Genomic DNA, 115,722 nt, shown 5'->3' with positions numbered 1-115,722 from the left:
TATGTGAGTGCTGCGACAGGCCCGAGCGCTAGCGAGACTCATCCAACATCTCTCTCTCTCTCTCTCTCTCTCTCTCTCTCTCTCTCTCTCTCTCTCTCTCTCTCTCTCTCTCTCTCTCTCTCTCTCTCTCTCTCTCTCTCTCTCTCTCTCTCTCTCTCTCTCTCTGTCACTCTCTCCTGCTTTCCTCTGTCATGCGTCAGGTGTCGAGGCGTTGACACGTTCACGGCGGTCTATAATTGGCTTTCAGCAAGCCTCCTGGGATGTTCTGGAATGCTGCGGACCTGCTTCTTTCTTTCGAGTTTCTCTCCTATACGTACAAGGTGACAGCGAATCACACATCCGCTAATATGTGAGCGTTTAATAGTGGCACCCAGCAGGTTGTCTCGTCTGGAATGCAATAAACTTGATAAACTGCTTGCTTTTCGGTTTTGAAATGACAGATTTTTAATATAACGTGGATCACGACCTGTGAAGGTGACGGGGGAACGGTAGCTGCGGCGTAGCCTACCTGAAAGTCAGGTTTGGTATACGTGCGAGCAGCAAAGCAATGCAAGGTGGGGGAAAAGTAACTAAGGGGGAAAGTAACTAAGTACATTGGTACTTTTACTTTACTTGAGTATTTTCATACATCCCAGAGGCACGTATTACATTTTTTACTGCAATACAATTATTTGACAACTTTAGTCAGTTACTTTGTAGATTTAAATGATTAATACAAATCATAGGCCTAATGTTTTATACTCTGGATATTTTCAAAATAGAAAATGTTTTGTACTTTCACTTTGGTATTTTATCTATATTTTTATGCCAATGCTTTTATACTTTTACTTTAATTTGACTTGTAGCAGAGTGTCTCCACGCATTGCTACTTTTACTTAAGTAACAAATGGGAGTGCTTCTTCCACCACTGGTCACCAATATGCATTGAGTGGCGTGCGTGCGAGGGGTTAATGTCAGCGTGCAGCGAAGGCACAGCGTTTTGCACTGACAGTTTTATTACAGCTGCAGTGCTGCAGTCATCAGGAAAACTCACTGCTTCTTCTAATTGCATGGTGGGGGGGGGGGAGTGGGTCAGCATGGCCCTATACTATGCTTGACTTGTTTTAAGTTTGTCAAAGATGCAGAGAGAAAATACACAGACAGTCGTGAGAGCTGACGTGCAACGCCAGGAATCAATCAATCAATCAATCAATCAATCAATCAATCAATCAATTAGATTTGTAGTCATAGACATAATATAATTGATTGTTTGAGAAACACAAAAAATAAAAATGTACAAAATATATATTTTAGTAAAGAATGAATAATAAAATATAATACATGAAATGGCACACAAAGTATTTGTAATAGTTTTTGTTTGAGTAACATTGAGTAACATTGAGTAACATTACTATGTAATATTATGTGCGCTAACAGGCAGAGTTGATGCCCTCAATAAATCAGATATTCATTAAACCATTAACGTGCCATTATGACAATGTTATGAGCATCATGGTTTCCCCATAACAGCTGTGTTCTGCTTCACCATGTTCGAAAAAAGACTTTGTTGAGTGAGGGGGTCGTTTGGAGGGCACGTGTGAAAATTGATTTAATAATTATAAGGATTTTATTTATAATGCACTTTACATTTGGGTAAATCTCAAAGTGCTACAATTTGCATAAAAACCATCACTCAACTATTACAGATCTATCAGATCAGTTTACTTGCTCAGATGAGCACTCAGCTGGGAGTTGTTAGGGGTTACAGTAAGTGTGTTGCTCAGGGGACACTGCGACAAGTACTGTAGATGATCGAGTCGAGCGTCGAACCGGTGACCTTCTGATTACTACACAGACTCTGTACAACTTTATTTTATTATTAGATTATAATTATACTAATGATTTTATCTGATTACACTCATCATGTGAGAGAGACTGTGAGACAACCATAACTGAAACCAGAAGAGGCATTTGCATATTTGGACTAACTTCACTGTAACCTCACAGTAACTTCACTGTAACTTCACTGTAACTTCACTGTAACTTCACTGCTTATCACAAGAAGAGTGTGTTCTGCCTTGTATTCTTGTATTCTCAATTGAAACAATTGAGAATTTGTAGCAATTCTAAATGTTATATTCTGTAGGCTAAACCCTCTGTCCCATTATATACTATACCATAGTCTATGGCCACTCAAAAACACCTATTAGGTTTTTACATTTGATTACTTTCTACTGTATGAATTATTAATACTAGTAGTAGTTCCTTCGATGTGTATTATAACTTTTTTTACTCACATTTACACACAAATCTTTGAACATTTGAATGTTCTAGAGCTCAGGGGTGTATGAACATTACAGGAGGGGGAGGGCTGAGGTAGGATTTGAGCCCAGGCCAGCAGGAATAATACAGTTCCAGAGAGAAGGTCAGTCAGGTCTTTCAAACCAAACCATGTCCAAGCTGTATGTAGAATAGATTTGATAGAGAGGAACTGTGGATTTGAGGCCGTTACTGTAGACCTATACTGTAGTTTCGCAGTAGCCATTGATTAGATAGATATCTAACGTTACGGAACGACTGTTCAAAATCGTTCAACCACTTAAGGTCTATGTTATACATGTTTTTTAACAACACGTCGTGAGGTTGTAGATTAGACTTTTATTGCTATTTAAGCACAAACAAATGAGAATTACCACCTAAAATGACGACATGGCCCAAAATAGGTACCCCAGGTTGAAAGTGGTTAGGAACCTAACACTAAGACAAAAAACTATGTGTGACAGACATATGAATTGATCAGCCAACAAATTATAAGCGATTTTGGGCTTGTTTTTCTGTTAAGTCGCTTGAAAATGTTATTGGTGGTTGCGTTTTTTGGGCTTGTTTCTAAAGTGCAGTTGATTATTTTGGGCGTGTTTCCTAATGCTGTTTAAATCAGTGGTTCTCAAAGATTTCATGTCATGGACCCCCAAATTGATATGCATTTGTCCACGAACCCCCATCTGAAAACAATTTGTGCCAGGGACCCCCGTACCAGATTTGTGTTGTTAAAATGTTTCACAAATATTCCACATTTGTATCTTTTTTTCCCCAAGAGCTTGTAGATCTGCTATTTTCAAAGTGTTCATGTGGTCTAATAGTAGTTTCATTTGGGCTTGTTTTCATGGACCTGGTTGCTTATTTCTCTTGCAGAATCTGGCAACTCTGACTGAGACCCTGGGTGGGTGGGGATTGTCGTGAGACGGAGGGTCTGTGTGACCACGTGACACTTACATCTAAAGCCATCACATTAACTAGCTGACGGAACTTGTCGTGCTGGACGGCATTAGGAGACTGATGCAGGCTTGCTGAGGGATTACACACAGATAGTAAATAACCCTTAAGTCCATCTGACACCTGAGCCTGTCCGCTTGAATTAACATCCACCGTTTTGGACAGCCATTCTTTTAGTTTAACCTCAAATCTCATCACTAAAGTCAAGTCAAGTCACCTATATATCATATATTTAGCACTTTTAAAAACAACAGAAGTAAGCAAGCCAAATTGCTCTCCAATCAAGAACAGAAAACAACATCTAGAGCAGAGTTTTGGAATATTAACTGGATAAATAGCAATACAAGTCTAAAATCAAAATCATAGTAGCAAAGCAAACCACTAATTAATATATTGTAAGAATGTATTAAACAGACAAGCCCTTGATCACTCGCAGGCTGAGATAAAAAGCAAAAGGTGGGTCTTTAAGGTTGAATTTAAAGTTTTGAATGGTGGGGCTGGACTTGATTTATGATGTGAGATTATTCCAGAGTTTAGGGGCAGCAACAGAGAAGGCCCGGTCACCTTTAGTTTTAAGGCGTGTTTAGAGAACTGAAAGGAGCTGTTGAGTGGATGATTTAAGTAACCTGGGGGCAGGAATCTGAGTAGATCAGAGATGTATTGTTAGCTAGGCCATTAGGACTTTAAAAACTAAAAGTTATATTTGGTAGTCAATGCAATTACTTTTGCATTTTAAAAGTGCTGTAAGTTATATTTATTTTGTTAAATTAAGTCTGAAATAGCTCTCTATCCCCATGAGAGCCCAATCATTGCTCATTCATTGAAGTTCAGTTAGTGGCAGGGGTCTCTCCAGCTCTTTAGTAACCAGAACAGTGGTGTAAAGTAACTAAGTACATTTACTCAAGTACTGTACTTAAGTACAATTTTGATGCATTTTTACTTTATTGGAGTATTTCCATTTTTCAGTATTTTACTTCTACTCCACTACATCTCAGAGGCAAATGTTGTACTTTTACTCCACTACAATTATTAGAAAACGTTAGTTACTAGTTACTTTGTAGATTTTGATTATTATTACAAAACATGCATTACCCACTTCAGCCCTATATACAGTACATTTCAGCCATTTGAAAATAGCCGATCTACAAGCTCACAATGCGTCGCATCGCAACGCATAGTGAGCTTGTAGATTGGCTATTTTCAAAAGATTCGAAAACGTATAAAATGGGACTTTCTGCATAATGAGTACTTTTACTTTTGTACTTTAAGTATATTTTGATGCCACTTCTTTTGTACTTTTATTCAAGTCAATTTTGATTACTGGACTTTTACTTGTAACAGAGTATTTCTACATTGCAGTATTGATACTTTTACTTAAAAGTACTCTTTTAAGTAGTAAAAGTACTACTTTTAAAGTAAAAAATGTGAGTACTTTTTCCACCACTGAACCAGAAAATACATTTTCGGTTTGTTGAATGTTATTATTGTAGTCCTGAACAAACCCTAGCATTTACCTTTGACATTTACGTTGTTCCTGTCTTAGGAGATAGCTGAGTGTTAATTTAACACTCGAGACTAGAGCACAAATGTCCAAAGGGTCCAAATGGACCCGGTTAACAATTAGTATTTTTTTTACTGAAATGACAAATGATCACTGACTTATGTGTCATGTTTCTACAGCTCAATTCACTAAAACGTCTTTTAAAATCTCAGTAAACTGTCTGGAAAAAACTGCCACGCCATGCAAATGGTCTGAAAAGCCGTTAACTGCATTTTCATTTAGAGTGATTCTGCTTTGAGTTGGTTAAACTGAACGTTACTATTGGCACAAAAGCAACGATCGATAACGCCGTCAGCAGGGGAAAAGGACTCAAAGTCCTCAAAGTTGTGCCAAATATATAGTGTGTAATGAACTGGACCGTACACAGAAGATCTTAAAGTTACAATCCAGAACTTTTAACAAATATAATGTTAATACAATGTAACTAATAGCACATCTGTTGTGGTTGGAGGTGGTACCCTACTCTTTCACTGACACATTTAGACCCTGCTGTCACGAAGGACGCCTACAGGTTGACCACTTGACCAGGGTTAGGTTAGTATTTTTGCCTGAAGCTCATAAGCACAATAGTTTCCCCTGGTCAAATGGGTAATTCATCTTGGTAGAGCGGTAGAAATCTGGTCTCCCTCATGTGAGGCTCAGGTTTGAATCCTGGGTAGTGGCTAGGACATACAGATTTCCGCTTTTACTTGTGTGTTGATATGAAACCTAAACCCTAATCCTTGACCTGTGACCTTTGGAAATTTTGGAAGATAATGGTTACTTTTTGCCATGGAGGTATCGCACTATACACGTGTAGTCACAAACGTGTATTGTATCATCAGAATTGGGTCTTTGGCAGACTAATGGCTCTTTTCCATTATGAAAGGTAACTCAGAACCTTCCATAACTTGAAACTTTGCAAAATCTATGAAGTTCTGTGATGGTTTTTTGTCTAAGTTTCCATTATAAACAGAACCACCTGTGAAGGGGGAGGTACGCGATAAAAAAAACTCATATAAAAGCAAAAATAACCGATTTACCAGCAGATTTATTCAATCTCAGAGCTGTTTTTTAAAACATTTTGATATTACATGAGTTATGAGTAGGGTACTGGGTTCCCAGAACTCAGGGCTAGCACTACCTCCTGAGCAGGGCCCAAATTAGGTTCTGAGAAACTTATCTGAAACCGAGCTGTAGCGTATGGAAACAAACCCAGAACCTTGTGAAATATGTTACGATTCACTTAGTTCTTGTAGTCAGAAAGAGCTATAAAAGAGCTGTCAGGTAGTGAAAAGTGTGAAGCAGGTGTTCCTTCAGAAACGACATGACACGTCTCTTTGCTGGCATCTCTCTGTTCAGACAGACTACAGGTGTATCTGTCTGAATCTTACATAATCTTATACAGCAGTGCCCTGATTCAACTCATATTCTTGTACACATTCAGATGCCCCATACAGACAAACCTTTCTATTTTTGGCTGGTTCAGTAGCTCCTTTGGGCAAAGTTGGGCTAAAGTACCTTGCTGAAAGATGCCTCAAAATAGTACAGTAGTTGTCGAGTGTTTCTCTACAAAGTATAAGACGCTGCGACAGGGTCACGTTTTAACACAGTATTTATACTGGCTGCTGACTTTGTGGGCGGCACCAAATTCCCTTTTTGAATCCACACTGCTCTAATATGGATGTTCCATTATAACATACTGAATGATTGGATCAGTACAATACTGGATCAGTACAATACACTCCCAACAGAGCACGGCGATATCAAGAAGGAACAGCTATAAAATCATACACATCAACGTGTGCTATGCTACCATACACCATATGCAAAGCAACACACAAACATGCATGAACAATCATAGGATATTAACCAATTGACTATTGGGTCCATATTCTGGGGACAACAAAAATAGAGATTTGGTGTAGAGGAAGATACTAACATTCCTAGAATAGAGCCCTGGGGGACCCCGGTCAACTAAGTATATTATAGGGTTTAAGTGGTTTTAATTGACCAAGCTTTCACTCCTTCACTCACTCACTCACTCACTCACTCACTCACTCACTCACTCACTCACTCACTCACTCAATCCCTTATTCCCTCACTCACTCAACAAACAATCAAGGAAATGCAAGACATTCATAATTATCTAAAGTATTAGGTTATGCTACAGCACAGTAGCTAGCTGAGGTGAGCCTGAGGCATATGAGATTCTCATACACTGGAAAGAAGTTAAGATCTCATATCTACCGGATCTTTTAGGTCGAATCATCGCTTTAACAATGCCAGACAGCGTAATAGCCTCTTAACGCCGACCACCTAAGTAGCCCACTCATACAGCCCCCAGGAAATCAATGCATAGTCAATAACAAATCCCAACAGATTAAAGTAGCCCACTGTATACTGTGAGCCATAATTGTTCATTTGTGATGGTTTCTTTCAAAATCAAAATCAAAATGACTAACCTTACTTTAGTTCATTCGACAACCAAGAAAGAGACCCCCACTTAAGTTTCTGTGGATTTCCGTCCTAGGGCCTAATCCTTCTTCTTCTCACGAACATCTCTCCATCTCTCCGCTCTCCAGGCCCTCCGAGCAAAACTCTGAGTCATCGCACCTTGATCTCCTACCCTAATTTCTTCATTTCCTCACTCGAGATGGTTCACAGCTCCGCAGACGGAGGCAAATCATCTCCATGGCCAAATATTTCCCCTGCGATCGCTCACTAATGACACGGCGCTACTGTGTTTTCAGTCATTTTCTCACTATTTTTAGACCTTAAGAACATTATTGGATTACTGTGACGGGTTGACAGCAGATGGAGGCGGTGAAGAGGAACCAATCCCTGTGTCATGCTAATCTGTTCATTTCACTCTCTGGTGGTGACACGGGCGTTGTTCAGTTTTTCTACTACTACTACTAAACTGGAAAGTTTGATTTAACAGAGATAATACGATGTGACCAGCTGGTTAAATGGAAGGCCTTGGTCCTTACTTTGAACACCACTCCCCCTTTCTCTCTAAAATCTAAATCTGCAAAGTAACTTCTAAGTAAATTATCAAATAATTGTAGTGGAATAAAAAGTAAGCTTAAATATTTGCCTCTGAGATATAACTGGGGGTTTAAGATTATGACAATGATTGAATTACTGTCTCCAAGACAGTGTGTGAACAACATTTCATTCATGTATTTGTCACAGGGGACATTAACTATAAAAAGGGAGCATGACGATCTTGAATACAATCTGGAGACCGGGAGGGGGAAGGGGTCCTCTGTATATCCCAGGATGCATCACTACCTTACATATAAGTAGCTCCGCTTAGGAGCAGATGCCACAGTGTTGAGCTTGAGTCTGATAAGCTCTACATCTGAACTGGCACACAGTCTATGTAGAAGAGCTGCGTAAACGGATCTCTTTTTATAGAAAGATAGCCAAATAATAGTAATAATAATAATAATAATGATGATACATTGGGAAATATTTTTCAATGTGGTTCTTGAAGTGGGGTCCGGGGACCCCCAGGGGTCCTTGAGGGGGTTCCAGGCATTGCCTTGGAAAAAATAAGTGAACAATATGGAATATTTTTAAAACATTTTAGCAACACAAATAAAATCTTATATGGGGGTCCCCTGGCACACAATGTTTTCCAGATGGGGGTCCGCAGCCAAATAAAATACATTAGTTTTGGGTTCCTTGACAAGAAAACGTTTGAGAACCAGTTGTGCTACACTAGCCTACACCACAAGTTACAACAGGGGGTTGGTTTGGTTCAGGGGCGTGCTGGGACCAAAATTCAGCAGGGGGGGGTTGCTGCGTTTTAACCCAGCAACCCTATGTAAATTGCGCCACTGCTGATAAACGTCCCAGCCCAACAGTAATGTAACTAATAATTGGGCCGCGCGACCCGGAAAATACCGTAATAGTCCTAAAACGGGAGCAAAAAAAATGTTTTATAAAAAAAAAAAAAAAAAAAAAAAAAACTTTTTTTTTTTTTTTTTTGGGTGGCCCACCGGCCGTCTGGCGGCCCGTAAATGGCGCGGCCGTTCTGGAATCTTCCCGAATTTCCCAGTGGCCAGCACGTCCCTGGTTTGGTTCCAGAGTTAGAAATAAGGGTTGGTTCACATCAGAACACGTTTGCTTCTACACCATTGCGAAATCCTTCCTTTCCAATCATGTGCAACGCTGCGGAACGCACAGCAGATCTTGAATGCTGCTTGCTGCTTGTCTGCGGAGGAGACAACGCCAGCTTTCACATCCCATATGCCGGAGGGACAGTGGTCGCGCTGTGATTGGTTGGTTAGTGGGTTGTCAGGCAACCCACTAAGGCCAATATGCATACTAGTTTTTATTTTATTTGATCAAATCTCAGATTTTATGCAAACTAGTTTTAATTCATACATCTCCACGAGTTTACACACGGCACACGCCCATAATTCTGTTCAACCATAGAGATTTCTTGACTGAATATTGCATGGCATGCATTTTAATTTGTAATTGCACAGTGGTAGATATTTCTGTTTTTGTCAGAAGCATTTTGTTAACTACTTTTGAAAAGTATAGTTTGTTATTATTATTCATTTATTATTAATTATTATTATTATCATTATCATTATTATTATTATTATTATTATTATTATTATTATTATTATTATTATTATTATTATTATTGTTGTTATCTCTGAGAGAAAATGCTATTTTTCTAAACAAAAAGGCCGTTGTTGATTGTTCACAAAAAGAAATGACACATTTTGGACTAAAAATAAATTAATACCACCCTTGTCAGTGGTGGTCGCCGTGACAACAGCCCCGCCCCCGGCACAGCCAGCCAGCAAATCACCGCGCGGGACCCATAGAGGTAGGGCGGGACCACCCACCCACCGTCCCTCCGGGCCATGGGATCCATGGATTTGTGCTTCCGTCGTACGATGTCGTCACACTGGAAAAGAAATACCCGATCTACAAGCTCACAACGCGTAGCGTCCGCTACGCATTGTGAGCTTGCAGATTGGGTATTTGTGGGGCGCGAGACACCCTCGTACGACGAAGTATATATGAGACTGAGCGAGCAGTGTTGCCATGTCCGCTTATAAGCGAATTTGGGCTTGTTTTTCTGTAAAGTTGCTTGATTGGTGGTTGCGGTTTTTAGGGCTTGTTTCTAAAGTGCTTTTTTGGGCTTGCTTCCAATTGTTTTATTATTATTATTTAAACCAGTGGTTATCAAATATTTTCATGTCATGGACCCCCAATTTAATGTGTATTTGTCCATAAACCCCATCTGAAAATGTTTTGTGCCAGGGAGCCCCCTCAGCACTGTACCAGATTTGTGTTAGAATGTTTCAAAAATATTCAAATTATTCAAATTTTATTTCAAGATTTTTTAGCCAATGCAATGTTTAAAGTGCTCGTGTGACCATGCATGTGACCTATTTAGTCGCTTCTTTTGGGCTTGTTTTCCTAGACCTAGTTGCTTATTTCTCACGCAAAATCTGGCGGCACTGTGAGCGAGACGTCGGCAGTGTTGCCATGTCCGCTTATTATAAGCAACGTTGGGCTTGTTTTTCTGCAAAGTCGCTTGTAAATAATTGGTAGTTTGCGGGTTGTGAGTTTTTTGGGCTTGTTTCCTAATGTTGTTTAAACCAGTGGTTCTCAAACATTTTCATGTCAAGGACCCCCAAATTAATACGTATTTGTCTGCGCGGACCCCCGTCTAAAAATATGTTGTGCCAGGCAGGGACCCCCATAAAACATTTGTGTTCTTAAAATGTTTTTAAAATATATTTTTCCCCCACATTTTCTCAAGAATTATTTTTTAAAATAGCCAATGTATATGTTTAAAGGGCCAAGGGCTTGTTTTCACAGAGCTGGTTGCCTGTTTCTCTCACAAAACCTGGCAACTCTGGACGTCGGTATGAAATGGCAGTTTCTGCTGCCTGCCTGCCTGCTGGAAGCACTAAAGATTAACGCTGCTTTAATTTATAATAAAAAACACCACAACACACCGTGATGATGCACTGACGACCCGGGGACAGGACTCTAAACACTAATTAAAACATTAAAAAGACCCACAACTGGACTGGATCGGATCCTAGAGCTGTTGGAATTATAACAAATATATTATATATTATTGTGTTTTCTTTTTCCTCCGGACGGGACTGTGATTTTAATTCAAGGAAGAGGGGAAGGAAAGGGAAGAAGAAGAAGAAGATCAGTATCGGAATTATAACTGAAGAAGAAGAAGCAGCAGCAGGAGAGAAGGAGGGTGAGTGGTCATGTGTGTGTTGTTTGTTTGTGTATTTTTTAACGTTTGTTTGTTTGTTTATTAAGACGCGGTTGTTGTGTGTCAGGCGGCGCGTGCACGAGGGTCACGCGCCGCGACACTGTACAAGAAAAATATGTTATTGATTTGTAAAATGTAGGTGTTGTCGTTGTGTGTGTGTTTTTTTTAAATGACACACACGCACGCACACACAGCTGTCCCTGCTGCCTGCATACAAACAATGTTCGGCCTGCTGCTGCTACAGTCGCGCCGCGGTGTCGCTCGCCGACAACAACGCGGTGTTGTTGTTGTCGGCGGCGGCTCATTTGTAGATCTAATTGTGTTCTTGTTGGACATTTAAAGCGACAGCAGCAGTATTGTGCCCTGTGCTACAGCAAAACACACACACACACACACACACATACACATACAGTGGCTTCATGGTAGCAGCCAGGCTAGTACTGCTGTATAACCAGCACAGCACCCCGTGTTACGTCGGGATTGGTGACTTATAGAATTCCGTGACTCCCAGACTGGAGCTGTACTCTGTGAGCCAGTAGCTTTCCTCTATCTACCTCAGTGATGGATGATACTCACATGTTTTCAAAGTGTCAATACCGCCATGTAAGAATACTGTTGCAAATAAAAGTCCGGTGTTAAAAATATACTTGAGGAAAAGTGCAAAAGTATTTAAGTGCAAAATGTACTCTAGTACTAAAAGTAAAAGTACTCATTATGCAGAATGTCCCATTTCAAGTTTTCAAATTTTAAATAGGGCTGAAGTATGTATATAGTATATTTCTAATCTACAAAGTTACTAGTTACTAAAATGTTCAAATAATTGCTGTGGAGTAAAAAGTACAATATTTGTCTCCGAGATTGTAGTGGAGTAGAAGTAAAAGTATTGAAAATTGGAAATACTCCAGTAAAGTAAAAGTACCTAAAAATTGTACTTAAGTACAGTACTTGAGTAAATGTACTCAGTTACTTTCCACCACTGATGATAAATATATTTAACAAATTGGACATAACTGTTTTCATTGGAGTTTTCACATGTCATAATGCAGTGTAACTGTTAATGTGCATTGCAGCAGATTTAATGCTGACTGAATATTTCTCCAATACATGTCAATGAGTCCATTAGAGAGCCCCCCCCCTTTCTTTCAGTGTTTCACAACGTGAATTTAACTGGAAAACAGACCATTTCCCACCAATAAAGAAGTGCCACCAAAGTTATTCAGAGCATGTCACAACGTTGATAACGCTGCACATTAGCGACCCCTGGAGTCACACAATCCTATAGGTCACACGTTTCGTCGAAGAACGCCCTGCTACATCTTAGCAGAAACTAACCTTTATCATGTCTTTGTCAGCTGTGTGCTTGAAAGTGGCAACATTGGAGCTGTGTGTGTGTGTGTGAGAGAGAGAGACCACGGGGCGGGTGGTGTGTTGTTTGTGTTGGTGTGTGAGTGTGACCCAGCTGGTTGGTTGGAACAAGCAGGTATGTTGTTCTGTGAGGTGAATATTAATAGACAGGGTTTGACAGACACCATCACACGGCATGCAGTGTGTGTTGCAATTAAGGTTCCATCGCAATATTTTTCTATATGAAGACAAAAGACCTGTGATCTGATACTAAGCTGCATATTAGTCCACAATGGCACTAATACTAAAACACAAACATTGTCTTCATCAAACTGAAGACAGAGAAGACACACAGACAGACACACACACACACACACACACCTGTGCCGGTGTGTGTCTCTGACGTATTGCAGAATCTCATCGTCCATCGACCGTGATTTAATCTCAACCTTTTTTCATTTCAAGGACCACCGGTTTAATATGCATTAGTCCACGGACCTCCATTTGATAAAATCATTTTATCTCTTAAGACCCCGATCTTCACTGTATAATCCTCAGTGTTTAATTAACTCTGAGATTTGGCACGCTCTGAGTCCTCGGACCTGACGTTGAGAAACGGTGGTCTTCAAGAAAAGGTTTCAGTGACATTTATTCGGTGGTGTAGCCAGCCAGCCAGCCAGCCAGCCAGCCCCCCCACAGCGTGTGTTGCGTATCGCTTGCCCCTACACTTTCTGTAATGTGCTTGGCCTGGTGGTGGGGGCTTTATAAATCACCTGCCAAAAGACCAGCAGGAGTCCAAGAAGAACTCAACCATTCCTGCACCAAAAGGAAGTGGACAGACACACACACACACACACACACACACACACACACACACACACACACACACACACACACACACACACACACACACACACACACACACACACACACACACACACACACACACAAAGCTCTGGCTTCTTTCCGCGGTGTGTTCCTGTGTATCTCAATGCAGGGGTTGACTCTAAAGTAAAGGTCTTCTCAGAGGCACTTGCCGGGCCGTCGGGCAAGTATAGGTCATGTCCTACTTGCCGAAAGGTCACGTTCACTTGCCCCGAAAACCAAATCATCCATTATAAACGATAACAGGGAAAATGTATTTGAATTATCGTTCGTTTTAACACTATTTGATACATTGAGCAAGATGTATTTGAATTGTTTTGTCTTTCTACTCGCATGCTGAAGATCGTTTCCTTACTCAGCCGGTTTCAGTTGAAAAATATGAAAGTTTGAGTTCAATTCACATGAGGAATGAACAGTCAAGTCATGATACACAGATTTATAAATAGTAGTATATTTTATTTAAAGATCTTAAATATGAAACGAACATCACAGGGCATCATTGATGGCATGAATAATGAATGCTGTGTGTTTATATAGGATTGTGCTGAATCTACGTCGCTTGCCGACTACCAGTTTTTGTGGCACCAACATTGGCAGGGTTTGGGGTTCTATTCCCGCCCCGTGCGATCTAACTTATGTGACTGTAACATGCAGTACCGTATGGATACAAGCATCTATCAAATAACCAGCTCAGTGGCCTTGTGGTTAGAGTGTTCACCCTGAGACTAGATGGTTGTGGTTCGATCCCCAGCGGGGTCATACCAAAGAAAGACCTAATCCCTCCCTGCTTGGCACTCAGCATCAAGGGAGGGATTGGGGGTAAATCCCTGTGACATACTAGCATCATGTCCAGACAGTGTACTTGTTCATCAAGCTGCCTCATGCTACAGAGACGGGAGATAGCCCCCTGACATATGTGCCACATGGCTCGACAGGGCTATCTACCAAATAGCACACATGTTATTTCATTTGGTGTCATTTTAAATCTGTATGTGTTTTTGATACATGCCCAGGCCGAGCCCCAGATTTGTAAATGGTGGCCTAAAAATGGTCTGCAAATTTCTATAGCACCTTTTATCCAAAGCGCTTTCCATTGTGCGTTACATTCACCCCTTCACTCAAATTCACACCGATGGTGGAGGCAACCATGCAAGGTGGTACCAACTTGGGGGTTCAGTCAGTGTCAAGTTGCTCAAGGACACTTGGCTAAGTCCTGGGAGATAGAAGTTTAAAATGTTTTACTTCAGTGTCACCAATTACATTACAATTTCCAATAAATATGTATACATGAATATGTGCAAAGAAATAAATTAAACGGTGAGCAATATGCGGTCAACAAAATCTCTCCCAGTTCACCCTACCCCCACGGTCAAACCAGCCTTCAGGTGAGCAGGTGAGGAGTGAGGACCATTATTTGTAACCTGCTGGAGGCCACCCACAGAGACACTCCCACCATGCAAGGGCCAAACCAATATCCAATCCAGTGCACAACAGTCTTGATTTCGTCGACTAAAAGTATGACGAAAAACGTTCGTCGACTACCTTTTTTCACTGACGAAAACGAAATAAAAACGAAATAAAAACTAAGCTAAACTTAGATGTCTAAAACTAAGACCAAATATATTGACAATTTTGTCAACAAATAAAAACTAGACTAACATGTTAGTGAGGGACTAGTGGAGAAGAGATCCAGTAGAACTAAAAGACAAGTCATTTTATGTTTGGTTGCGCTCGGGTGTTGCGCTCTCGGGTGTTGTGAGTTTCATTAATTTCATTTAGCGCGACGCGTTGTGAGCTTGTAGATCGGCTATTTTCAGCAGGCAACCAAGTGTAAAATCAGCCATCACGACGCCATCAAGTCCCACCAAAATACATTTTAGTCGACTAAATCAATTGTAGATTTAGTCGACTATAATCTTATGATATTTAATCGACTAAAACTAGGCAAAAACTAAAACATTTCAGATGACAAACTAAATGGAATTTTATTCAAAAGACTATGACTAAAGCTAAATCAAAATTTGCTTTCAAAATCAACACTGGTGCACAAATACATAAACCCCATTTGGCTCCTACACCAGGAGAAGCCGAAAATGGAACCGAGAACCTTCTGGTTCCCAAACAGTCGCTCTTCCCCCTCGTCCCGAGCCACTATGCGGTCCCTTTAGTAGCATAGTGTGATGGAGGAAGCCCGCGCTACGTGTGTACGTTACATTTCTGAACAGTGGAATTGGGTTGACAGCTTGACACGCTTCGTTATACTGTGAGACGCTCAGCCCCGTTTTCACCGTCCTGCTGTGTGAACCTCGTAGCCAGTGTTGCCAAGTCTGCTTATTATAAGCGACTGGTTTTCCTGTAAAGTCGGTTGTAAATATTGGTGGTAGCATTTAATTGGGGTTGTTTTTAAAGTGTAGTTGCTTATTTGGGTTTGCTTCTTAAATGTTGTTTAACTTTAAACCAGTGGTTCTCTAACCTTTTCATGTCAATTTGTTCGCAGACCCCCACCTGAAAATAGTTTGTGCCAGGGACCCCTATACAAGATTTGTGTTGTTAAAATATTTCAAAAACATTCCAAATGTTTTTATTCTTTTTCAAGAAAATGGCAGATCTACATCTACAAGCTCACAATGCGTCAATGTTGTGAGCTAATTTAGCTATGTGTGTCTGTGCTCATGTGGCCTAGTCATAGACCTGGTTGCTTGTTTCTCTCGCAAAATCTGGCAACCCTGCTCGTAGCTGAGTTTCAGGGCCACGGTGATACAATAGCCTGCCTGGTCACTAATTGTCATCCATGTGTCATAGAACTTGAAGTATAATCCGTTGCTATGGTGACTCTTTTGATAGTTTAATGCATTTGTGAGTGAGTGGACCACAGACATCCACAGTAGAACTGCAGACCTGTCCTTCACAATACAACAATGTATTCATGACTCATGACGATAGAATCAACGCAACATAATAATAGGCATTATTAACCACTTATCTCACCGGCATACGGCGAAAATGGCAGATCTGCAAGCTCACGATGGTGACGCATAGTGTGAGCTTGTAGATGGGCTATTTTTGCAGAATGTTCGCCCCCTGGAATTATAGGGAGGGAGATTTTGATTAGGGTTCGGATCCCTTAGGATTTTAATGATTCTGGTTCCTTAACGATTCCCTGTTAACGGTCCGATTCCTTAACGGTTCCCGTTACCGATTCCTATAGGGGTTCCAAATGGATCCTTACAGATCTGTAACTCTAAAGGTCCTTACACACCGGGGCGATTTTTTTCATGCGAATAATACTTTAAAAAAAAAAAACTTCCACATCAGTTTTGCGGAGCGAAAAAAGCGTCTTTTAATTATTCGGAACAAGTCAGAATTTTGCGTATATTCGCATATTCGCCGGTGTGTAACCGCCTTAAGAGTGTACAAATGGAACCAAATTACGGGTCCGTTTGGTTCCATTTGTACACTCTTAGAGTTATGGTGGTCCTTAAAATTAAAACGTTTTAGAACCACCGGTATATTAATTGTATACCAGACGTGAAGTCCACACGCCAGTGTGATAAACCAGTTCCGGAAACTGTTACAAATATAGTTGGGATCCTCCGGTTCTGGATGCCAAACCTATCATTTAGGATTTGATTTTTTTTTGTATGTGGTGGTGGGGCTGAGCCACACTACTAATACATATAGGATTTGTTGGAGTTCTTTTAACAAAATGACATTTCAGCCTAAAGATCAGGACACTCTAATCCAGTCAGAATAATCTATGAGTACAATAGTAGAATGTCAATGTTCCCATTCCTATTAATGGCAACATCACACACACACACCACTAGTGGAAGAACAAGGGTCGTTGGCACTGGGCTCGCACATTATTCCTGCATTGGGGACTTATTGTTTCACTGCTTTTAGCCACTGACAGATTTATGATGCAGCACATTGCAGCTTTGTGTGTGTGTGTGTTTGTGTGACACTGTGTGTGTGTGTGTGTGTGTGTGTGTGTGTGTGTGTGTGTGTGCGTGTGTGCGTGCATGCAAGGGCTGTCACGATAGTGACATTTTACTTGACGATTAATTGTCACAAAAATGATTGCGATTAACAAGTTTAATTGTGTTTTTGGCATCAAACATATGGATCAAATATACATTTCTGTTTGGCTTTTAGGCTTTGTTAACAAAAGTTGCATTGTAGATCGGCTTTTTCCACTCTTTGTTTTAAATGTATGAACATTTTTCAACATGGAAGATAGTATGATGATTATGCAAAATAATTAACTCAAATAATTGCTATTAGGTGATTATGTAATAATTGTGACAGGCTTGTGTGTGTGTGTGTGTGTTTGTAATGCATGAGCCTTCGTGTGTACAGTCGTGCACATGGCAGGGACGTCTGGCCGTATGTGCACACAGATGTCCGTCTGTCCGTCCATGGCTGTGTTGCCTTGCTTGCGTAGGTACTGCATGTGTTATGGTTTGGTGTGTGTGTGCATCTGTTATTGAAACATTAGCAGGTTTCCACTTTCCACCTGAGACTGAGAGAGGGATTGTGGTGCATTTCCTGTTCCTGCCAACAGCCTCTTGTTTCCTGTTCCTGCCAACAGCCTGTGTACCACAGTGTCTCCTGTTGACAACACAGCGCTGGCAGTGAGCGAACTAAACCATTATCAACACAGTCAAAATATTACTGCTCACTACCTACAAGGCCCTCAACAAGCTCCCTGCTCCCTCTCTGACCTCCTTCACTACCTACGCCCCCTCCCGCTCCCTCAGGTCTGGTGATGCCAACCTCTAGGGCAGAGCTTCTCAAACCTTTTTGGCTCGGGGCACCCATTTAAAAAAACGTTTTCATCCACGGCACCCTTGGATTACATTGCTACTTTTTAGCACCTTACGTTTATGTCGTAATTACGGTACGTAAATATGTAAATCTTTCCCCCTAAGATACAGTATGTCAGGAGGAAACGATCTCAGATTGAAAGTAACTTTATAAGTTTAACCATTTGAACCCCATCATCCCTATTCTGGGGGGAACATTCATCAAAAACAACAGATCGCATTGTGAGCTTGTAGATCTGTTGTTTTTGGTGAAGAGATTTGGTGTAGATTGAATAAGAACCAAACTTAGGCTACGGTGCAAATCAGGTCCGTTTTACTAAGGCCCTGTTTAGACGACAACGCTCTCTCGAAAAAACTGCAAAATGAAATATCAGATGTGCCGTCCGTTTAGATGACAACTGTATTTTCGGGGGTTGAAACCGTAAAACAAAGTGAAAACCCCTTCCAGAGTGGAAATCTTTGAAAACCACCCTCAAAACCCACCTTTTTAGACTTGCATTCCCCACCTAATTCTAATCCCCCCTTTGCCTTTTAATGTTAATGTTTTGTTTGCATAGTTTTTAGCCTTTTTATCTAGCTATTTCTTAATGAAGTTGTTTTTGTTTTTATTTTGTAAAGCAACCGAGTACCTTGAAAAGCGCTATATAATTTGGAATGGATGTATTATGATGATGATGACGAAGCAAAGAGACTGAGCAGATCTAGAGCAAGGTGGAGGCGCAAGGGTGTGATTCGCCGCACCTAAAATCTGATAGAAACACTATATAACACTATAGAAACAAAATGAGAACTCATGCAATGGATTTGTTTTTGAACATGGTCCAGTGACAAACCAATCATTGAAAGATTAACACAGTATTCTAGACATACATTAGAAGACTCTTGTATGGTACAAGAGGACATGGCAAGACATTAAGGCCATGTACCGGCTACAGTGTAGACTACAGTGGACACTGACAGCAGTCAGCGGATCAACATCTAGTTTAGATACTGTCTATTTACACCTGACTTTAAATTGTCATCTCGTATATTGAATGTAGATTTTGCCACGTTCCTTACTTGCTGTTGTATTTGGAAGGCTATCGCTTAGGGATGGGTCAGAATAATCAAATATTTGAATAAACGTTTTTGAGGATAACATTTGTCGTTGAATATTCGTTAATAATAGCAATAGAATAATTGACTTTGATTTTGGTCAGTCATGCACATCCCTTCTAGCGCTACTGGGTGTCATGTTTTCATAAATTTAAAAGCAGACGCTACAAAGTCAAGTCAGATGATGCATGCACACATGAGGCAACAACTGAGGTGGAGGCAGGTCGATCAGACACATGGGGTGCATCCCAAGTCTCTTAAATTGCATCCACGTTTCCCTCACTTGTGTCTTTTCCTTGCTTCCTAATCTCTCCCACCAAGGATGCTTGTAGACTGCAAGGAACCCATTCGGGATAGAGGAAACAAGGACATAGGCCACTGTTTCTGGAGAAAAGTGTTAATGTTTAGGCCATGATCTGGCTGCAGGCAGTTCACTGTGTCACTCTAGCAGTGACAAAAGCTACAAAACGTGGTCAGCTACACTGTCGCCGAGTCGCTGTTGAAGTGTTGCGTTCGTTGACGTCATCAAGCGTGGATCCATGTGTGGGAGCAAGAAGCTAGAAAAATATAATACCGTTTTTATAATATAGTTTTATTAGTAGGACTTGTGTGGAGAGGGAAGGGGAGTGGAACTGGTGAAACAAACATTATTGGTTCGCACTTCTCCATGTCATTAGAGCGTTGAACAACGCTGAAACCAGCTCACCCTTTTTTGTAGGTTTTGTAGCTCATCCTATCCTATCCTGTCTATCATGTCCTATCCTATCCTAATTGTATCCTCGGATCCTGTTGACCAAATCTCTCCATCTCTCTCTGTCCTCGGCAGCTCTCATTGCCTCAGAGTTTCAAGTGAGTCCATTCTCCCATGTTATCATCCCACCTTTTCTTTTGCCTCCCTCGTCTCCTGCCACCATTGTACGGTGCCTTGCAGAATTAATGGCTTCCATTGACAATGGTTTGTAGCCTGTCACTACTAGTGTAAACGCACAGCACCAGGTAAACATCAAACCTGGCATCGGTCCAAACAAAATGCAATCTAAATAACATTTGTGGTCAAGCAAACAGTCTTATTATGTCTATCCTCTAACATAGCCTGTGTGAACAAGTAACCAACACACATCTGCACAGTGTTCTAGCATCTGTCAAAACGGTATATATGTGACAAGAAGTGATACAAGGAATGAGGAGTGCTGAGTCTGAAGAGCTGAGTTTTTCAGACTGCGGTGGAAAACGGGGAGGAGTGAGAGTGCAGTCCTGATACGGGGGGGGGGGGGGGCGTAGGAGGTCATTCAGCCAAGAGGGAGAAGAATCTAGGACACTTGTCTTGGCCACCAGGGTGGACTGGACCATCGGACATCCTGTGTTATCTCATGGATTAAAGTTCTCAGTCGCCACGACTGGTCATTTGGATTCCATAGAAGTCGGCATGTCTTCTATGAAAGCATGCCATGCACCGAAAATTGGCTATATACAAGCTTATACATAGCCTATTTTCGGTTATTCGTTATTTTAAGATTAAAGAGTATTTGTAGTGGTCAAACTAGCAATATAATGCATGTTCAATCTTCCAGAAAATCCTAATGATCTCAGATATTTCATGAAAGCAAAGGTTAACCCTCTGGCGTCTGGCATTTTGTTTAAAGCACAAAATGACTATCTACTACTACTTTTTAGTCAGGGCTGGTATAGCATCAATCTGCGATTTCTTCAACTGGTTGGCTGTATGGCTACCAAAACACCATTCTACACTTTGTGCTAATTATTTATCAAACAATTAGTGGGCTCCTTTCACGCTGTTTCACAAATATCATATTAGGACTTATTTTAATTTAGCTTAAATCCATGTGATCTAACATGGGTTGTAAGGGGTGGATCCTGCTGTTGATTGCCTTGTACAGTAGGTCATCACCAGTGGTTTGTATAGCGGCAGCAAACCCGAAGCTAGAGAGAGGAACACATAAGTTGGTGTGCCGTGTGGTGCTACGGCATTCTGGATCAGAGTAGTCAAGCCTGGAGATGGCTGAGGCCTGGATAAGGAGTAGGGATGGCATGCACTGATAGTGACATTTCTGGCGAATACCGATAACCAATTACAATGTCAACATAGCTGTTATGGTTGGAACACATGGATGCAGATGGATACGCAAACCTGCTGCTGAGCTGTTTCTCAGCTAACTACTACTGTCGACAATTTCTCTGTGAATTGTGAGCAAAAACCTGCTTACACACTCAGTGCAGTCCCTCCCTGGTGGGGTGCTGCATATAAATGCTGCATCATTTCACCAAGGATGTGCGTTTACAAGTGTGAGGTGTTTTTTTTCATTGAATACAGTACACCTGCAGCTGGTAATGGACAGATTGGGCTCTATGCACAACAGCCACATTGCAAAGAAACTGGGCCTCTTCCTTAATTCCTTCACAGGTCTTACCAGTTATACTAATTAAGGCTCTGTTCCATTTAGTGTAGCACAGTGGTTCTCAAACCTTTTTTTAAATTTCAAGGACCCCCATAACTCTGAGAGTGTACGACTGGAACCAAATGGACCCTTCCATTTGTACACTCTCAGAGTTACACACCCGTAAGGGGCCATTTGGAACCCCCTCAAGGAACCATGAGGGTCCCTGGACCACACTTTGAGACCCACTGGTGTAGCTGAGTGTTACCAGTGAGCCGACATGCACAATACTCAGCACCCTGACTGTTGTTTGACCAGAATAGAACAGAGACTTAATTAGTATAATTGGTAAGACCTGCGAAGGTAAGTAAGAAGGAAGCCCAATTTCCATCCAATATGGCTGCTGTGCAGAAAGGCTATTGTCCTGGAGAGGAGAGGAGACACTGATAAATGGAGGGATGGAAGTCCAGTGGAGGAGAGAGCAAAGAGATACACTGTAAGAGGGAAGTCTTGTAGGGGAGAGGAGAGGGGGTGGATATTACAGTAGTTATAGTAACGTGGGGGTCAGGCCATGGTCCAGAGAATGTCCAGCCATCATGACAGAGACACTCTCAGAGCTATGATCTACATTGGACTAATGATTTATCATATTTTATCCAACTCTTACTCATCTCTCTCTCTTTCTCTCCCCCTGTGCTCTGTCTTGTTAGGCTATCATGGATTACGGATGGTTATTATTATAAAATAAATATATATTTCATTCATTCTATTCCTGTAATTGTGTGTGCTTTGTGAGACTAAAAAGCAATTATGTAAAATACACAAATCCCCACAGGAGTGATGGCAAAAAATACAAAATAATATATTAAATGCTATCATATAAAATATGATACAGTTTAATATTTTGGACAACGGCGTGCATCTACATCATCCGGCTGGCCATCGATCTTATTATGTTGACAGCTGTCGTCATATGATCCTGAGTGTGGTTCAGACAGGGAGGCTGACGCAGGCAGCCACAGGAGATGTCTGTCTCTGGATCTGTGTTGTAACCTCAAAATTAAGCACAACTTCAATTTCTCTACAATTCCTCTTGGCAGTTAATTAAAGTTTGTCTTTTTAAGACAAATTGGGTCAACTGTTCATAAAATTATGTGTCAAACTTCCAAAACACCCACAATGGTGTTGTTCTGAGCCTCTAGATCCACATGTACCCCTGCTGGTTTGGGATACAACACGGTCTCTGTCTCAGCTTTCCTTCTGTTTTTCTCGCCGGCACTGTCTTCCTCTCAGGTTTCCTAATGTCTGTCTTCACTGGCTCCCTCTTAGCTTTCCTACTGTCTGTCTATCCTGCACTGTCACCCTCTCAGCTTTCCTACTGTCTGTCTCTCCTACACTGTCTCCCTCTCAGCTTTCCTACTGTCTGTCTCTCCTACACTGTCTACCTCTCAGCTTTCCTACTGTCTGTCTCTCCTACACTGTCTCCCTCTCAGCTTTCCTACTGTCTGTCTCTCCTACACTGTCTACCTCTCAGCTTTCCTATTGTCTGTCTCTCTTACACGGTCTCCCTCTCAGCTTTCCTACTGTCTGTCTCTCCTACACTGTCTCCCTCTCAGCTTTCCTACTGTCTGTCTCTCTTACACGGTCTCCCTCTCAGCTTTCCTACTGTCTGTCTCTCTTACACGGTCTCCCTCTCAGCTTTCCTACTGTCTGTCTCTCCTACACTGTCTCCCTCTCAGCTTTCCTACTGTCTGTCTCTCTTACACGGTCTCCCTCTGAGCTTTCCTACTGTCTGTCTCTCTTTCACGGTCTCCCTCTCAGCTTTCCTACTGTCTGTCTCTCTTACACTGTCTCCCTCTCAGCTTTCCTACTGTCTGTCTCTCCTACACGGTCTCCCTCTCAGCTTTCCTACTGTTTGTCTCTCCTACACTGTCTACCTCTCAGCTTTCCTACTGTCTGTCTCTCCTACACGGTCTCCCTCTCAGCTTTCCTACTGTCTCTCCTACACTGTCGTCCTGTCAGCTTTCCTATCGTCTGTCTTTCCTACCCCATCTCCCTCTAAGCCCGTCTTCACTGCCCTCCTCTTGTCCGTCTCCTATGCTGTCTCCCTCTCAGCTTAATACAGTCTCTCTCCTCCGCTGTCTCCTTATCAGCTTTCTTACTCTCTGTCTGTCGGACACTGTCTCCCTCTCAGCTCTCCTACCGCCTGTCTCTCCCACCCTGTCTCGCTGGGCTGTTCCTAATAATAACCCATTAAGACCTGGAACGCATCTGTGTCACTTTAGATTACTTTGGCTATTTTTGAAAAATCGTGAAAAAATATTTTTTAGATTTTTTTTTTCAAAACTGTTTGGATTTAGAAAACATTTGTAGAATCGTCTTCAGGTCTTAATGGGATAAAGAACAACACCATATGAAGCGTTCTATAAAATCAAAAGCTTTCTTTTCATCATCTCTGCTGGGGGGCGGGGTGGGCCTGGGTCCCTGTGCTGCACTGTACCAGATGAAGCACTTTGTCACACTGAGTTGAAAATCAATACAGAGAAAATGGATTGCTGTGGGAGGATGCTGTCTGTCTGCACCCCCAGCTCCAACCGTACATGCACTTCTAGGCCTGTGCTTCTCTACCTGTGGGTCGGGGCCCACTAGTGGGCCGTGAGGGTGTTGCAAGTGGGCCCCGCGCTAAGACTCAGTTTGTTTGTTTTTTTTAAACATTGAAAAATGTGTTTTCATTGTGATGGGAGCCACCACCCCTTAAATCCGACCGACACAGTATGATTCCCCCCCTCCCCCCAAAATAAAATAAAATCATGGACATATCCGTGATTGGCAGGTAATGTGTTAAGTAATGTGTTAAGAGTACTTCTTCCACCACTGTCTTTTTTGTTATGTATGACAGTTTGTCTATACTACTTGGTCTAATAAAAGTATATTTTCCTAAATCTGGAGACAATTCATATGTAAACTATACAGATATTTCCCTGCTCATTACTGTGCACATGTACCGGTACTATATGAGTCTTCGTGTTTGTAGCACAAATATGCATTTTGAGAACCCAAACATTTTCGGCGTGCGCGCTTCGCATCCTCCCCCACGCCTACACCTTCTGGCTATAGGGAAACACTGAATGCAGTAGACCTGTTCCTGCCTGTGATGGCATAGTTGGAACTAGGGCTGTAACTATCGACTTATTAGCGATTATTTTATTGATAATTTTTTTTCGCTTATTTGAATAACTTCAAATACAATATATCTACGAATTGACTCCAATTTGTTAATTTTAATAGATGTTTTTATAAGCGACTAATTGATTGGTGGAATTAGATTGATAGAGGCAGCGGTTCCCAACCGTTTCGTTTCTACATCAGGGCTCGCTTAAACATCTTGAACGTGTGCCCACTCATCTGACCACTTAACATTCGGCTGCCATGTTAAGTGGTCAGATGAGTGGGCATTTTCAGAGCATCTTTATTTTAATGATCAATCAATCGATTGTGTTCAGGCTTGGATCAATGGAACTAACATAGTATACTTTTAAGTTCCTTTTTATCGGAATCACAAGGAAAACATCTTCGATGTTCTAACGAAAATAAATACCATTACTTAATTTTTTTAATATCCTTAAAATCTTGTGTTTTCCCAATTATTTGGGGGCCTACTTGTCCTCACGTCACGGCCCACCAGTGTGCACCGCCCCACAGGTTGGGAACCGCTGTCATAGAAGGTCGACTGAGGTGGAATTATTAGACTGATGGAGGCACTTAAAGAAAGGTGCGGGGTCCAATTCCCACAGCAACCAAGTGTCCTTGAGCCAGCCAAACACTGAATCTCTGCTCTCTCACACTGTGTTTAGTCATTCTGCATAAGAGAGTGAAGAGGAAAATCCATCATATGTAAACTTGCAGTGTCATGGTCTTTTCCTGAAGCACAGTTTGCACATCTGCTGGCCTAGGATCAGATCTAAAAAGCCAGAGAGCATTATTATCTCTTGTTACTTCTCCCTTACAGCTGCAGTTACATGAGCCTGGTTTTCATTTTTTCCTCCTCTCATTGAATGAAAACAATCCGATTGACGTTTCCCACAAAAGTATTTACATGACCGCTAAATCAAATAATAGGATAAGATGTCCTGCTGATGGAATCCACAGAAGTAATCTGGGAAAAGGGTTCTGAAATGAGCAAGATATTGAACGCAGCACTCAGTCTTTTGACAAAGACAGACCTTTATCGATGGGGTTGGGATCCTTTAGGATTTTATTGATTCCGGTTCCTTAACGATTCCCTCTAAACGGTCCGAATCCATCTAATTTTGGCCTTCATCACAATTTTCGTCGATGAACACAAATTCAGTATTGCATACATGTTAGTGTAGAGGTTCTCAAAGTGAGGTCCAGGGACCCCCTGGGTTACTTGAGGGGGTTCCAAATGGACCCTTACAGGTCTGTAACTCTGAGAGTGTACACATGGAACCAAATTAACCCGTAAGGCTCATCATCATTTGTATGGTATCATTTGTACACTCTGAGTTATGGTGGTTTTTCATATTAAAACGTTTGAGAACCACTGGTATTGTAGTTGTATAGCACATGCCAGCTCTGACAGTGTGATAAACCGGCTCCGGAACCGATTCAGGTTCTTCCGGTTCCGGATCTCTAACCTTTTCATCGAGTGCTTGGTACCATTATTGGTTTACTGCTGTGCTTTCTTTTTTTCCTATTTTTTCCTGCTGTGCTTTCTACTGAAAGCAAGAATTAACTGAAAATATATAGAAACCGACATTTGGAACCAATGGAACCAACGTAAACGAATAATCAAGAAGCAGATTCAATTATTTTGATAATTGTTTTAAATGTCTTATATACATCAATGAATTGACAGGAACATATTTCTAATAGAATTGTGTAATCGACTAAATCGGTCTGATTAACCATTTAAGCCCTGTATTATATACTGTATGTGCAATGTGCAATAAATATATCACAATACGATACGTTGTGAGCTTGTATTTTCACAGTTTGTTTTTAAGTATCGTTGCTGTCGAGCAGAAACCTCATATCTCCATATTTTAACTTTTTGTGTTTTTTTCCGTAAATTAACGCCATACTTGAACATATAGCGTCAAACAAAAGTACCAAAAGTAGCAGATCCACAAGCTCGACGCTTTGAGCTTGTAGATCTGCTACTTTTGATTTGAATTTGAATCCTGAAATGTAGCAATTTTGGACATCCACCCGACATAGACTGTACATAATCATTCATTAATTGTAATCGAGGCAAAATCTTGAAATCATCGCGATATTGATTTGAGGCAAGGCCTTGGTAGCGACAACAAGCAATACAAAACAAAGGCAAAATACACATTAACTCAAGTAAAACAGCTGTGTAGACCTCACTTTTAATATCTGAAGTACGCTTATACATCATCCAAAGGGATTAAAGGATCCAGTTTAATATCTTTCTGGAGCTGATTCCAGGACCATGGCATAATGTATAAACTAAAAGCTATCCTCCCAAATTATGTGGATTGGCTATTTTCACTGTTAATATTTTGGAACGTGTAAAATAATTAAATAGGTCAGTCATTTCTTTATATGTTAAATTATTTGTCATATGCCCAATGGGAAGACTTCCCCTAGACTTCCCCATACTCTGAACGACGGGCCTCCTCCCATGCTATGGGATCATAGCCCAGAATAAAAAAAAAGTGTGGCCGTCGCCACCAAACAAACACTTGACTCCTCATATACACACACACACACACACAGCGCCGCCTCCAACAGCGATTTGTTACTCCGCGAGCGAAAGGGTACAGGACCACGGGTCCATTTGGTTCCGTGCGGGGACGCTGGAGAGAGCAACCTGGTATTAATCTGACTGCGTCATCATTTCTTTATTTCAAAGACCCCCAAAGTTTGATATGTATTAGGGCCATATTGTTTTGCTCTGGGACCCCAAATCGACACTGTAGAATCCTCAGTGTTAATTTAACTCTGAGAGTGTACATTTTGGACCATTTGGACCACTGGTGGTCCCCAGAACTGATGTTGAGATCCAGTGGTGTAAGGCAGGGGGTCTTCAATGTTTTACCGGCCAAGAACCCCTTAACTGAGAGAGATGAAGGAGGGACCCCCACTACTGTATAAAATTGTGTTCACGTTTTCATAGATGGCTTCATAGACTTGAGTAAAATTATTTTTTTTGTTGACACACCTGACCTTTTGGCTCTTTCTGCTCTTTTTTCCCTCTACCGCAAACCTCTTTGCCGAAAACAACCGATCTACAAGCTGACAGCGCGTCGCAAATTCGGCTATTTTCGGCTAATGTTACCCTAAGAGTAGGGATGCTAGGGTTCAAGTGGTTAATGTAAAAATAAAATGGCCCTATCACATAAATATTTGGGGGGGCCCCTGTAATAACTCTCAGGACCCCCTGTTGAAGAGCCCTGGTGTAAGGCATTGACCGAAACTGTGTCTATAGAAACTATATCTATAGAAACCTTGTACCTCCATATTTCATATTAGTTTTTTTGTAAATTAATTCCCTACTTCCATCATACTACAGTGTCACACACAAGTAGCAAAAATAGCAGATCTACAAGGCAAGCTCACAACACAAAGTGTCGCAATTGCGAGTGTGGCCAATAAAGTATTAACAATAGCTTGTGACTAAATATAACTACAATGAATCCATTGGAGAACAGGTTCCTTTTTCACCATTTCCTGAAAGGTAACAGTTTTAGACATACAGTACAAGGTTTCCACCTGACAGTGGCGATATAAAGATGAATGACTGGGTGAAAAGTGTCTACAGTATATGACCTGCTAGTCCTGCACTTATTTAACAGGAGTTTCACCATTAATCAACTTTATTCGCACATCACAGGTTTACAGGTGTAAAACATAAAGAGGAAGGGAAGAAGAAGAAGGGGGGAAAGGGGAAGAGCGAGATATCAACAAAAAAAAAACAATTTATCTATCGATGCAGTAAGTACCTTTATCACTGGAGCCCCATTTTAAAACGCACATCGCCCAAAATCACTTTGTTGGCCCCAGGTGGTTAAAAGGACCATACATTACTGACGTTAGTACGTGCTTTGTACATAAATAGACCATTTGTTAACAGCTTTTTACAGATGAGCATTTTTATTAGTTTTTCCTTCTTTTTTACAGCGTGGCTTTAGTGGTCTAGCCATCTACACTATAAGCGTGTGTGCGTGTGGCCGGAGCTAATCTTACAACCTCCATCAGCACCATATTTCTTGTTCACACACTACCAGTACACTAGTAGGCCACAGAAGTACCTCCACCTTTTTTCACATCTTGTCGATGTTGGGCAGAAGCTGGTAAATCCAGCCTGACTGACAGCTTGTCGCGGGTTCGACTACCGATCCCGACGACCATTGCTGCGTGTCACTGTCACCTCCCATCTCTCTCCCTGTTTCCTGTCAGTCTACTGTCTTACAAAATATAGGCATAAAAGCCCAAAAATAAATATATATAAAAAAAAAGTAGCTTAAATAGCCGGTCTGACGAGCTCAAATGCGACGCGTTTTGAGCTTTCCACCCGACTGTAACAACTATGTTTTATAGGTTCTGAAATATGTGTGACTTGTCACAAGCTTGTACTGTAGATACCAGATAGGCTATTTTTGCTGTTTGGGGAGAAAAAAAAAAAAAAAAGCAAATTTCAGAAAATCTTTGGACATTTATTTTTATTTCTTTAATGTTAAAAAAAACACGTCCACCTATGATGACATGCCCGAAACAGGGCCTCCAGCCAGCCAGGTTGAAACCATAGTGTTTAAAGGTTGCTGCAGGCTGTTCCAGAGATGTGTTTACTGTGCTGTAGGAAGTAGATAAGCGTAGCTGTGGGCCAGACGGGCCCATGGGGGCCGTGGAAGGGAGTGTGAGAAACCCAGTGTGATGGACAGTTTAGACGTTGGATGACTCAGCGCAGGATGCTCGACTGGTCTCTCTGGCCTCGGCCCCCTAAGAACCTGTCTTAACACTGCAGAAACCCTGAGTAATCCATTTCACCCTGCTGCTGCCCTCACACTGCCAGGTTCAAAAGATACAAAGCTAGCTACAAGCAAGAAAATATAAAGGAAAATAAAGCCTGTACATGGAACTAGAGGACGGAAGGATTTAGCCCCCCCCCCCCCCCCCCCCCTTAACCCATTCAATCTGGGAACGCATCTACAAATGTCTTCTAAATCCTAACAGTTTTCTGAAAACCATATGTTGCTGTATCAGTGGTTCTCAAACTTTTGCATGTCAGGGACCCCCAAAATTATATGTATTTGGTCGCGGACGCCCATCTCAAAATATTTTGTTCCAGGGACCCCCCAGAAGCAAAGATTTGAGTTACAAATGTTAACGTTAAAAATATATGTATTCAAAGATTTGCACATATTTTCATGATTTAAAAAACAAATAGCAGATCTACAAGCTCATAGCGTGGCACTATGAGCTTGTATATCTGTATAATATAATATAGCTAAAATCTAAAATGACACAGATGCGTTCCCAGATTGAATGGGTTAAAAGCAGGAATAGTGTGAGGAGAAAAGGTGAGTGGAAATGGTTAAACAACACTAGTGGTTGTTCTGTAGCTTTGTATAGCTGCAGTTGTTGAAGACAGCTCAACTTGGATTATAGCTTTGGGTAGATACTGTATTAGCTACAAACGTCGGGGGTCGATTTGTATCTTCATGTGGCTGGCTTCCATTGACAAATGAATGGTAGCTTTGTAGCTGCCAGTGTGAACGCAGCATGAGAGTGGAAAAATGAACCCCACAGTTATTACATAATCGCCTAATCGTAATTATTAGTATGATCGTCAAGCAAAATGGTCAGCCCTCCGTAAGGGTGCATTTGCTGTTTGTGTTTATTATACCCATCAATTACAGTAGAAGACACAATTACTGGGGAATCATTATCAGGTGGCAGTGAGTGAAGTTCTACAGAATTTGAAACGTGTTTTATTAAATGAGACTATTTCCTGGCACATTTTCATAGGCACGGCTGGCCCTGGTGGGAATTGTAGTCCTAACTGTGGCCGTGGTCCTTTAAACTAAAGAGGAAATAGAAGCATTCTCTTGTGTAGTTTAGCGATGGACCCTCAATCCATTGCTTACAGTATGTAAGGCAGTAGCCTAACTTGGCCACAACTAGTGCTGTTGAAAACATTTATTTAGGAAAAGCACTTATTTTGTTGTGGTTTTGAAAAGTATGCACTGATGTTTTTTGTAGTTAAATATTGGATATTTTGGCCAACTTGATGTGCATGAGAACACTTATTCAGTGGGAGTTGTGCACGATAAAGATGTCTGTCTTTGTTTTGTTTATTTAACACCAAATAGTGTTTACTTTAGCTCATCTCATTTTATTCTGAACTCTCACATCATCAGATGTCTCCTAACTACTGTAAACCAATCAGAACTCTCACATTATCATACACTGGTCTCCTAGTCCTAACTACTGTAAACCAATCAGAACTCTCACATCATCAGACACTGGTCTTCTAACTACTGTAAACCAATCAGAACTCTGAGATAATCATACACTGGCCTATTAAGAGTACCTTATATAACATGTAAATGAGGTGAAAGTACATTTAGTCACTGTGCTCCTGCTCTCTGGAACAACCTTCCTGATGACCCGAGATCTGCTTCAACTCCATCATCTTTTAAACGCAGGCTTAAGACCTTCTTATTCTCTCAGGCCTGTAGCCTAGTTTGTGTGTGTGCCTCTGTGTGTGCGTAGTACTGCATACGTTGCATTGCAGTATTGTGTGTATGTGTGTGAGTTGCATTGCGGTATCTTGTGTGTGTGTGTGTGTGTGTGTGTGTGTGTGTGTATGAGAGTTATGGCAGTGACAGTAGTGCAGAATGCAGTTTTTTGACAATACGTGGATAGATTTTGAAATGCTTTATTTTATGTGAACACAAGCATGTAATTATGTCAGTGTCACCCTGTCCCTTAAGCCACTGTTTCCCAGGGGTCCATGACGGGGCTCCAGGGGGTCCCCAGCAAAATTAGTCTTAAGCATCAAAATCAGTTCAAGCACTTAAACCCTATATATATATATATATCGTCTATTTAAAAATAGCCAATCTTTTTTTTTTTTTTTTTTTTCCTAAATTTTTATCCCACGCTTTTTGTAACCAATTTTTCACCCAGTGCCAAGTGCCTATGTAATCATGGGCGCTACACTCCCTCTGCCAGCCTAGGGAGAGCCTAGAGCCGAGCTCATGCCTCCTTCAATGCATGAGAGCTAGCAAGCCGCTTCTTTTCACCTGACAGGGGGGAGTTTCCCTGGTTAGACGTAGCACGTGGAAGGAACACGTTATTCCAACCAGTTTCTTTCCCCTCCATCAGGCGCCCCGGCTGACCAGGGGGAGGCAGTATAGAGACCAGGATCGGGAAATAGCAAGCTCTACAAGCTCACAAACGCAGCTTATAGATCGGCTGTTTTTGGCAAAGACATTTGGTGTAGATGGGAAAAAAGGAGTCCAAGTACAGGGTTCAGTTTACAAAGTCTAGGGCAGGGGTCTTCAACGTTTTTCAACCCAAGGACCCCCTGGCTGAGAGAGAGGTGAAGCAGGGACCCCCACTACATATTGTATAAAATTGTGTTGCAGATTGAACTTTTTCATAGATTTCATAGAGCTTCATATAGACTTGTTTGACAGCAACTATCATCACTGTTAGATTCATGTTAATGTGTATTTTAAGACGTTTAATCTCTTAAACGGTCAACACTTAGTAAACTTGACCTTTCACTCTGTATTTAGTCTGCTTTTTTTTCTTTTCTACACCAAACCTCCTAGCCGAAAATAGCAGCTCTACAAGCTCACAACGCCTCGTGCTGCGAGGCGTTGTGAGAGCTTATAGATCTGGTACTTGAGCCACGGACCACCATTTCACGGACCACCATTATCTTGAGAGCGTAAAATGAAACCAAATGGACCCTTACAGGTCCATTTGGTTTCATTACAGGTCCATTTGGTTTCATTTTACGCTCTCAAGAGTTAAAGATCTATAAGGGTCCCTTTGGTTTCATTTTACGCTCAAGAGTTAAAGATCTATCTATAAGGGTCCATTTGTTTACCAACTCTCCATCATTTAGCTGGGGACCACCTGGAACCCCCTCAAGGACCACTGGTGGTCCCCGGACCACTGGTTGAGAACCGCTGTTCTAGAGGGTCTAAGTGGGTAAAGCAATATAACACCACACTGTTGAAAAGTGTAAACGGAAGGTTAAAGAAAGGTGAAAAGATGACTCACCCTCTCTCTGTCTCTCTGCCCCCCCTTCCCTCTCCCTCCATTCGTCTCACAGGTCTTGACAGAACATCTTCAGAACACTGTGGATGTCCAGAACACAGTGTTTTCTTCTCGCAGGGCTTTCACCATGAACAGGAACAAGCGTGAGAAGGAGTACTACAGCTTAGACGTGGGCGACTCCACCTTCACCGTTCTAAAGCGCTACCAGAACCTGCGGCCCATCGGCTCGGGAGCGCAGGGCATCGTCTGGTGAGTAGTAGGCCGGCCTGTCACCATTATTACATAATCGTCCAATCGCAATGATTTGAGATAATCGGCAATTATTTTTGCATAATCGTCATAATCGTTTCCATGTTGAAACATTTTCACACAAAGCAGAAATAGCAGATCTACAAGCTTACAACGCGGCACTACGTGACGTGTTGTAAGCTTGTAGATCAAGATCAACTATTTCTGTTTTTTTTTTAAAACATGTGTAAAGTTATTAAATATGTCAATAATTTCTTTGTATATTTCAGTTATTTGTCATATCTGCCCTGTGCAAATTTGTGATTACGAAGCCTAAAAGGCTTCATATGTTCCAATGTTCAATGCTAAACACACAATTAAATCGTTAATCGCAATAATTTCAGTAACAATTAATCGTCAACTTAAATTTGTAATCGTGACAGCCCTAGTGAGTAGGGCTGCAACTATCGTTAGTTACAGTTTTTTTTTTTTTTTTTACAGTTGCAGCCTTTTTTTTTGCGGGTTTCAAATATCTTTTGAGACAGAATCAAATGTTTTATGGTCATGAATCACCAGGAGCCTGGATGGCTTGGTTTCCAGTCTTAAAATAATAAATATAAATATTTTCGAAAAATCTCAATGGGGAAAAATGAATGGGCTTTCTACCTGTGGAACCACAGCATGGTTTGCCACTGCTATGCTCTATAGAGCTGGCCGATAAAACGATCTCGATTGTGAATCGCGATAGAATTTACGTCGATAACGATGATAAACGTCGGGCATTAATACTCCTACTATTGCATATACTGTGTATAATTTATTGTCAGATTTCAAAGTGCTTTCTTCAGGCAAACACACTCGGCAATAAGAAAAATAAGTAGCCTAACCAAAAATAACGGTTAGCACAACACAACATAATGCTACTTTGTGGCAGGGAGTGTTGCTTTGTGAAAAGTGCCTCTATATGGAAAAAGTGCGTAATTTAAACAAATAACAACATAACACAGTTTTACTGCCGCCCTGTTCTCTTTCTTTCACTTGTTGCCCCACTTGTCTTTGATTAGTGAGAGACATATAGTGTAGCTTTTGCTTGTCCTGCCAGTAGAATCTAGGCTGGAATGGAGTCTGTGTCATTCTCATGAATAGTGTGTAGGTTCTCGTTGGGGAGTCTGGAGCAATACTTCATTTTAATGATGTTTGTGGTGGAGAAGGCTGCCTCACAAACTACATGTGTGGAGGCAAACACGGTCAAGGTGTGTGGTGCTATTTTGGTTAACCCATTGAGACCGGGAACGCAGATCTGTGTGTCATTTTAAGATTTCTTTGGCTATTCAAAAATAGCAGATATACAAGCTTATAGAGTGCCGCCGCACAATGGCTTGTAGATCTGCAATTTTTTTTTTAAATGTGGAACATTTTGTGCAAATCTTTGAATAATGTATATTTTTAAAGTGAACATTTGTAACTCAAATCTGTGCTTCTTGGGGGGGTCCCTTGAACAACATATTTTGAGATGGGGGTCCGCGGCCAAATACATTTATCATTTTGGGCGGTCCTTGACACGAAGAAAGTATAAGGACCACTGATATTATAACAACATGCGTACGTTTTTTCAAAAAACTGTTAGTATTTAGAAGACATTTATAGAATCCCCCAGAAGCAAAGATTTGAGTTACAAACGTTCTCTTTAAAAATACATATATTCAAAGATTTGCACAAATGTTCAAGATTATTTTTAAATAGCAGATCTTCAAGCTCATAGCGCGGCACTCGGTGCTGCGCTATGAGCTTGTATATCTACTATTTAAAAATGCACAGATGCGTTCACGGTCTTAATGGGTTAAACCAAGGGAAACAGTCTGTATAGCCAGAGCATTGCAGGGATACTAAGTCACTCAAATACTGTCTTGTCTGCCAGCAACATCTGCCGCCTGGAGATCAATCAGTTCCATCTGCAGACATGCAGCATGTTGCCCTCCTACAGGTCTGTGTCACCTGCTTTGAACATTCCCCCGACGACGTCTGCGACGAACAATGGATTCTGAAAGAGCAGGAGGAGCTGCTGTCGCAGGGAGAAGCTGCCTACGTGCTTTCTGAAGTTTCCCAATCTATGAAATCAACTCGTCTTAAAATGTCCACAAATAGCTGTTTTTGTGCGACAAATGTTGTGCGACGAAGTGTGAAATGGCATGAGTGGGCTTCAGGGATTGTTCGATTAATCGGAAAAGTAATCAATAGAATAATCGCTATGAAGATAATCGATACTGACAGCCCTAAAGCGAAAGGATACAGGAAGAGTGGGCACCTAAACAATGTGGGCACCTCAATGATTTTTATTTTTTTCAAACCGTAAAACAAATGTAAGAAAATAATCTTAATTAATGTAAAGTATACATTTCATTTGATATCATTTCCATTTATTTAGATCATTTATATATTCTTTTACATATTCCACAAATGAAAAGGAGCAGGAAGAAGATAAATCTTATTATACCTGCCCCTATCTTCAATTAAAACTCATTAAATAATAGATGATCTGTCCAATGGCTACAAACTAGAGAACAAAAAAAAAAAAATAGCTATCCAATTCATCATTTATACATTTTCCCCTTTTAAACACTTTCTTAAACTGAAACATCTCTTCATCAACTCTTCATCTCCTTGCTTTGAGAATTCCATAACTTATACCTGTAACAGAAATACACATTTGTTTTAATGTTGTCTGAGCAAACCGATGTTTGAAATCAAATCTTCTGTGGTCCTCATCTTCTGAACTAAACTGAAATAACTTCTGCAACTGTTCTGGTAACAACAACTAATAATGTTGTGAATTATGTGAACATGCACGCTACATCATTATCAGACCTAAATCTACCCTTCAACTTCTTTTACTTACATTACATACATACAATCGGCTGAAGACACTCTCTCAAGAAAAAAACCCTTGGTGGGAACAGAAACGGAAGAAACCTCCAACCTGTGTGCCCAAGTCACACCTAGTGTTGACTTGTTTGTTTCTCCTCCCCTGTACTGCAGTTCATCATATGACCACAACCTGGAGAGGAATGTCGCCATCAAGAAGCTCAGTCGTCCCTTTCAGAACCAGACGCACGCCAAGCGCGCCTACAGAGAACTGGTGCTCATGAAATGTGTCAACCACAAAAACGTAAGAGACACGCACACATGCGCGCACTCTGCCACTGTTCATATGCTTGTTTTCTGGGCTGTGATCGTGTGAGTTTTGTGATCATTTTAACGTGTCGCATGCCTTGCTGCAAAGCAAATGTTCATTTATGGATAGAAAGCCTTGGACATAAATGTGTTGAACATATTGCATGTTATATCTGAGATTAATATCCTGTCTATTGCTTTTACTACTGTTAGTTGTAACCACTTTCATTGTGGCATCCTTATTTTGGGCATGCCATTATAGGCGAAATCTTTCAGAAATGGCGAAAATAGACAATCTACATTTTCACAATGCGCCATAGTGCAACACGTTGTGAGCTTGTAGATCGTCTATTATCGCCGCATGACACCGTCATGTGACATAGTATAAAATAGGGGCTTAATTGTTTATTTAAACGTTACATTATGTTAAATGACAGGGTATCATGCTGTATGTCTGAATACTAAACACAGGATGTTGTGATGGTAATAAAATGATCATCAGTCACAATGATTTCCAGAGAAATGCATAATTTTGGGTCTGCATTGAGTGGCCATTCTAAAATGAAACATTACAGATAATGTGCCACTGCTGTGCTGCTGCGCGATCTCATATGCAAACCCATTACTCTAAGTCTAATGCCTTTCGCACGAAAACGGCCGACCTATAAGCTCACGACGCGTCGTATCCGCGACGCGTCGTGAGCTTGTAGGTCTGCTATTTCCGAGGCGCGACACCGTCGTGCGACGAAGTATGAATCGGGCGGCTTAATCATAACAATGTAAATGTCACCGCGTACTCTGTGTCTCTGCCCGTGACATTTCACTGATGCAGTGCTGGTTGTTTTCACATGCTGAAGGGCATGAATGTTATTCATTACAACTATCCCCCCCCTCTGCATCCTATGATAATAATAATCATTTGCGCTTTCTTTTTTTATTTGTGCAGATCATCGGCCTATTAAATGTATTCTCGCCACAGAAGACATTGGAGGAGTTTCAAGACGTGTGAGTATACTTCCCTGTGTTGTGCAGCCAACACGTCCTGCTGTGTTGGGACTCGGGTTGTAAACAACAATATTCGTCGCTGTCGGGTGGAAACCTTGTATATCCATGAGTTACTTTGCAGGACATGGAAACAAAATAACCTGTGTTCCAATGGATCCAGTCAGTGTTGATAAAACAAACATAAGGTTTCTACCTGACAGCAATGATATAATGGTGTGATCTCTACCTGCTTTAAGCCATCATCTGAAGGTTTTATATCCATTGTCGCTCTCTGTCTGTATCTCTCTTTCTCTCTCTGTCTCTGTGTGTCTCTCTCTCTGTGTGTGTCTCTCTCTCTCTCTCTGTCTCTCTCTTCCTTTTTCTCTCTCTTATGGTGTTCAGAACAGTATTTCAGTGTGTTTCACTGTGATGACTACCTACCTACATCCGGTTAAGCATTTTGAACCCAGCTGATCCTTCATTTAACACAGCTCATTCTGTGCTTATATTTAGCATTACATGAGTTTAGTACACTAGATGGACACCAGAGAGGGGGGGCGGGGGGGGTGTGTGTGTGTGTGTGCGTGTGTGCGTGTGCGTGCACCCGATTGGCGCTAAAAGGAAAAGTGGACTAAGCCTAGCCAAAGGGCTGCAGAGCACACCGTAAAATCCTCCGTTTTTAATTCGGAGTGTAAAAAAACCCATTGCACCTTTAAGGACACATTTGGGTTCATTTTTACACAGTGTTAAATTAAGTATTAATATATAAATATATAAAAATATACTGAGGAGGCATGGAGCATCCCTTTACAAAGGCTGTGTGTGGTGTGTTGTGCAAAGACCAGACGTGTATTCAAAATATGACACTATGTAGACACAGTGGCCCTCATTTATGAAACGAGTGTGCAACAAAAAAAGGGTGTATGGACCTTTAAATGCACTGCTCAGCATTTATCAATCTGTTCATCTGACGTGTACAAAGCCTATGATCAACTCTCGCGTCAAGTCTGTACGCACACGTTGTTCAGCGTTGCATTGAGGTGCAGCACTGCAGCATAGTCAGTGGGGTTAGGGTTAGTAGCCGTGTTACTCATGCACTTTGAGTTGTTGGTGCCTGGGATCGAACCCAGGACCTTGTGGCACAAAGGCAAGTTCTCTACCTACCTACTGAGCTGGACCCGGACACTATTCGCTTAGAAATATATAACCTATGTCAAAATATTCTACTTTGCAAAGACCTATATCGACTTTTATTCATAATATATCACCCTAATTTAATTTCTTTCCAAATTGCTCTCTCTTGCAATTAGCAGGGTTAACAGTTCACATAATTACAAGCAATTAAACTGTAGCCATGAAAAGCAATGTAGCAGATTTTGCAGTACTTTAATGAGTCACCTGTTCAAGACAGATATTTGTCATCAGATCTGGCTCTGTTAGACCAGTGGTTCTCAAAGTGGGGTCCACGGACCCCCTGAGGTCCTTGATGGGGTTCCAGTGGGTCCCCAGCAAAATGTGTTACTATAGAATAAAAATAAGTTGGTACATTGGCTATTTGAAAACAGCCGATCTACAAGCTCACAACCTTCTAGATGTCGTGAGCTTGTAGATCTGCTATTTTCCCAAAAAATTAATAATAATAAAGTTAACATTTGGAATATTCATGAAACATTTTAACAAGGCAAATCGTGTATGGGGGGTCCCTGGCACAAAATATCCTCAGATGAGGGTCCGCGGCCAAATACATATTAATTTGGGGGTCCTTGACATGGAAAAAGTCAGAGAACCACTGTGTGTGAAGACCTCTACTCATGCATAAGACGTGTGAGGATATTTCTCTTCTATTTTATCCCATTAAGACCGGGAACGCATCTGGGTCATATTAAGATTTCTTTGGGCTATAAAATAGCAGATCTACAAGCTCATAGCGCGGCACCGAGTGCTATGAGATCAAAGCTATGAGCTTGTAGATCTGCTAAATGACTGTAATGTAGATCTGATATTTTTTTGAAATCTTGAAAATGTGGACAAATCTTTAAATATATATATTTTTCAAAGTGAACATTTGTAACTCAAATCTTTGCTTCTGGGAATTCTACAAATGTCTTCTAAACAGCAGTTTAAAAAATTAATAATCAGTGGTCCTCAAACCTTTTTCATGTCAAGGACCACCCAAAATGACATGTATTTGGCCACGGACCCCATCTCAAAATGTGTTGTTCCAGGGACCCCCCAGAAGCAAAGATTTTAGTTACAAATGTTCGTTTTAAAACATATATTATTCAAAGATTTGCACAAATTTTCACGAGCAGATCTACAAGCTCATAGTGCGGCACTCGGTGCCGCGCTATGAGCTTGTATATCTGCTATTTTTGAATAGCAAAACAAATCTTAAAATGACACACGGATGCATTCCCGGTCCTAATGGGTTATTTGGCCACCGGGAGCTCAGCAGGAGGTCGAGGATACATCCGCTACAGCACAGCCAACCAAGTAGAACGATGCCAGCAGTGTTGGCGGCTATCAGAACTCGAGTCCGTTTTCTCTGCGATATATTCAGTGGCCCGGGGGACGCACGGCTCCTTCGTTTTATAAGAAACATCAGTAGTGACACGTCTCCAGGACGGCTCGCCATTTCCTCTGTGATGCGTTAAATTAACCCATTAAAGACCCGAGGCCGATTCTACAAAATGCCTTCTAATTCAGTGGTTCTCAAACGTTTTTGTGCCAATGACCCACAAAAGTATATTGGCCGCGGACCCCCCGTCTGAAAATGTTTTGTATCAGGGACCCCCCCCTAAAAATATTGTTATTCAAAAAGATTTGAACACTTTTCTAAACATTTTCAAAAATAGCAGATCTACAAGCTCGCAGCGCGCCACTTAGTGACACGCTGTGAGCTTGCAGATCTGCTATTTTTGGCAGCCGTTCTAAACCACTGTTCTAAATGAGTTTTTTTGAAAATCGAAAACGACGGATGCTTAAATTACTACTCAAAAAGTCGCAGGGGTCTGCATCCGAATAGCCATACCAGGGGCCAAGTGCGCCACATCAGGGGCCTCCGGTACACCATTGCTCCAATCCTTAAATCCCAACTTAAAAAAACCTACATTTCACACATATGGGACACTACAGCAGTGTTTTTCACACATATGGGACACTACAGCAGTGTTTTTCACACATATGGGACACTACAGCAGTGTTTTTCACACATATGGGACACTACAGCAGTGTTTTTCACACATATGGGACACTACAGCAGTGTTACAGCAGTGTCTAACATTTCAAATGGCCTTAACTCGGTGACCATTGCTCTGATCAGCGCAACATAGGACTGGATTTGAAGGGCTAAAAATCTAGTTTGTCGTATACCCTGTGCACCTTTTTCTTTTTGCCAAGCCTAAAAGCCAAACGGAAATGTAATTTTGATTCATACGACAGAAACGCAATTAAATCGTTAAAAGCAAATATTTGAGCGACAATTAATCGTCAAGTAAAATGTAATAATAGTGACAGCCCTATAATAGAGCGCAGGTTCAGCCGTGCCCAAATACGCACACAGGCATGGTGGTGGTGGGGAACTTGGCTGTTCACGCCAGAGAAAGTGTGTGATATTCTGGCCTGGGGGTTCTGTACAGTATTATATTATAGGAAGGTTTTATATACAGTCTAATGGGGTCCCATTGGATGTTCAGATGGCAGACAGAGAGCCGTGGCCATCACAGTGGAGCGTGTGTGTGTGTGTGTAGGCCTGTCACAATTATTATATAATCACCTGATCGCAATTATTTGAGATCATCGTAATTATCGTGCGGAATCGTCAGTTTTCCATTCATTAATCTGTTGAAAAACAGCTAAAATCTACAAGCTTGTAGATTGTCAATTTTTTTCAGTGTACGGAAAATCATTAAATGTTCTGGCCATAGTACATTATTTATTTGTATTATTGGTAGTGGTCATTGTCAGGCATTTCTTTGTTTATTTCTAAGTTATTTTTCTAATCTGCCCTGTGCAGAAAAAGGCACACGGAAGTTGTATTTTATGTCCAATGCCAAAAATGCCACAATTAAATCGTTATTTATTTACATGATAATTAATCTCAAGTCAAATTTCATGATCGTGACGTGTGTGTGTGTGTTTGTTTGAACCTCCCGGTGGTCCCTCCCTGCAGGTACCTGGTGATGGAGCTGATGAGTGTCAATTTTACAATTAGCAATTCAGGCATTTATCAGATGCTCTTATGAAAAGCGACTTAACAGCAAGCAAGGTCAAAACACACATCAAATGCAGAGAGACAGTGTAGTGCCTCAGTAAACTAGGATCACAGGTAAACCAAGGACCTAGCATCAGTCTAAACAATATCTTAATTACCTTTTTAACAGAAAAACAAGCCTAAGTAACAAAAACATGAGAACAAATGACTAACGGTATGTCTACATGGTCGTCATATCTACGTCAGTTGCTGCCATCCATCGAGCAGAAGGTTACGGGGGAGTGAAGTGCTGAAGGCTCTCCACTGTGTGGTGTGTGAGTGTGTGTTTGTCTTAACCTCCCTGTGGTCTGTCTGTGTGTGTGTGTTGAACTGCAGGTACCTGGTGATGGAGCTGATGGATGCCAACTTGTGTCAGGTGATTCAGATGGAGCTGGACCACGAGCGTCTGTCCTACCTGCTCTACCAGATGCTGTGTGGCATCAAGCACCTGCACGCCGCTGGGATCATACACAGAGTGAGTGAGAGAGACACACACACACACACTCACTCACTCACTCACTCACTCACTCACTCACTCACTCACTCACTCACACATCTCACACACATGGCATCAAACACACACAGCAACAACAACACCTCCATGCTGATGGGATCGTACACAGAGTGACACACAGGCACACACACGTTTGTATTGCAGTACTTGTGAGGACATCCAACATTTCAGACTGACAATGCATTTCAAGAATGCCATTTTCTTTTCAAAATAGCATTTTTTATTATTATTATTATTTTTTTCGATTTCTTTTGGGGCTTTTATGCCTTTTATTTTTATAGGACAGTAGTCTGACAGGAAAGGGGGAGAGAAAAATGGGGAGTGACATTCAGCAAAGGCCGTCGAACCCGCGACGCACTGTCAGGCTACATTGATCCTAGGTGCCTGGACCGCTACGCCAGCCGTCCAGGCCAAAGATTGCTATTTTTAACCATTACCTGGCCTGAAGCCAAAAAATAGCCGACCTAGAAGCTTTTTAGATATGCTTGTTAGGCCCTTGTTATGCCTGATTTATAATAAATCTGCCATAACTCTAAATACCCAATCTGGGATCCTCTAAATAACCAATCTGGAAACCTCTAAATAACCAATCTGGAAACCTCTAAATACCCAGGAGGGGCACCAACTTTTTGTGTAGGAACAGGAACTCGGATTGTCTCCTCCCCTTTCTTAGTCCACTTCCTCCCGGGTGCTTTTGTATTTATTCCTACTAACGACAACACTACGTGTTTAGGGCAGTGGTGCTGACAGAATCTGCTGTTAGCAGGATCTGTCTTGAGAGATTACTAAATACCTGAACCCTAACCTGAGTCTTATTCTAACTGTAAGCCTAACTCAACCATTAAACCATAAGACGTCCATTTCTCTTGTGAGCACCAGGACAATTGTTCTCACAATTATTTCTCAAATTCTGCCATACTTGGGGACATTTAGCCCTCACAAGTATAGTAAGTGGTGGAAGAAGTACTCAGATGTTTTACTTAAGTAAAAGTAGCAATACCACAATATAAAAATACTCTGTTACAAGTAAAAGGCCTGTGTTCAAAATGTTACTTGAGTAAAAGTACAAAAAGTATTGGCATCAAAATATACCTAAAGTACCAAAAGTAAAAGTACTAAAATGCTTGAAAATAGCAGATCTACAAGCTCACAACGCGTCGCATCGCACACACACACACACACACACACACACACACACACACACACACACACACACACACACACACACACACACACACACACACACAGAGAGAGCGGTCTTTCAGCCTCCAACGGAGCAGAGAGTGGTGTAACAGTGATCGCTCCCTTTGCTTGACCGAGCAGAACTAACGCGAGCCATAGGCGGAGGGACTGGCGAAGCCTCGCACGCAATGCAAGCCCCCCCCCCCCCCCCCCCCTCTCTCAAAGTGAATCACATACCCCCCGCCCCCCCCCCAAAGACAGCGGGCACACTCTGCGTCACTGTCCTGTCTTGTATCTCACAATGGGACTGCTTTAGCTCGTTCATAATCGTTGCTGTCGGGCAAAAAAGCCTTGTGTCTCTGTATTTCAACTGTTTTTTTTTTTGCCATACATCGTACAAGAGTGTTGCACAAACGTAGTGGAAATGGCAGATCTACAAGCTCACAAGGCGTTGTGAGCTTGTAGATGTTTTCGCTATTTTAACTTGTTTAACCCATTTAACTCATTGAGTGCCATAATTGTTAATATCTATTTCTGGCCATTACAATTTTTATTAAAATTTAAAATTTTGTAAAACAAAAGTGCTTAGGAAGCGAGATACAGCCTTTTTCAGTTATAAGTTAAACAAGGAGTGGATGGAGCTGCAAATCCTCAGATAATGATATCTTGGGTTCAGGAAGAAAATAGTTTTTTTTTTTTTAAACACGTGAAACACGTTAATGGCACGTTGCACCATAGCGCTAAAACACGTGAAACACGTTAATGGCACTCAATGAGTTAAACCGGGAACACATCTGTGTAATCACATAAACCATTATTTTATACTTTGGATATTCAAAAATAGCAGATATACAAGCTCATAGCACGGCACCGAGTGCCGTGCTATGAGCTTGTATATCTGCTATTTAAAAAAACATTTTGAGCATTTTTTTAGGGTGCCTCCCTGGTACGAAATATTTTCAGATGGGGGTCGCAGCCAAATTCATATAACTTCGGAGGTCCTCTTGACATGAAAAAGTTTTATCATCACTGATATAGTAACATACGTTTATTAGAAGACATTATGAAGAATCAGAACTTCAGGCCTTAATGGGTTAAAAGATTATAATAAAGGAATAGTTTTGGACTTACAGTACAAGGTTCCCACACGACAGCAACGATACACTGTAAACTATATACTAGAACCAATGATCTAGATGACATTCAATCTTCGTTTTAGCAACTATCAGCATTAACTAAAAAGACCAACTATACAGAGGATGACAGCCTAATGTACACATAATTATAACTGGCTGCTGCAGTAGCATTCGTTCTATACATCAAGCATAACTATCTGGGAAAAAGGTCTGTGACAGAGCATTTGAATTCAGAGCCACAAAACAATTGTTTTGTTAGAACCTAATCATTCTGAATGTCAACAAAGAGACAGTGTTTTTAGAGCTGTCCATTCCTCTCTGAAATGCATTTATTGCCAGCTTATGTGTGCAAAAGGCTCAACTATACTGGATCTCACACGCACACACACACACACACACACACACACACACACACACACAGGCTGCAATGAATGTCATTTACTTCCACATTTGAAGCTTCAGTTGAGGTCAAATGAAGATTCAAACGTGTCTTCATCTTTTATGATGCCATCCCATCATGAAAACTCTGTCTGTGTATGTATGCAGACAGAGTCTTTGGGCAGTGATGGAAAAAGTACTCGAATGTTTTAAGTAAAAGTATCGATACTGCAATGTAGAAGTACTCTGTTTAAGTAAAAGTACTGGTATCAAAATGTACTTGAAGTACCAATAGTAAAAGTACTAAAATGTTTGAAAATAGCAGCTCTACAAGCTCACAACGCGTCGCGATGTGATGCGTTGTGAGCTTGTAGATCTGCTATTTTCAAATAGCCTAGGTATAAAATAGGGCTAAAGTGGTTAATGTATGTTTTATAATGTAATGCCTGCAAATTAACTAGTAACTAAAGTTTTCAAATAATTGCAGTGGAGTAAAAGTACAATATTTGCCTCTGAGATGTAGTGGAGTAGAAGTAAAAAATATAGACAATTGGAAATACTCCAGTAAAGTAAAAGTACCTCAAAATTGTATTTAATTACAGTACTTGAGTAAATGTACTTAGTTACTTTACACCACTGTCTTTGGGTAATGTATCACATCCCCTGTTCTGTTTCGTCCTGTAGGACCTAAAGCCCAGTAACATTGTGGTGAAGTCCGACTGCACCCTGAAGATCCTGGACTTTGGCCTGGCCCGGACCGCCGCCACGGGTCTCCTGATGACGCCCTACGTGGTGACGCGCTACTACCGCGCCCCCGAGGTCATCCTGGGCATGGGCTACCAAGCCAACGGTGAGTGAGCGCCGGGAAAAAACAAAGCCCTTGATTTAACTTTTTAAGCGACTGGTCAAATCGGAGCGAGAGCGGAGCTACTTACTGTAACTACTGCTCTATAATACCGCCTAACGCTGAGCAAAGCTTGGCCTTAACGCATGCCCCGCCCACAGGGATGTTTTTTGAGAGAGCGCACACACACACACACACGCGCGCACACTTGTATTACTATACTTGTGAGTACATCAACATTTTACGACGACTTTGGAAATTGTGGGAAATTGCCGAAAAATAGAAGCTGTTCAAGCTGCTCGGTGAGCTTGTAGATCGTCTATTTTTTCTGTGTGTGACATCGGCGTATAACTAAGTACAGTATAAAATAGGGAAAACATTAACCTAAAACCTCTACTACTAACCTCTGAATGTCTAATCCTATTCTCAACTCCACAAATCATTAAACAACCAATGTCTATTTCTCAAATTAAAGGGATAGTTCACCCAAAAAAAAAACATTTTTCTATCGGTTAGTCACCCCATGGAGACTTGAATTCATGGATATTTCTTTAGTTTTTGTCGCATTCCTAAGCCAATAATTTGATGACCAGCGGACCGGTAGGCAGCGGTTCCGGTAGGAGATACAAAGGAGACTCTTTGTGTCTCCTACCGGAACCGCTGCCGGTCATCAAATTATTGGCTTAGGAATGAGACAAAAACAAAAAAATATCCATGAATTCAAGTCTCCATGGGGTGACTAATAGATAGGAAAAAAGTCATTTTGGGTGTGAGCTATCCCTTCAATATACTTGCAGTATGTACTTGAGGGGACTTTTGGTTCTCACAAGTATACTAACACACACACACACACACACACACACACACACACGCCTCTCTCTTCCTCTAAGGTCACAGCTCCGTGGGGAGGAAGTTGGCACGTTGGGCAGTGCATGGTGGGATACTTCCTGCTTTGAGGAGCCCATCCATCCACCTTCTGCAGCTGCAAGCAGCTTGTTGTTTGATGTTTTATTGAGCTACTGCACCACACAGTACACCAGTGTGAATAATAACACACTGGCTGTGTGCACGCTGACTCAGGCAGTCAGTTCACCCCCAGTGCAACGCTTAAAGGAAGGCTTCACCCATTTTTGACCCGTCTTTGTATAATTGGTCAGCGTTCCTTATGCTCGTTATAACAGTGGTTCTAAAAGTGGTGTCCAGGGACCCTCAGGGTTCCTTGAGGGGGTTCCGAAATGGTAAATTTGTAACTCTGAGAGCGTACAAATGGAACCAAATGGACCCTTACGGTTCCATGTGTACGCTCTCAGAGTTATGGGGGTCCTGCGTTATAAGATGGCACGATTTTCCGCTTACTCACTCCATGTCTCTCATTGGTTGGCTATAGACGGTTCAGAAACCTGCCTACCAGTGACGTCTTCAATGGGGAATCCAAGCTAATAGAAACTACAGCCTTTCTCTTTCTGGAAAGTTAGCATGCTGAAATAGAAGCCAAATGTTCTTGTATTAACTCTCTCAGTGCCAATGAAATAAAAAAATATGTTCATACTGTGCCAGCAACAAAAAAAAAAGTGCTTAGGAAGTGAGATACAGCCTTTTTCAGTTATAAGTTAAACAAGGAGTGGATGGAGCTGCACATCTTCAGATAATGATATCTTGAGTTCTGAACATAAAATAAATAAAAAAAACTCGGGATAACTCGTTCTGGCACTGAGGGCATTCAGAAAAAAATCGGGATAACTCGTGGCTTGGCACTGAGAGAGTTAATGAAAACAAAAAAATTGAAATCTTCTTTGAAATGACCAAACCTGCCTACTAGGGGTGTGCCGATAACACTAATTTCACGATACATAATATTGGGCTCACAATATCGATACGATATTTTTTATCTTTATTATTATTATATATTTTTAATGATCAACTATGGCTTTCATGCTATAGATTAGATGTAGGCCTATTTGACAGTGCAGAAACATAATTGCCTTGATGCATGTAACATTAATGAGCGTCAACGAGCATCAGCTGGACCCAGACACACACTCCTGCCCTCTGCAGTGTTAAGGATTACTGTGATTATGGTAAGCTCACATTTCATATCACACACACCATACAGTAAGAAAAAAATGATACAGTATGACGTCACAACGATACCTATCGTCACGTTTTAATATCACGATATATCGCGGGACGATATATCGGCACACCCCTACTGCCTACTAATGATGTCACTGGTAGGCAGGTTTCTGAATTGTCAACTGCCCTCCTCTGAGACACAGAGTGAATAGAAAGAAATGAAGCCATCTCATAATGAGGATTAACAAGGACTAAGTATATGAAGAGAGGTTGAAAATGGGTGAAATAGTCCTTTAACGCCACACACACAAAGACACAAAGAGGCAGCCGTAGCTTAGTGGGCAGAGCGGCCGTCTGGTTATCGGAAAGGTCACCGGTTCGCCTCCCAGCTTCCAGTATACGTTTCAAAGGGTCCCTGAGCAAGACGCAAACAGCTCCCCTCTGAGTGCTCATCATGACCGTCTGAGCAGCCATCAGCTTGGGAGAAGCTGGAACTGAAATTCCCCACCTGTATGTGGAAGGGATTGTATATTACAAAACACTGGAATAACATCACCAGAGTTATTAGTATTCTAAGTTCCTTCAGTCTTCCAGCATGGAGGTGTGTCCCTCAAAAGCATTGGTTTTGTGTTAGATGTAGGGAGGTGTAACAGAGGTTCAGTTAGACAGGTTGATTGTCAGGATCGTGCATCCAAACACGGAGTCATTACAGCGTTGGAGATGACTGCCAAAATAAAGGAAACACTGGCGTTAAAGCATCCTTAAACTCTGGTAGAGGTTTGGGTTGCATTGGCATGCTATAACTAAAAATGTTGGCGAGATATCTTCAATAGTTGCTCTGTAGATTAAACATGTACTGTATAATCCAAAATATTCTCCCCCATTGACATAAATTCACGGTTGTTGAAACGGGTGTTGAAGTCACGCTTTTGGCACACAAGCAACCACAAACAAAAGCGGATTCCAACTATCCAAAATTCCCAAACCTGGCTCTGTGCTTTTTTGAAAAGAATTTTTTTTTTAATTGGGATTAATATCTGGTATGTACAATTTACTTCCTCAACAATAATCACCCTGTTTGTTATTGTGCGTGTAAGAAACAATGATACTGGTACTGTACCATGACCATTCGTTGTAAATAGTTAGGGTTAGAATACAGTTTGATGAGTTTCCTTTCATTTTGGCAGTTAGCTGTGTATAAAGACCATGAGGTTTTTATGATTAGCACACACTGATAGCAACAGGTGTTCTAAACGAGGACTGCAGCAGAAGAATAGAGATGTTTTAAGGCAATGGAGAGAGATGATTCAAATCTCCTTCATGACCTGAACAGACCTCTGTATTGGCTTGTTCTGAATGAGCAGCGCATAGTACTCTTACACCGTAAAATCTGAGCGTTAATGCAACTCAGAGAGAGTACAGATGGAACCAAATGGACCCTTAAGTTGAATTTATCACTCAGGGATTTTACTGTGTAGACTAGAGAGTCTCAGATATATTTGCTCCCTCCCTGCCCAGCTTCGATCCAACTCGCCTTTAAAAAAAACTAATGACAAAAAAAACACTGACCTTAATCTTTCCTGCTGACTTGTTGCTTCTTTCTTTTGCTTACTCTCTTCTCCTCCTCACTCCTCCATTACTCCCACCCTCCCCCTCCCCTCCCCCCTCTATGCTGCGCGTATTTAGTGGATATTTGGGCTGTGGGCTGCATTATGGCCGAAATGGTTCGCCACAAAATCCTTTTTCCTGGAAGGGATTGTATCCTTGGTGCTGCTTGCTGCAGCGGAGTGTGTGCCGTTTTCTTCTTCTGAAACGTTTTTTTTTTAAATAACGGTAAACGCAACGAAAAATAGACCTGGTTTCCTTTTTTCTTTTTTTTCTTAACGTTCTAATTCATTATTAATTATTGTATTTCTTTGTCATCAAATCATGTGCATAAAGCATGCTATAAAAAATCTATTTCAAGGCATGCCTGACACCTCACATGTGCAAGCACCCGCCTTCTGTCAGCGCGCGCACACACACACACACACACACACACACACACACACACACACACACACACACACACACACACAGTCACACAGAGACTGCCTCACCCCCACCTTCCACCTAAGCATGGTGACAAGTCACGCAGAAAAGCCACCTGAAATAGAATTCACAGTAGCTTTCTCTTTCATCCCAGTGAGGTGCAGGAGACAGACACCCTCATTAGTTCTCCCGGCTTTCCACGGAAGCGTTGTGTAGGTGGCATGCATGCATGGCCCACAGCCGTGGAACAAGGGGGATCGTTTGGCTCTGGGAATGCTCGTGTCGTGTATTTTTGTGAAGGCGTAGTATGAAAATCTCATACATTAATTACTGCCTGCAGTTTTCAGGTTAACCACCTAGGAGGTTAAAACATCCGCACTGGTTTTAAAGCTCCCAATTAAACAATTGTATTAACGACGCAACGTTTCGATCTAAGGTCTTCATCAGGCAAATGTCTGATGAAGACCTATTTGGTCGAAACCGTGCACCATTAACACATTGGGTGCCAAAACCGTATATATACGGTTTTGCGCATACTAACGTTGAGTGCCAAAACCGTATATATACGGTTTTTGAAAAAAAAAAAAAAAAAATTACTTTTTTTTTTTTTTTTTAATTTTTTTAAATTTTTTTTTTTTTTTTCCTTCACAGCAACAGGAAATATCACTCCTACAAGATTTAGACTCCAATCCACCTCCTGGTTAACTTATGACTTCAAAAACCTGTATCTCGGCTCCTGTGCACTTTTTTTTTTTACAATGTTAATTTAACTATTTTCAACTGGCTGCAACTATGGAATGGATTTCCGAATGTTTTAAATTTTTTCCCCATCGATTGTACGAGACCTGTATGTGTGTAATGAGGGGATCACCGTGAGGACGGTGATCACTGAAAATATTTTGTGACTACTTGAAAAAGGTTCAAAATGTTTAAAAAGTCCTGGCACTCAAAGTATAATATTATAATAAACCTCTGGCACCCAATGTGTTAATACAATGGTTTGGAGCTTTAAAACCAGTGTGCGGATGTTTTAACCTCCTTGCCTTTTGATTCTTTATATCCTACACCTGGCCTAAATACAGGTACTAGATGTGCACACATTCTCCCCTTTGAAACCACTTAACCCCCTAGCGTCCCTTTTCCGGGGCAGATTTTCAGCGAAAATAACCAATCAGTATTGTGTGAAAATGTGTCAAAATGGCAGATCTATGTACAAGCTCACAATGCTACCCATTGTGTGCTTGTAGGTCTGCTGTTTTTGGAAATAAATGGAAATTATTTGCCAGTAATGGGCACGCCAGCGTTGTGGTAAATCGATACATTTTGGGTTTCTACAGCAGGAACAGCAATTCAGCGCAGCGCGTCTCAGCTGATGGGATATTGACTTACTGTGAAGTCATTACCCAGTAAATTAAGTTAGACAATTAATATTTACATTATCTTTCACCCTGTCAGAGCCTCTCTGATGACCCTGTCGTGGGGTCCCAAACCCTCTGTTTGAGAAACGGTGGTTTATACATTTTTCAATATCCATGACTAGCAGTGAGATACGTGAGGGTGTTAAATGCATTTAATCTACGAGCTCAAAGCTCATTGCGTTTTGAGCTCGTAGATCGGTGAATTTTTGCTACTTTTGTGTGACACTGTAGTATGTACTAGGGAATTAATTTACAAACATTAATTAACGAAAATAATACGATGGAGATACAAGGTTTCTGCCCGACAACGACAATATGCATTATATAGGCGCAGTAGTTTTATTTATATAGCACATTTCAACAACGAGGCAATTGTGTGTGCTTTACACAGAACATCAAGCAAAGGAAGCACAATTATACAATGACATTAGAATGCATAAAACAAAAGAAGTAAAACATAACAGATACCGTTACAGTGCAGAAGAGAGAGAAAAAAGAAAAGCAACTCAAAGGCAGCAGCAAACAGAAAGGTCTTTAGTTGTGTTTTAAAATCTCTTCCTTTGCAGTTTTTAACTTATACCGTATTTTCCGCACTATAAGGCGCACCGTCAGTGCGCCTTATAGTGCGGATGCGCCTTATAATCCGATGCGCCTTATATATGTATCAATATTGGTTCCCTTGGTTTCCGCACTATAAGCCGCACCGTCAGTGCGCCTTATAGTGCGGATAATTGGAATTCAGCCAACTCCAAGCTGACACCCTTTTTATATATGCTGATTTACTTTCTGCATCCTCTCAGTATTGCTGTTGAAAGGTTTACGTCAACTTGTGTCCCCTTAATAAGCAATCTCTGCAAGCCTAAAAGTTACGTCGTTTTTTGGCTAAGCCTTGTGGGACATTGACCCGGGTTTGACATGTGAAAGACTGATTGCATGGCACTGCATGCCAGACTGTTTATCATTATCATTATTATTATTATGTTTAATCTTTTTGCCAGTCAAACGTACTGTTATCATCCTTCTCTGCATCGTCTGCTCCTCCCCTCTCGCTCCATTTGGTTGAATTGTTTATTTGTTTTCATTTATCCTTTGTTCCATTTGTTTTATTGGAGTTTTGTTTTGAGTCCTGCATGCTAATGTTTTCGGTGGTTGTTGTCATTTTCATTTTTTCAGTTGATGTCTGGTCTATTGGTTGCATCATGGCTGAAATGGTCCGGGGTAGTGTGTTGTTCCCCGGCACTGACCGTATCCTTAAGACCTGGGACCCCCCCCCAAAGCACCATCTGCTGTGTCCCGTCTCTCTCCACCCTGAGCCCTCATCGGACCTGATCATGTGTCATGTTCACAGGCACTTTTTTCCATTCCAACCAAACACTGGAGCAGCTGATTTTATGAATGAGTTCATGGCTGCAGCTGCCAATATTTTTTCCCCCGCGATTATTCTATGAACTACTTCAAATACGCGTCTAATAATCAAGAAGCGTGTTTTTTATGCATCAGCAAATTGATTAACCACATTATTTTATATATAAGTATTTATACTAACATTTACACTAAGCATTTATATAACCGTATCATGCAGAAATATTGAAAATAGCCGATCTACAAGCTCACAAAGTGTCGCGATGTGACACGTTGTGAACTTGTAGAATGGCTATTTTCACTAATTTAGAAATGTTTAGTAATATTCGGATCCGTTTCACCTCTATTATTAATCTATTATTTTGTTGAAATATTGATTATCAATATTATTTTATAATCAATTAAATTGATTAGTTTGATTCACTGTTCCACCTCTAAATGAGTTGTGTGCTCTGGTTGAAGCTGTGAATGAGTGAAATCGGTGTTTGGTTGAAATGAAGGCGTGCATGGACTGCACATAATGGGGCACCATTGTCTTAGTGTCTTGTTGTCTTCCAGACCTGTTAGTGTTGTGTTTATGTATTTATCTTTCTATGTTTCTTTTTTCTATGTGTGTGGGTGTTCATGAATTAGGGCTGCAACTACCCATCATTGTCTTAGTGTTTATTCTACGCATTACGTTTTTCATTCATCGAATAATGGAGAAGCAAATGACCATAGAATAGGCAAAATAAGCCTTTAGCTCACTTGTGAGCTTGCAGATCGACTATTTTAGCTATTTTGGAAAACCTTTGCTACCATATTTAAGAAAATGAAATTAAAAAAGGGATTGTGGAACAAGAAACAACCAAAATCACTTTATTGCCTTCAAATAGATAATTTTTTTGTATTATTGATTTAATCAATTAGTTTGATTAACTGTTACACCTCTAGTCTGGATGCGCAATTTGGGTAAAAATATGAGTTGCGCCCGGTCCATCCAAACCGGTTCCTACAGGTTTGTACCAAGAATTTGACAAAAAAAGGAATCTCAAAATCTCATATTTATTGCTAGAGCACTTTTTTATTGTGCATTAACCCCTTTCAATCCGGGACCCAAATGCTTGCTCTGCGATTTATTTATTTTAATCATGAAAATGTGTGCAAATCTTGATATATATTTAGTAAAGCAAACATGTGTAAACTATTTTGTTCCAAGGACCTCCAGAAACAAAGATTTGAGTTACAAATGTTCGCTTTAAAAAAATATATATTCAAAGATTTGCACGTATATTCAAGCATTTTTCAAAAATAGCAGATCTACAACCTCATAGCTCTATTTTTGAATAGCCCAAAGTATAAAATAATGGTTATAGCTCAAATCTAAAATGACACAGATGCGTTCCTAGTTTGAATGGGTTAACCCTCTAGCTGGTTCAAGGGAATCTTTTTAGAAACTGTTGTTTGTGCCAAAGAACAAATAATTTATATTCCATCTTCCTACTACAGTATGTACCAATATTCCACCCACGAGCGACAGCCATCACGTCACACTGCAGGTACTGTAACTATGCTATGGTATGGAAACCTCATACGTCCAAAACTGTTACTTTTCAGGATTCAAATTCCAAAACGGCCAAAGTAGCATATCGACAATCGCGGCGTGTTTCGATGTGACGCTGTAGTATGATCAAGTAGGGATTCACAAAAAGTTAACCCATTAAGACCGAGGCCGATTCTACAAATGTCTTCTAAATCCTAGCAGTTTTCAGTGAAAGCAGTGGTTCTCAAACTTTTTCATATCATGGACCCCCATCTCAAAATATTTTGTGCCAGGGACCCCCCAGAAGCAAAGATATGAGTTAAAAATGTTTGCTTTAAAAAAATTGATATATTCAAAGATATGCACACATTTGCACAATTAAAACAAAAAAACAGCTCTATACAAGCTCATAGCTTGCTGCACTATGAGGGCACCTAGGCTCCAATGTAGCCTGACTGGTTCGAGTCCCGTTCCTGACGATCTTTACTGCATGTCTCTCGCCATCTCTCGCTCCCTGTTTCCTGTCCATCTCCACTATACCTATACATAAAATCAGAAAAGCCCTAAAAAATGTCTTCTAACAAAATAAAAAATGTATCTAAAATGACACCGATGCGTTTTATTGGGTTAAAAGATGGAGATAAGAGGTTTCTGCTCGACAGCAACGATACACTCTTGTCCCAGAGAGTGTGTGTTTTTCATTGGCCTAGTTACACCACTGAACGATGGTGTTTTTACAGCATTGTTGTAGCAACTCCTGTAGCATTTCAGGACCAACAGCAGGTCAGCACTGGGTGTCACTGACAGCGCAGAATGACTGTTTTATTAGGATCGGATACACTTGGCCTGTAATCAGGCTATCACTACTCACAACTTGTATTTCCTAGTCCAGTATGTTCCCCAACATATTGCCACCACTGTACCTCCTTTATTATGAACCCAGTTTGCTTTCCTTTATCCATTTAGACAGGGAAAGCATCTGTGTCATTTTAGATTTATTTGGCTATTAAAAAATAGCATATCTACAAGCTCATAGTGCCACGCTATGAGCTTGTAGATCTGCATTTTTTTTATCCTGGATTTTTTTGCAAATCTTTGAATATACATGTTTTAAACTGAACATTTTTAACTCGATCTGTGCTTCTGGGGGTCCCTGGAACAACATATTTTGAGATGGGGGTCCACGGCCAAATGCATATCATTTTGGGAAAGTTGGAGCACCACTGGTATTGCAACATACTGTTAGGATTTGGAAAACAATTTTAGATACGTATTTGTAAATATATTTTTTTTAGATATGTAAATGTTTTGTTCCAGGGAAAGATTTGAGTTACCAATGTTCGCTTTAAAAATACATATATTCAAAGATGAGCTTTCAGCTCGATCCAAACCCCATTGACTTCCATTCATAAAAAACGTTAAAAAACACATGTGAAGAAATGTATACGTAAATAAATAGAAAATTTGGAGGTACTATGACGAACCATGTTATTTAAACCTAGTTGAAATGGCATGCTTTCTAAATTACATTCAGAAACATGAGAACAAATGACCACGGTCCGCATGGTCATCATATCTAGGTCAGTCACTAGGATCAGTCGAGCAGAAGGTGTCGGGAAGATGGGTGACGTCATAACGTCTTATGTGCATAAGGTACTGCAGAACCCGTTAAGATCTGGAACGCATCTGTGTCACTTTTTCATTTGAGCTAAAAAAGCATTATTTTACACTTTGGCTATTAAAAAATAGCAGATCTACAAGCTCATAGCACTCGGTGCCGCGCTACGAGCTTGTAGATCTGCTATTTTTGAAATATTGTGAAAATGTGTGCAAATCTTTGAATATATGTTATTTTAAAGCGAACATTTTTAACTCGAATCTTTGCTTCTGGGGTCCCTGGAACAAAACATTTTGAGATGGGGGTCGGCGGCTAAATACATATAAATTTGGGGGTCCTTGACACAAGTTTGAGGACCACTGATATATATTTTCAGAAAACTGTTGGGATTCAGAAGACATTTGTAGAATCGGCTTCAGGTCTTAATGGGTTAAAAAATATATATATATTAGATGTCCTCTAACATGCCCTGAAGTGTCCAGGTCGGTCTGTCCAGCGCAGAGCTCTCTTTTCCTTAACCCCATAACCCTGAACCAGACATAGACCAGTGGAACAAGGTGATCGAACAGCTGGGCACGCCGTCGCAGGAGTTCCTGATGAAGCTCAACCAATCGGTGAGGACCTACGTGGAGAACCGGCCGCGCTACGCCGGCTACAGCTTCGAGAAGCTCTTCCCCGACGTGCTGTTCCCCGCCGACTCTGAAAACAACAAGCTGAAAGGTCAGTGCTTAGCGAGCACGCGCACACACACACACGCACGCACGCACGCACGCACGCACGCACGCACGCACGCACGCACGCACGCACACACACAAATGTCCAGTGGTGGAAGAAGTATGATGTTTTACTTAAGTAAAGTGGTAGCAATACCACAATATAAAAATACTCTGTTACAGGTAAAACTCTGTTACAGGTAAAAGGCCTGTGTTCAAAATGTTACTTGGAGTAAAAGTACAACAGTATTGTCATCAAAATATACTTAAAGTACCAAAAGTAAAAGTCCTAAAAATGTTTGAAAATAGCCTATGTATGAAATAGGGCTAAAGTGGTTAATTTATGTTTTATAATATAATAATTTATATCTGCAAAGTAACTAAAGTGTTCAAATACTTGTAGTGGAGTAAAAGTACAATATTTGCCTCTGAGATGTAGTGGAGCCGAGAGCTGAAAGTAGGCCCAGAGTAGAGGTGCTAGGGTTCATGTGGTTAAAAGACATCATCAACTGCCTTTCATGATGGGATCGTGGTGTTCATTTGTAATCATGTTCCCAGGAAATAGACCTATCTGACAATCCAATACAAAGCTATTTATCAGAGGCGGATTGATGTGTAGAAGAAAAGAGGGGTGGAAAGGATAGAGAAATGGTGGATAGGTGAGGAAGGGAGGGAGGGAGGGAGGGAGGGAGGGAGGGAAAGAGTAATGTACAGGAAAGAATGAAAGGAAATTTGGATTGAGGAGAAAAGGATTTATGGGAGGAAAGAAAAAGGTTGAACGGAGGAAGGGAAAGAGCGACGGCATACGAACGGACTGGTGAAAGGAAGGAACGAGGGACGTGGACGGAGGGGAAAATGCAATGAGGCGAGAGGGATAGGAGAGAAAAGGACCAAATGATGGATGAAAGGAAAGGGAGAGGGGAGAAAGTTTGGCATTTTGATGGAAAGAGAGAGGGAGAGAGAGAGACCCTTAACCACTTGAACCCCAGTGCCCACTATTATATCCAGGGGGTAACATTAGCCAGAAATAGCCGATCTACAAGCTCACAACGCATCGCACTGAGCGAATGATCTTTGACTTGCATGCAGTGCAGCATGTATACGTAGACCACTGATTCTCAAAGTGGGGGAGTCCAGGCGGTCCATGGGTGTTGGGGGGGGCTTCCAGGGGGTCCCCAGCGAAATGTGAAACAGTTTAGACACTAAATAGCTGTGGTGTGATTAGCTAATAAAAAATAAACATCTGGACATATTTTCAGGTGGGGGTCCGTGGCCAAATACGGTACATAAAAATGCCCCCTTGCTGCCTAAAGCACTATACCCGCTCACATATCAATTTGGGGGTCTTTGACGTGAAAATGTTTGAGAACCACTGATGTAGACGATGCACATCAGAATTCAGACGGTTTGTTTACAAGTGAACATAGTTTAACTCTTTGCACACTTTGACAGTAGAATAGAATCCCCTGACCCCCACCCCTCCTTCCTCTGTACTATGCCTACCTTATGATTCTACTGAGCTTTATTCCAATACGTTTTGTATTATATTTTACATTACATTATATCAGTGGTTCTCAAACGTTTTTGATATATGTTTTTGTCCGCGGACCCCCATCTGAAAATGTTTTGTGCCAGGGACCCCCAGAAGAGAAGATTTATGTTAAACAATTAAACTATAATTCAAAATCTTCCAAACATTTTCGAGATTTTTCAAAAATTGCAGATCTGCAAGCTCATTCGTGCCGCGCTGTGAGCTTGTATATCAAACATATACATCGATAAAGTCATTGTGATTTTGCATTAACACATTTTTGCTGGGGACCCCCTGGAACCCCCCCAAGGACCCCTGGGGGAAATCACTGGTCTATATTCTATGTGTGTATGATGATAGTACAAAGAAGGACCACAATTATTTCGTGTTGTCCTCTTAGCATATCCTTTGACCGTGCTACCTGTACTGTTAATAAGCATGTGAATTAAGTATTCAATCAATCAATCACCTGACTGTTCTATCTGTGGTTGTGTTGCAGCGAGCCAGGCTCGTGACCTGCTATGCAAAATGCTGGTAATAGACGCGTCCAAGCGGATCTCAGTGGACGAGGCACTGCAGCACCCCTATATCAACGTGTGGTACGACCCTACTGAAGTGGAGGCGGTAAGACGGTCATGTACCACTGTGTGGGTCTGGGGGGGTGGTGGCTAATAGTGTGCTACAGGGATGCCTTAAAACTGCCATAAGTAGGTTTGCAATGGAATTCTTGCATTCATTGTTGGATAAATAAAGAAAATAAGGTATTGCCTTCGTAAGTTGCTTAATCATAAAACATTGTATTTGTGTAAATTACAGCAAAGACTCATTTGCCTTTTCTGAATTTTCCACACTTTTTTTTTGGTAAATAGTTTATAAAGAAAAAATAAACTAAAAATGGCAAAAACCCAAAATTCTGGGTTGAAATATTATATAAATCAAACATCCTATTGTAAAAAGGTTACAGGAAATCTGGTGAGGGAACCCATTCCGAACTCACTTCCAGCTTTTAGGACAACAAACTGTAGCACTCTATTGGCCTTTTGTAAGGGGTGTGTGCGTACGTGCGTGTGCGTGCGTGCGCGCACACTAGAGATGCGCGGATGGGTTTTTTTGTCACCCAAATCCGCGTTAACAAGTTCATTATCCATCCGCCATCCACCCGCGGTAATTATATCATCCTATTTATAGATCCGCACCAACCGCACCAAATAATTGTTATTTTCCTGACGTTAGTTTTCTTATAAACAATGTCACTCACCACTGTCGCGATGCAGTGACTGTATACAATCCACAACCATGGTAACTACAAGCGCACGTCTTCATTCAGTTCATTGAGTTACTTTCGCTTTCAACCACTTTGTTGCCATGTCGGCTTTTTATAAGCTTTTTATAAGCGACTTTTGTTTGGCACTTGTTGTGGGCTTGTTTTCATAGACCTGGCTGCTTATTTCTCTCGCAAGTTGTCGCAACCTGGCAACACTGGCCGGCTTCAAAGCAACATGTAGTGAGCGGCTATTTTGTGCCTGGTGTAAAATGACGTAATATTAAAATACTACAAACGCACACAGTGAAATGTAGTGCTTTTTAAAAGCTATTGTAGGTCTATAGATTGATATCATTAATTTAATTCCCGCATTATTTCACCCGCGGTTTATCCAATATTAATTAATCATTATATTTGATTGACCCAAATCCACCCAAACTGCGGTTAACTGCGGCAACCGCGGCTAAAACCGCGATCCGCGCATCTCTAGCGCACACGTATGCATGCCTGATTTGTGGATGCACAGTATGAATGCGTGCACGTGAGGTGAACAAGTGTGCACACACACCTGCTTCCATGCATAACATGTTGTCCCATACATGTCGGTGTGTGTTGTCCTGCAATGTGCGTGTTCTCAGGCATCTCACACAGTGACACACTCACACAGTGACGCACTCGCACAGACATTGTGTCATCGCTGCCTAATGAAGCTACAAAACTGTCAATTGCCCCAAATGAATTAAAACAGGGAGCATTTTGGAGGAAACAAGCCAGGAGAACTATAGCAGCGAGAGTGGAGCTCATGGCTCATGGAGCAGGTGTTGTGGACCTTAACACCAGCTGACACCCTGACCCCAGGAGGCTTCCGGGAGGAAAACATGGCATCATGCATGGAAGGGCAGAGGATTGAGTGCAGTGTAGGGCTGCAACTGTCCATTATTTTCTTAGCGATCATTCTATCAATTACTTTTTTTTTCTGTGTGGAGTTTGCATGTTCTCCCCGTGTCCTCTAGGGTAGGTACCCTCACAAAAAAACATGCAGTAATCCTGGTCTCTATACTGCCTCCCCCTGGTCAGCCGTGGCACCTGATGGAGGGGAAAGGAACCGGTTGGAATAACGTGTTCCTTCCACACGCTACGTCCTACCGGGGAAACCCCCCCCCCCCCCCCTGTCAGGTGATAAGAAGCGGCTTGCTAGCTCATGCATTGAAGGAGGCATGAGCTCAGTTCTGGGCTCTCCCCAGGCTGACAGAGGGACAGGATTACAGTTTAGGCAATTGACACCGGGTGAAAAAAATACTTTTGTGATTAATTGAATAACCAAGAAGATAAAATAATCAACGAAGCAATGCAAAAAAACAAACTGAAGCCCTGTTTTATATTTTGCCATACTATCGTGCGTGGAAAGAAATAGAAAATAGCTGGATTATGAGCTTTTTTTTGTTGTTGCTATTTTCACAATGTTCTGCCATCTACTGTATAATGGCAAAAACTAAACTAAATAACAAAAGGAAATTGCTTTCCCCAAAATGGATTATTAAAATGAATTAGATTAGTTCGATGAACTGTTGCAGTACTGTTGCAGTACTCCTCTCGGGCCCTATCTTGCCTTACCCCTTGTGCCTAAACTTTATAGACATATTTTACTATTTTGGAGAAAAAGAAATTAAGATATTGAAAATAGCCGATCTACATCGACACGTTGTGAGCTTGTAGATTGGATGTTTTTTAACCCATTAAGACCAGGAATGCATCTGTGTCATTTTAGAGTTTAGCTATAGCCATTATTTCATACTTTGGCTGTTCAAAAATATTTTTTTTTTTTCAAAATCATGAACATTTGTGCAAATCTTTGACTACCGGTATATATATTTCTTGAAACGGCATTTTTAACTCAAATCTTTGCTTCTGGGGGTCCCTGGAACAACATATTTTGAGATGGGGTTCTGCGACCAAATACATATAATTTTTAGGGTCCTTGACATGAAAATGTTTGAGCACCACTGATTTAGCAACTTTTTGTTGAACATTTTTAGGATTTAGGATTTTTTTAATCAGCCTCTGGTCTTAACCCTTTAACACATTAACCCTTTAACACATTGACTGCCAATCACGTAGATCTACGCGAACCGATTTAAAGCCGCCACGTGCCAATTGCGTAGATCTACGTTTTTTTTTTTTTTTTTTTATTTCCAATTTCACCCAAAGACCAAGGAGATATGATTAGTTGAAGATCTAGACTCCTATCCACTTCCTTGTTAACTTAAAAAGTCTGTATTTCGGCTCCTGAGTACTTTTTTTTTTCCAATGAAAAACTCTGGCACTGGCTAAAAAAATGTGAAATAATTCTGGCAGTCAATGTGTTAAGACCTGGAACGCATCTGTGTCATTTTAGAATTCTTTGGCTATTCAAAAATAGAAGATATACAAGCTCATTGCCGCGCTATGAGCTTGTAGATCAATTTTGTTTTTAAATCGTCAAAAAATATCTTTTTTTTTTAATCTTTTCAAAAAAATGTTTTTAGAAAACTTTTTTATAATCGGCCTCAGGTCTTAAAGGGCAAGACCACTTTGGTAGAGGTTTGGGTTGTGTAGTTACCTTGCCATGATGTAACTCCAAAGGTGGACAAGAAATCAAAAATAATTGCTCCATTGATTAGAAATTGATAATTCAAAATGTGCTCCTCATTGACTTACATTGTACAGTGAAACAGCTCTCAAAGTCACTTTTTTAGCACATAAACGAACACAAACAAAGCTGATTCAGACCATATAGAACATCACCAAACCCAGTACTGTTTGTTTTTTTTATAAAAATTTCAACTTCCTGTTGATTTTACTATTTGAAGATCCGTATCCGGATCCAGAGATCCAGTCCGGGTTTTCTTTTTAATAAAACTAGCAAAATCAACAGGAGGTTAACATTTTTATTAAAAAAATAAACAGTACTGGGTTTGGTGATGTTCTATATTGTCTGAATCAACTTTGTTTGTGTTCGTTTATGTGCTAAAAGAGTGACTTTGAGAGCTGTTTTACCGTACAATGTAAGTCAATGGGGAGCATATTTTGAATTATCAATACAACCCACACCTCTACCAAAGTGGTCTTGCCCTTTAACTCATTCAGTGCCATTGACGTCGCCGACGTCACGTTTTTATAAGCCCAGGGTGCCAATGACGTCGCCGAAGTCATGATATATATATATATATATTTTTTTTTGTTCAGAACCCAAGATATCATGATTTGAAGATTTGCTGCTCCATTCACTTCTTGTTTAACATCTTACTGAAAAAGGCTGTATCTCGCTTCCTAAGCACTTTTTTTTTACAATGTATTTTTGGCTCTGGCACTCAGAGCCAAACTGCCAGAAATAAGTCAGGCACTGAATGAGTTAATGGGTTAATGGGTTAAAATAGAGGGATTTGCCTATAAAGTTTCGGCATAAGGGTTAAGGGGTCTCCTCCCCCTCCCTCCACAGAGCTGACAGTCTGGCCTTGAGAATTGCAGATTTGTGCTGGGAGCTCAACCCCGGCTGTGTGCAGACGCATTAAATCTCCGTCTCGGGCGGAGGGAGGGAGGACAGCTCTTATCTCATGCATTGATTTAGTTCTCGGCGCTGTGAGATTTTAGTTCTCTGATGCTGTGAATGCAAATGTTGTGGCTTTGAGGTGTTTGTCAGAAGAGGCGCTCGCGCGTGTGTGTGTGTGTGCGTGTGTGTGTGTGTGAGAAAGACGCTAGTCTGTAACTGTCAGGCCACCAGTGTAATCCACTGTGTGTCAAAGCGTGCGTCAGTATAAGTCACTGAGGCTGTATTTCGTTGCAGTCGGGTGTAATCCTTTTTAATGGAGTAGTTCACCCAAAAAAATACTTATTTTCTATCAATTACACGCTCCATGAAGCATTGAATTCATGGAGATTGTTTTGTCAATACAATTGATCATCAAATAATTTGATGACCAGCGGTCTCTCCGGTAGGAGACATTAGCATCTTTCCGCCGGTCATCAAATTATTGTCTTAGGAATGCGACAAAAACAAAAAAATCTCCATGAATACAATGCTTCATAGGGTGTGCAATTGATAGAAAACAAGTCCTTTTTTAGGTGAACTAATCCTTTAAGTCCAAAAAAATGTTATTTTAAAAACTAGCCAATTTACAAGCTCACAACGCCTCATATCGCGAGGCGTTGTGAGCTTGTAGATCGGCTATTTTCACTACTTTTTTACTGCAGTCTTGAATGCTGAAGTAAGGCATTCATTTACGAAAAAACATAAAAAATGAAATATGGAAGATACAAGGTTGCTCCCCGACAGCAGTGATTTATTTACTCAGTTAAAGTCCTGTAAATGTGAGACACAACCCAAAAGATCACAGGTCGGATCCCCTCAGTGTGTGTGTGTGTTCCTTGGCCATTTTGACAAGTTCCATGGCTTAAAGCAGTGGTTCTCAAACAGTTTCATGTCAAGGACCCCTAAATTTAAATGTATTTGGCCGTGGACCCACTCCCCAGCCATGGTTTTGTGAAGAGAAATGTTCAGAATTGTTTAGTTTTTCCAATATCTTTCAAAACCTTTCACAAATATCTACAAGCTCACAACGTGTATTACAGTATGAGCTTGTTGATCACCTATTTTTGAGTGGTTAAACTAACATTTTGATGCTATATGAACTAATTTAGCTGGGGACCCCTGGGAACTCCTTAAAGGGGTCCCCGGACCCCACTTTGAGAACCACTGGCTTAAAGAGCAGCAGCTTAGTAGCCCATTTGACAAAAATAGCCAGTCTGCAAGCACACAACATGTCGTGTTTGCGGCACGTTCTGAGCTTGTAGATCGGCACATTTTTGCCAAATGTTTCCCCCAGAATAGGGATGCTGGGGTTCAAGTGGTTAAATGTCAAGTATGATGTTATCTTCAATCTGTCCTATAATGGAAATGGATTTTCTCTCGAGTTTTCCTCGTGACATATTGTATCTTAGGGTGAAATAATTTACATATTTACGTACCGTAATATGACATCAATGTAAGGTGTGATAAAGTAACAAAGTAATTCAGGGGTAACATGGATGAAAAAGTTATTTACGGGGGTGCCCTGAGCCAAAAAGAAAGTTTGAGAAGCAGTGCCTTAGGGCAGTAATTCTCAAACGTTTTCATGCCAAGGACCCCCAAATTGACATATATTTGGTCGCAGACCCCCATCTGAAAAGGTTTTGTGCCAGGGACCCCCAGAAGAGAAGATTTGTGTTAAAAAATTCATTCAAAATGATTCAAAATATTTCAAACACTTTAGATTTTTAAAAACATTTTCAAAAATAGCAGATCTACAAGCTCGCAGCGCGGCACGAAGTGACGTGCTGTGAGCTTGTAGATCTGCTATTTTTGAAAGGCCAACATATACATTATAAAGTGGTTAAAATGATTGTGATGCTGTATTAACACATTTTGCTGGGGACCCCCTGGACCCCACTTTTAGAACCAATGGGGCACAGAAACAGGAAAAAAAAGCAGAGAATGGCCAATCTGAAAGAAAAGAAAATCCTCTTTGTTTTCGGTTTGGCTCCTCCCCTTTCTTAGTCCACTTCCTCCCGGGTGCTTCTGTGTTTATTCCTGCTATCAACAGCACTACATGTTTAGGGCAGTGGTGCTGACAGATTATTATGCTGTTTAGCCCGATCTGTTTTGAGAGATTAGAGCATAATGCTAACGTGTGTGTGTGTGTTCTCGCATTAATCCAGTGGAGAGATAAGAGTGCGTAGCAGTGGATCCACAACAGAAGCGCCTCTGTTGTGTTTATTTACCCATCTGTGTTGTCGTGATTGAAAGGGTCGCTTCTCGCCGCTAATTGAGAGCATCTGCCGCCCGGGAAGCCTCAGCTTTAACCCATTCAATCCGGGTCGATGTAATGTCATTTTAGATTTATTTTGGCTATTCAAAAATAGCAGATCTACAAGCTCATAGCGCGGCACTCGGTGCCGCGCTATGAGCTTGTAGATCTGCTATTTTTTGAAATAAATCGTGAAAATGTGTGCATATCTTTGAATATATGTTTTTAATGCGAAAATGTTTTACTCAAATCTTTGCTTCTGGGGGATTCTACAAATGTCTTTTAAATCCTAACAGTTCTTTTGGAGAAAAAAAATTTATGTTGCTATAATATCAGTGGTTCTCAAAGTTTTTTCATGTCAAGGACCCCCAAAATGATATATGTATTTGGCCGTGGACCCCCAACTCAAAATATTTTTGTTCCAGGGACCCCCCAGAAGCAAAGATTTGAGTTACAAATGTTTGCTTTAAAAAAATATGTACATGCAAAGATTTGCACTCATTTTCAAGATTTAAAAAAAAATGCAGATCTACAAGCTCAAGCTTTATGAGCTTGTAGATCTGCTATTCTTGAATTGCCAAAGAAATCTAAAATGACACAGATGCTTTCTCGGTCTTAAAGGGTTAAGATTGAGTGTGAACTCGGCGAGCCGATACGTCAATGCCAACCCCCCCCCCCCCCCTCGGGAACACTCAGACACTATGTCATTGGTGCACAGCTGTGGGTTCTCAAACGTTGTCATTTCAAGGACCTCCAGCTGGGTATACTGTATATATCATTGCTGTCTGGCAGAAACCTCACATCTCCATATTCTAACTTGTTATGTTTTTTCGTAATTTAACGCCCTACTTGATCATACTCTACAGCGCCAGGATCGAAAATTAATCTAGAATATATGAAAGTTTCACTTCTTTTTTAAATGATATTAAAAAAGAAAACGACGTTTTCCCAAAAATAATTCAGACGATCCTGTATATTAGGCCACAGACCCCCATAACTCTGAGGGTGTATGAATGGAACCAAATGGACCTGTAAGGGTCCATTTGGTTCCATTCGTACACTCTCAGAAGTTACAGACCCATAAATACAAATGTGAAAAGGATAGGACATTTGTTGTTGTACTGCCTACAGTAGAGATCTGTGGATGTTCTCTGTGTTTATAATGTTTCACGTGTATTCATCTCTTTTCTTTTCAGCCTCCACCCAAGATCACAGACAAACAGTTGGATGAGAGGGAGCACACAGTGGAAGAGTGGAAAGGTACAATGGAAGCTTCTCTCTTTCTCTCCTCTCCTCTCTCAGATATAGTTGTTCTTTGATGTTCTGACAGAAGTACTTAGCTGTGCAGTATGTTGCATAAGGCTGCACAGCCTGTAGCACATTTCAGCTTCAAATCTAAAACTGTCAGAAGAGCATGATCATAACTTGACTCTAAAAAAGCTGGCACACAACGTTCTGTTTTTTATACCGTTTGCAAAACCTTAAATGCAGTGGTGTAAAAAGTAACTAAGTGCAGTTACTCAAGTACTGTACTTAAGTACAATTTGAGGTATTTTTTTTTTACTTTACTGGAGTATTTCCAGTTGTCAATACTTTTACTTCTACTCCACTACATCTCAGAGGCAAATATTGTACTTTTACTCCAATGTAATTATTTGAAAACTTTAGTTGCTTTGCGGATATAAATTATTACATTATAAAACAAACATTAACCACTTCAGCCCTATTTTATACCATAGGCTATTTGAAAATAGCCGATTTACAAGCTCACAACGCGTCGCGAGCTTGTAAATCGGCTATTTTCAAACATTTTGTACTTTTACTTTTGGTACTTTAAAAGTTTAAGTATATTTTGATGCCAATACTTTTGTACTTTTACTCAAGTAACATTTTGAACACAGGCCTTTTACTTAAAGGTAACAGACTATTTTTATATTGTGGTACCACTGCTTAAATGTGCACTCCCAGGCCCACGTATTTACACTGTAAATGCATGGTGTGACATCATAATTATCTAATCTAACGTTATTCTGAAATCTGCAATCCAAGACACCAGACCTGAAATGAACAGTACAAGCCACCATGCTCAACCTGAAAGGCGTAATCTCCGATTATGAATCTGAACCGTGTAATCCAAAACTATAATCCACAAGACTACACACCTGAAACGCTTAATCCCAGATGACACGACCGGAATGCATAACAGAAGATTATGACGGTATAAATGTAAACTTTGACTTGTCTAAAATGAGATTTAACAGATGAAACTGACAAGAAGGTATAATTACAAAAAAAGGAAAAAATGAATCTTCCTTTGTTACTCTGACCGTGTACAAATGTAACCAAATGGACCCCTAATGGTTCCTTCACTACATATTGTCGCTTGTACCTTGTATGTTTCAAGTTTTTTGTTTTGTTTCGTAAATTAATGCCCCACTTCGTCGTACAAGAGTGTCACGCAAAAATAGCAGATCTACAAGCTCACAATGCGCCTCGCGACACATTGTGAGCTTATAGATCGTCTATTTTCGCTACTTTTGTGCGACAATGTAATATAATGAAGAATTAGGGCGTTCATTTACAAATACAAAAGTAAAATGGACGTTTTCTGCCCGACAGCTATGTTATACTCATTATAAGATGTCTACTTTCAGGAGTAATAGGCTCTATGCACAACAGCCATATTGGAAAGTAATTGGGCCTCATCCTTACTTCCTTCACAGGTGTAACCAATGATTCTAATGAAGGCTCTGTTTAGTGTAGCACAGTGGTTCTCAAACCTTTTAATTTCAAGGACTCTTATAATATAACTCTGAGAGTCTACAAATGGAACCAAATGGACCCTTACGGGTCCATTTGGTTCCATTTGTACACTCTCAGAGTTACACACCCGTAAGGGGTCCATTTGGAACCCCCACATGGAACCATGAGTGTCCCTGGACCACACTTTGAGACCCACTGGTGTAGCAGAGTGTTTCCAGTGAGCCGACATGCACAATATCATCACCACCCTGACTCTGTTTGATCAGAATGGAACTTCATTAGTATCATTGGTAACACCTGTAAAGGAAGTAAAGAAGAGGCCAAATTTATTTTCAATATGTGTGCAGTGCATAGAGCCTATTGATTTTTGCACAAGAGCCAGTCACGACGCATCTGATTTTGGTTCATCATGGTAAAAACACCCGCATGCACATTGATGTCAGAGTGCTTTGATATGCTTTTTGATATTGAGCTGGTGTTATGAACCTTCCTGTCAAACGAATGGAACTGTAGCTCAGTGTGCTGACGGTGATCATGACACGTGCAGCATGTCTCTGGTTCTGAGTGCAACACCTGAGGTTTTTAGAACATCAAGTCTACATACATGTTCTGCATTTGTTCTACTCTTTTCCCTCCCATTTCTCTCTTTGTCTTGTCATGACGTGTGTGTGTGTGTGTGTGTGTGTGTGTGCTCGTTCTTCGTTCCAGAGTTGATACACAAAGAGGTATTTGACTGGGAGGAGAGAACAAAGAATGGTGTGATCAGAGGACAGCCACCTTCTTTAGGTTAGTGGACTTTGTTCTTTGTGTGTTTGTTTTGTCTGTTTTGAGAGAGCTACAGTGTTTGAACAAGAGCACTTGGACAACCTATTTTGGGAAGATTTTCAACATCTGAAACATGTTCAAAATGATTCTACACATTTTCTAAACTAGCAACAATAGCAGATCTGCTAGTTCACAACGTGTTGCATCGTGACCCGTTGTTTGATGTAGATCTGCTATTTTCACGATTTTGTCGTAATTATGTTAAATTATATAGGGGTTAAAGTCATTGACGTAATACTCTGCTGTACCAGCCACCGTCTCTCCAATAACCTTATGTCAATTCTGGGCTCTGGTCCACAGAAGGGAATTGGAAAGGTGTTTTCAAATCAACATTCTCAGGTGATTCCGGTGTCTAACTTTTTTCAAGTGCACCGTCGTGCTAGCTCTTCTGTATGAACAAAAAGAGGGGGCAGAGGATTCTACTCTGATTCTATCAAGGTGTTCAAGGAGTTAAACTATGTACTATTTTTGTATCATTGTATTATTTTGTATTGTTCTTATTGAACTTTTAATCCTTGTTATTTAATGACCTCTTCCATGAAGGACAAGATTACAAATAAGCCTTCCTTTCCTTGCACAGCAACTTGTTTTCTTTGAAATTGGATTGTTTTTATTACCTTTTTTATAACAATGTTGCTAAATAAACTAAACTAAACTATACACTTTTTTAGGACAGGAATTCTTTTTAATTCTTTTGGGTAGGGAATCTTTAATTGCTTTTGGTAAGGCATTCCACATTTTGGTGGTAGCATAGCAGAATGCATTTTTTACCCATGTTTGAGCCGATGTGTCGTCGACCTTCTGGGTTTGGCGGGGCGCCTGGGGGAGCAGAGATGGGAGAGATGGGACCGGTTCCTTTATTCCGGGCCTGCAGGGCTCCCGCTGGATTTCTGACCATTACCGTCTGTCCCCGCAGTGGTTTCAATTCATCCCGTCTGCGGTATTTCGCTTGACTCGCCCACTCTCCTGCCCGCAGCTAAGTTTAAGCACCGTCCGCTCCCGAAAGAATTTGATTGGGACTCAAATACCAACAGAGAGACAGCATGAGAGCGCAGTGGGGGGGCAGGATTTGACCGTTTCAGCACCATAGACAGAGACACAGTAGGCTAGGGGCGTTCTGCTGATCAGTATTGTTAAATAGATGCCTTTTTTATATTTTCCGTCTTTCAAAATTGCGTTCTCCTCTCCCTGGGAGTCAATTAAGTACATACTGCCCAGTCAGAAGCTTACTCTGTTTTCTGATGTCTTGTTTTTTTGATAGTGCACACTTTTACTGAGGTATCTAGAGAGCACAAGTGTGATGTGTGTGTTGTTTTAATTATGTTATTATTTAAGGTCACAGTCATCCAGAGATGGTGTTTATTCATACACTTCTCTAGCCTGGTTCCAGACGAATCTGCCTTTGCAAAATTGCATCGCACTTTAGCCCTCGGCAGATTAGGTCTGGCCCCCCTCCATAGAGATTCCATTTCTCTCCCTCCGCAGTTGTGCGGAACCAACCAGGGCCCAGTATCCAAATGTGGGCGGGCTTATCACCTTATTTGGAGCAATGACGTACAAGGAAGCACTGCTCTGATTGGTTTAGGTCTAACCAATAGAGTCCGTTTGGATCTTTTTGTAACCGCCCCTTGGAAAAAAATCTATCGTTGATAGGGACCAGACTAATATCCACGCAGTGTGTCGTGTGATATTGTCTGGCCACGCGAGGCTAACACTTCTCCACTCGGCTCTCTTTGACTTCAATGCATCCCATCAATCTTTGGGCTCCAGTTTGCCTCCCAGTGGTTATTCTGGTTATTGTGAACATACAACAAACCCAATCTGATCACTTTAAAATGTGGACAGTCAGTCCTAAAGATCAGATCTTACAATGTTACGTCCAATTTTGTCTGCAATTTTTTATTTTTTTCATCACGCATGAGTTCTCTCGAGTCCTGATTGGATGAAATTGGTATCGCAACCTCAAAATGTATTTTCTGTTACTAAGATAGTTGGAGGGACAGACAGACCCCTGTCACTGAAAAAAGACTCTATAGCAATCTGATTTTAACATTAAAATATCACTTACACACTGAGTGTCCAGGGCTGATGACAGGTGTGTGACAGGTGTGTGTGCGTGTGTGTGTGTGTGTGTTATAAGCATGCATAGCGTGTTGACAATTTAGTTTAGGCATTTAGCAGACGCTCTTATCCAGAGTGACTTAAATGAAGCAAGGTAAACGCATACATCAAATGCAGATAGACGGTGTAGTGTCTCAGTAAACTTGGATCCCAGGTAAACCAAGAACCTAGCATCAGTCTAAACAATATACTATCAAAATAATAATCTGTGCATTGATACTATAGGATACCAGGTAAACAAGGAACCTAGTATAGCATCTATATAGCATAGTTAGCTCTGGTCCATAGCCTAGAAGGAGTTCTCCTTAAGGCTATGGGACTTTCGAGCCTTTGCGCTCGCACCACAGGCTGCATAGCCTCTCGTATGCAGTCAAAATAAAAAAAATACTCTTTCGCTACTCACCAAAACAAAGACGGTTTTATGGAGTTGAAAGCCAACTCTACTAAGTGGGAACACTCTGAGCCCCCCAACTCACGGCTAAAATACACTTTGTGGCCAAAATATTTCACCGGAAGGAAACAATTTTTTTGTTACTCCGCTGAGCCCTCTACAGTTCTTGTCAATAGAAAAATTCCATTGACCGGATCCTTCTAAGGCTATGGACCAGAGCTATAGCATAGTAAAACTAGCATCTGTCTAAATACAATTCTATCTAAATTACATTTTAACCATTGCATAAGTCTGTATGGTCATCAAAACTAGGTCAAGTGCTGCCTATGGGCATCAGGTGTGTGTGTGTGTGTGTGAGATGAGCGTGCGTAGCGTCCAACACTGACGACAGGTGTGTGTGTGTGTGTTCCTCATAGCACAGGTGCAGCAGTGAGCAGCAGCCCCCACCAGCAGCATCAGCACCACCATCCCTCCTCCAGCTCCTCCTCAGCCTCCGGCGGCAACGCCGCCGCCGCCTCCTCCTCCTCTTCCTCCTCCACCAACCCCGCCCACAGCAGCTCTGACACCACCGCCGTCACCACGGCGACCCCCTCCACCGTCGCCACGGTGACCAGCTGCTGCAGATGATGACGATCGATCGCCGACCCCCCCAGTGGTCTGTCTGGTCAGGGGGCTAGGCCATGCCCCCCCCCCCCTCCGACCCTGCCCACCAACCTGCTTGGATTACAATGCCCCCCCCCCCCTCACCAACACTGGCCCCTCCCCCTCAGTCTTTAGCCCCTCCTCCTCGCGTTCCTCTCTGCTTGTCTTGGGTAATAGTAGTGTTTTAGCTGTTTGATAAATGTTAGTTTTTCTTTGGTTTTTATCAAGATTTTTTTTTTTGTCATTTTTTTTCCCTCCTTTTTCTTGTTGAATCTTGGCTGTAATTTATTGTTGTATCTTTTTTTTTTCTTGTTTTTTTTTACTTATCGAGATGAGAACTTTTACGGTTTCACTACATTGCGGTTTTGCAATTAACCGACGGTGAGGATTTAAAAGGAGATATATGTCAAAATCGTTTAATGTGATCTATATTTTTTGATCTATTTTTTTTTCTCTTTTAAAGATCATTCATTTCATTTTTTTTAAAGCTACTGCTATTACAACTTTGCCATATAAATGTAGATTGAGTTTGTACAGATTTTATGGTAAATATATTTTTGTTTCTTCAAAAATGAGTTTGCAGTGAGCCATTTGAAACATAATTTAATTGACAAACTTGTATGATGTTAGTACTCCCCTCGTATGAATATGTCCTTATACCTAAGTGTGTCTCACACCAAATGGATGTGTTTTTGGTCCCAGACAAACGGGTCCATTTGTTTTGAACTGAGACGGTATAGATTTATTTGTATAAAAAGGAAAACGCTTTCTTCACGTCAGTCACTACTAATACTACTTTCCTTGTAAAAAGTCATGATTAATGAAAGCTTTATAATTTCCTTGCTGTCGGGCAGAAACCTATTATCTCCATATTCTAACTTTTTTGTGTGTTTTGTTTTGGTAAATGAATGCCCCACTTGATCATACTACAGGGTCACACTAAAGTATCTAAAGTAGCTTATCCACATTGTAGATCTGCTACTTTCAATATTTTATTTAAATCCTGGACATATGAGGTTTCCACCCGACAGACGATTTGCTCTTTCTTTTTTTCTCTTTCCTGTTTAGTTTTAGTCTTAAGATTATTGACCTGGAAATGCTGTTTGAATTTCATTGCTCACTGCTCTTCCTGTGATGAGAATCTCACCTAGTTTTTTCTTGATTTCTTCTCTCTTGCGTTTGGTTTTCCCTGTAAGCTATGTGGATTGAAATGGCACGGTTAGATGGGGGACGTTAACACAGAGTTCTTTTTCGATTTAGTTAGTTAAGTGCTTGATGAACTGCGTCTGGTCTGCAACCAGCTGTGGGTGACATTTGTTGCTTTGATCGCAGCCTGGAGACCCACTGCAGTGGATGCTTTGCCATAGCTTCGCTGTCGGTGGAAATATTGCATGTCCAAAACCCGTAAATGTTCATGAAATGAAAAAAAAAGAAACTGTTCTAATGGATTAATGAGATTTAGTCACAAGCTCTAATACCTTTCATTGGTTAACTATTGTTCATCCTGGCATCTCTATTTTGGGCCATGTAATTATAAACAAACTTTTTTCGTCATTAGCAAAAGAGAGCTGAACTACAAGCTCGCAACGCATCGAAAGTGTAAGCTAGGGGTTAAATGTTTGTGAAAACCCACAGAGACGTAAAGTGACCAATAACATTATTCTATTAAACGACAATAACTGCTAAATATAGAGATGGAAGGTTTCCACCCCGACAGCGACAATATGCTTTCTTTGTCGGTCCTTTAGGCTTGCTTTGACGGTCAAGGTGTCCTTTGATGGTGGACGACTGGGGAATGTGTCATTGTGCTTTGAGAGTTTTTAGGAGATGTTGAATTGTGTTGAGGCTGTAAAAAGCCAAGGCGAGGTATACAGTAAGTAGAAAGTGTTTGAGTAAAGTAGGGAGTCGTGATATCGAGAATGCTTGTGAAAGTGATTTGTTTTTCTTTTTGGGAGGGATAGAAATCGTGCAGCCGAGATCAGTGATGAAAATGCTGAAGATTTCTGCTTACTTCCACGACATCCTGCTATTAGGAACTCGACAGATGTATTTTTGTGAATTTTATGCCAGCTTTCAGTATGCCTAAATCTATTCAAAACGTTCTAGGCGATCTGAGGAAATTGTCCATGCCCCTTCCTGCCTAAAAGCAACTGGCCCTTACTCGTTGAGAACTGCAACAGAATTAGTGTAAATCCCTAATGTGACGTTAAGGGATCTCAACAGTATAACAAAGGAATTTCTACTGTATGCAATAAGGGAGTCCTTCTGGATTGTTTTAGATGTTTGCCTCTTAAGGAAAAGTGCCTGTTGTTCGTCCATCTTTCATTCCTGACTAGTAGAAAGAAGAGTGTTCATTTAGTTTTGAGGATTTGTATTAAGTCTGGATGAAGTAAAAAAAGAAAAACCAAAACAAGCAACAGCAGTTTCCATGTCAAAGTCAATCACATAAAAAGGCGGTTGTTCTCACAAATATATTATGTATATTTTTCTACTGTTTTTGGTTTTGACCCCAAAAGTTGGAGACGGTAGTTTTTTGCAGGGTACGGTGATGTCAAGGTGTGTAACTGGAGATACTTCAGCACGCGTTTGAGTCCTTTAAGCCGAATGGGCAGATTCAGCAGGGTTCTTCATCAAAGTAAAAAGGAGAAAAAAGTGTTCCTGTGCAGCGACAGTAACTTGGTTTGTAGCTTTCTCGCAGCTTTACTTTGCATATAATTTAAATGCGATGATTGTAGGAGAAGGGGATCAGAATGTTCCTCTTTTTCTTTTTAAACTCATACTTCTCAAATATATCAAACCAAACTGCATGAATGAAAACGTTAGCTGCTTTATTGTTGATACTGTGGTAGGAAGAAAGGGAGGTGAGTCAGAATGTATAATGACCAGTAGTGTGTCAATAGGCTCTATGCACAGCAGCCATTTTGGAGAGAAATTGGGCCTCTTCTTACTTCCTTCACAGGTGTTACCAATGATACTAATGAAGGCTATGTTCCATTCTGGTCAAACAGAGTCAGAGTGTTGATATTGTGCATTTTGTCTCACTGGAAACACTGCTACACCAGTGGGTCTCAAAGTGTGGTCCAGGGACCCTCATGGTTCCTTGAGGGGGTTCCAAATGGCCCCTTAAAAGGTGTGTAACTCTGAGAGTTATGGGGGTCCTTGAAATTAAAAGTTTGAGAACCACTGTGCTGCATGAAATGGAACAGAGCCTTCATTAGTATCATTGGTAAAACCTGTGAAGGAAGTAAGGAAGAGGCCCAATTTCTTTACAATATGGCTGCTGCGCATAGAGTCTATAGCAGCATGCAGGGTAACCAGCACTGTGCTTGGACTGTCTCAAAAACACGTAACGTAACACTATCGATGTCTTAGAACCCGAAGAAAAGTCTGTTCCTTTGGGCAATTCAGCCGGCCGTAGGTCTAGTTCTGTGTTGTACTTCACTGTGGTATATAGTTAAGCAACTGTGTATTGCCAAACTTGAATTACTGACGGGCGTTGGCTTTGCGTTTTGTAGACAGGTCCTCAGGGATAGAACTGAGCATTTCTTGTGCCACCTTGTTGTATGGGGTGGTGACTGAGTCTGTTTAGAGGCAACGTGCCAGTCATATTTCTGGGCTTTCCTTGCTAGAGCGAGGGTAGCGGCCTCTCGTTGGAGGCCGGCCGGGGAAATTCCCTTTAGGGCTGGTAGGTAGAATGAGGGTGGGCTTGAGGCAACCAGTTATGATCCGGAGAGCTACTACAATGCAATGCAACATGTTGTGAGCTTGTAGAAGAGTTTTGACCATTTTTAACAACACAAATCTCTTACCGGGTTCCCTGGCACAAAATATTTTCAGATGTGGGGGGTCCACGGCTAAATAGATATCAATTTGGGGGTCCTTGACATGAACATGTTTGAGAACCAACCACTGCAGTAAAGAATTGCCTTTAGTAGTAGATGGAGGATTGATAGAGAAGATGAAGTCCAATAAAAGGGGATTTGTTCAGTAGCTGGTATTTGTGTGGTAAAACAGGTTAAATACAGGACTGACTGAGGCCAGGAGATGCTCACTTGGAATCCAGCTCCACTCCATTTTGTGATTTGGCCAGAAACCTTGCATGTCCAAAACCCCTTCATTTCTTTACAAGAAATGCAATGTAGTTATTATTTAGACACAAGCCTTTCGAACTATTTCGTTATGAGCTTGTATATCGACTACTTTTGCACGAGGAAGTATAAAATAGGGCATTCAAGAAAAAAAACCAAAACATTTAATCAGGAGATACAAGGTTTCTGCCCGACATTGACAATATTTAATATAATTAAATTAGTTTACTCCATAAGCTGTTCCCAAATGAGGCATGTTTGTGGGCAGGATCACAACCATTCAACAGGCCAGTTAGCCTAGAAAGTTGCTCACGTAATTTCCCGTCATGTTGCCCCTCAGTGTTGATGGTGTGACATAATTGCTTAAATCATAACTCAAAAATGAAAATTACTTAGACATTGTTTTTAAGTGCTCTTAATTTTCTTTAGCCCAACATTTTAGCCATTGGAGTTATATATTTTGCTGTTGCTTTTCTTTTTTTCCTTTAATTGTTATTACCGCATCTCTCAAAAAAACCTTTAATCATGATTTAAAGTAGGCTTTGATGAACTACCTCAGGCTAAATTTCTACCAGTTCTTGGAAATACTTAGTTGCCCGCAGAATTAGCTATGGAAGGCGTGTGAATAACAGATTCCATTATTTATTTATTTGAAAGTGTACTATTGTCAATTTGAGCAAACTTCTAGTTTTGTACATTATGTAAACTTCACCTAGAAGAGAAAGAATTGTTCTATGTATTTTTTTCCTTTTCTTTTTTTTCTTTTCTTTCATTATTATTTTTTTTACAGTTAATGTGCAATACCTTCGGCAAATCGTGCTAGTAGTTAGTGATGGGCCTAGCCTTGTTAGCTGTCTCCTGAAGGTAAAGAAATGTTTGGTACTGTCAATCCATGTTTTTTCCCCCCTTTTTTTAATGAGCAAGATCTTTTTTTTTTTTTTTTTTTTCCTGTGACTTGTTTATAGTCATAAATAATGTTATGTAATCAGCCTTTCCTGCCAATCAAATCTGCAGCCAGAGGTGGATACAGAGACCGGGGGAGTTCTTTGTATCCCTCGCGGATAAAAGGGCTGTTTCACTTTAAAACACTTATGGCTTCATTTTAACATCTAGTCGGGCTTGTGTGTGCAGCCCAGACAGTTTTTATGTTTCTTGATTCAATATTTAGATAAGTGATATTCATTAGCTACCTTCCTATATACATTAAGCCCATTCAACTTCAAATCCCAGTTTAACCATGTTAGGCTCATTGAAAACACACATCCCTGCTTCTAGTGACTGACATTGTCCTTCTAATGCGTGAGGGGGCCGTGTTTTTTCAATAACTTTTTTCCATTTATTTAATTTTTCATTTTCTAATTAATTTATTTACAAGAAAAGGAGGGGAAAAGTTTGAGTTTGAAATTCAATGGGTTTATATACTGTAAGAGGGGGCGTGTCTGATAAAATGAAAATCTAATATCTAAATATTGAATCATATGGGGTGCACTGCACACAGAAGCCCAAAAATGACCCAGAAGTGTTTTAAAGTGAAATAACCCTTTAAGTTTTGATTGGCTGTCGTGGTAAGGCCAAATAATGTTAATAAACAAACAAATGAAAAAGAGAAAAAAAAAGGTAAAGTAAATGCCTAAAAACAACAAACTGGTTATATGTATGGTGCTGGTTTGAAATGTTTGCTAGTGAAATCCAGCCATGCAAAGTAGTTTTAAGAATTTCTGGCTCCGTGCATCGACGCACACAAACCGCAGCCAACCAAGAAGTGCACTACTAGAATACCTGCACTGGGATCGAATGATGCCAACTCCTGAATAAAATAAAAACACAAAAACATGTACTGCAAATAAAAGAAATACAATTTGATTCTCGACTGTTTGCCGCCTTCTGTTGCTGAGGAGCATCGAGTCACCGCACACTGCAAACAAAAGCTTTTCTACAATTCTGTTTAACAATAACATTAACCCATTAAAACTGGGAAAGCATCTGCGTCATTTTAGATTTTAGCGTTGTCTATTAAAAGTAGCAGATATGCAAGCTTGCAGCGTGTCACTTCGTGCTGCACTGCGAGCTTGTACATCTGCTATTTTTGAACATTTTTGAAAAATCTTAAGTTTAACACAAATCTCTCCTGGGAGGGTCCCTGGCACAAAACATTGCACTTCCACCATGGACAGACAGCTAAAACAACTCACTCACATTAAATTAACAAAAGTAATATTGTTTTGTCATTACATGATTCACTTGAGCTGAGCCCTGATTTAATCAGATCTACATTCTGCTTACTCCACATGATATTAGACTAAAAAGTCTAATATCGAGGCCTGTTTCAATTGAAACGGGTGAAACATAGCAAAGGCCGCCACTGAGTATAGGTAGTACAGTCAAAGGTTATGCTGAAGTAGTTATGGAGACATATTTAGCCTTATAAGAATGCTTTAATGTTACTTTAATATTTATGTTGACGTAGCCTGGCTCTAAGAAGTGATTAGTTTTTCCAGCAATTGATAGTTCTACAGACACTAAAATATTGTCTGTAAACTCCCAGCAGCATTGACTGTGTATAGTGATTACAGTAAGCTGAAGATAATAACCAACCAAAAAAATCTGTTTCTGTGAAAAGCTCCCCAAAATAAGCAGATATGGTTTGCTACTTAGAGATATTATCTGATTGCTTTTTGGATTGGATTATGCATTTTGATTGAATATTCCAGACACCCAACTTAAAAAATAAATGCATGCAAATAACAGTGGTAGATAATATTTAGCCTCAAAGGAATTGGAATTGCTCAGTTGTATAAAAGGAACACAAAAAAATAGGAGAGCAAACTAACTTTTTGGAAAATGTATACATTTAAACTTTTGAATACTTGAAATAGGGCTTAAGTGGTTCATTCTTAATGCACTTTTCCCCTTCCATGTAGTGGAGTCTAAAGCACAATATTTGTCTTTGAAATGTAGTGGAGTGGAAGTCATTCAAGTATCCAAAATGTACTAAAGTAAGTAAATGTACTTCATTGCTGTAACTGTCTGTCACTGAAAATACAATTATAAATGTCCAAGGAGGTAAATAGTCACACTCAACTCCTGTGCTCCTGTGCAGTCTTCTAATAAGACCCATTTCATCCTGTGGGGGAAATTCAGTTTTCAGTGAAGTGTCTTGCTCAGGGACACCCTGACACATTTCTGGGGCCGGGTATCGAAGCTGTGACATTCTGCTTACCAGGCCGGTCCTCTACCCATTCAGCTATGGCTGCCCCTTCGAAGATTGTCATGTCAACGACTCCCAAATTGATGCAAATTTGGCAGCGGGCCAGAAAATATTTTGTGCCAGGGGCCCCATGAGAAAGATTAGTATGTAAAACTTTTATAACAAGTATTTCACATTTGTCAAGATGTTGGCGACACCAGGAATCAAATATGACCCTCCGCTTCCCAGGCAGACTGTTAACCCAGTGAGCCACTGTGCTTAGTATTTTTTTTCAAAGCCAAATAAATAATGACAAAAAAGCCAGAGGCTTGTTTGTTTCCATTGTGGTTCATAAACATTCAAACATCTAGACAAGCAACAGACAACAACAAACCGTTTCTATTGTTGCTTGTTGTTACTCAAATCAGAACGAGAACGGAGCAGGCAGCAGGTAGCTCACTGTGTTGAGACGCTGTCTACGTGATTCAGAGGTTGTGGGTTCGAATGCCACTGAGCATGTGTTACCCTTTACTCTGAAGCTTTGAAGACTGACTTCCAGAAGAACAAATTAAAAGCAGTGTGGCGTGGCCGGTACCAGTGGGTCAGCGGACTAGTCTGCAGGATACCTTGTCGGCCTGTGTCCAGGTCCCACTGCTTGGTTCAAATCTGGTCTCGGGTACTGAAGATTAACCCACCGATGTGGGAACGGGGAGGGCTGTGTCCTCCCCGTTGCTTCCGGACAATAAAGTGGAGGGGTTATAGAAAACATATCCACATTCTAGCTGAAATAGTACAAGGAAGGAGAGTAAACAGGGAGAGACGAAACAGGAGAAAAAGGAAGAGAGGAGAGAAGGAAGGAGAGGAAAAAGAGGAAGGAAGTAGAGGAAACCAGAGGAAAAGGAATCTGCAATCCAATATATTTATGAAAGAAATCTATATACCTATATAAATCATATTAGCCATTGATAGAAAGACAATATTAGCATATTAATGATAGAAAGGCAATAGAACATGAATATATAGCATAATAATAGATAGAAAACTGCTCCACTGATGATCATATTGTCACCTTTATTTCCATACATATCCATTCATTACAATATTGTAGAGCCATAATAAATAAACACCATCGCTGTTCATAGCAGAGACATGAGAATCATTCAAACTGTGGATAATGTGACACTTCAGAGGAAAATAAACCTTTTAGTGGCAGTCATTGTTGGGCTCTGTCATTGACCCACTTAAAGGGATATTCACTTTTAAACATGTTTGAGGTCATTATAACGCCCCAGACTTTTGTGAGCATCCCGGACAGTTTTTAAGTTGCTTGATTCAGTATTTAGATATTTTATTTTATTTTATCAGACACGCCCCCTTCCTATACAAACCCATTGTAACTTCAAACTACATTTTAACTGTGATGAAAACGAGGGGAAAGGGGCGTGTCTGATCAAATGAATATCAAATATCTAAATACTGAATCAAGCAACTTAAAAACTGTCTGGATGCTCACAAAAACCTGAATGACCCCAAACATGTTTGAAAGTGAAATATCCCTTTAAACCCCAGCATCTGTATCCTGGATAAAACCGTCCCAGAAAATAGCAGATCTACAAGCTCTCAAGGCGTCGCAATTCCGACTTGTTGAGAGCTTGTAGATCTGCTATTTTCACCAAAGATACTTAATGTCACCAGTATAGAGCCCTGAGGGATTCCGGTCAACCATGGTATAGGGTTTAAGTGGTTAAACCCAATGTCTACTCAGCTAATTGAATCAAAGGGCAAGTCCCTTTAAAAAGAAGAATTAATCGTGTAAACATTTTCTTTAAAAAAAGGGCAATCACATAAGATTTGCTGTATGAATTTGTAGAAAGAAAACAGGTATAACTTTCTATGAAGCCCATGTCTATAATGCATTATAAATATACTTATAATGCATTATAATCTGTGTTACTACTATGTATTTAGAGTTAGAAGCACTCATAATGCTTCATAACAATCATAACACATTCTAAAGCATTTATAATGACTTATACGCTCAAGTATCATAATACTTCATGGTTGCTTACTAGGCCAGGATCATAGTATTATAGTTCTTATAGTTTTATAATGCATTATAATCACTTTTATTATGCATTATAGTGTGATTATAAGTCACTTTAAGACTTAAGTGGTCATAACTAAGCCTTAAGTAAAGTTAATAACATTAAATCTAAGCTAAAACACAAAACATTTCTGACTACACCTCCAGGAATGTAATTACTTAATAACAGTGATTATAATGCATTATAAAATTATAATGTATTGCAACAATGAGAATTAGAATACGCTATGATACTCACTGTAGAAACAATTTCAATGAGTGTCCAGCCAGATGTATTCTGATACATGTCCTTATAAAATGTCTTCAACTGAGTTATGATTATTGTTGTAAAGCATTATGAATATTTATGAGTGCTTATAACTATAATTATACTGTACAGTGTTAAATGAAAATTACAATGCAATATAATTATGTTTATAAATCATTATAAACAGAACTTAATAGAAAGTGTTACCAATATTATTTTTTTATTAAATTAAATACAGTCACATTGTCTTGCTCAACCCCAACATACATTTTGTCTTCTAACTCTACTGTTTCTAGGACCCTGGAGAAATGACAGTTGCTCCCACTATAATAGTGTGTGGACATTGTGTCGATTAGTAATAATTAGCATTTCAACAATTCAGTCACATGCAACCATCACGATACATACAGTAGATTCCACTAAATGTCTAATTCAGACGTTAATTGTTGCACGACCCTTTAGGCTACTCCGTTAGCCTTAAAATGTGTTTCCTAAATTCCTAGCTAGCAGACTAGTGGTTCTCAAACTTTTTAACTGGGTCCCCGGACCCCACTTTGAGAACTACTGGTCTAATAGATAAATGGGGATTAAAAAGCAGTAAACCATTGCAGGTGTCACTTGTTTTGCTGCATGTTTTAAATGTTAAATTAAGGCTTTCAGGTTATTTCAGACAGATTTTTGTACGTTTTATTTAACACTAATATTAGGGATGCACGATGTTGGAAATTTGTACAGATATCTGATTATTTGCATGGTCAAATTGACCGATACATACGTTTCCAGTAGGGTTTACCTTACAGTAACTGTAGATGCTGCGTGCAGATGCAGAATTCTGCATTAAATATTACCTGATGTAATAGGCCTACTGATGCACATATTAGTTCAAACAATGTAAATGTACTATTTTAATTGAACATATTATTTCCAACTTGTTGAACCTTTTGAAAGTTCTCCATAAAATGAATTAATTGAATCTGCAGCTTTTTAGCCAGTGATGGAAAGTTACTGGAAAGTAACTGTGCATGTACTTAAGTACAATTTTGAGTTACTTTTTACTTTGCTAGAGTATTTCCAATTTGCAATACTTTTACTTCTACTCCACTACATCTCAGAGGCAAATATTGTACTTTAACTCCACTACAATTATTTGAAAACTTTAGTTACTAGTTACGTGAACACAGGCCTTTTACTTGTAACAGAGTAGTTTTATATTGTGGTATTGCAACTTTTACTTAAGTAAAATATCTGAGTACTTCTTCCACCACTGTTTTCAGCTTCACATTCAATCATAAATATCATAAAATAGAATATCGGGTCAAACCGGTTCGATACCGATATTGCATATTTAAGGCCGATATATCGGTGCATCCCTAACTAATATGATTCTACCACATACTGTAACATGTATTCAACTAGTGTTGTCTAGTCTGCACTACTGATGTGGGATAAATGTCCTGCAGAGATGGAGAGACATCTACAAGTGGTTTCTGCTGTACTGTAGCTTGTTTTCATCAATAACCTCAATCTATGCCTGGTCAGTTTTAAGCAATACTTTCCCCCATTCATTTTAAAGCAGTAATTTTATAGGGCAGGTTTTATTGTATTATTTCCTTCTTTTTTTAATCGACAACACGTTTACATTCACCACAAGGATACATTCTTATTTAAAAAAACATCCATTCAAATCACAATAATTTAAGTTTCACGAAGTCGACAATTGGCACCTTCCCAGGGATGTCGAGGGATGAATCGGCAGTTTGTTGAGATATATATAAAAAAAAGAATTACAACATTAATTTGGCCATTGTGTGTATTCTGAGGCCATATGTACTACCACAGCACTTCTCAACCTTTTCTGGGTCGGGGCTCACTTGAAAATCTTCCTATTTATTGGTATAACAATGAAAACATTTTTTTCTTTTCTTTTTTTGTACATTAATGTTATATTAAAGGAACACTTCACCCAAACATGACTTATTTTCTATCAATTACTCACCCCATGAAGCCTTAAATGGTGATTTTATTTGTATTTGTCACATTCCTTAGAATTCAACGGATCAGTAGGAGACTCAATTGATCAAATTATTGGCTTAGGAATGCGAATACAAGGCTTCATGGGGTGAGCAATTGATAGAAAATACGTAATTTTTTGGGGTGAACTACTCCTTTAATTAGTATCATTGGTAACACCTATGAAGGAAGTAAGGAAGAGGCCCAATTTCTTTCTAAGATGGCTGCTGTGCATAGAGCCTATATTGTGTGGGGGTCCTACTAGCAATGTCCTCACGGCCCACCCAGCGGGCCCCGGCCCGCAGGTTGGGAGTCGCTGCAGTAGAGCAGATAAGCGGCAACATTACAATGTTCCTGTCAGATAACACGTTTCCCTGAAGGCACACACCAGGAAGTCCCATTGTTTCTTTGAGGGGCAGTGGTCAGCTTTGTGCGCCAAAACCAACATGGCTTCCACTCCGGTCGGGCTGTAAGCGAACAGCGTCGGTCTGGCTTTGGTATTTAAAAACGGCTGTACTGTAAATGACCTGCAAGTACTGTACTTCATGAGCATGAGCTGTAAACCGGTAGCGTCTGTCTAATAATCACGTGTCATGGAGTTATAGTCAATAAAAATGTCAAATTGAATCGTATAAAAAATTATAATAATAGCAAAATAGCAGATCTACTATTTGCCTGTGATGAAGTGTTTGCATTCTTATCAAACATTATGATGGCTGATTTCACTGTTGAAGGTCTGTTAAGCAGAAAAAACACCTGGGTCATGTCATCAGAGGCCAAAAGTTCCATAAAAGTCCAAAAATCTTTGACATTTTTTTAACATTAAAAAAAAAAAGTTATTTATTTTTAAATAAAAAAAAAAAAAGACAAATAGCAGATCTACAAGCTCACAATGCGGGTATTTTCGGCTATTTATCATACAATACATACAGTAGGGCTTAACTGGTGAACCTTCCATAGCACCGTGGTTAGAAATCACCAGTGATGCTTCCAGGTGTTCGTACAGGATCACGTCCCTGTCTAGGTTAGCGTTACATTAATGGTATAATGACATCATCCCAGTGGTTCAGCGTAAACCAGAGACTTTGAGGCTTTATCAACGGATACGGAATAAATATCATGGAAACTTCCGGCGTCTAGGCACACTACAGGAGGCCTGAGAACAGAGAGAAATACTACAGCTCCATATAACTCATATTATTGGCTCTTTTTGACTACAGCGAAACCATCACAGAACTTCATGGAGTTCTGTAAGGCCTCCCTCACACAGTTAAAACAATCATTTTATGGCTGCCTTATGCCTTACGTGAAGCATAAGGCCGTTTCAATTCATTTCCGATGGAAGTCACGTGGTTTGATAAAGCTGACTTGCCTTAGGGGAGGGGGGGGGGTAAAGCCAGAGAGCGGCGAGGCAAGTCAGCTTTATCAAAACACGTGACTTCCATAGGAAATGAATTGAAACGGCCTTATGCTTCACATAAGGCATAAGGCAGCCATAAAGCGCTTGTTTTAACTGTGTGAGGGAGGCCTAAAAGTGTCAGGTTGAACTTTCATAGTCGAAAAGAGCCGTTCACTTTTCAACTGTGACGTCTCACTCACTCTAAGTGTTCACAGTGTCTCCGTGAAGTCCGTCCACTCTGACTCTACTTAGTGGTTTGAAGACGGCAGTGCTTTGCAGAGAAAGGTCAGGACTTCATTTATCTTCGTGCGATTTCACACAGACACTGTGGCTCCACACAGTGATGCCGGCTGGCCTCCTCCTTGACTTTCCATTCTGTTCCAAGCATGCGTCTCAAGCACACGGCCATTCAAGGAGTTTTTTTTAAATCAACCCAGCCGTCCAGAGTACTTTATTCTGACGAGCGCCCGGGGTCAGTCAGATCCCTCTCCAAACACTTAAGCGGGTGATCACGCCGAGACACGTCGCTACAGGCGCAGAGCGACTCTTCAAAAACACCTTGACAAAAGAGCTTCTCCGGCAAAACACGGCGGTGTGCCTGTGTGCGAAACCGGGTGATCAAATAATTAATCACGCGGGGGAAATGGATTCAAGCGCACGTTGAGTCTTGAGTCTAATATTAAACTTTGGTCTGCGTTTGCCATTGTCCCACATTTCCCTCCACATCTATCGGCATCAAAACGGGAAGGAGCACTGCGACCTCACGCAATGCGTTTAAAAGGTTGTGAAATGCACGTTTTATGCACGTCTGAAAAGCGCTAGAAAAACATGTTGCGCGGTGAAAGAGAGGAGCACCGCCAGGCACACCGTATCGTAGGAAAACAAAGGTTTTGCTAGCCACGCATCTCTGCGTGATCCTCCCCTTAAGTCCTCACTAGCTTCAGCTCTCGATTTCAGTTCTTATGAACTTGCCCTGAATATTTTTTTTTACAACAAACACAGTTTTGAAGAAAAAGGCCAGATCGGCTCCAGTTGGTTCAAGACATCAACCTCTGTACTGGGCCTCAGACAAAGACTACTGGGCCATCAATGTTCATATGTCACTAGTCCTCGCGCCCAGAGCCAAGTCTCCTAATGTAGCAAAGAAGTCCTCCATCTCCTTCTCCAGCAAACGGTTGCGGTTCTCGGCGTCCTCTCTGGCGCGCTCAGAGTTGCGTAGTTTGATCTCCAGCATGCGCTGCTTCTTCCTCTCCTGTTCCATCTCCTGCTCCAGGCGCTCCATCTGCGCACACAGCGCTGCACTGGACTCCTCTAACCTGCAGAGGGCAGCGGAGCACGGGAAGGAATGAGCAACGTCAACATAACTTAGTAGATGTAAGAGTAGAGTAAGTTAAACTAAACTACATTTTTTAAATAATTATTCCATTTGCCTCAAGGTGACAAAGATGACAGACGTTTTGGCTTTCCAGCCTTCATCAGTTTGATACTGATGATGGCTGTTAAGTCAAAACTTCTGTCATCTTTGTCACCTTGAGGCAAATGGAATATATATATATTTTTTAAACTAAATGAATAGATTTAAACTTTTGCTACATTTCCTCAGTAAAACAAAGATTCTTTCTACATGAAGCTAGAATATGAACCTTTTTTTAAGGCATCTACTGTATAAATGATTCTTAAGAGCCCATAATTGTCAGAGGAGTCAGAACTGACCCTAACCCTAGACCTAGAGACATGTTGACCTTGTACACTTTCCTAAAGTGAGTGTAAAGGCCAGTCCACACCGATGCAACTCCTTGCAACCATTATCCCCAATGGCAGTTGCAAAGGAGTTGCATTGGTGTGGACTGGCCTTAAAACTGTTTTGTTGCAAGGAGTTAACTTGCGACTAGTTGCATTGGTGCGCTCACTTTTTCATCCTGGCCTCGTAGACGCCCCTCTGGCTCCTCAGCTCGTCTCTCAGTCCGTCCACCAGACCGCCCAGTGGCACGGCGGAGGACCCCCCCTGCTGCTCCCAGTCTCCGTCCTCCGACATCACGATGGTCGGGAGGACCCCCATCATCATGGCCACGGTCACCCCGGCTCCCGCGCTCCCGTTCTCGCTGCCCAGCTCCATGGCCTCGCAACCGCCGCCGCTGTCGTCCTGCTCCGACACCGCCCCTCCTGCGTCCCCCTTTTCTCCCCCTCCCCCTCCCGCACAGTTCTGGTTCCCCGTGGCCAGTGGGGGCTCGTCCGGCACCGAGATCTCGCAGGAGGAAGTGGACCACGGCGTGCTGCTGCTGCCGCCGCCGGCCACGCTGAGCGCGCTCCCCGCGCTGGAGGCGGCGGCGGAGGAGGACGTGACGTTGTCGTAGGTGGACAGCCTCTGGGAGGAGCCCGTGGAGTCGCGGTCGCGCGTCGTCGTCGACGAGGAGGACGAGGACGAGCGCTCGCCCGAGGAGGTGCGGCGGTGTCCCCTCAGGGAGGACAGGCCGTTCATCAGCCAGTTGCCCCCTCCTCGGAAATAGGAAGCACAATCAACTTTATTGTCACGGATAGGGCCGTCACGAATACAAACTTTAAGTTGATGATTAATTGTCGTACAAATAATTGCGGTTAACAATTTAATTTCTGTTTGGCCTTTTAAGGCTTTGTAATCAGATATGGCACAGGGCAAATATGACAAATTCCGTAACCTATTTAGGGCGGGAACCCCTATTTGTAACTATACCTTTCAGGACGGGAACCCCTTTTGGGGTTCTTGTTGCTATGTACAGTATTTGTTCAAAAACAAAAAAACTAAAAAGTTTTTCAGAAAACTTAGGTCAGGATTTAGAAGGCGTTTTTAGAATCGGCCTCAGGTCTAAATGGGTTAAGTATACAAAGAAATCACTGACATATTTAATAATTTTAAACTTTCGAAAGAAATGATCTACAAGCTTACAACACGTCACATTTTTTGGGGTGTTTCAACATGGAAACGATTATGACGATTATGACAAAATAATTGTGATGTGATTACCTCAAATAATTGCGATTAGACGATTATGTAATAATTGTGAAAGGCCTAATCACGGATTTACAGCTGTAAGGAAGTGGGTGAAATCATGTTTCATTCATAAAATATTTTGGGAGCTTTAAACCAGGATGTTTTAACTTTCCGTTTGATTTTTTGCCTTGATATCCAGCATCTGGCCTAAATGCTTGTACACAACCTCCACTTTGAAATATACATGAGGTTGCACATAAGGTTAGAAAATAGCAGCAGATGCAGTACATACCTCCTCCTCCTCCTCCTCCTCCTCCTCCTCCTCCACCTGATGACACGCTGGTGGTCTCCACCGTGGAACCACTGCTGCTCCCTAGGGTGATCATAGTCAGGAAATATGAGTTGACAATTCATTGTCAGACAAAATAATTGTGATTAATGTCCTAATTATTTTGGCATTGGAACATAAAAATTGTAATCACATTTCTGTTTGCCTTGTAGGCTTTCTAAACAAAGATAGCACAGGCCAGATATGACAAATAACATAAAAAAAAACAATGACTGGTACCAATTATCAAATTAAATGCATTTAAGAATGTTTTACTTTCAAAGATTTGAGCCTATCTACAAGCTCACAACTGTGAGCTTGTAGATAGGCTTTTTCAACAAATGAATTCACACAGGTGAATCGAAACAAGTCTAACAATGAAATAACTGCAATTATCTTGACCCATTAAAACCGGGAGAGCATCTGTGTCATTTTAGATTTTAGCGTTGGCGTTGGCAAAAATAGCAGATCTACAAACTCGCAGCGCGGCACAAATATACATCTGCTATTTGAAAAAATATATATAATAATCTTGAAAGTGCTAGAAATATTTTTAAAGTGTTTCAGAAGGGGGGGGGGGTCCGCGGCCATATATATATATCAATTTGGGGGTCCTTGACACAAAAACGTTTCAGAATGACTGATTTAGAAGGCATTTGTAGAATCTACCTCAGGTCTTAACTCTTTGACTGCCAGAGTATTTTCATAAAGTACTCCCCCAGTGCCAGCAATTTTCGTGTTTTTTTATTTTTATATTTTGAATTTTTCTCATGAAAATAATTTAAGGACACATAATGTAAAGACCCAGCACAATTCCGCCACTAGAGCGCAGCACATGACAGCTTTGATCATGTCGTTGGGTCTCTCTCACCCTTCTTCATAGATTAGACAAGGAAAAACATGAAAACGGATGTGACGTCCCCCCCATTGTTTTGATCGGCGAAAATTACGTTGTGATATACGACGGCGATGACTGATCGTCACCCAGACCATAGATTATAGAAGAGAAACTGTCCGTTTGTCCGTCATACCGTGTGAAAGACCGTTTATTTACCTATTTTGGACGAAAATGACTGGGGAAAAGAATCAAAAACCGGAAACGGAATCCAGGTCATGAAACCGGATGCAGATGTCCGTGAAGTAAGTGGAACTCGAGAATAACATTGAATATTAAGCAGCATAGCGCAATCAGAGATTAAACAATGAACGCGCGTCCAGCGCGTCGAGCGCGTCGACGGCCAACTGGACAAAGTAGCTCTCGCAGTCAAAGAGTTAACAGGTTAAATAATAGCAATATGTGATACTTGTGACAGGCGTAACGTACCGCTGCCCTGCTTGCCCTGCGGCTGCGAGCGAGGCACCGAGGAGCTTTTGAAGGAGTACTTCCAGGAGGGCGTGGCTTTGGGCTGTTTGCTGGGACTGATGGCCGTGTCCCCCTTGGCCCCCGACGAAGACGCCAGCTTGGGCCCGCCGCCGCCGGGGTTGGGCGTCTGGACGGGAGTGACGGCCGCACACAGCTTGGCGTCTAGGGAGGACGCGCTGCTGTGCAGGTCAGGGTCTGGGTTGGTGGGAGGCGGGATTATTGTAGTTCAGTAAGAATAACAACATAAACTAAAACTAGAATTGAAAAGGGGTTTATTTTTTTAAATAACGGTTAAATAGCTCTATATTCTGATATTAATCATTGCGTTTATTAATCAGAAACAGGATTCTCCCTGTCTTCTATGGTGCTTCCTATGGTGCTTCCCTGTCTTCTATGGTGCTTCCTATGGTGCTTCCCTGTCTTCTAAGGTGCTTCCTATGGTGCTTCCCTGTCTTCTAAGGTGCTTCCTATAGTGCTTCCCTGCCTTCTAAGGTGCTTCCTATGGTGCTTTCCTGTCTTCTAAGGTGCTTCCTATGGTGCTTCTATGGTGCTTCCTATGGTGCTTCCTATGGTGCTTCCCTGTCTTCTACGGTGCTTCCTATGGTGCTTCCCTGTCTTCTACGGTGCTTCCTATGGTGCTTCCCTGTCTTCTATGGTGCTTCCTATGGTAATTCCCTGTCTTCTATGGTGCTTCTTATGGTGCTTCCCTGTCTGCTATGGTAATTCCCTGTTATCTATGGTGCTGCCTATGGAGCATGGCTATAATAACCTTGGTGGGAGGTGATGGGGCAAGACTGGAGGTCCTCCTCAGAGATCCAGGCTCCCAGGCTGCGGTGCTGGAGCTGATGCCCAGGGACGGTGGGCTCTGTCTGGGGAGGCTGGCTGCTGGGGGGAGCCTCCTGGTCCCTGCCGGGGTAGAGGCGGAGGTGTTCCCTGATGAGGATGGTCATCAGATGCTGGACCAGAGAGGTGCCTGGAGGTCAGAGAAGATGTCAAACTTAAGGATGGCAATTTTATATGTGCCATTTATTTTTCTTTCTTTTGTGGGCCATTTATAACCATAACATTAAAGTCTGAGTTACACCGAGTTGTGTGCTGGTGTCACATACCAAAAATAGCCAAACTACAAGCTCACAACAATCCAACCCAACCCCTAAACCTAACCTCCCTACGCCTAATCCTAATCCTTCCCCCGATCTAAATATTTTCTTAATTGTGAGCATAATTTGGCCCTCACAAGTACACACACACTGCAACCAGCAACATGGATTCAGTAAATAATAAGCGTGTCTGTTTACCCTCCATGATGGCTACAGGGTCCTCCATCTTGGGTCGGAGGATGTTTGGTCCGAACACAGTGGCCAGGTTCTGAACGCTCATTTTGTTCTCGTTACAATGAGACTGGACCTCATCAAGGAACCTGAGAGAAACACACACCCAAACATTTAATTCTAATTACAGTTGCCATGGAGATGAAATAGTTCCATCCAATAGAAAGCAGAGTGTTCAGAGGGTGATTGATAATAGTGATAAAGGAAGGGACTTACTTGCATATGTACTTAAGCAGATTGAAGTTGGGGAGAGGTAGAGTGCTCACTTGGTTTCCCAGCTCCTGGACCCCCTGAGACATACAAATCATGCTTAATACACAGTCAAATCCTCTGGGGGGGTTTCAAGTCTGAGTGAATGGAACCAAATGGACCCTTACGGATACATTTGGTTCCCCCTTAAACCTGAACCTAAGCCCAACTACAACGTTAAACCCTAATCCTGTGCTACATAAATACAGTGGACTTAACTAAGTAAGCATGACCTTACCATATCCACTACCATAAAATGTATCCTAACTGTACTGTAACCCTAAACCTAACATTCCTAATCTGAATAATGTCATAGTTACAACCCTCTTTTATCCATGAAAAATAACATTTTCCTCATGGGGACCAGAACAAGTCATGTCTTTATGGTTTTTCTATTCTGTTTTTACTGTCTGTGCCCCCCCCCCCACACACACACACACGTCTATATTACTATACTTGTGAGGACATCAACATTTTAGGACGGCATTGAAAATTGGCGCAAATAGAATAGTAGCCAAAAAATAGCAGATCTACAAGCTCATAACGCATCGTAAGTTAACCTCTGAATGTCTAACCACAACAACAATCGAATCATAAGCCTAACTTCAAAAATCTTGTTTGTAAGATAAAACAAGCATTTCTCTTTTGAGGACCAGGGAAATGGTGCTCACAATGGCCATTTCACACATTCTACTATACTTATGGGGACATTTGGTATAGTAACACACACACACACACACACACACACACACACACACACACACACACACACACACACACACACACACACACACACACACACACACACACACACACACACACACACACACACACACACACACACACACACACACACACACACAAAACACACACACCTCCTCTTCGTCTTTGGCCAGCAGCTGTGCACAGGTGAGGAAGTCGTCATATTTGGAGAAGGGGATGACAGGTTCAGGCAGCTCTCTCAAGTACAGCTTCAGCAACGATGCCACCGTGTGGACATCCGTGTTACTGCAGGAGAACACAGTTGATATTTGGAACATTTAACTTGCAGCAGGATGAAGAAGATCTAAAGAACCTATTAATACCTGGGCCTACAACTTCAGTTAGAGCCATCACACCCTGCAAATACATATTAAAGGACCATACCACTGCTATTTTAAACATGCACTTGAAGCCTTCATGTACTACCATGTAGCCTATTTATTTCTGTGTCTTTCTTTCTCCATCTCTTTCCACCTTTTTTGAAACTGCAAAGATGGAGCGTGCCTTGTACGACAACGAATTTCACCCTGTGTTTCTTTTCTTTCACACCTAAAAAATGTGTGATGTGACAATAAAGCTGACTTGAGCTGTGTGCCAGCCTTTTTGAAATGTGTGACCTTTGTGACTCTTACTTTGATAGGATGTAATTCCTCAAAACCATTTAAAAAAAATGTATTATCTTCTTTTCTATATTTAAGATATATCAGCCTTGTCATGATTGTTGAAGTGAAGTCTGATGCCTCTTTAAAACATATCTCAAAACAAACTTAAAGGAGAATTCCGCCCACCGGAAGCCTCGCTAAACGACATTTTTTGAAATCTCGTCTAGCGAGACTTCCGATGGGGCGCATTCAAGACAATCACATTCACGTTGCATAGTGTTCTGTCACTATGAACGTCTGATCTCACCAAAAAATATATAATTAAAATACGCGATTTAGTCCCATAGGTGTGGGTTTTTAGCTGCGGAGGACCCGGGATGGAGTTATGAAAGTTTTCTACCGTACCACTTGTCCTAGGATATCATAACATCATATAAAAGGCAAGAAAAACGTCAGGCGGCACTCCTTTAACGCACATCAGGAAAATGCTATTCTGACTCACTCAGATGTTGTCATTTATGTGCATATATGGGACTTACTTATGGATTATGGACCTAATGGACCTATTTACAAAATGAAAGTGAGATTGCCAATATTCTAATAGCATTTTGATGAAGTGTGGGGACATTTTATGTGACTTTTGAGGCATCAGACTTCAATAAAAATCATATGCTGCTGGTATATCTCAATACAATGTTCAGCAAACTGCATGTTAGTGCGTCCAATGCCATTGTCATCATGTCCTACCTGTCGAACAGGGGCTTGTCCCCGCAGTCGAAGCTCTCCTGGAGGTCTTTGACCAGGTTGGCCTGTCCGGGCATCCTGAACAGCCCCTCCTCGTCCAGGCCTCTCTCCCTGATGAAGTCCACACACTGCTCCACCAGCAGAGGAGCCAGCCTGGGCCCGAACTTCCTTTCGTACTGCACCGTGTCCTCCAGATGCTGGCCGAAGATACCTGCAACACCACACAACGTTCTGATGTTAGACGGTTTTCAGTGGTGGAAAGAAGTAACTAAGTACATTTACTCAAGTAGTGTACTTAATGTTGAGGTATTTGTACCTTACTTGAGTATTTCCAATGTCCAATACTTTTACTTCTACTCCACTACATCTCAGAGGCAACTATTGTACTTTTACACCACTACAATTATTTGAAAAATGTTGTTACTAGTTACTTTGTAGATTTTTATTATTACAAAAGATACATTACCCACTTCTGCCCTATATACATTTCGGCCATTGAAAATAGCTGATCTACAAGCGTAGATAGGTATCTGGGTATTGAAAACCTCAGGGATGCGTCCGTGACATATATACCATGCGACCACTTAAACCTTAGATTTCAGATGCTAGAACGTTTGACACACTGATGGAGTATATTATAGTATATTGTGGGTTGTATATTGAGATGGCAGGTACAGTATGTCACATAAAAAAAGACAAATCAAACAAATGGGACACTTTATTAGAACACACAAAAAATCGCTACAGCCTCAGTAGTCAACCAGTGAAATGACGGTATTTTACGATGCCTCTCATACAGTAGGGATTGCATTGACTTGTCTCTATCACACCAGCTAAATTAGTTAATATATAGCGTTACCATCATTTTAACCACTTTATATATGTCTCAGGTCCCTGTAAATAACCTGTTCATCCACGGCACCCTTGATACATTTGGTTCCATTTGTACACTCTCAGAGTTACACACCCTTAAGGAACCATGAGGGTCCCTGGACCCAAATTGTAGACCCAGACTACAATTAGTTGAAAAATTTAGTTAGGCCTACTTGTTACTTTGTAGATTTGGATTATTACTACAAAACATACCACTTCAGCCCTATAACCCAGTGGTTCTCAAACTTTTTCAAGTCAAGGACCCCCAAATTGGCACTTGTTAGCCCGTGGACCCCCATTTGAAGAGATATACCTCAGGGACCCCCATAAGAGAGGGTTTTTACGGCTCTAGCAGTGATTCTCAACCATTTTAATTTCAAGGACCCCCAGTTTGACATGCATTAGAGGTTACGGACCCTCATTTAATGGCATTCCTATCTCTGGGACCTCAATTTATATTGTAAAATCAATTTTAATCTGAGAGTGTACAAATGGACACTCAGAGTTACAGACCCATAATGGTCCACTTGGTTCAACTATTCATCATTTAGCTGGGGACCCCCTGGAACTCCCTCAAGGACCCCTCACTTTGAGAACCAATGCTATATAGGCTATATAGTTTGGCTATTTGAAAATAGCCATTTTAATTTCAAATATTTGAAAATAGCCGATCTACAATTGTGAAGTCAACTTGGGAAATCCTCACTGGAGATCAAAGGGTTAAAATGTCGGGCTGATTGACAGTGTGGCAGCTGTCTGAAATCATTCCCTGTGCCTAATCAGCGTCGCACTCGCTGCAATTTAAAGCGCCACACCTGAAGGACGCGCTGTAATTCAAACTACAGAGGGAGAAGGAGGAGAATCCTCCAGACCGCCAAAATCCTCCATTATTACAAACAAACAAGCGTGCGTCCAGCAACAGCAACGTCGCGCAGAACACATCAAGGCAGCATTGGTGCAGCCATGAAAAGCTGGAGAGGCGGCAGGTGACTGGTGAGAGACGAACTGTTTGTTTAAGAGTCATAAAACTTGCCAGTTGTGGCGCACGTTAGAACGTGCGTTCTTGTTCATTGTCATTTGTTTGTTTGATGTCCTCAACTCAAGTGAAAGAAACATGATTGTTGATTTAAAAAGGAATGTGATTTGTTTATTGAGAGATGTAGATTGATAGAAACGGTTGCTAAATGCTGCTAAAATTCAGTATTTATTATGTTTGCATTTCATAAGACTGCATTTGTTTAAAACCAATTCATAAAAAGACACTAAGAAAGTAAAAACAAGATTCACAAGTGTTAAAAAATATATGTGAGGCATGTATTTTTGCATTTATTTCATGTGCATTATATTTACAGTTATTTATTTTTCATTTAAGGTTTTTCACCTTACAACCTTACAACTATACCTTAAGTTACTACCTACATGAGCTGTACTGCAACAACAAAAACTAAAGTAAAGAAGAACTAAAAAGAAGTTGTGGTCATCATTGTATGAGTGAAATCCAGTTAAAACCTCCTATGGACTGTACCATCCCTTTCAAGCGGGACATCGTAACTAGTACTAATCGTAACGTGTTGTGCATAATGAGTACTTGTACTTTAAGTATATTTTGATGCCAATGTTTTGTACCAGACATGTACTTGTAATAGAGTATTTCTAAATTACTGTATTGGTACTTTTACTCAAGTAAATAATTAGAGTACTTTTTGCACCACTGGGCCTAGTAAATCACTTTACACATTCATCAGGATTCTGGATGGCTTGGTTCCAGGCTTAACATAATTTATAAAAAATATTTTCGGAAATCTCTATGGGAAATATTAATGGGTTTTATATCTGTGACGCCACAAAATGGCCACCACGGCTATGCCCTATAAGTGTATACAGGGTATTTTCACATTTATAAAGTTACAATTTATATACGTATATTAGACTGTGTATGGTGTGCAAGGATAAAGTATACGTAAACAAGGCTGTATGCTGCGAGAACTTGCGACAGGATACAGTATACATATATGTGTCTCTCGGTTACTTGATTTTACTTGATCTTTCTTTCTTCTTCTTTCAGATACTCAAGGCTGGCAGAGGTGTTGCAGGGGGGACACCCCCCTCCCCCTCCTCTTCATTATAAGCCTGAACTATGCAGTAAGACAGGCCATCAGTGGAGGAGGGGAGCAAGAACTGGGCTTCACTAACTAGGAGGTCTAGATGACTCCCTAATGTAGTCTTTTTGCCAGACCCAAGGGGGTCAGGCTTACATGAGGCTTTGTATCTGTTTTCTCCATACATGGGCATGGTCACTTTGTCCCCCGGCCCCAGCCAAAAAAGTCTGTCCCCCTTTCGTCACAAACTATTCATGACATCATTATTATGTTACAAAAATGATAAAATGATTTATGCTTTTCAGTTATAAAGTGGTTTGTAGGTGTGTTACATACTAGGACTTCATTCTGGGTCTGGCAGAACCAGGTCTCCTGGTCTTGTTTTATAAACACACACATACAAACGCACCCCCCCCCCACACACACACACCCATACACCCATACACCCACCCACAAACATACTGTACATATGAGGATGCAGATGACATCTGTATCATAAATGCCCAGAAGGCTGAGGTTCTCACCTACAGTATAACACCCTCCCAGACCATCAACCTCTAATAAAGTACTGGTGAAGCTAACCAGAGAGATGTAAAGTACTGGTGAAGCTAACCAGAGAGATGTAAAGTACTGGTGAAGCCAACCAGATGTACGGAGGATGGCGAGATGTCGGGAGACGGCGCTGGAAGGCTCATCCGAGGATGCCCTGCCCTAGAGATCGAAATCTGGAGATCTCTCTCTATCCATGGGTTTGTCTGCATGGGGGATTCCTCCGGAGACTTGGTCCGCACGGTCGAACGGCCGAAGATCTTGTCCTTCTCGGGGGTTTCCCCTGAAGACAGCTGATGAAGACGACTCAAAGTAGGAACCCCTTTAGGACTGTCACGATTATTACATTTTACTTGACGATTAATTGTCGCTCAAATAATTGCGATTACCCAGGCCGAATTAATGAATGATTGCGTCGTACACTGAACATTGTAACATAATTAATAAAAATGTGTCTGGCTTTTTAGGCTGACAAACGGTGCACAGGGCAGATATTTCCACTATTTTTGAAAATGTTTGAAAACATATGAACATTTTTGAACATGGAAATGATTATGACGATTATCAAAAAAAGTATTGTGATTATCTCAAATACTTGCGCTTTAGGCGATCATGTAATAATTGTGACATACCTAATTTTTCCTTTTCCTTTGCTGGATGCTGCTGCTGCTGCAGTTTGTGTTGTATGATGTTTTTGTTGTATGCTCTTCGTGTTGGATGCTGTTCGTGTTGGATGCTGTTCGTGTTGGATGATGTTCGTGTCATGTGCTGATGTGGTTCAAGGTGTACCTGATGGTCTAGTGCTTAGGATTCGGCGCTCTCACCGCCGTGGCCCGGGTTCGATTCCCGGTCTTAATCATCATGATTTGTGTGCTCATCATGATTTGTGTGCATGGGGATCTCATCTTAAACAAGCTCAGTGCTTAATGAGTCTTCCAGTTTAGTAGACCTTGTATTGTGATTTTGTACTTCCATGTACTGTTATTCTCATGTCTTACTAAATAAGGTACATCAATCAATCAATCAATCAATCAATCAACAGTAGCTCTGTTGCTGCCATGTTGGGGCCCGGTGTGGCAGTGAAACATTCAGTGACTGTTTGTTTGTGGCTCTGGAATTGAAGGCTGATCTACACTATGTCGGTTGTGTTGTGACTGTTATTGGAAGTGTGTGTGTGTGTGTGTGTGTGACAGAGATAATTTGCATTAAATACTTTTTAGACATAGGCCTCTGTAAATCCGGGCCTGGACCTGGTCATTTGAAAGGTCACTTTTTGGTAGGTACCAAAAGGTCACTTTTTTCTGGTGTAAAGTGGGGTGGGGGGGGTGTGACTAAAACATATAGACCAAAATTCCCACCCCACCTCAGTAGCTGCCAGACTAGTGGTGCACTGTACTGGCTCCAATACAGTATATTGCACGAGGTGCAATACGGTATAAAAATGAAAGGTTCTGGTGTAAGCAGCTAATAACTGTCCCATTGCCTCAGCAGAATGAACAATCTTTTATTAATATGTGATCATTACATTTGCTAAAGTGTATTAACGGTACGGCAGGATTTAAAAGTGTGCATGAATTTATCTTCAATAAACTTGACTACTGTAATGGTGTCTTTACAGGTCTCCCTACACATTGATCTGACAGTTAGCAGTTGATTCAGAATGGTAACTTCAAAGTTCATATTATAATTAAACATAACTCACTACTTGAGTTGTAAGGCATGTGTTGATTAAGAAATCACCTGTATTTAATCACACAAAAATTGAAAACAAATCTTAAACTTGTCTGCTCCGTTAAGGTCCTTTCACACGGCAAGCGGCCAACGCGCCTATGTAATTCATTTTCAATGAGAGGCGGCCGATTATTTGGGACGCGCGGAGAAGTTGAGGGGCGGTGAGGCGAGCGGGCGTGGTCCCGTGAAACTTTCGCTCGCGTGCTCGTTTGTGCACGCATGCGCGCGCGGACGGCAAGCTGGATTGTAGTGAGCTTTTGTTTTCCCCGCACCGCGCAGGAGGACAAAACAACAATGATCGCGGAGCGATCACCGCTGACCCGAGCGGTGCCGCCCGCGTGAACCGCTTGCCTTGTGTTACGACCTTTAGTCAGACATTAGTCCTGTTATTCAGACAGCTCCAGTAAATTTAATTAATTAAAATATATATGGCCCCCATGGGTCCCTGCTAGTCAAGGGCCCTTGGGCAATTTACACAGTATTAAAGAGATGCATGCACATCCAAATCTCTAAAATGGGGGTGGGTGAGAGGGTTTGTAGTGGTTGTTGTCTCTCTTTTGTTTTTGTTCTGTTTTGTTTTGTGTCTTCTGTTTTGTTTGTGGTCATGTACGTCTTCCGTCTTGTATTTTAAAACGAAAATAGCAAATAAAAACATATATAATACTAGAAAAAGTGCTCCTCGGAGCACAGGTCGCCAGGTCAGGTAGGTTATTGTGGGCCAGCAATGTTCGTAATTTGCCAATCAGGATGTAATATGAAAAATCGGACGGAACCATCTTGATCACTTTACTATAGAGATAATATGTACCGATTTGCATGATATTTGCGTGGTGCTATAATAGGGCAATGTTAAAAGGGTGGCATTTGTTCCCCATGTAGTGCGAATGTGCGTGCAAAGCTTCACCGCAATCGGACACTGCGTTCATGATTTTGCGAGAATTGCCACTCTTGCAGACTTTAGATGTCAATCTTAACCAATCAGGATGGAATGTGAAAAATCAAACAGACCACCAGTCTTGATCACATGACTATAGAGATCATGTGTACCGATTTGCGTGAAATTTTGATAAAATCTTAAGGCTTAATATAAAATAAAGTCGCTATAAAATGCAGATGTGAAAAATGCAGGGCAAAGGTTTTTCCTTGGCCACTAGAGAGTACAAAGTTTTACACAGATCGGTGCAGATATAGGTTAAAAGCACGAAGCGGACTGTTATAGCGCTACCATGAGGCTTGATTTGAAATGTCTTCCTCGGCCTAGTGAGGATGTGTGTGCAAAAGATCATGGAAATTGCACGCTGTGTTCATGATTTGAGGCATTTTGTTAAACGGAGTACCCCTGCAAACTTTGGAAGCCAATTTTAGCCAATCAGGATGGAATATGAAAAATCTGAAAGACCTGTTTGGTTTAATGACCATAGAGATACTGTGTACCAAATTGCAGGATGTTTGGACAAAATCTGTAGGAGTACTGTCAATTTTTTTTTTGCACAAATCAGCCTCCTGGTGGAACCATAAAAGGCCCATGTGAAAAATGTGGGACAGAGGTTCTGCTCTGGCATCCAAGGGAGTGTGTGTGCACAGTTTCGCTGCGATCAAGCCAACGGTGCCAGAGATTAGCTGTACACAGACAGAATGACACACACACACGGACACACAAACGGACGGACAGGGGGCAAAACATACTCTCGCTAGGCCGAAGACAAAAACATACATTAACCACTTCAGCCCTATATATATATATATATATATATATATATATATATATTATATATATATATATATATATATATATATACTTTCGCTATTTGAAAATAGCTGATCTACAAGTTCACAACGCGTTGCTTTGCGACGCGCTGTGTGCATGTAGATCAGCTATTTTCAAATGTGTATACATTCTGCACAATGAGTACTTGCTACTTTTGATGCCAATACTTTTGTACTTTTACTCAAGTAAATTTTTAATTACAGACTTTTACTTATAACAGAGTATTTCGACATGGCAGTATTGATACTTTTATCAAAAAACAATGTAAACAATGTGAGTAATTTTTCCACCACTAGCAATACTTTACATTACTCTTCACCGGTCTCCAAACATTACATTTTTCAACATTTTGGACCAAATAGCCAATTTCTTATAATATTTGACAATTTGGCCAATGTTTGACCAGTTTTTACAGTATAGTTTGTTGATTACTTTTGATGCAGTAATGAACATTTTTTTGTCATTTCATACTTAAGAAAAAAAATATATATAATATTATTATTATTATTACTGTCATCTGGGGACCCCCCCCCCCCTCCCAAAATCATATGAGGACCCCCCTGTGGGTCCCGACCCACAGGTTGAGAACCACTGCTTGATCCTACCTGCTGTGTGTGTGGCAGACAGAGACGGGTCTTGGTAGTCATAGTACTCCCCAGCACAAGGAGAACACAGGAGCAGCGCGGAGTGTTTCTCGTACAACGAGCCGAACTGGCTGCACTTCTTGGCCAACAGCGTTGGCCGCAGAGAATGATGCATCCAGCATGGTTCCAGCATTTGAACCATGGAGTTAAAAATAAGATTTGAACGCTGCGAGGATTTCACCAACGCTCATATTAAGCGCACATGAACGCTGCTACGCACCCTCCTCATAACAACACATGCACCATACAGCAGCTCTATGACATGAAGCCAGAGACCGTTGGCTGGCTGTAGTGAGAGCAGACTGTTGACAGTTAGTTGAGACCAGCTGACAGGTAGAAGACCCCATTGTCTGGAGGGATGCTCCGCAGGGATTGGTTTAGTTAGTGGTTGCCATGGTTGGCTAGGCAACCTCATTAAAGATGACCTGCTGGAGGTCCCAGAACATAATGTTATTTTTAAAAAAAGCCTTATTATTGTCATACTTAGAAAACTCATACCCTGAAGAAGGCCTATATTGTGTCGACGCGTTGATAAAATAAATATTTAAAAAAACTATTATTGCATCGTGGCTACGAGCTGTGTGACCTATTTCCTTTGCACTATTTAGAAAACTTTAAACATTGTACACACACTAAAGCTATGAAAACCAGATGAATCTGTGAAGAATATGGTATTGCTTAAAGTCTATACAACCGAGCTTATTTAATTATTTCTTTCTTTATTCTATTTTTCTCATTTTAAGTTTGATATTTTCCCAGTACTGTAACTGTAATTTGTCCTGTTATTTTGTCATTTGTAATGTTTAATATGTTGTCAATAAAAAAGAGCATAATGCATTTTAAATAGCTATAGGCCTACATTGGCTGAAATCTTTTTTTATTTTTCAAACACAAATTCTCATCCCCAGTGTTATTTTTATTAGTTTGTATTGTATTGTATTGTATTTGTTTTGTTTGTCTATGAAGCACTTATAACATAACCTAAAATGTGATGTAGGCCTATGCCTGTAGTTTATTATTATTATATAGCCTATTATTATTATTATTATTACAAATCAGTTGCTTCACATATCTTGCAGATTAAATATAATGTATTAATGCATTGTTTCTGTCCACAGAGAGTACAGTTATTACGAAACAGAATATTTTAAAATGACGTTTCCATGACATCCCACTGGCCAATCACAGCACGGCCGCTCCCCCGGGCTATGGCATGTAAGAGTGTCCAGCTGACAGTGATTGTAAATAGCAGACAGGTCAGAGGTCACGGGGTCGTGACTGCAGTGTCGCCGTTAACGACGCTTCTCTAAGTTGGCGACAGTTCTAATTCTAGATGGAAGACATTCCCTCCATATGATATGGACAGTGGTGGAAAAAGTACGCGCATGTTTTACTTAAGTAAAATTATCAATACGGCAATGTAGAAATACTCCGTTACAAGTATAAGTCTGGAATTCAAAATGTGCTTGAGTAAAGGTACAAAAGTATCGGCATCAAAATGTACTTATAGTACAAAAAGTACTCATTATGCAGTTTCACAAGTCAAATGTATAAAAATCCTTTGAAAATAGGAGATCTCAATGCGTCCATCACGACACATTGTGAGCTTGTAGATCTGCTATTTTCAAATGGCCGAAATGAAGTGGTTAATGTATGTTTTGTAATAATAATCAAAATCTACAAAGTAACTACTAACTATTTTTCAAATAATTGTAGTGGAGTAAAGTACAATATTTGCCTCTGAGATGCAGTGGAGTAGAAGTAAAAGTATTGGAAAATGGAAATACTCAAGTAAAGCACAAACATCAAAAACTTTTACTTAAGTACAATACTTGAGTAAATGTACTTAGTTACTTTACACGACTGGTTATGGAGGTCTGGCGAATTACAGCCTCCAATGTCAGACTTCCACCATCAACACTTATGGAGATATTAAAAGTTATGGAGACATAAAAAGATCTTAAATGTTAATGTCAGTCACGTAACAAAAGCCATAATGGCATCATTACCACTGAACCAAGCAAGTGTGGAATAGAAAATGACCTACAGGCCTACTATGATTATACAGGCCTATATCTCTGTGAATACATTTAAGTACAAAAAAAAAATTGCACAATCAAACAAATAACTGCAACCACCACCTGCTCCCTTAACTCCTACAATCATCATAGATATCAAGCAAACCATTTTTATAAAACTGTATTTGTAAAGTTAATGTTGCAGTTTAAGACTGTCCCCCAGGGGAATTGGTCGGCTTCATTTTGATAGCATTCAAGGAATGATGTGCATGCAGTACCAATTATGGATATACATGCAGTATGTACAAATGAGAAGTTGTGTCATGGCAACCACTGTTTACATTGTGAGTGACAACTACACACATGCACGCACGCACAGACACACATAGGCACCCAATACTTTATAATTGTTCACATAAACTCCATCTATCTACAATATCAAAGAGTTGAAACCAAAGAATTTACTCTTGTGCACGGAATGCAGTGGTGGAAAAAAGTACTCTATTGTTTTACTTAAGTAAAAGTATCAATACTGCAATGTAGAAATACTCTGTTACAAGTAAAAGTGCGGAATTCGAAATGTACAAAAGTATTGGTATCAAAATGTATTTAAAGTACCAAAAGTACTCATTATGCATAAGGACCCATTTCACAAGTTTTCAAGTGTATAAAATGTACAAAAACCCTTTGAAAATAGCTGATCTACAATAAGCTCACAACGCGACGCGTTGTGAGCTTATAAGCAAAGTTTAAGGGCTGTAGTTGTGTGTTTTGTAAGCTAAATTACAAAGTAACTAGTAACTAGAGTGGTCAAATTATAGTAATGGAGTAAAAGTACAATGTTTGCCTCTGAGATGTAGTGGAGTAGAAGTAAAAGTATTATAAATTGGAAATACTCAAGTAAAGTATAAATACCTCAACATTTTACTTAAGTACAGTACTTGAGTACATGTTGAATCGTGAACAAGGGGCGAGTGGAACGTCATATGCAGTGGGGGGAGTCTTGTACAATGTCCACCTGTGTGTACAGCACTAATCCGGGGTTAATTAAATACGATCCAGGCCTTCAGTGATGTACTGTACTGTCACATTGAAGTATTTCTCTCTGATCCTCCCTATTAATATGACATCCCCATGAAACATAACCCTGGACGCCTTATAGCCTAGCTAGTTCACACCCCGCAGGACCTAGTTTTATTCCTGGACTCCATGTCCAGTATCCTAGTCAAACAGGAAGCCTGGTAAAAGGGCATGCTGGGAATTAAGAGATCATAGATTTACAGTTGAGACCTTTTGGCCCAGCGTTCTATTTTAGCCTTCGACTTGCCGCATACCTACTTTGTATTGCAGCTTGTATCTAGACACATGACTGAAATGACTGTCTCTTCTCCAACTGCCACACCATTCACTGTAGTTTACAGTAGTGAAAAGGAGATTAAAACGTGATTATATATTATTATATAGAGTGGGTTATGTTTCAAAACAAAACCAAAACAACAGCTCAATGGGCTTGTGGGCAATGGTGGAAAAAGTACTCACTTATTACTTCAGTAAAAGTATCAATACTGCAATATAGAAATACTCTGTTAAGTAAAAGTCTGGAATTCAAAATGTACTTGAGTAAAACTACAAAAGTATTGGCATCATAATGTACTTAAAGTACCAAAAGTAAAAGTACTCATTATGCAGAATGTCCCATTTCAAGTTTTCAAATGTATAAACATGTTTTGAAAATAGCAGATCTACAAGCTCACAATGCGTCGCATCGGGACACATTGTGAGCTTGTAGATCGGCTATTTTCAAATGGCCGAAATGTATATAGGGCTGAAGTGGTTAATGCATGTTTTGTAATAATAATCAAAATCTACAAAGTAACTAGTAACTAAAGTTTTCAAATAATTGTAGTGGAGTAAAAGTACAATATGTGCCTCTGAGATTTAGTGGAGTAGAAGTAAAAGTATGGGAAATTGGAAATACTCCAGTAAAGTACAAATACCTCAAAATTGCACTTAAGTACAGTAAGTAAATGTACTTAGTTACTTTACACCCTGAGATTGGGAGGTCGGGGTTCTATCCCAGGCCGAGGCAGTCATGCCAAAGACTATAAAAATGGGACCCAATGCCTCCCTGCTTGGCACTCGGCATCAATATAGATCGTGGTTAATCATTGTGACATACTAGCGTCAATTCCAAGGGGTATAGTGTATACATCATAGCTGGGGGATGTTGTACATCAAGCTGCCTCACGCTACAGGAACACTTGACCTATTGCCACATGGCTCAGGAACTATTACTGTACAGTATAAAAAGGGGCACTCACATTAAACAACTAGAAAAAGTGCTCCTCGGAGCACAGGTCTCCGCCAGGTCAGGTAGGCTATTGTGGCCTCCTGGTGGCGCTATAATAGGCCAACGTGAAAAGGGTGCCATTTCTTCTTAGGCCTTGCATGACAATCGGACACTGACTGCATTCATGATTTGAGGCATTTTGTTAAAAACATGTGTTTCGCTAAATTAGACCTGTTGGTGGCGCTATAACAGGCCAATGTTAAAAGGGTGGCACTTGTTCCTCAACATAGTGTGAATGTGCGTGCAAAGTTTGAGCGCAATTGGACGGTGTGTTCATGATTTGCGGAATTTTGTTCAAAACAAGCCAATAATGCAAACTTTAGATGTCAATCTTAGCCAATCAGTATGGAATATGAAAAATCAAACACATCCGTCGTGATCACATGACTATAGAGATCATGTATACCGATTTGTGTGACATTTGGATAAAATTGGAAGGAGTAGTATAAAAAAAATTGTTTTACATAAGTCGGCCTCCTGGTGGCGCTATAAAAGGCAGATGTGAAAAATGCAGGGCAAAGGTTTTTCCTTGACCTCTAGGGAGTGTGCATACAAAGTTTTACACAGATCGGTGCAATTATAGGTAAAAACACGAATCGGCCTGTTATAGCGCCACCATGAGGCTGATTTGAAAGATTTCAAATGGTAGTTCTTCCTCGGCCTAATGGGAATGTGTGTGCAAAATTTCACGGAAATTGCATGCTGTGTTCATGATTTGAGGCATTTTGTTAAAAACGGAGCACTCCTGCAAACTTTGGAAGACATTTTTAGCCAATCAGGATGGAATTTGAGAAATCTGAAAGACCTGTTTTGTTTAATTACTATAGAGATACTGTGTACCGATTTGCGGGATTTCTGGACAAAATATGTAGGAGTACTGTCAAAAAATATGCTTTGCACAAATCGGCCTCCTGGTGGCGCTATAACAGGCCCATGTCAAAAACGTGGGCCAGAGGTTCTGAATTGGCATCCAGGGAGTGTGTGTGCACAGTTTTGCAGCGACCGGGCCAACGGTGCCGGAGATTAGCTGTTCACAGACAGATGGACGGACGGACACACACACGGACACACGGACACACGGACGGACGGGGTGGAAAACATACTCTCTCGCCATGCCTTTCGGCCTGGCGGAGACAAAAATGATGCTAAATATCACTAAAAGTGGTATATAGAATAATTTGAGGTGACTAAACTAAGCTGAAGAACCAGTAGAGACCCTTTAAAGAAGATGTATGGCAGTGCTTCTGTACATAACACCTCAGTCACATGTTTTTTTTGTGTGCATGTTCTTTAGTCTTTATATTGCAGTGGATTTTGAATATCAGATATTTGCGGCTTCATGTCCCGTACAGTGACTGCATGACTGAGGCATGGAGAGAGGAGTCCGTCATATCTCATTACATGACCAACCATACCAGTGTTATTGCATTCTATTGTCAACATTGGCCCCATACAGTACATAAATAGTGACCGTATCTTTCCCAAAGTTGCTGAGATATCATGTTTGTTTGCTTATGATTTGTGCAATACAGAACACTTTTGTCAATGTTAGTTAAAACTCACAATGTATGCCTTTTTTAAGCAAAAAAAATAAATCAAGTTTCACATTCAGCACTCTATTTTACAATGCACACATTGCAAGTGTTTTGTATTAGAGGAATACAGTCATTTTAGATAAAATAGTGATTTTCTATTTTTTTACAGAATATTTTAGCTTTTTACCGCTTTTTTCCTCCCCAATTTAGTCATTATGCCAATTATTTCCTCCACACACACATTTCTGTGTGTTGCCACTGCTGTTGTATCCTACTGACTCACCTGCCAGTGAGGAGCCCCCACCGGGAGGACGTAGAGCCTTCGTCCCACTCTTCCCGCCCAACACTCCCTGTTGACAGGTGCCGCCCCAGCCCAATTACTACTGTTTACCCTGCAACGTTAAAGATTTGTAGAGGGTTTTCCCCCACCAACATGAATGGCAGTGACCATTTGGTTCCATTTGTACACTCTCAGAGTTACAGACCCAAAAGGGTCTATTTGGACCCTTTGATAGATAGATATGAAGATTGATAGTGAGAACAGTGTTTTAATTGAATTTCTTTGCTTTTTTTTAAGCGGAGGAGAAGGGTGACTTACAATCAATACATTTTCAGTTAACCCATTAAAACCGGGAAAGCATCTGTGTCATTTTAGATTTTAGCGTTGGCTATTCAAAAATAGCAGATGTACAGGCTTGCTGCGTGTCACTTCGTGCCACGCAGCGAGCCTGTACATCTGCTATTTTTGAAACGTTTCTAAAAATCTTGAAAGTGTTTCAAAAACTTTGAATAACTTTTTACGTAAAAGTCTGAGAACTACTGATTTAGAAGGTATTTGTAGAATCGGCCTCATGGTCTTAATGGGTCAAGTAACTGTCCTGACACGGAAATGCAACTATTTATTAATTCATTGATTAATTAATTCATTGATTAATTAATTCGTCCATCCTGGTGGTCCCCTGAGCCAATGTTGAGAACCAGTGCTTTAACGTGTGCTTCCAGTATGTTATCGTACCTCCTCCAAACGGTCCCCAGATCACTCTGCGTATGGCCTTCACCCAGTCATCCATGTCACTCTGGGAGTTGGCCATCAGCAGGAACGCTTCATGGCTGATGGCTGCTCGGTCCTTCTCCCCGCCTCCACCTGCAACACAGTCACACACGTTACATTCATTGTGGTCCAAATGTGATGTATATCAGTGGTGGAAAAAAGTCCTCAAATGTTTTACTGAAGTAAAAGTATCAATACTGCAAGAGATACTCTGTTACAAGTAAAAGTCAGGAATTTATTTATTTATCTTCTTTCCTTCCTTCCTTCCTTCCACTAGGCTACTACTTTACAAAAGGCTACATCTTAGTCCATGAGCCAGACAAGATTTGGCAAAAAAGAGTGTGCAAAACCATACCTATATTACAATGATTTATCGTATTACAAGTTTTCTGAAATTGTATATTTAAATTAAGGAATGTCTTCCTATATAATGCCTAATTTGTATATTTAAATATACAATATCAGAAAACTTGTAATACGTATGTAATCAACTGGGGAAGTTTCATTATGATAACTATTTTTTAAATGTTGTGATTTTTTTCACCTGTCATGTACGTATGGGGAAAATAACAAAATGTGTGATAACTATGAAAAAGCTACTCCTGTGGAAAGTTATCATATATTTATTTACTTATATTGACCCTATGAACAATTTAATATAGGTATGGTTTTGCCCACTCTTTCGGTAATCATTGCTCAATTTTGGGGCTCTGGCTCATGGACTAATCTGAAGCTATTATCATAACAAGTGAACAGCTCAGTTGCAGTACTGTATGATCACATAAGGAGCATTATTCTGCTCGTTATGTGACCAAACCCTGGTCCTCCTGGAGAAATCATTGAAAATGTGTGCATTATGTTGTCCTGTCTCTGGTGTGCTGTAACACATTACTACCACAAGAGGGCAGAGTTGTTCTGTTAAATCTGTGACCTCAAGTTCATACAGCAGTAGTACATACTACACGTCACGAGGCACTGACATGTACACTACTGATCTCTTCACAGTAAAAATCCTTAGTGTCAAATGTAACCAAATGGACCCGTAAGACATAGGGTTTGTGGATCACAATGCTGACCTGTTAAAAGGTTAAAGGGATAGTTCACCCCCCAAAAAAAACACACTTTTTTCTATTAGTCACCGCATGGCGAAATTTGATGACTAGCGGACCGGTAGGCAGCAGTTCCGGTAGGAGACACAAAGGAGACTATTTATGTCTCCAACGGAACCGCTGCCGGTTAAATGCGACAAAAACAAAAGAATATCCATGAATTCAAGTCTCCATGGGGTGACTAATCGATAGGAAAAAAGTAATTTTGGGGGTGAACTATCCCTTTAAAGTGCTATATTCTGATAGTACTCATAGCTATAGAGTGTTTGTTCAGTAACAGGAGTACTCTGTCTTTCCAGCTCTTTAGTAAACAGAAAATGCATTTTCAGGTGGGTAGCCAATTTGATCCAATCATGAGAAAGTACCCATTTATCAGTTTCAATCTGACAGTGTTCCAGTTCCAATATTGTCTGCTCACTGCTGTGTATCATCACTTCCCATTTCACTTGTTTATCCTACAGCCTGTATGAGTTCTCCTGATTGGATAACAGTGGTATCCTGACCTGAAAATGCATGTTCCGTTTACTACAGAGCTGGAGAGACGGGGGGAGACCTCTGTCACTGAGCAAACACTCTATGATTACTATCAGCATATAGAGCCATTTAACACTTATTTTAACAAAACAAAATATCACTTACTGCACCTTCAAGATAAATATTTGTTTTCTTCTCATAAGCTCTGTGTGTGTGTGTGTGTGTGTGTGTGTGTGTGTGTGTGTTGGTGCGGTCATGTAGTGTGTGAGGGTGTAAATGGGACTCATTTAGCTGTCAGCAGGGAAACCAAATAGAAACAGCCGTGCCATAAAACTAAGTGCCATTGTCACCCAGCTCTGCAAACTAACACCACAATGATAAGCGCACACACACACACACACACACACACACACACACACACACACACACACACACACACACACACGTCTGTATTACTATACTTGTGAGTACATCAACATTTTAGGACGACATTGAAAATTGGCTAAAATAGCTGAATAGTAAAAAAAAAATGCTCATAACGCGTCGTATAAAGTATAAATCAGGGAAAACTCGAACCTTAACTCCTAACCACTAAATGTCTAACCCTAACCCCAACATGAATCTTTTTCTAATCATAATAATCATAAACCTAACTTTAAAAAAAAATGTTTTAACCATAAAACAAGCATTTCTCTTTTGAAGACCAGGGAAATGGTGCTCACAATGGTCACATTCTTACTTATAGGGACATTTTGGCACACACACACACACACACACACACACACACACACAGCGTCTGCACCAGAATGTACATGTGTCTTTACAGATAGTGGTCTGCAGTCTCAACATGGTACCATGTTAATGAATGAATGAATTAAAATAAATTGTTGACTGGGGTCGGTATACTGTCAGTATAGTGTACTTGATCCGCACTTTTCCCCCCAAATCTCTTCACAGACAATAGCCGATCTGCAAGCTCACAAGACATAGTCATACTGTAAGCCATAAGCCTTGTGAGGGTATTTTCTGTGCATACCCCCCCTCCAGAATAGGGATGCTATGGTCCAAGTGGTTAATGTAGAAATGATGCACTGACATGATGTCAGAAAACCAATGGGAAACAGAATGACACACAATGCCAGCGCCGGGCTTTTCACAGCCTGTAATAACAACAAGTATAACCAGTAGTGTCGTTCGCTAATGTAATGTCCTACGGTCAAACTGACAATAGTGTCATTGTCTGAGCAAAGTCACGCTGAAGTTTGGTTTGATTTTCTACAGGTAAATGTGATCTTATTATGTGCACTGAGACAGCCAGACAGACAGGTGGAGATGCTGATCAATACATATTAGATGTGTATTTGGATCTCTGTGCTGGATGTGCTCAATCCATATTATGTCAAAAACTGTTAATTTTCAGGAAATGGGGAAAAAAAGAACCTGTTCCAATGGATCCAATCAAGCTCTTGTCAATACTTTTTTATTGGTTCAGGGATTATGGAACCCACAGACACACTTTTCATAATATTTAAAAAATAACACAAACAGCAGGCTCACAATGCGACGCGTTGAGAGTTTGTTGATTGGCTATTTTTGCTTCTTTTGCGCAACACTCTTGTATGACGAAGTAGGGTATTCATTTACGCAAATACACAAAAAGTTGAAACATTTTGGTACAAGGTTTCTGCCTGACAGTGATGATATTTAAGCATATAGAATAATGTTGTGATTCCATGTACTCACATCCACACCACACGTTGCTATGAAGCTGCTCAGATCTCACACACTCAACACTAATATATAAACATAAAATACGCAAGAATGACATGTGGTGAGACCACACTCAGACATAAAGGAGCCTAGAACAGCCAATAACATCCTCCTCAGCCCGATAACACACACACACACGCACGCACACTAAACAATAAACTGACACAGACAATCAAGGCCATAACACAGAGTGGATGTGGTGAAAATTACATCTGATTTTAAAACCGCAAAGATAAGTTGAACAACTTTTAAAGAGTCACTTCCAAGATGCCTATCCTCTCAGTGGATAGTGTCTAGACCAGTGGTTCTCGAAGTGGGGTCCCCCAGGGGCCTTTGGGGGGGGGGGGGGGGTTCCAGTGGGTCAAATATCCATGAATTCTGTGGGTCCCCAGCAAAAGTAGTTAACTCAGCATCACAATCCTTTTAACCACTTTATCCATTTATATGTTGGCTATTCAAAAACAGCAGATATACAAGCTGCTATTTTTTCATGTGTTATTATATTTTGAATATATATAATATACATTTTACATAAATCTTCTCTTCTGGTGGACCCTGCCACAAAACCTGTTCAGATGGGGGACTGAGGCCAAATACATATCAATTTGGGGGTCCTTGAGTTGAAAAAGTTTGAGAACCACGGGTCTAGACATCTGAAGAGTTGATAAAATATCTAGATGTTGTTTGTTTGAGTGTAGAGAGAGAGACAGAGACAGGATGTTTGAGTCTGTGGGGAGACTTGAACACGTCATTTGGAGAATATTATTGTTGCTGTCGTGCAGAAACCTTGTATCTCCATTTTTCAACTTTTTATGTTTGTCGTGATAATGGCCTACGTCATCATACAAGAGTGTCGCACAAGAGTAGGGAAAATAGCAGGTCTAAAAATGTTTTTATAAAGATAATAATAAAAAAGGAACCAGGTTTTCGACATACAAGGTTTCTACCTGACAGAGACGATAGCATTGTTTTTCTGTGGTGGTGCTGTGTGTGTGTGTGTGTGTGTGTGTGCTGATGATTTATCACGCTGATGATAAAAGCTGTAGTTGTCTAAAGGTCAGACGGCCCCGCGGGCAGCAGCGTGAATCATGGGATGCATTAGATGAATCAATTAATGGAGGTTATTTGTCTTTCACTGCGTAATACTAGGTTCACTCAATGCTGACGCCAGATGCTTACGTGCACACACACACACACACACACACACACACACACACACACACACACACACACACACACACACACACACACACACACACACACACACACACACACACACACACACTGTACTGTACACAGTCACATTGTGAGCTTGTAAATTGGCTACTGTATATTCACTATAAGTGAATGCCATCCAGCCATTTCGCAAAATGGGGCCACAGCCAGACGCTATGGTTTTTTGCAACACTGTCTCACTCCCCAAAATGCATATTGTGACTTCAAGGGACAATTGTGACCAAACGTCAAATGGTGACTTGAAGGGGGTACCCTTTCAGTCAACCGGTACCTTCCCGGGGCACTTCCGGCAAAAAAAACGACGGAGGTGGGCCGTCTAAAGCGGACTTGAGCCACGTGAGGCACCGCCGAGTGAGCCGCCAGGTGAGCGAGTCCCCGTGCCGAGTGTTGCGAAGTCCGCTTGCGCCGACTCAACGCCGTTCAAGTTAATGTCCCGATCTGGGCAATATCGGAACTCATATCCCCTCTAGTTCCAAGGAATAAAAGTTTGGGAGGTTGTAGGACATCTGTCAGAAGCTGTGTGTCCTGTTGGCTTCCTGTAAGCTTTCTCTGTCCACTGCAGGTCAACAGCTTGAGCAAGGAACTATAACTCTAACCAGGGGTTAGAGGTTCCATTCTCTTGTGTATAGCTCGGTGGTGGGAGCATTGTGCTAACACTCCCACGGGTTGGGGGGTTTAATTTCCGCAGGGGCCACCCATGTGCAACAATCATAGCACTGTGTATACACTTTGTATTCCACTTGTAAGGTTAAGGTTTTTCTCAGGATAATTATGTGACTGATGGTTGTATTATGAGGATTAACTTAATCTGACCTCAGTGCTGCTTGTAATGAGAGAGAGAGAGCTACATTCTCTGACAGACATTGAGAACACTCCATCTCGTATAACTGGGTAAAAATGTCTCCTTTCTTCGTCCTGTTAGTAGGACGTAGGGCTGAACGATTTTGAGAAAAAATCTAATTGCGATTTTTCTGACTGATATTGCGATTGCGATTTGATTTGCGATTTTTTAAATTTCTTAATTTTTTTTTTTTTTAAGTCAAGCTTCAGTTTAGTATTCACTGTGTACGTTTAAAACATTACCAAATGGCATACCATGTATTTACTGTTCTAGATTCTAATAAATAAGGATGAGAACTAAAATATATGATTTTTTTTCTCCATGTATATATTTAAACATTTAGCTGGAATAGAAATAGCTTATTTTTGTAAACAACCCAACATTGAACTTGTTAAGTCATTAACTTATGGATCAAGAAGAGAAGCACTTTCTGAAATGAAGATCAAGTAATAAAAATAAAAATAAGATTAAACAAATAATGACTTTTGTGGAAACAATTCACAACAGTGAAATAAGTAGGTCTTTCACTTATGGCTCCAGAAGTACATTGCACAACAGACAATTTACTGATATCCAGTTTTTAGCTTATGTAGATTAACATTTAACTAAAATGTAACACTTTTTTGTCTCACAAGGCAAAGTCCTCTCCTACTACTGTACATTGTATTACTACTACTCCTTGGAAGTCAAAAACTCAGAATACAGTGCAGTGGTGGAAAAAGTACTACATTTTTTTTACTTAAGTAAAGGTATCAATTCTGCATTGTAGAAATACTCTGTTACAAGTAAAAGTCCGGAATTCTAAATGTACTTGAGTAAAAGTACAAAAGTATTGGCATCAAAAAATACTTTAAGTACCAAAAGTAAAAGTACTCATTATGCAGAATGTCATTTTCAAAATGTATACAAATCTTTTGAAAATGGCAGATCTACAATCTCACAATCGCGTCGCATCGCCACGCGTTGTGAGCTTGTAGATCGGCTATTTTCAAATAGCCTAAATATGTATTGAGCTGAAGTTGTTAATGTATGTTTATTAATACAAATCTACATCTAAAAAGTAACTAGTAACTACATTTTTCAAATGATTGTAGTAGAGTAAGTACAATATTTTCCTCAGAAATGTAGTGGAGTGGAAGTAAAAGTATTGGAAGTTGGAAATACTCAAGTATAGTACAAATTCCTCAAAATTGTACTTAAGTAAATGCAGTTAGTTACTTTACACCACTGCATAAGTGACAAAGACACAGTTCATAGTTCATAGACGCTTCTTTTGGGCTTGTTTTCATAGCCCGGGTTGCTTATTTCTCACAGCTTCGGAGCATCCAACAGTATTAGTTTAATAATGATGGGGAAAATATAAGTTACACTTACAGAAACAAACATAGATAGGACCAACACTACTACTACACTACTTGTGTCGCACCAAAAATAAAATTTTACCGCTACGTGCGGCATCGGGAACTTGCGCAATACGGCCGTTCGACAAACTACATAGCGGACAGGGAGCGAGCAAGGGAGGGAGGGAGAGAGAGAGAGAGAGAGGGAGGGAGAGAGAGAGGGGGGGGGGACTCGCTGCCTGTAGAGAGATGCAGCCACTCTGGAGAGAAGGAGACAAGTCCCGCGGGTGTTCTGGGATGAATATTAATGCGGGAATGAATATTATGATAAAATAAAAAAAAGTTAAAATCGCGGCCTTTGCGATTAGCTAATCGTTTCAAATCGCGATTTCGGTTTGAAAACGATTAATCGTTCAGCCTTAGTAGGACGTCTGTTCTTATGACCTTGATGTAAAAAAAAAATACATTCCCTTTGTTCACCAATCTTGTTTCTCCTTTATTTTGCCAGATTTGTTCACCGATCTTTCAAAACGCTGGACTGATCAGCTCCATCAGGCTGCAAATCTGCCTATGTTTTATACTTTATGAAATATTTCATATTAGGAGTCAATGGGGCTGATCAACAAGTTTATAAGAAAAAGTCTGGTTGCACACCTACTGAGACAGACAGGTGCGTCGGAGTAATGAACGTAAAGAGCAAAACAATGGAGTCTCAACTCGGGCACGTCCGTCCGACCATTTGGCCTCAAACTTGGTGTGTGCTGCAGATGACCCGGGAGAGTGCAGGGCCGAGTGTGAATTCGGCTCCCAGACCCCACTTTCAGAAACAGAGCTGTAGTGCAAATGTCCCAGGTTGAATCTCGACCACGATATTGAAGATCCAATGTGATCCACCCCACCCAACACCAACCCGCAGATCTCTCTCTAGGTCGTCCTCAGAAGAGCCCAAAGCGCAGATCTAGAAGCTCAAAACGCGTCGCTTCGTGCCGCGTTGCGAGCGTGTAGATCTGCTATTTGCTGATACTTTAGTGTGACTGTGTAGTATGGCGTTAATTTACGAAAAAACACGAAAAGTTTAAATAATGGAGATAAGAGGTTTCTGCCTGACCACAACGATACGTTAATTTGGTCTCCACTCCTTGGGGTGTTTTTTTGTCACTGTATTTGCCCTACGTGAAATTTCTCCCAATTTTAGCCATCCTTTAACGGAGCAGTGAGCAGCCATTAGTGTAGCGCTCAGAGAGCAGCTAATAAATGTTTTGCTCA

The 115,722-nt window shown here is 40.8% G+C and overlaps 2 protein-coding genes across 5 annotated transcripts in view; one reads left to right on the top strand and one right to left on the bottom strand.

Annotated features, from left to right (window-relative positions):
* The first annotated feature begins 10,825 nt into the window (after nt 1-10,825).
* Nucleotides 10,826-77,637, top strand: mapk8b (mitogen-activated protein kinase 8b). 2 transcript variants are annotated; one of them, XM_080454310.1, is made up of 12 exons: nt 10,826-11,051; nt 32,957-33,150; nt 36,166-36,295; nt 37,247-37,305; nt 41,873-42,011; nt 45,431-45,596; nt 52,286-52,357; nt 56,152-56,334; nt 58,358-58,482; nt 66,141-66,204; nt 68,416-68,493; nt 71,466-77,637. In XM_080454310.1, exons 2-12 carry the CDS (start codon nt 33,029-33,031, stop codon nt 71,669-71,671), a joined length of 1,344 nt encoding a protein of 447 aa, XP_080310436.1. In that variant the 5' UTR covers nt 10,826-11,051; nt 32,957-33,028; the 3' UTR covers nt 71,672-77,637. The 2 variants fall into 2 exon arrangements, with proteins under 2 accessions (XP_080310436.1, XP_080310437.1); XM_080454311.1 differs by having other exon boundaries at nt 71,461-71,618.
* An 8,006-nt stretch (nt 77,638-85,643) lies between these two features.
* Nucleotides 85,644-115,722, bottom strand: part of arhgap22b (Rho GTPase activating protein 22b) — a 77,195-nt gene continuing 47,116 nt past the window's right edge. Inside the window, exons 4-13 of one of the 3 annotated variants that reach the window (XM_080455228.1) lie at nt 107,651-107,779; nt 93,072-93,279; nt 91,783-91,968; nt 90,928-91,041; nt 90,679-90,800; nt 90,150-90,353; nt 89,338-89,575; nt 87,982-88,052; nt 86,632-87,214; nt 85,644-86,037 (exon numbers count right to left, since the gene is read on the bottom strand). In XM_080455228.1, the coding sequence (XP_080311354.1) occupies nt 85,815-86,037; nt 86,632-87,214; nt 87,982-88,052; nt 89,338-89,575; nt 90,150-90,353; nt 90,679-90,800; nt 90,928-91,041; nt 91,783-91,968; nt 93,072-93,279; nt 107,651-107,779 (2,078 nt within the window). In that variant the 3' untranslated portion in view covers nt 85,644-85,814. Of the gene's footprint in view, nt 86,038-86,631; nt 87,218-87,981; nt 88,063-89,337; nt 89,576-90,149; nt 90,354-90,678; nt 90,801-90,927; nt 91,042-91,782; nt 91,969-93,071; nt 93,280-107,650; nt 107,780-115,722 lie in introns of all 3 variants that reach the window. The other 2 variants (XM_080455230.1, XM_080455229.1) reach the window with 2 other exon arrangements.

Source organism: Gymnoscopelus braueri (assembly GCF_963280865.1).
Source record: "Gymnoscopelus braueri genome assembly, chromosome: 17".
Taxonomy (NCBI): domain Eukaryota; kingdom Metazoa; phylum Chordata; class Actinopteri; order Myctophiformes; family Myctophidae; genus Gymnoscopelus; species Gymnoscopelus braueri.
This window is presented reverse-complemented; position numbering and strand designations above follow the sequence as displayed.

Coding starts and splice junctions, on each gene's coding strand:
- mapk8b (XM_080454310.1), top strand. CDS start 33,029: ATGAACAGGAACAAGCGTGAGAAGGAGTACTACAGCTTAGACGTGGGC. Junction 56,335..58,357: donor TGAAAACAACAAGCTGAAAG/GTCAGTGCTTAG, acceptor GTTGTGTTGCAG/CGAGCCAGGCTCGTGACCTG. Junction 58,483..66,140: donor ACCCTACTGAAGTGGAGGCG/GTAAGACGGTCA, acceptor TTTTCTTTTCAG/CCTCCACCCAAGATCACAGA.